Consider the following 144179-nt stretch of genomic DNA (forward strand, 5'->3'; position numbering starts at 1 on the left):
CTGTTAGGAGCTTTCCATTTCTTCTGGGTTGTCAGACAGAAGGCCTCACTTTCTTGGAAGTCGTCGGCCAGAGGGCATCCTCAGCTCCTGGCCATGTGGGTCTTGCCGACATGACCACTGGCTTCCTCACAGCCTGTAAGGAAGAGTCTCCTTGGAAGACAGGGGTTCAACCTTACATAATGTGATCACAGATGTGACATTCTATTGCCTTTGCCGTCCTGTGTGGGTAGAAGCAAGTCACAGGTCCCACCCATGCTCAAGGGGAGGGACATCACAAAGGTGTGACCATTAGGAGACGATGGGGACAAGCACAGTCTGCCACACTTGTTTCCTGATAATAACTTATAGTACACCGATAGCTGCTGTAATAATGGACTATTTTTAAAATACTGTATTCATTTTCAACAACTGAAAAAAACAGTAGAGAGGATTATTTATAAACCACCTAAAAGGTACTGATTTCTTAGTAAAAAGAATTTAAGTTTGGCTCCGCTCTGATTATGTTTCTTCAAGTTGAAACCTGTTTAATGAAGGTAATGTAAAGGATAAGACCAATGTTTTTTGTTTTGGGAGGTTTTTGTTTTGTTTTGTTTTGTTTTGTTTTAACAAAGAGACCCTGAACCTTTATCTCAAATAGGTAGGAGGGCATTGAAGATTAAAGGTCATGCAAAAACATACATCCCATGGGGCCATGTCTGGAAGACGGTGCCTCCTGTCCAACTCATTGGAATTTCCTGGGGGTTGCTCTTCTCAAAATATTAGATGGGTGGGGCACCTGATTGGCTCAGGTCATGATTCCAGGTCCTAGGATCGATCCCTGCATCCAGCTCCCTGCTCAGCTGGGGGTCTGTTTCTCCCTCTGCCTGCTGTTCCCCCTGCTTGTGCTCGATCTCTTAAATAAAATCTTTAAAAAAAAAATCTGACAGTTTCTTCTGGAGGCTGCCCTTTTCCTGGGGCTAAGGTGCTATATTGGAAGAAAACCTCAACCAGAACGTGGAAAACTTAGGTTCCAGTTTAAAAATCCATTACTTTTGGGGCTCCTGGGTGGCTCAGTGGGTTAAAGCCTCTACCTTCAGCTCAGGTCATGATCCCAGGGTCCTGGGATCGAGCCCCGAATCAGGCTTTCTGCTCAGCAGGGAGCCTGCTTCCTCCTCTCCCTCTGCCTGCATCTCGGCTTACTTGTGATCTCTGCCTCTCAAATAAATAAAATCTTTTTAAAAAAATCCATTACTTTTGTAGTAGCATAAGAAAATCTAATTTCTCTGGGTTTCCATTTTTGTATAGTCGAAGGGGAATAAAAAGGATACTTGCATCCGTTGATTCTTTAGAAGCAGATGGATGAGGTAAAAAAAAAAAAAATCCACAGTCATCTGGCTTTCTGGAAGTTCATGGTTTAGCATCTAGCAGCAAGTTTAACGTAGGCTTCTTACCTATCATAGCTGTTCCCTTGGGAGACCTAACTCGGTGTCAGAAGGTTCTTCCCACCTACATCCTGTTGTCTCCACTGCCTGATTCAGATTCTCCTGCATGGCAGCAGACACCTGTCAGGAAGCCAATCCAGTTCACGAGGACCAACACCTTCCTGGTCTCCCTTAACGATCACAGCAGACACCTGGCCAGGCGTCTGGACCGAGGAGGGGTCAAAACCCAGCAAGGCCCACTCGGTTTATCTTCAGGGGTTTGGAAGTGGAACTCTAAGAGCAGCTGTCAGAAAGAGCCTCGCCCTTAGTAACCAGCATTCCTGCCTGCCCCTGGCCTCCCTGGTTCCTTCAGAAGAGGGGATGTCAGCTGGACTGACAGACAGACCTTCTTCTCAGCTTCATTCCATAAGCTGTTCTACTCATTCTCTCATTCGTTCAGGAAGCATCCCTTGTTGGATGACGGGCGCGCACGTTACAATATTTCATTTAATCTTTACAGCAACATCACACCCATGTGGTTTTCTAGAAGTTCTGTGGCCACGAGTCTGAAGGCGGGCATTATGTCACCTGCATGCTGCAGGGGTAGAAATGAAGCCTCCGAAAGGGAAGGTAACTTGCTCACAGGCTCAGGTGTAAAGGGGGAACCCAGGAGTCTACGTTAGGTCTGATGCCAGAGTTCCTGGATCTCTCCCCCACCCCCCACTCTCCCCAGAGCCTGGTGCTACTTGTTCTCTCATCCCACAGGAGCAGGCTCAGTCTGGGGTTGCCCTCAGGGTGATGATGGTAAAGAGGGAGAACTCCATAACCCTTCTCGAACCTTACCGAGGACAGTGCAATATCCACATGTGGACACAAGGTGGCAGAGAGCCACAGGACACAACACCTCCCACCCCTCCGCCCCTGCCCCACCCGGCCCCTGCCCAAGGCTGGGTATGGCTCTGGCTTCTAGATTCCTGCCTTCCTTTACCTTGAGAGAAGGATGTGTACCACTGCTCAATACACACTCAAACTACTACAATAAGTATAGGGAGAACTGTAGAAGGAAAAATAAATATAGAGGAACTAGAGGGTATCATGTTTAGCAAAATAAGTCAATTGGAGAAAGACAACTATCATATGAACTATCATATGATCTCCCTGATATGAGGAAGTGGAGATGCAACATGGGGGGTTAAGGGGGTAGGAGAAGAATAAATGAAACAAGATGGGATCGGGAGGGAGACAAACCATAAGTGACTCTTAATCTCACAAAACAAACTGAGGGTTGCTGGGGGGAGGGGGGTTGGGAGAGGGGGGTGGGGTTATGGACAGTGGGGAGGGTATGTGCTATGGTGAGTGCTGTGAAGTGTGTAAACCTGGCGGTTCACAGACCTGTACCCCTGGGGATAAAAATACATTATATGTTTATTAAAAAAATAAAATTACAAAAAATGTAAAAAACAAACAAAAAACCCAAAGGTAGTGATAGTTATCAATACTGTAATAAGCAAAGATTCACTTAAAATTGTGTTTTGTTTTGTTTTGTTTTTTTTAGTATGGTTGTTTAGATGACACAGTACAATAATTATCATTAATCACCATTAAGTGGTATTTAAATTCTCACTTTTTTTTTTTAAAGACACGGTGAGCGCACGTGTGTGCAAGCAGGTGGGGGTGGGGTGGGAGCAGAGGGAGAGAGAGAATCTTAAGTAGGCTCCATGCGGTGCTTGATCTCATGACCCTGAGATCAGGACAGGGCCAAAATCAAGAGTCTGAGCCTTACCTGACTGAGCCACCCCAGGTGCCCCTTAATTCCCATTCCTAATTTTTGGGAAAAAAAATAATATATTTTATTTATTATATATATGACATATATATAATAAATATTTTATTTATTTTAATATTTTATTTATTAAATAAAATAAAATATATAAAAGACCTCTTTAAACTCTCTTTTCCTTATTTTTGCTAGAGGGAAGAGTACCTTTCTTCTAATTATGGAACAGAAAGAGTATGTAATCGTGTTTTATAGGAAAGAAGTCCACTCAGATGGTGTTTTATTTTAGTTTTACAAAGGCATTTTAGAATATGAGTCCTGACACCTGAAATCCCGTGTTTCTACCACTGCAGGCCAAAAGAGGCCGGTGCTCCCTACTGCCCACAGAGCAAGTGGGGCGAAGGCAAGGGCCAGATCTGGTTTAGTTGGTCCAGGGAGCTCTCTCTGGGGCTCACCTTCTTGATATGAAGTACAGTACGTCCAGTACAAGAGGAGAGAATTTTGTCTTTTTCCAACGTAGTGTACAACATGCTTCCAAAATGAAGACTCCCCCACGTTAGCCGTAATGAGGTCTGAGGCATTGTCCTCTGTGTGTCATCACTGCTGGTCACGAAAGCTTCCCCAGTGAAGAGACACTCTCAGAAGAGCAGGTGCCGAGGGTCTGGTCTATGGGAAGGGAGGGACTGCAGCGGTCAGCCACAGAACGGAAGCAAGGACGCTGTGACAGGGAACTCCTTCCGTGCCCTGGAGCAGAACCAGTAAGGGAGGCCTGTGTTTCTGTCATTAAACTGGATTAATGTCTGTATCAGTCGCCTTCCCTCCAGATGAATGCACATAACAGGAGTGCGTTGTTCTGGTCTCTTCTGAGGATCCACTCGTAGACCCACCATCTTGGGTATGGGTAAGGCCACCCCTTATGACCCTGGTTGGGGCCATGCTCCTCGGAATTTGCTTGGCAAAGAGATCAGTGTTTGAGGCCCAGGAATGAGAAGACCCAAGGAGCAAGAAGGGGACAGACACAGAAGCCGCTGAGGAGGTGGAACCGGGAGCTTGGTGACAACTTAGCTCATGGGATTCGATGAAGTGATGCCCGGAAGAGCTTCATAGAGCATTAGGCCCCAGGAGGGACCGGGCCGGCGTGGGCTGCTGGCATACGGGGGGATGGGGAGCAAGCCGTTATGGGCCTAGAACACGGCGGCGTGGCTCCGGGGCAGGGTGGAATGTTTGCCCCACACTGAGAGGAACACAGGAGTGCGTGAGGACCCCTTCCTCCGCACACCCCATGCGCAGGCTTCAGGTTCATCTGAGAAGCCTTCTCGCTGCTCAGCGGGCTTTTCCTTCTGTCGCCCGTCAGAGCAGCCTGCCAGGGGCCAGCGCCGTGGGGGACGATCCAGTGCGAACAGGGACATCTATGGTTTCAACGATTAGCCACCAGTCTGGCTGCTGTCCACACTCACCGGGTAACCGGGGTGACACTGTCCGTGTGAGCAACGCCGGCGACTGGAACTTGAAATGAAAAGCAGCCCGACCTCAAGGAAAGATGCCCTCCCCGCCCAGCGAAAGAGCCGGGCCCGCCAGAGCTCTGCGGCACGTCTACAAAGCGCCTCGACAAGCCTGACCTCGTGTGGCTCCTGGTCACTCGCTTGGAGTAAGCAGCTACGGAGGCTCTCTGGCTTTCCTTTCAGAAGTTTCTCTCTTCTTGGTCAAGTCACAGGACCTGTATGTAACAGGTGGGGTGCTTGCTTGCCTCTCCTGGGGTTGGTGCCGCCCCGGCAGGGTGCCACGTAGCCTGCTCGGGTTTCCCCCTTCCACGGGCCCTTTCTTGCCCCAGCTCTGGATGGGGTCATGAGGACTCAAGGAGGCGCCTTTGTGAAGACTTGTGGGCAAGACGGGGGTGTTGCTAGCATTATTTACATGGGACCAGAGAACAGTTCTGGAACTATCACGCTCCACCTGCGGCAGGAAGACCGGTTTCCTCTCCTTGCCTGCATCACCGGGATTTCTGTGGTGTCTCATTGCTCATGCCATGGGCCACCGGCGGTGGGTGGGTGAGGCTGAAGAGAGGAAAATAGGCATGACAAGACTCACAAAACAGCAGTGCGCCTGTGCCCTCACTTGCTTGTCTTGCGGTCTGCGCCTTAGAGGAAAGGGTAGAAGCCAGCCTGGTTGGTTTCCAAGGGCACCTTAAGGATTCTTATCAAAGTGACCACTGATGTTCTGTGGCGGGTAAATAAGTTCTGTTCTTGTTGACCGACCAGCCCAAGTCCTTAGACTTACTGGCTGAAACCACCCACAACCTGGAGAACTCAGCCAGCCACACGGCAAGGACACAGAGTCCCCCAGGGCCCAGACCTTCTACTGAGACGTTTTCTTGGCAGGGCCCGTCACGAAGCGTCCTTGCTTGTTTGTCTGGTGACTGCTGGCCTGACTCTTTTATTCGCCCTCCTTAGGGTGGGAGTGGTTTCCTCAGCACTTGCTTTTCCAAGTAGAACAGACGTGGAGAAAGCAGCTATTTTTTTGGTTCTTGTTCTAGAAAGTTCTGTCTTCCCGAATCGACAGGTCATGTGACCTAAACCAAACTGGGGCAGGGTGGTTGGGTGCATGTGAGACTCTTCTGGGGTCTGCAGATTACTGGCCCAGCTCTATTAACGGTGGCCATGGTAGGCTGGGGCGTGAGACTCAGGTGCACATGGAAAACCCAGTAATTGTACTTGTAGTAGCAAGGGCATCCCTGGAATGAGACTTCTGTGTCTTCAACTGAACAGATTCTAGAATATTTTAGGGGACCAATTTTGGGCGTGAAGGATGTACATTTGCCCTGTAGCTCCTAGACCATGTGGCCGGGGGAGGAGACTGTCCCATAAGACCCATGCAGAATTCGAGGCCACAGACATCTGCTGAAAAAAGGCAGGTGTAACTCAACTCGCAATCTTTTCCCTGGAATAAATTTGTCTTGCCGAGTTAATCTCAGAAAAAGGGCAGCTGGGTTGATTTCCTCTCCAGAATTCGAGTCTCTAACACTAGAAATACAATCCCACAGGGTGTACTGCTTTGGTGAAGAATGCTTTTCTCTCTGCAAGAGGGGCAGTGGGTTGGAGTAAGAGCAGGGATTCTGCCACTGGTTCTTGGCCCAGCTCTGTCACTCAATAGCTGTATGATGTTGGACAAGTTCCTTAACCTCTCAGCTTCTGTTTCCTTCTCTGTAGAAAGGGGAAGGTAATGGTGGGCATCTACCTTGCAGGTTCATGGTGAGGAGATAATGCGTTAACACGGATAAAACACTCAGAGCAGTGCCTGGTACTTCTCACTATTTGAAACGAGAGCAGTATGTGAAATAAAGGGCTGCTGGGCTACTAGCCTGGAGTGGTGGCATCCTTGGCCTAGGAGGCAGGAGACACGGACTCGCTAATGAGGCTTCCCATTAAGTAACTGGGTAACTCTGAGCCACTCAGAGTTCTGGTTCCTTCATTTTATCATTTTTTAAACAGATTTATTTATATATAGAGAGAGTGTGTGAGCAGGACAGACAGAAAGAGAGAGGGAATCTCAAGCAGACCCTGCGCTGAGTGCAAAGCCCAATGGGGAGCTTGATCTCACGACCCTGAGGTCATGACCTGAGCTGAAACCAAGCGCTGGATGCCTAACCGACTGAGCCACCCCGGCACCCCAGTTCCTTCATTGTGGGGTGGTGGTAACAACGCAAGTGGCCATCAAAGGATAATGGATGAACAAAACTTGGCAGATACATACAATGCAGTATTATCCTGCCATGGGAAGGAATGAAGGTCTGACACTCGCTACAACACGGATGAATCTGGAGGACGTCATACTAAGTGAAATACACCGGACAGGCAAATCCGCAGAAACAAAGGGGAATGGAGGCTCCCAGAGTCCAGCGGGAGTGGGAAGTGGGTCGTTACTGCTCGATGGTTAGCTCCTGCTTTGGGTGATGGGTTTGGAGATGGGGTGGTGCCGATGGTTATTCAACAGTGCGAATGTACTTGATGCCACTGAGTTACAGACTTCAATATTAAAATGGCAAACTGCACATTATCCACATTTTACCACAATGAAAAAAAAAATCAAACATAAGAAGTCAAAATAAGAGAGGGAGAAACGAACTTTGAAAAAGAAAGGGACTTGCTATAAACTTTGGACTTTTATAGTCCATGAGGCCATAAATAGGTTGCCAGGGGGAAAAATGGGGTGGTGACATTGGCCAGAAAGCCCTTTCCAGAGCCAGCCTGCTCGGAGGTAGACTCCCTTTCTTTTGGGCACTGCCCTGCCCTTTGCTTCCTTCAGGACACAAGTCTGGACAAATCTTCCCAGGAGCTCTCCCGCCTACCCCGGGCTCCACCCGCCATCCTTTCTCAGGTGCCCGCTGCACCACAATGTGCCTTTCTTTACTTGGGTGTGGCTGCTTGTCAACTATACTCTTAGCCCCCGGACGGGGAGGGGCCGATCCTCTCCACCTTGTGCCACCCACCCCACCCCACCCCGGGGTTCCTGACTCAGAATGAGTCACAACAGGTGCTCGAGAGGATTCCTCCCTGCATCCCTCGTGAGGAACTGCAGAGACTGATGGGCCGGGCTGCACCGTATCCTGGACCTGGGTTGTGCAAACTTCCTAGACTTCTGCTCTGCCCACCGTCACCAAGAAATCTTACCTTGTGACCCAGAACATACAGGTGTGCATGCGTGCGCGTGAGTGTGAATGCGGTTTCATTAACCATTAATAACCATTACTACACGTGGTAGTAATGGTTATTCCGGATTTACTGGATTTTTTTTTAAAGATTTTATTTATTTGACAGACAGAGATTACAAGTAGGCAGAGAGGCAGGCAGAGAGAGAGAGAGGAGGAAGCAAGCTCCCTGCTGAGCGGAGTCCGATGCGGGGCTCGATCCCAGGACCCTGAGATCATGACCTGAGCCGAAGGCAGAGGCTTAACCCATTGAGCCACCTAGGCGCCCCGATTTACTGGATTTTTAAAGAGTGCTCGTGGGAACACTCATTTTGCAACCATGACTTTCCGTAGGAGACTGGCTCATGCAGGGGTGTGTCCATCACGGGCCGCTAGGGGGAGCTCATAGGTCAGGCAGCGCAGGGAATAGAGTGACCCAGTTGGTGGCTTAAGAGGAAAGCCCCAAAATTAGCAAGATAGGAAACAACATATGTTGGAGGGGATGTGGAGAAAGGGGAACCCTCTTACACTGTTGGTGGGAATGCAAGTTGGTGCAGCCACTTTGGAGAACAGTGTGGAGATTCATCAAGAAATTAAAAATAGAGCTTCCCTATGACCCTGCCATTGCACTACTGGGTATTTACCCCAAAGATACAGATGGAGTGAAAAGAAGGGCCGTCTGTACCCCAATGTTTACAGCAGCAATGGCCACGGTCACCCAACTGTGGAAAGAACCAAGATGCCCTTCAACGGACGAATGGATAAGGAAGATGTGGTCCATATACACTATGGAGTATTGTGCCTCCATCAGAAAGGATGAATACCCAACTTTTGTATCAGCATGGACGGGACTGGAAGAGATTATGCTGAGTGAAGTAAGTCAAGCAGAGAATCAATTATCATATGGTTTCACTTATTTGTGGAGCATAACAAATAGCATGGAGGACATGGGGAGTTAGGAGAAGGCAGTTGGGGGAAATTGGAAGGGGAGGTGAACCATGAGAGACTATGGACTCTGAAAAACAATCTGAGGGTTTGAAGAGGTGGGGGGTGGGAGGTTGGGGGAACCAGGTGGTGGGTATCGGGGAGGGCACGGACTGCATGGAGCACTGGGTGTGGTACAGAAACAACGAATACTGTTATGCTGAAAAGAAATAAAAAAAATGATAAAAAACAACAACAACAACAACAAGAGGAAAGCCCCGGTCTCAGGGCTGGTGGGACCTCAGGAGGCCCCTGCAAGCTGTCGCATCCCTTAGCGTCAGCAGAGCCCATTGCGACTTCAGTTGATTTCGCTGAATGGGCTTTTCCTGGTTCACCCTTTGCCTGGTGAACACAATGACTTGTGTGCTGGGAGTCGGGATTTCTGGCTCAGGGTTCGGACCCTCTCGCTCCCGGAGCAGGACAGAACTCCTCTTCTCCCTGTTAGCACAACCGCCCTTCAGATGTGTGACCGCTACCCTGAGGCTTGCGGTGAGCAGCCGGAGATGCCTCCTCATGGGGCCGGTTCTAAACCGTACTTGGGGCCGGGCACCCTCCTTCAGACCGCAGCAAATGAGGCTGCTCCAGCTTGCCATCTGGGTTGTGGGGAACGTGGGGTCCTCAGAAGGGGATGGAGGCGGCAGAGCCCGGCGCTGGGGATGCTGGGACCCACCGTGTCTGAAGACAGCTGTAAGAAGGTGTCTGTCCCGCTGAGCCCACCGGCCACGGGGTGTTGCCTCCTGCTCTGTGAGGGCCAGGAGGCCACCCGCATCTGAGAGGCACACAGGCTCCTCGTCTCCTATGAGCTCCGCTCGTTCTATAAAGATGTTTCTCGTGCTTGAGCCAAGTGATGAAGCAGTTGGCTCGCCCTTTACGGTGGAACCAGGAGCACATCCTCTGTGTTTTGAGGAGATCCGGCAGACGGCTTATATCCAGAGCAGCCAGAAGGTTATGCCGTCCTGAAGCAGTGAGGAGTTCCTTCCTTCCTTCCTTCCTTCCTTCCTTTTTTTTTTTAAAGACTTATTTGAGAGAGAGAAAAAGCACACAAGCGGGGGAGGGCCAGAGGGAGAGGGAGGGAGACACTCCCAAGCAGACTCCCTGCTGGGCGCAGAGCCCGCCGTGGTAGCCTATCTCCTGACCCTGAGATCATAACCCGAACCCAAATCATGAGTTGTCGGACGCTTCACTGACTCAGCCACCAGGGCGCCCCCGAGGAGGTCCCCTCACTGCACTAGCAAGTGGGAAAGCGCTCGTCTCCCCCGGCCGCCTGCACGCACAGCCCCTCCGCTGGCACAGCCAACATCGCAGCTCCGCGGGGTACGTTAGGCTGGGACCAGCTCCCCAAGCGCAGGTAACTGCCCCGACACCGTGCCCGACTCACTTGCTAAGACCGCCTCAGAGCAAGTCCACAGACAAGAACTCAGACATGATCACGGAGCCCTGCCTGTTGGCCGCGGGAGGCAGCCAGGGCCTGTGGTGAAAATCCTGCTTCTGGCTGGGACCCTAAGGGGCTCTACCATGACTCACGCCAGTCCCCGCTTGGATCCTGTCAGCAGGGAGCCAAAGGCTGTGGACGGGCTTCCTGGTGCAGGCGCCTGGATAAGGCCAGGCTGGGGCAATGGAGGTTCTTCCTCCATCGTGTCTGGCCCTGACGGACACTCCTCAAACAGCATTTGAAACCAGCTCCCAAGACTCTTAGGACACGTCCTCTCCTCCAGCTGCTTCTGGACGGCCACCCCACAATGTCCAGATTGCCACTTCCTGCCTGCTGCTCAAGTTCTCACAGTCCCAGGCTGCTCCGTGGCCGGCGAGTCCAGACAGGGGCTCCCCCACGGCGACGCTCACGGGAGTGACAAGGGTACGGCTGAAATTTCCAGGAGCGGCCGACCGTGCAAGAGCTCTGCAAACATGAGCTGGCCGCAAGGAGGGACCAGATTTACTGTCTCCACACTTTCCCGCAGGTATTTAAGGAGGCTAATAGGTCTACTGAGCAACACCCCAAATCCTGGCCAGAACCATCAAGGGGAAGGATCTCACTGTGAAATATTTACTGCGTTTTATGGCTCCACATCCTTTAGTCTGTCTGAAGACACACATTCTGACTTGTGGCACTGCTGTTCTTCTGACTGCAGAAGCCTGACCTGTTTTCCGATCTCCTGGAACCTGGGCTGCTCTTGGACTTGCTTGGGCCCAGAGCATGTCGTGGAATGACAGGGTGCTGGCCCTGAACGGAAGCCTGGAGAAGCCTTGCCCACTCGCTTTCCCTGCATCTTTGTCACGGCCTCGAGGACATTCTTGAGCTACTCAGCTGGCAGGTACAAGTCACAGAGCTGAAACAGCTCAGCTACCGGAGAGCAGGCAGCTTCCCTCGGCTGACGGCCCCACGGGAGACTGGTCACGGTCAGCAGCAGAGCCAGCGATCAGCGGGCCCCCCCCGACCCATGAGTAATAAATGCTCACAACTGTATACCGCGGAGGCTTTGTGGGCTCTGTTACACAGCATCACTGTGGTCAAGGTCACGGATGTGCACACTTATGAATCGGATAGTGACGCACCCTTGGAAGAATCGTCAGTGGCAACTTTCACCTTCAAATAAAATGGGTCCCCACACCTGGGTCTTTGCTGGCACTACCTCGAGCTGAAGATCTTTCCCCGGCCTTCAGTTCTATGCATGTGTTCGGTATCCTGGTAGAAACCACAGAGGAGCACAGCAAGAAGTGAAAAGTCATTCTTTTGTCAGGCATCAGATAGGTGGACTGGGGGAGAAGCAAAGCCCGGCAAGGTCATGCCTCCCCGTATTTCCACGGACTCCAGAGAGCAGGGTCCTCTGCCCGGACGGGGTGGCTGTTTGCAGTGGTCACTGTTCTTCATGCGGGCATCTGGACGGAGCGCCTCTTCCTGTACAGCTCGGCGTATGTACAGACCACTGAGAGGTGTCACGGGTGAGTGGTGGCAGCGTTTGGCTTCCCTAATTTCAGCGTGGCTCAGAAGCACAGACACGCATCTGGCAGGACGCGTTCATGAAACCAAGTCTGTTGCTCTAGCAATCATAGGCTGCTTGGCCTCCTGAGCCGGAGTCCCCAAACCCTTAACACACAGAGACACATAAAAGTACTCTGTTCTACTTTTTAAAATATTACGCGGACCAGAAAATACCACAGGCTTCTAAGATCGACAGCATGCTTCCGGCTATACCCTGACAATGACTGAACGGGGCCACGGGAGGAACTTCATGAATGTTCTCTGGTCATTCAAGGCCTGCCATCAATCCATGTCAGCAAGCACACTTCCTGAAAGGGAGTCTTGTCTCTCTGAGATTAATTTATAGGTGGGGGAGGATATAAACAAGTTGCCTCCAGTTTCCCTGTGAAACACAAATTTCCCCTCCCTCTTCTTAACTCGTCTTAACTGAGTCTCTGACCCGAAAGCGACGGACATGCATGACGCAGGTCAGTGGGTGGGGAGACACCTCGAGTTGGTTCCTGGTCCCGTGGGCCCCCGGGGCCTGCCCTCACAGATGCCCCTGTCTCTCAGAACTTGGCATTGAGCCTCCAGAATGACTGCTGGCCTGGCTCTGCCAAGCAAAACCACTGTGAGCCTCTGTGCAATGCAGGAAAGGAACAGAGAGAGGAATTCAGGGACGGCAGCTGGGGGGACAGCCACACAGGACACACTCTCCTTGGTGCCTCGCTGTGGTTTCAGGAGGAGATGGTGATTTTTAAATGAGCATTCACGGTGGGGGAAGGGAGCCAACACAGAGAGAGACTCAGTGAGATCAGTACAAATCAGGCTTTCTTCCTTTCCAAGTGCAACGAGTGTGTCATTTTTCTTGCAAGACTGCTGTGATTCAAGCCCAGGGCTCTGGCTGGGTTCTAAAACCCAATTCTCGAGGTACACAGGATTTATTAACACTTGATATACTACACAAGGTCGAGAAAGAAAGAGTTGCCATGAGGCAACTGCACCTTTGCAAAATTTGATTTTTAAATCAGGGAGCAAGAGGCTTGTAGCACACAAGTGACACATGAAGTCTCAGTCATTGGAAATTATAAACAAAGCCCAGCAAGATTAAGGACTACAGACACTGGGGATGCCTATCCATCAGGTGCCAGTGGTTGAGATACGAGTCTACTTGTAACACTCCTTCCCCGTGAGCAGTGGTTCTCGGCGCGTGGTCTCCAGGCCAGCCACAGCAGCATCACCGGGGAGCTTGGTTTAAAAATGCTGATTCTCGGGCCTGGTCCCAGACCTACTGAATCAGAAACTCGTCTGTGTTGTTACAAGCCCTCCTCGGGATTCTGATTCAGGTTTGAGAACCACACGTTTGTGAGACACAATCGGCCTCCCAGGCACACAGGAAATGGCCGTCCTTCCCAGACAGCTAGTCCTTGCTCTCCAAGGCGTCTATGTAACAGGCTACCCACTCCCCTGTGCATCGAGCACGGTAGCTACTGGCATGTACCAGCCTCAGGAAAGTAAGGAAAAGCGTGCATTTCTTTGCTGTGTCCTTGACCGAGTCCACGGAGCCTGTGCCCCTGCCGTCCACAGTTCACCTACTAAGCCATTTGGGTCCAGCAGCACCCACTTCCTGTAGCCGATTTCTGCTATCAAGAAAGAAAACCTAAGTCACGCCGTGCTGATGAATCACCCGCCAACTCCCTTCCCGTGACAGGATAATGGTAAACTCGTGCTCCTGACAGCCCTGGAATTGTAGGCTGATGAAGACACTGTTCGACGCAGTCACTAGCGGACCTGGGCAGGCGCTAAGTCCGTCTCAACACTTGCTTCCATGAACAAGATGGGAGAAGGGGACACAGCGACAGACTGGCTTTTCACGTTCCCGCAATCTGCCAACGTAGGTCACGTGGCCAAGCCTGACTTCAGACGTAGGCAGGGAGTACCCCGAGAAAGAACTGGAACGTCTGAGAACAGCTCAAACCATTACTATCCAAGGTTATGGGTGGGCCACAGCGCCCATCATGTGCAAAGCTGTGTATTAATGTTAAGTGGTGGGACCCAATGTTTCCAGTTTTAGGCTACCATTTTATTCCCACTCACCTTTTTTTTTTTTAATATATTTTTAAGTAAGCTTTATCCCCAACGTGGGGCTCAAACTCATGACCCTGACATCAAAGGTCTCACGCCCTACCGACTGAGCCAGCCAGACACCCCTGCTCCTGTTCACCTTCAAATCTACAAAACCGACACCCTCCCCACGTAAGATCTTTTTTGCTGAGAATTAAAAAAAAAAAAAAAAAACAACCTTTTTTTAAGACAGTGTGCACATGCATGAGTTGGGTGGGGGTGCGGGTAGGAGCAGAGGGAGAGAGAAAGAGAATCTTAAGCAAGGCTCCACACTCGCACGGAGCCTGATCTGGGGCTCAATCTCAGGACCCTGAGAGCACAGCCGGAGGAGAAATCAAGTCAGATGCTTGATTGACTGAGTCACCCAGGAGCCCTTCAAATTCTTCTAAATTTAAAAATAAACGAAGTTAATATACACACACAAAAAGGGGCACAAATTGTGAGCAGGCAGCCTGCTGAATTATTGCAAAGGGAACATAAGAGCAGAGCTACCTCCAGGCTAAGAAGCAAACCCTCCATAGGGCCCTGCCAGCCCCTTGCAGGCTCCTTCCCGGGAACCACCCCCTCCCTAGTAGTAACACTCTCCTGACTTTCAACGCGGCCCTCCAAGGATGTTTCTACCCTCATTCATGCAACCAGTGCTGGTCGGCCAGGCACCTGAACTTCTCAGTCGGGTAGCTGGTGTCACACCCAAGCACAGAAGCTGAACTTAGGGAACTCCCTGTTGGAAGACTGGCTTTTCCGGGTGGTGGTGGGGGGGGGGTTGGCAAATTTCATATAGGATTGAGGGACCCAATCTCATTAGTGACTATTATCTTTATGCTCTGTTGGCTTAAGCGCAGGGTTTCATCACAGAGGGAGCAGAGCCAGAATCTCTCTGTGGCCCGCCCCGTGAGAAATCAGCGGCCGCCCGGCTGGCCCTCTGCGCAGAGCCGCCTGACAAGTCTGGTGGCAGAGAAGACCCTGTCCACCCGCGCTCGGGGCCCTCCCTCTCTGCCTCACCCCTGCAGGTGGTTCCAGCACTGGGCAAACTGGATCTTGCTGCGCTGGGGGTGGGGGTGGGGAACAAGTATAAAACCTGCTTTGGCTCAAATAGAAGACTGGCATCTGGTCTTCAGATTCTTTCTTACGCAGCTTCCATGACCCAAAAGGAAGGATACGGTTCCCGTCCTTGCGCCTATTAAATCATCAAAAGATGCTCATGGAGAGGCACTGGGCAGCTTGTTTCCTAAAATGCCAGCTCCTCCCCCCAAAATATCCTCAAAATCAGGTATATACCCATAAAACATGGGATTCTGTTTTCTAGTTTCCCTACAAAATCCTCGAGGTAACTCAGGCCGGGTATCTCAGGGACGCCACTGCAAGTGCGAATTCCACCTTTCACGCTCCAAGAGCTGACTGTGACGCCCCAGTGCTTCGCCCCAGGAAACAGCCCATGCCTCAGGCGGGGAGGGAGCGTGAGTGTGAGCCGTCTTGGAACGGGGGGCCATTGGCGCAGCCACATCCTTTTGTGGTGATGGTCCTCAGCAAAATGGACTGAAAATATATTTTTATGATCGGCGGGATTCTAAATTACAGCCATGCGGGGTAACAACAGAGCAAACATATGATTAGTAATTTCCTTATGGCAGAAAGTAGAAGAGTCTCTGGTGAAAAAGAATTTTCTCACAGTAGAAAAGAAACAGAATGCTCTCTTTGTTCCAAAGCCAGGGCCATGGGTCACGGCCTTCTTCCTGCGCAGGAGCGGACCTGATTCTCCAGGAAGAGGGGAAGGAAGAGATGGACCCAGGAAAACACTGCAGAACCGTCTGCCTTCTCAGTGCCTCTCCCTTATGTCCTGGGCAACCCCCCCACCTGCCACCATGGCAGCCGTGGCTCCTGGCTTTCTAGAAACGACAACTCTAGAGCTGCAGAAATGCCACCGAATGTGGACAAAGACCACACAGGGGTTCTGTTGGCTCCTCACACATTAAAGATAAAAGAGGAGGCGTCCTGTTTCTTGTTTTGTTCCAGCTCTCTCTGCCCCACCTAATTTGTTTGGAAAAGAACCACGGTAGTGCCGTGTCATTCCGGGGTAAAACCGTTCTCAGCGTGGACCAGAGGCCACACTGAGAAACCCCGGAGATGCTACTCTTCAGGGTGGGGCCCGCCATCGGCATTTCCCCCCAGCTCCCACTGTCAGTTCTCACGCACACAGCAAAGGAGTTCCCACTAAAGCACCATGAAAATCAAACTCTCCCTGCTTGCAGTCGGCTCCCCACAGCAAAGAACCCATTGGGACGGGATCCCATCTGTGAGAGTTAGCCCGTTATCTGCTGTGTTTTGGGGCCACCCCAGTCAGGGGTAAGACTGTTCCCCTTAGAGTACATGGGCAACTTAGATGCAAGAGCCCAACACTTGGTTTATCGGGGGACTCCTGGTAACCCTCTCCAGCAGCAAGGCACCCCAACCCCAACCTCCCTCGCACAGGGTTTAGTCCATGACATCACAACAGCAGAAGGACGAGTTCTGTCTCACTTTCTTAACATTAAAGTCTCTAAGTTCCCACCGCTCTATTCCTTCTGTCTGGGGGACAATGCTGGCCTTGAGCAAGGCTGTCTGAGGAAAGAGGCTGCCTGTCACTGAAAGGTTCAGGCTTCTCTTCGTGCCAGCCAGAAAACAACATCCAGAGTCTCCAGCCCCATGCCGGCCTCACTCGGGGAGCCGAGTGTCCTGCCACTAATCCCTTGATGGACTCGCGCCTCAATAAACCGGTGAGGAGAGAACCAGGCCGGTCTACATAATGCGCCAAGATGCCAAGATGAAATGCCTTCTAGGTTCCCGGTGTTAGCAACGTAAACAAGGCCTACACCAGCAAACCCAGAAGCTAGATAGGGATCGAATGAGACCCCACTCCATGATAAAATCACTCACTGTTTTTTAAAAGTTAGCCTAAGTAACATGAAATGGAGCACAAAGGCGGAGAAACTCATTTTCTCACGCACGGACAACATGAATGCCTTCCCTTCTCAAACAGGACAAAACTCCCAGGACCCCCACACCACCTGAGATTCGGCCCTCCCTGCTCCAAAGGCATGCCATGCCATCAAGAGACAGAAAACTCACAGACCTACTTTGCTTCAAACACCAGCGCTCTTCTGCCTTAATTTACCATGCTGGTTCAGGTCTGAAGGAGCCTGAAGGACTACATGAATGAAATGTAGCCCCGACCCCAGGGCCACGGGATCTCTCCTGGGACCGACAAAGACGCTCATGAGCCCAGGTGGCTGTGACCTCACTCATGGGTCAGGAAGAGGACGGCCCTTCTGCCCCAGATGTCCCGCCATGGGCCTGGGTGGGGGGTGGGGTGGGGACATCTCTTACCACCCCAAGTTGGCTTCAATTTCGAGTGCCGCTTTTCACAGCTCCTCTGGGTTCTTTTCTAAACGATGCATTCCTCCCAGCCCGTGAAACAGGGCAGGCACTGTGATACACACCTGCTGGAAAAAAATCTGTCCTTTGGTCTCTTTCTTGAGCTCAGCAGTGCATGAACAGACAAGAGAAAGGAAAGAAGAATAGAGAAAGGTGTGAGAAACGCCTCCGTGATCTTTCTCCCATGCACCTGGCTCTTGCCAACAGGCTGGGTTAAAATTCACCACCAGTGACTGTGCCCAAACACCTCATTTGCATTTTGGCTGCCATGCCTTTTTTTTTTTTTAAATAAGACGGACTCAGTTCCTTTACTCTGTAAAAGGGACTGCAAGGCGGGTGCCATCACCGAGCAGCTGCACCCAAAACGAGGGCCAGAGGCCAGTGCTGCGCGCCGCACCTGAGAATAATAGGTCACTTGTTACCTCGACTCTACCTGTCTGATGAGCTACCTAATGAGGTCTTAAATTTCCGACTCCTGACGGGCAACCTGAGTACCGACGGAGCTGCGTGAACAGAGTCGTGCTCTCCTCTCGGCCAAGTGCAAGACCAGCAGGCTGGCGCTCCCGGCCCGCACGGTCCATCAGCCCGGGCTTCCAGGGCCGTAAGTCAACAGGGTCGGGCAGACAGCTGTCAGAGACAGGAGCGGGGACACGCAGAAGAGCTTAATGAAATTTTATTTGGAAAATATGGCAAGAATCTAAGGCACTTCAAACATTTAAATACAGGTAAGACCAAAGTAAATGTGACGCGGTAGAAAGGAGTCCATAAATACGTGGAGAACTACACTAGGCTTCCCGAGAGGCAAATATATCGCCAATTCCTCTAATGAGATCCAACCTCTGCCATTAGACGCGGACTTGTGCAATGATTAATAAAAACGTGGTAACGTTACACGTAGTTCTGCACGTCTCGATGACTATGGAATATAAAAGTTGAAAATACTGTGTCAATTTCATATAGATACCTTTTATATAAAAAGTCATATAATACATCCACCTAAATTAACCCAACTGAAAACACCTCCTTTCATAAATGTTTTACTTTTCAAGAGTTCCGTTTTTGATTTTTAAACAAGAAACCCACCAGACCAGGCCCAAGGTTCTGGTGACGTCAGTCATCTCAACGGCCTTACTTTATAAGAGTAAACACACACACACATCAGCACGACCTTCCTGGAATGGAATTTTCAGAGAGCTTTCTCATGGCTCCACATTAAGTCAATATAAATACTCGTGGAACATTTTAAAAACGCCAAGCCGGTGAGAAGCTGATGCTCCCTGGCAGGGGCAAGGCAGGGAGAGAAGGAACGGACGCTGGCCCGCTCAGGTCAGGTTACCATATCGCGCGGCTGTACATAACGGAGCAGAGACTCGACAGCAACAGAGCCGGGGTAAGCAGCCGGACGCTGTGGGAAGAGGGCCGGGAGGGAGATGGCGTGTGCCGGGTGGCCAGCTCCTGCCGGCTCAGCTTCCACCGCGCCCCTCCAGGCGCCAGCCCTCCCATCTGTGTGCTGGGGACTCAGGCACAATGCGCGTACATTCAGTAGCTGTCAGCCCAACAGGAACAGGTAGCAGCTCGCCGGAGGCATGGAAATGGACGGCTTTTTGCAGAGAATCAATCAAATGAACTTCGGTGCGTGGGACTAGGAGATGTCTTCCTTCCCAGCCTAGGGGTGCCCTAGAGACCAGGAGAAGAGAAAAAATGGAGGGGTTAATAAGTGACCTGAGGCAGATGCGTCCTCTGTGATAATGGACCCTGTCCAACACAGTTGACAACCACGTGTGTGCCAGGGCGCGGGCAGCTGGGCTCAGCAGCGCCACGTCCGGCCGTCCCTGGGAGGCCATGTACTCGGAGGGACAGACTCTCGGACCATGGGCTGCTGCTCACGGTCTGCTTGAGGAAAAATGCCGGGAACACGGGAACGTAGCAGTGTGCATTCATGGGCGAACCAGGCGCCATCTGGATAATTCTGCCCAGAGTTAACCCCTTCATGGGAGGGCGTCAGAGCATCTGTCTCCTGAGAACAAGCAGAGGCCCAGCCTCTGCCAAGCTCCCTGGCAGCCCACCTGGCCATCTGGGGGGGGGGGGGGGCAGAAGTCACGAACCCTTAAGTTCCAGAATCCTCAGAAAACCTGCATCTCCTGTCAACTCCCTGAAGAAGGGGGCCCACGGGCCTGGTGGACTTGAGCCCATTCACAAATGCCAAATGCACAACACTGACCGGAGACTGGGCCTTGGCGAAGTTGACGTGTGCGTACAGAAGAACTGCGATGTCCTTGTGTCCGGCCTCCAGGGCTATGGAGAGTGCAGTGCTGCCATCCTAAAGAGAACATGGGAAAAAACAAGCCAGGATGGATTTCTCAAACTTCCAGACCACTGAAAGGCAGCAAAACAAAAACTCTCCAAGAACTGTTAAGGTTCCCCAAATCTGTTCAGTCCCATAGGAGACTCTTCTGGACCTCCGCACACCAAGCCCAAAGGCTACAATGAGGCACTATGCCCACCAGAGTGGAGTCCCCGTCGGAGGACCGACACCTCATCCCCACTGTGCCTCATGGTGGTCAGACTGGTGGTGTGAGCCCCGTGCACCCACGACAAAGGCGACAACAGGGACTCACCCAACTACCCTTCCCACCAGCTGGGGGCTGTAGCAGAGGGTGGGGTGGAAACCTAGGTGTCTGTGCTGCTTCTCTTTACAGCGAGCAGGAAACACCAGTGTGTGTTTAGACACCCTGCTGCTTGCCAAGGATCTTTTAATGTTGCCCTTCAGGAGGGAGCGGATCCTCCAGCCTTAAGTGCCCCCATCGACCGCTGCAGACACCATCCACACACAGTCACCACGTCCTGCTGCCTTGCAGAAACACATCTTAGGAAAATCCGAGGGGAAACACTAAATATGGGGAAGTCAGTTTCCATTACATGTTTGGCTTCCATGAACTTGCCCAGCTTTGGATGCACGTCAGGGAGGGACAAAGCAAAACCCAGAACCCAGCGCCATTACTTTCTGTCTGGTCTTGGAGTAAGGATGCACTTCTGGTCACTAGCAGCAGGAAACAATTCTCGGGTGGACAGCATCTTAGGGTCCTTCCCTCCCACCCAGAATTCTCTAAGCTACTTGCCCTCCCACTTTCCTCCCCCGTCCTTCCGGAGGTGACCAGCATTTCTGGAAGCCACTGTGGCTCTGGGGCCTCTTATTACTACATGTACAGACTGTTCTTTGCTAAGAAAAAGCAGAAGTAAAAGCAAACAAACAAAAATCAAGACACATGCAACACACGCCGCTCTCGGGGACAGCTAAGTGGGAGCTCTCCCTGTAGCCCTGCGCAAATTAAGGGGACGTGGGATAGCTGCATCCTCTCCACCCCAGGAGCTGTGTGCCACCTGGTACGAGTAAATGCCTGCCCTGGTTAGCTCTGCCTGCTGGCTTTGGCCCACCAGGATCCGACACTTAGTGCAAGAAAGGGTATTTTCCTTCTAACTTTCTAGTGTTCCGAGCTGAAGGAAGCTCTGGGCCAAACCCATGCTCCATGGAGATAAACCTTCCAAAGCAGCACTTCGACCCAGGGCACCACCCAGATATCAGTGCCTGTGCCTTCACCTATGGGCACTCCTCCCCTGTGGCCTGGAGACTGCAGAGGCAGAAGAGCACCTTATGATGGTTCCCAGGCAAGGCGTTGTCTGGAACAGGGACAGCGTGGGAACGGGGAGAGTAGATCGGGGTTATGGTGACAAAAAGCCAGAGCAGGAGCGGGAGACGTGCATGAAGGAGCCGTCCGGTCTGGAGGGCCAAGCTGATGAGATGCACAGGTGAGTCCCTCTGAGGGGCCCCAGTGAAGGGCACGCTTGAGTTCATTCCGGGGCGGGCAAGTGCTTCCCTGTGGTGACAGCTGGCTCTCGTCACCTCGCAGCCCCAGCCTGGAACAACTACCACCCCAGCTTCCCCAGCGCTCTGGGGGGCTGGTCCTCTCCTCTTCACGGACCTGCAAGGTGCCTGCACTCCATCTGCTCTCTGGCGCTTGGGACTTCCCCTGCCGCGTGCTGGCTCTCGGATGGGCTCCTCACTCTCCTGTCTCGAGCGCGGGCGCTGAGGCCTCACCTTCCTGCCTTCGACTCTAGCTACTGGGAGTGGGAGTCTGCGCACAGGAGATGCCGCGGTGCTGGACCGGGAAGGGCACGAAAGCCCCATGAGCAGCGTGGAGAATGTGCCCTCTGCCAAGGGGCCCTGCAGACGCCTGGCGGGCAGGCCCCGAGAAGGCCGTTTCCATCCACTTACGTTGTCCTCCAGGTGGCCATTGCAGCCTGGCTGGGCCAGCAGCAGCTTGACGATCTCCACGTGCCCGTGCTCGCTGGCGCACATGAGCGCCGTGGAGCCCTCGTCGTCCTGGATGTTGACGTCAGCCCCGCAGGCCAGCAGGCCCTTCACCATGTCGACCCGCCCGTGGCTGACCGCCAGCATGAGCGCGGTCTGCCCCGCCTGCAGGGAGGAAGGGCAGCGGTGCATCAGCAGAACACACAGACCCGGGGGGGAGGTGGGGCGGCGTGACAGAGGGCACAGAGCAGACGTGGGCATAAGCTGGCGCCGGGTGGCAGCAGGCACAGAGAAGCAGTTTCTTGTTCTGAGCGCCGAGCTAAGTACAATCGTCCAGTAGCGTGTCAGTGCTGCCCTGTCTCCAGGAGGGCCTGTGTCCCCGCAGCGAGGAGCCGGGAAGTTCAAAGGTGCTGAGAAGTCCAACTACCCCAGGGCCACTGTGTGCCCAGCACGAAGACACTACGGATCAGAGACTGAGGGAACAGCCACCCCCAGGTGTAGGTGGGGACTCCTGGGCCCTGAGGTGGGCTGACCTACACAGTGCACGCACCCTGCTCCAAACAGAGGCAGCATGCAAGGCCAAGGACGGAGATGTGCACCATGTGACAGTGAAGCCACTAGGTCACCAGCGTGTCTGGTCACACGGGGTAGCACGGGCTGGCGTGGGTGGGAGCTGTGTGAGCACGGACCCCGGTGGCAAGGGCGCTCACCTGGCTGGCTTTGGCATTCACGTCACCGCAACCAAAGAGTTCTTCCACGACACGCATGTCCTTCTCGGCTTCCACGGCGGCCAGGGCGGCCAACATGATGGGGGTGTAGCCCGCCTTGTTCTGGTGATCCACGTTACACACGTCTGCAGAGAAACAAACCTGGTCACGGAGAAGCCTTCCTACAGCGACCCTTCTCCCCACGGGCCAAAGGAACAGGGTTGGGAAGAGGCCTGTGAAACGGCCTCCAGGGCTCCACGTCCCAGAGCGGCTTGGAAGGAACTATGAGAGCGTCTTCATACTCAACAGAAAAAAGGTTTTCTTGTGTCACAGAAGTCCAGAAGCAGAAGTGAGAGTAAGCCATAACGGCACCTCCTGTTTACAACTGGTGGCTGGACTGCTGCAGTCCAGAGGGCTGGAGGTTGTCCTAAGTAATGACGGCTTTGAAGAAGCCACATAATGTGGGATGAGGACATTCACCTGTGTTTGGGGGATCACGGTTTTGGAATGAAGGAGACAGGGAGAGCTACGAATATGAAGGATTTGTGAAGGGCTGTGTAGAGAACACGATGGTATCACCCACTTGGAAATCACGGCTCATTCTGAGACCCCGAGTTTGGTCCTCTGACTTGCGTGGCGCCCTTGGAAGCCGAGTTCCAATCGAGTGACTCCTAGCTAGCTGCTCTTGGAACTGCAGTCAGAGGAAATGCAGTAAGAAACTGCCAGGGCCTGAGAGGCACAACAGACCAGACCTTGTCTATTCCTGTAATTGTTAAGGAGGCACTGGGGGCTCAATTATCCTTTTTGAATTCCTTTAGCACCATCTAATAAAATGAAAGGAGTGGCAAGTGCAGGAAAGAAGCTTTCATGTGTGACCAAATATAGTTAAGATGTTCAGGAAGTTTCTATCACGAGGAGTGAGAAGAAAAGGGACCATGAAAACTTGCCTTATGCCAAAAATTAACTACATAGTAGAGACATGGTGGCATTTAAACACAGGGCGTGTTTTTTAACATAGAAAAGGAGAAAGAAAAAGCGGTGATGGAGAGGCGTGTGAGCTGACGCGCTCTCTGAGGCTCCCTATCGTCTGTGACATTTGGTCGTTTGCAGAGGTCGTTCCTGACATGCCACACGGGAGCCCCGGTCTCAGCCTGTGATGGCGGGCAATAGAGGGTCAAGTATATCTAGTAGTGTGATTAACCAAAGCCACGCAACTGTGGCATTGAAATAATTTAATTTACCAAAATACCTTGTCCACACAAATTTGCCAAGGGTAGATTAAACTGTTACTTTCAAGAGTAATCTGAAATCTTGGTTTTGGCTCTTTTGGATATTATCCACTTCTCTGTTTAATTAACAACGTGGGCTGAGATTATCACTGGCTCTGTTTATACTCTGTTTATACTCTGAAAAGTCGAAAGGGAAAGAGGCTTGGAATTCCTTGCTCTAAGATGGAAGCAGTTTGAGCCTAACACAGCCCCATATGCTGAGAATAAGCAAACTCGGAAAGGGGGATAAACCTGCATGATTACTTCTCTGCATTACTCTAATTCCCCCAAAACGGAATAGAAGAAATTAGAGAGTTGGATCAAAGGCAGTATGGGGAAACTGGACACTTTTACTGCCTATGCTAAATCAAATGTTCACATTGTGTTCTCACTAATTGAAGACCGAGGTTCTGTAAATTCTGTATCAGTCACATGCTAGAAGTAAAAATACGTAGTTTGAAAATAAATCAGAGTGACTCGGGGACTGTATGTACCGCTGGGCTATCACCGTTGAACAAAAAGTTGGAAGTTCACCATTTTCCAAGGGCCCCTTCTACGCAGCACAGCCTTGCTTCGTGTGTAAGACGTGCAGTGGCTACATTCTGGGATGGGATATTCCAATCACAAACAAGAATGTTCACTGTCCTCATTACTAGGGCTCAGATACAAGAATCGCACTTTTTCCCTCGGTAACAGGGTCTGTTTCGGTGGGAAAGATCCGGATTCCACTACCACCGGCCACAGTGGCGTTGCGTGGTGCCTGTCTTGAGGGGCACATCTCGGCCTGGCGGCTGGATGGGGTCGGGCCGCAAGGGCAAGAGCAGCAGCAGACACCCAGGCTGCCGCGGGTCCCCGGAGGCGGGGGGGCGCATATGGCTCCTGAGAACACCCGGCCCACCCGCGTGATTCACGGCGCGGATCTGACTCATGCTCAGCGCCGGGGCGGGGCGCACCTCGCCTGAACGCAGCCCAGCCGCAGCCAGAATGGCCGCAGAACCTCCCTTCCGAACGGACGTGGGGCCGGGGTCACCCAGCTGTGTTTCAAGTTCAAGCGTCCCCAGGTGACTGGAGAAGGACGTCCTCGCCGCACGGCGGGGAACGGCAATGGGAGGGGGGCGCGGGGCGGTCCCGGGGCCGAGGAGGGGTCAGCACCCGCGCAGGGCCGGGGGCCGCGGTGGCGCACGCACCGGCGTCCAGGAGCAGCTTGACGATCTCGAAGTTGGAGTGCGACACGCTGTAGTGCAGCGCCGTGTTGCCGTTGCCGTCGGCCATGTTGATGACGTGGCGCAGCACGTCCGGGGAGACGGCCTGGAACGCCGCGATGTAGTCGCCCACCATGGCCGGGCTGGCGGACTTCTGACTGGACACGCGGAACCACTCGTGCTGCAGGGTGTTCAGACAGAACCGCTGCCAGAAACACGCAAGCGGCCGTTAGTTCTTCTATTTCTGGCCCTTCCCGAGACGCTGCTGAAAGCCCGAGAAACGTGGCCTTTTATGGTCAGAGAGGACGCAGCCAGAGCTGCCGTCCAAGAACCACCCGGGAGCATCCTTCCCGGCCTTCTGCCGTCTACAAAAGAGGCCACGCAGCCCTGCTTAGGGCCTCCGCCTGGAAGGGCCAATTCTGGCTCTGCTACTTGTGAGTTCTACGCCCCTGCGGACGAGAATGCCCCGTGCCTCAGTTCACTCATCTGCAAAATGGGGGCAATAAAAACACCTCTTCCCCTCCGGGCTTGTGATGGGGACAAGCGAGGCACTACGCATAACACCACGCAGGCCTGGCGCCATCGATTCTCGATTGGTTAGTATCATGTCCTTTCGCTGGCCCTGCACGTGATTTTCGGAGGGCTCAGGGCAGGAGAGATTGTCACCCACACTGACCGCTGCTGCTTCCTTCGCAGTCAGACCGCCCTTAACTCCTTCAACACGCCCAGGGCCCTGCGCTGACAAGACCACGAGGGTGTGGCCCACCCAACTCCCACGCCAGGCCCCAAGACAAACGTTCAGCCACGGAAAGGGATTAAAACGCAGGTTCAAAACAAGTTACATCTCCCATTTAGAAGCGCCTGCATCCCACCGTGACCCCACGGACGCCTTCCCTGAGGCTGTGGCCGCATAAAGGCAGGGCTGGCTTCACGAACAATCCAGTCAATCCTGGACTTGTGAAGTTCGCATGCGCACTGCTGGGGATGAAATCCCAAACCCGTGAAGTTCGCATGCGCATTGCTGGGATGGAACCCCGGACCCGTGAAGTTCGCATGCGCACTGCTGGGGATGGGCGGAGCTAGACCGCGTCTTCCAGGAGCCCTTCCTACACGGGATAACCGTTCACCCGTGCTTTGCTTACTCTTTCAAGGGTTAGAAATATACTAAAGCAAAAATGGAAAGCCTACGTCAGCAACACCAGATGATTCGGTTTCAGCCCGTTCAATCATATTTTGTGGCACCTGATGAAAAGGGTCCTGGGTGGGGAAAAAAAAAATCATCTACTGTTTTGTTTTCTTCTGCTCACTCTTCTGCATATTAGGATTTTCGTTTCTCCAGAGTCTGTCCTCGTGTGGAAAGAGGGAGCTTGTGTCATCTGGGGGCTGAATTCTATTACTGCCGTGTTTATGGTGTCCTGTTCCAGTTCTGGGCCCTGGCACTGTGACTGTTCATGTCTCTACCGGTTTTCAGGACACAAACCCTTACAGACGTTTTTACCAAATGAGTTCCATTTAACCAAAAAAGGAACTGACCACGGAGTATGTCCGTGACAATATGCTTGGTACTCTGGGGCCAGAGAAATGGACGTTCTCCCGGAAAACCACAGGATCCGGCATCTTGAGAGGGGTCAAAGAAAAAGTACATTATAGCTATGGAATCTAGGGTCCAGAAGCACCAGTTTTAAGTTCAGGTTCAGCCTCAAGGGAAATACTAACACCATAGTGGTATTTCATGGCTTTGCTCTCTGTGACTGAAGCTTAGACACACGTTTAGTTTATACTGATGGAGTTCTGCCCGTCCCCGCCCAGGGATTTTATTTAGTATTTTCTTCTGTAAACATCACCCCGTGTGCCTTTCTCGGCACACTCATTCAATGTCAAGACACAGCTGGCTCTGAGAAATTCAGTTTCCATAGCAATAAAAACAAATCTGAGATGCAACCAGAACCTTAAAAAAAAAGGGTGTTGTACGATCAGGTGACGGGATTCAGAGAGGATAAATAAAACTTGGGCCAGTATTGAAGAGGTATCATCTGGCCCCAGTACTAACTAGAAGCTAGTTAACGGACTCTGGACAAGACACCTAATCATTAGGGCCTCAGTTAAAACAGAGTAGATGAGGACAGAGTGGCCTCACAGGCACGCATGACCACACGCCTCTCATGCCCGTGACAGCTGTCCTAGTCCTTCCTCAGACTGAGTGTTGTCCACGAGGAAAACGGTGACTTTCTGGCATGAGAGACTCCCTGAAGTCCCTTCTAGTTCTAACATTTTGGTTTCATCACTCTATAATCCTGTGAGACTTTCAAATCAGCTTTCTCACTCGCTGCTGACTTCAGTTGTGCAGCAAAAAAACTTCACGCTGATGAGATGCCGAGATTCAAATGTCAATTCTGTCTAATGTAATGGGAGAGCCTCCATTTTCTCAACACACTGAAGGGAACCGTCAACCACAGGGTGGGTGTGACCTAGGAGAGAAGCTGCACCTCAAAACTTCAGCGACCCCTAAGGGAGAGAGACATACTTCGCCATGGTGTCAGATTCACCATTGCCCCAGAAGTGCTCCTCTGTCTAGGGCTGTGTCCTTCCTGCTCCCAAGGCAGCCATCAGCTTCTTGGCTGTGTGCTTCCAAGTCTCTCAAAGTGGGCAGAGATGACAAGTGCAGTGACTCCAGAATTTAAAAATAGTGGCTGGCCGCATTCCACACGAGAACATAATATGCACTTCCATAATTGAAAGGAATGCTGATCTCAGCCCAGTCAGGTTGCTTTTTAAAAACCATAGGCCAACTTAAAAAAAAAAAAAAAATTCTGGTGACTCTTCTCCCTGGATCACAAGGTTCTGTGAGCGGAAGCAGAATGTGTCGAAACCTGACGACCAGCTGCAGCTGGCCCTCCCTCCGGTGTGCAAGTGTATGCCTCATGGAGCCTATGTTGCCCAGAAAAGTACAGGGTGGGGCTGTCTGCTGCGGGGCCTGAGGGAAACGTTCAGTATGAGCAGGGTGGCACGGTGCTCACTTTGCTTACATGAGCTAGAAATAGTTCAGTGGCAAAGCATGTGGGTACAACAGCTCAGGGGCAGGCTAGAGACACCTTGACTTTGGTGTCCACTTGAGCACTTTGTATGGACTAGGGACAACATCTGGAGGGCAGACTCACCATATCCTTGCTGGTCAAAGCTTTGGGGTCATTTATATTATTTTTCAACAAGTTGCAGGCAGACAACATCTTTTCGCTTAATTCATACCTAGGACAAGATAAAAAAGAAAGGGAGCTCACGATTGGCCACCCCAGGAAAGGCATTTTTATTGCAGACTTTATACCCCTTTAAAAGACAAGAGGCCTCGAGCGGACCTCTGCAGGTTCGTGGTGGTGCAAGGTGCCTGCCTGGAGGTCGAGCAGGCCTCCCTAGGTGTCCGAGGACATACAGAGCCACGGTCTCCGGCCAGAGCTCGGGCCTTTCCATATGGTGACTTTCAGGCCTACCTGTTCGGCCTTTATGACATTCTGGAATAACATCTGGAACTTTTTTAGTCCTTTTATTCTAAGTTCTTAAAAATATTTTTACTCTTAAAAAAAAATGTTTTTACTCTTAAGGGGTTGAAGAGGTCAGAATTACCACATATCCATTAAGCAGACTAGTAAACCACATGTCTGAACTCAGGAAGTGTTTAGCCCCCATGAAAATCTACACTGAAAAATCAGATGGCATAGGTAAATAAATGAGAGCTCAACAAAACTGTTAAAAAATAAAACACATAGATGACAAGATCTCAGCCATGTGAAAATACTTGGAAACATAAACTAGAAACACTTACCTTATGTTAATGCAGTTAAACTCTGATTTGCAAAATTAAATAGAAGTTTTTTGAAATGTTCTGTTTATATTCCACACAGTGAAAAACCGTCTTGAATTTTTCATATGTCCTATTCTCTGTTTTATAAGCACTGATTCCACATTTGCTAGCCGTCTTTAAAATGTTCTACACCATTATGTACGTGTTTCAGCCAACGAGAGTGTTTACTAGATACTTCAGTTGCTGCTAAGGAGACTCCCAAACCCATTCTTGTGGGGTTCCCTATCACTCAGTGAGCAACAAAACAACAGACGTGGGACTGATTACATCATCTTTGCAGTGAATGAGAGCTTTGGCGGCGGTTAAAGAGCTGCTCCTTTCGCACATGGCAATCCCTTAACAGTACTGACCTGTATTAAGATGAATGGCTAATGATAAAATCCGAAATCTTAAAAGACATGTGCTGACCACACTAAATCCTAATGTGCCTTCAACTATAAGGTGGGTTATGCGAACACTGGATGCCTTGGGGGCGTGGAATATTCTGTGGCTGGTGGCTCCACAGAGAAAACTAGCTAGCAAATACATTTAAAGGAAACAAAGGTGGCAGCCTGATGAGGCCCATCTTTTTGCTCCTCTGAGAGATCTAGGAGCTATCTCCCTCCCCACCTGTACTGATTAGCATCAGGACAGGACGGTTGTACCCCTGAGGACAAAGTTCAGCTATCCTTTGAGGATGGGAAAGACCCAACCAATAGTAACAATGGCAAAATCTCCTAATCAGCCAGTTCTCTTGCCAAAGGCACATTAAACGTGGAAGGGTTAGGGAGGGGAGGGGAGTGTACCACACCTCTCTCTGATTTCCACCTTCTCAGGTTCACATTCTGGAACCTGCATCTCATCTTCCACCCTGGCGGACTTGAAACCTTCAACATTAACGGCATGGTGCCCTTCCGCCATTCCCCGAGTGTCTTCATCCTCCTCTTCCTCCTCCTCGTCCTCAGGAGGGTACTCACTGACATCACACTCGTCATCTGACTCGGAGGAAGAGCTTTCATCCGAGCTGGAATCATCACTTGAAGTTGTTTCATACCTAGGTGGCAATTGGGAGTTCAGGAGAGGCAAGGCGTACCCCGAAAGACCCCGTGACAGAAACTCTCAGGCAGGGAAAGCAGCTGACTCCAGACATCTGACCAGTGGTTTTAGACTCTGCATTTAGAAGTTCAAAGGAAGGTCTTTTTAAAAATCTGGTGGTTTTGAATGGGTTCTGACTGAAAAGGGATAACTTGAGTTGCCAGTTGGTATCATTCTACCACTATGTAGCACCTCTGGCCTAGGATACACCAACGGAAACTTACTCATGAAGCCAGGTGTGCAGTGTTTTTTTCTGGTCCACCCCCCCCAATTTTTTTTTCCTTTTCCCTAAAGTTCTTCCTATTTTGATCCATCAACTGTCTCCGTGTCATGGTGAACGGATTAGGTAAGTAATCGATCGTTCCTCTGGAATAAGCCCTCCAGAACCTCCTGGGCCACACTACCCAACTAGACTTCAAAGATTCAGAAACTAGGCCCCATTCAGTTAAATCTTGTCATAAATATTAACTCAACTAACCACATTATTGCTTTCTTGTTGCGGCTGAGGCCACATACAGATGAACAGATTAGCTGCTCTGTACCAACTATAGGATGACTAACAGGCTTCACTATTTATCTGGCCCCATTGAGAAGGAATAAACAGCTAACAGACATTCTGTTTAGAAAGTAAAGAACTGAAGGCACAGCTGGACTACTGGTCTACTGGAAGGCCCTACAGTTCTGTACGTAAGCATGGGGAGATAAGCAAAACAAGCCGTTCTGAAGGAGTAGATGACCATCACTGGCCCGTGGAGTGATGCTCTCGCCTCTTTCTGTTTGCTCCTGAGTCTGATACAGGTGAGAACAAGCTGTCCGACACCGCGGGACCCCTGCCGCCTGCTGCTTTCATTGAAGACTATTGTTTTCAGATCAGAGGTGGCAAGACGTGAATCGCTCAGCGTCATCAGATGTCTTTTCAAGAGTGACACATCCTTAAAGATAGCGAGAAGAGGAGAGGAGAGAAGCCCAAATGCACCTTTCTGAGGGGATGTTCCATCACCAGTATGTGGCTGCAGCCCAGACCGGGCACCTTTAAATGGGACTTGAGGAGACAGGAGGCAAAGGAGACAGACAGACCATGTTACAGACTGGCTGGTGTCACCATCTTCCCTTACCCTCCGTTAATGCCAACAAACTGAAGATTCTTCTTGGCTCCATTTGAATCTTTGTGGCTGTCCTTCTTCTTCATGATAGACTTCAGTGTGCTTTCACTGTTCGTACATACTGTGAGAAAGGGAATCAGGGTGAACAAAATTAACACAACTCATACCCGTTCAAGTTAAAGGACCAAGAAATCTTTCTTCAGGTTCATTTTTTTTTTTTCCTCATTCATGTCAGTTTAGATCTTGGCCCAGGCACATGACAAGCTTGCATAAAATCCACTGGAAAGATGTATGCATGGAAAGGAACGCTGTGAAGTTCTTTACATGGGGATTAAAAAAAACACCATTAGTACTACCGGACATAACAGAACGACTGACAACTAGCATCTGTATCAGGCTTCACTGTTTATAGAGTGATATCCCCTCTTATTTGGGCCTCAAAAACCACTTAGGCCCTAAAATGGGGATTATTATTATTGTTTTCCCTCAGCTGGGAAAAAGGTCCACCTATCAGACTGCAAAGGAGTGAAATGCTATTTCAAGTATTTCATAATTCACAAAATCAGATGAGTTTTCTTCGGGGGATGGCACACTCCTTTATGCTGAAATCTTTTAAAGATGTTCTAGGCCTACCTTCCTACCATTTCTTAGGTCAATGGTGTTTCCAGGTCAGCCTATGAGGTACCGTGACATTAGACTGCAGCGCGGGCAGCGCTGGTCCTAGAATCCTGAGGCTGAGAAGGGTTGAGTGAGGAAGGTTACCATAGAGGCTGGCAGCTATCTGGTCGTCCGTCAGGTTCACCGGGCACAGCGTGCTTTCCTGAGGGGGGAAGGCGTCCTGGCCGCTGAGGGGTCTCCCTTCCATGGTGCCCACTGCTTGCTCGTGCTGGGAGGTCTGGGTGTGAAACGGAGCTCCTGCCTGAAGGCCTCCGCACTTACAGGTGTACTCCAGACTACTGCCTGTCAGGAAGGAGACAGGTGTAGAACGTATGATGTTAAGACCAAATGAAATGAGCTAAACTTCTTTTTAATTTTTGCAACTTTTCATTTTCTTAACTGCTTTTCTCCCTGTGTTTTTTTGCATTCATGGCGATATTATGGAAGCCACCCAAACTCAAACCCCAAGCCACCCAAACTAAAACCTTCTTCTTCTTCTTTTCTTTTTTTAATAAAAGATTTTACTCATTTCTTTGACAGAGATCACAAGCAGGCAGAGAGGCAGGCAGAGAGAGAGAGGAGGAAGCAGGCTCCCTGCTGAGCAGAGAGCCTGATGTGGGGCTCAATCCCAGGACCTGGGATCATGACCCAAACTGAAGGCAAAGGCTTTAACCCACTGACCCACCCAGGTGCCTCTAACCTTCTTGACGGTTAACTTTCCTTTTATCCCCGCATCCGGGTCTGCCCACGCCTGTCCTTCTACCTCCGTCTCTTCCCTCTGGCACAGCTGTTACTGCCCCGGTTGGGTGGGCATCCTGACTGTCCTCTTCCTTTATGATGGCCTGTCACACACACGGCTGATGAGCAAAACTCCCGCCCCTCAAACCCCATCGGCACTCTGGCTAAAACAAATCTGAGCAAAGCTAAAAAACTCTCCCCTCTGCTCAGGAAATGCAGCCCACGACGCTTAGGCGCGTACTCTCTAGACCACCGACACCTCACCCATCTCCTTACCTCTCCACCTTTATTTCCCACCACGCCTGGGGTTCCGTTTGAGGGGAGGACTGCCTCCTAGTCACTGGGATGCTGAGAGTGGGTGTCTCGCATCTTCCAGACAACACATCTTGGCAAACGCTCCTCTACGTGGAACCCTCCTTTCTCCCCACCTTCACAGGGTCAAGCCCTCCGTCACCATCTCTTCTGAGCCTTCCCTGATCTAACTAAACAAGACTTTCCTTTCTCTGACTTTCACAGTCCAGCTCTCAGACCCTCTTACAGGATCTGTAAGACAAAGGACCTGGGAGCGCCCAAGACTCTCTTCCCGTCTGTAAGAATTTTGAGGGCACCAAACTGTTCAAATCAACTTTCTTTCCTCACATCTACTAGATTGCTTTTGTGTACTTCAGGTACTTAATATTGGTATGTATCAGGTACTGGCTAAAGCAGAAGAATCAGATCAATTCATTGCACATAATTACTGTATCTATGTATATCACAGTGTCTTTTTTTTTTTTAAGATTTTATTTATTTATTTGACAGAGATCACAAGTAGGCAGAGAAGCAGGCAGAGAGAGATAGGAGGAAACAGACTCTGCTGAGCAGAGAGCCTGATGCGGGGCTCGATCCCAGGCGCCCCGATATATCACAGTATCTTTAATGTGGTTGGCATGGGAAGATGTTTACGATGTACGGTTAAACGAGAAAAGCAATAATAAGATTCTATGTATGTGATCTTATTAAAAATATATATGAAAGTTATCAGGAAGCTATGGAGATTTTAACTTTTCTCTGTATTTGCTGTTTTTTAGAGTGAATATTAACTGTTTCAAAATCACTTTAAAAAAATAAGGAAATTCTTTGACTAGCAATTTGTTCCTAGGAATTTTAACCTGAGGATGTACAAAAAGATACAGAAGGATGTTCATTGTTTCCATGTGTAAAATAGCGGAAAGAGGCAGATATCACAGTATGCCAGTAAGAAACCAGTGAAATTAGGTCTGGTACATTTATACAAAGGAATTCTATGCAGCCATTAAGAATGCTGATGTGGGTAGACATTTTTAGCACAGAAAGATAGGCATAATGTATTACTGGGTTTCAAAAATAGATTATTGAATCATTTGGGGAAAATAAACCTATTTTGGCAAATATATTTATATGTATACACATTAGAAAAAGTCTGGAAGGATACACAACAAACCTATTTAACACTGCTTTTCTAAGGCTAATGATGTTGACTTCCTAAATTATGTATTATAAACAGGAGTTACTAATTCAAATAAATTTCAATCTAACCACAGTAATGTCATATGGAAAGAATTTGATCACAACTTCCTCTTTTCTAAACCTCTGAAATCGCTTACATCCCCAGAAGAAAAGAAATCTAAATACTGATTGTATTTTGAGGCAATCAGGGAAAAAAAACCTAATCATGATAAATTCTGTAACTGTTCTCTTCAAACTCTACTGTTTATATGCACCGTCTGGGGTGCATTTGCTAAAATGCAGATTCCCAAGCACCTGCCGCCATAAAATCATTCTGTAGCTCTGCGATGGGGGCCCAGTGGTAGGCATCTCGGACATCTCCACTGACCTGGGGTCCACAAGACACTCTGATGCACGTTGCCCACTTTAGAAAGTACTGGTTTAAAACAATGACCCTCTAATAAAAAAAAAAAAAAAAAAGTGGACGGAGGCAAAATGTTCACAGTGAGGCATTAGGGATCACCTAAATTTTAATTCTCATATATGCAACCTAAGAAGTCTGAATGCCAGGGAGGCTCGGTGACTTCACAGGTGGCCCAGAACCCACATTTCCTAACTGTGTGAGCAGTATTTTGTCTGTGAAAACAGTAGCACCAGTGCTCTCCTCTAGCTCTGCAGGCAAGGGGCCTCCCAGGTGACTCTAAGGGTCTCCCTCCCTCCTTCAGCACACACACGCAACACTGTACGCAGGCTTCCTGATAATATTCAGTGTCCTTGTGACCTGATGTGCTCCCCCAACAGCAAAAACAAGGCCTCTGAGAGTCCGTCTGACTTATCGTTAGCAAAGTGAACAAACCAGGGCATTGGCCTCCATCCCGCCTTCTCCATCCCAACTCATCAGTACAGATGAGGTAGCGGGGTGACCTCCCCAAAGTCTCAGCAGCTGTGAGTCCCAATGCCAGCACGTACTTCCTGGAGAAACACTCTCACTGGGCATGTTCCTATTTAAGAACCAGCGGGGACTTAAAACCATTTTTTATTATTTTTGAAACCAGAGACCTATACAAAAGACACCATGTAATGAATCCTCCATGCCCGTCATGGGCTTCAAGAGCCATCAGAGCTCTGTGGCCCCAGCTAGACACATCCACCCACTCACAGAGGAGTGCTGGGAAGCAAGAACTAGACGGTCTAGCACTTCCGTCTGTAACGATTTTAGCTTATATTCCCCAAAGAGCTCTTAAAAAATAATTAAAGCGCTAAAAAAAAAAAACACCTAAATAAATTTTTTTTAATGATGATTGCATATTTGGTCAGCAGTGACATTTCTCTGATGATATCAGAAAAACTTTCGTAAGATATCTGAAAGGGAATCCTTGCACAGATTTCCACTGGTTGCTCAGGGTTTTAAATTTTGGGATCCACATTTTTTTTTCTTTTTTACTTTTTTAAAAAGATTTTATTTATTGGGGCGCCTGGGTGGCTCAGTGGGTTGGGCCTCTGACTTCAGCTCAGGTCATGATCTCAGGGTCCTGCGATCGAGTCCCGCATCGGGCTCTCTGCTCAGCGGGGAGCCTGCTTCCTCCTCTTTCTCTGCCTCTCTGCCTACTTGTGATCTCTCTCTCTGTCAAATAAACAAATAAAATCTTAAAAAAAAAAAAAAGTAAAAGATTTTATTTATTTATTTGAGAGACAGCAATCGAGCTTGAGAGAGCACAAGCAGGGGGAGGGGCAGGCAGAGGGAGAAGCAGACTCCCCGCTGAGCGGGCAGCCCCATGTGAGACTCCATCCCGGGACTCTGGGATCATGACCTGAGCCGAAGGCAGACAATTAAGCAACGGAGCCACCCAGGTGCCCCTCTTTTTCTTTTTGAACACAGGTTTCAAAATACATTTATAAGTTGAGGTATAATTTATCCACAGGAAAATGCACAATTGTGGAGTTCAGTGACTTTTGGTAAATGCGTCCATGTCTGTGTGACCACCGCCCTCATTAAGATACAGAACGTTTCTAACAAGTCAGTGCACAATGCCTCTGCCCGCCTTTGCAGACAACCTGCCCCTCACCCCCACTCCAGGCCATGGTTCCTCCTCACCAGAGCTCCACTGTGTCAACTAGGGCTTCCTAGAACTTCTCCCAGGCAGAGCCAACCCGTCTGGCAGGCACGTGAGGCTTCTTCATGATGAACGGACAGCTTCCTGCCGCCTGTGGGACTTCTACTGCTCAACCCTTCCCACCTTCTCCATGGTCACAGGGCTCACGTGACATCATCACTCCCACCTGCGTCCTTATTTCAGCAAACTTCACCACAGGCACTTGAACCAGACTCTCAAGGCTGCTGGCCCTGGTTCTACTTCCTCTACAGTCTTTCTCCTACGGTGCTGTCCACACAGGTCTCTTTCCTCCCTCCATGTCCTGCAGCACTTGTGTCCAGACCAAAGAATGCCCGCCCTCTGTTTTCTTGGCTTCACGGGCGACCCCTCCATAAGAATGTGAGCGCCCAGAGTCCCTCCATGCTCTGTTCTTGGTTGGGTCCTCTACAGTGCCCACAGCAGTGCTGGGAAACGGACAGCCTACCCTAAGCGCCTTCGTGATTCGATGGAAAGTCGCCAGAGTTCTGTTGTGACTGACTGGCAAGGCAAAGAACAACATTAAATGTTAAACTAGTCCTCATTCGCTGGGACCAGAGGGAATGTGTCCCCTCTATTGCCAGAAAATGTTTTTCGGATGGTGCGGAAACTCTGGCTGCTCTGGAATGGCCCATAAACAATGGTCTGCACTCGATCAGGGCCCGTGGTCGTCAGAGAGCATGCGCAGAATGAGACGTGCACCAGCCCAGGGCCGCTGTGTTCAAGTCAAACACAGGAAAGGTGCAGCGGAGAAAACCAAAATAAAGAGGACAACCAGATCTAAAGGTCTTGACCCTGGTTGCACTCTAGAACCAACAAACCTGGGAGTGGGGCTTTTAAAAATACAGATACAATGAACTCTCCGTAGGGGGCCCAAGTGTTAGTACTTTTAAAAAGCTCCTGAAGATTTTCTTATGTGCAGCCAGGATTGAGAACCACTGAATTATTTCACAGATACAAAACGTGACAGCTGAGGGGCGCCTGGCATGCTCAGTGGTAGAGCATGTAACCCTTATCTCGGGGTGGTGAGTTTGAGCCCCATGTTGGGCCTAGAGCTTCCTTAATAAAAACCTGACTGTTGAAAACAGGAGTTTAGGGCGCCTGGGTGGCTCAGTTGGTTAAGCGACTGCCTTCGGCTCAGGTCATGATCCTGGAGTCCCAGGATCGAGTCCCGCCCGCATCAGGCTCCCTGCTCCGCGGGGAGTCTGCTTCTCCCTCTGACCTTCTCCCCCGACCTTCTCCCCTCTCACGCTCTCCCTCACTGTCTCTCAAATAAATAAATAAAATCTTAAAAAAAAAAGAAAAGAAAACAGAGGAGTTTAGACATCCCTCTGGTTTCAGTCCATCAACTTGGACCATGTGAATTTTTAGGAATTACTGGAGTTTAGTTAATAGGCCTGGACCGTTAAGGGTAGAAGTCCACAACTACCACCAGTAAATGCTACCCCAACGATGTTCGTAAAGCTACAGGAGTGACCACAAAACACGTGCCGAATTCCGGCACTCTGGCCTAGCAGCTCAAAGCCCCCTCCAGGTGGCCGTGGTTCCCACAGGCACTGCTGGGGAGCTCAAGAGCAGGGGACAGGGCAGCTGCCCTTCACGGTCTTTACTTATAATGACCTCATTTCACAAGTTAACCGTATCAGTGAAAACTGAAAGACAATGAGTCACAGAAATATCAGGGCTCTGGAAGATAAGAGCACCTCGAAGCATTAATTCGAAAGTACATGCAGCATTTAATATATGGGTAATTATGCTATCCAAGGCAAACTATAAGGAAAAATACATCAGTTTGTTAAAGTGAAAACTCTATGTTCCTGACTTTAAAATATTTAGAATGTAACATTCAGAAATGTTAAAAGCAAACTATTTTATAAGAAAAAGACTTCAATGAAAAACAGAGCTGGAGGAGCTTGGTTTTTTGTTTGTTTGTTTGTTTAAACAAGATTATCCTCTTCAATTTCCTCCGGTATATTGCACTGTGTATCTCTATTGTTAGAAAATTGATTTTAAAAAGTAAAACAGGTTTTAGAACTGGCTCTGTTCACAAATCCCAACTCTTCTGCCGTGCCAACCCATACTTTTATTTATAATGTCAAGTGCTTTCTTAAAACACACCCATGAACACTGTGGCCAGCTCTTAAACACGTTATCTTGTCAAAATTTCAGCTGAACATTCTGATTTTTAAAGAACATGGAGCTTGCTTGTCAAGAAGCAGGCCTGAAATTTCTGAGTCATTACGGAGGCCATGCAGTCATTTAGGTATTTTCCCCAAGTAATGCTACGAAGTCAAAGGGATCTGAATACATGCAGTTCTTGCATAAAGAAAAGGGCTTGGGCATCAATGCATCCTTTTCAGCGTACATATTGGTTTGGGGAACAGACATTAGAGATTATTCCTGAAGGATCACCTGCTTTTTGGTACACATTACTTCTATGAGAAGGTGTGCATCTTTGATGGAGGAGAAAGTGCAATCCCATTCTGGTTCAAGGTTCAACATTCAGAACTCTGCCTCAAGGCCAATGTATATGGCCACCAGGACAGTCAAACTGATCTGGAGAGCTTCAAGGGTCAGGGCTGCAGGTTAATAATTTCTAGGGCCATTTTAATATTTTCCCAGGAACGTTCCAGACAGCTATCATGGGTGTATCTGAAAGTGGGTCCTTAGAAATTAAAATGCTAGAGTGCATGAAGAATCAGCTTCTCCTTCACTACAACCCACCCACGCTTAATTACAAACCATCCCAGGGCCTGACCCAGAAAAGCCACATTGACAGGCTGCATTAACTAAAGTTAGGTTAAGCATGGGTGTGCTTCAAGAGACAGCTAAAGACCTTATCTCTTCCCCGATCTCAGAGCACCTGACTGCAGCTGAACTCTGGGAACACTTTCTCTTTGCACACTATCTGGTGGCTCACACATACTGCTATAGTCAATCACTTATATTGCTGGTATATATGTCTTGGATTGGTCCAACCGGATTGCAAGTTCTTCAAGGCACAGACCCCCTTACCTATCTGATGCAGTACCCCACTTTGCAGAGTTCACAGTCAACGCATAGCTATCAACTAACCTGAACAGAGAAGGGGACAGAGCAGACTGTAAATATCTTTACTGAGGGGCGCCTGGGTGGCTCAGCAGATTAACCGTCTGACCCTTGGTTTCAGCTCAGGTCATGATCTCAGGGTCCTGAGACAGAGCCCCGCATCGGGCTTGGTGCTTAGCGCAAAGTCTGCTCCCCCCTCTCTCTCTGCTCCTCCCCTCGCTCCTACTCTCTCACTCTCTCTCATAAACAAATCTTTAAGAAAAATATCTTTACTAAGATATGGATGACTAGCTGCTTGGAGGAAGAATAAACAGCTTTGGCCACTGCCCAATATCAACAAATTCACTTCATCCTTAATGATCAAACATGCAAGAACTCACTCAGTTCTCAAAAACTACCAATCTGTATGCTTTAGCCAGAAATGAACCACATAGTTTAGGATTCAGAATATATGTAAAAGTAAACCTGCATTTTTTTCTGGAGCTGCATGGCCATGTCACCAACACCCACTAAAAACAATAAAGCATCAGTTTAAAAGAGAAGATTTTCACATGTGTGTCCGTGGACGGGTTCACGAAGGTGGTGGACAGATTTCAAGCCCTTGTAAAAGATTTTCCTTTGGGTGGGGGTACTCTTCTCCAAGGTTTGTAACAGATGCTCCAGATCTGCAATTTCAATTTTTCTGAGTGCCAGCTATCTCTTTGGAGAATCTGATGAAAAGTGTTCGATTTCTTCACTGTTCACAAAGCAAAACTGTTCACAAAGCAACGGTTCCCAGATCAAGAGGCCTTGCTCTAAGGTGGTTTATTGCGATAATACTTCTGTGAAACAGGGCCTGCGTGTACCTACTTGGTGGCAGTGGTGATGGTGGGTGGCAGCAGAAAACCCATGAATTTGAGAAAAACACGCTCTCAGCTGAATCTTGGAAAAGAGCTACTTTTAGAGAATAATTCTGCTTTAAGGGCTCCAAGCAAGAAATATGGAATCCAACCTTCTCATGACACAAGAGGACATGGCAGCCCCGCCATTTCCTCTCTCAACCGATGCTGCAAGTTCCTGAACCACTTCCGGGTCAGCAGGCCCTCCTCTCCATCAGCCCATTATATACTGCTGGGTTTCAGAAGCATTTTGTCCAGATTATAAGATGCTCTTATAGCATTTATTTAAGAAATTGTGATTAAAAAAACCTCCAAGTCCTTGGACAAGTAAATGGTATATTATTTGAGCTAAGAGAAAACTCACTAGGAATGGTATTTCTATAACGACTTCATTTCCCTGCTTGTGCTTTGGCTCTGTCTACAAAATTAGATCTCTGTCTACAAAATTGCTTTCACAGTTATGGGAATGACTTCAAGTTCACACTTTTTTTTTTTTTTAATAAACCCAAGATAATCAAGGGTGCAAATATGGAAGCTGATTTAAAAAGCAGTTCTTCTGAGTATAAGAGATTAATTTTCTACAAACTGTGGCAGACAGTGAAATTATACTGTTTTAGATAGTTTTGTTTGTGTTTGCTCAAAGACAGTTAAATAGTTTGGGAGTATTTGTAAGTGTAAGTCATTCATTTACGATTTTCTCTCTCCAGAGGGAAAAAGGAAAAAAAAGAAAAAGAAATAAATATTAACTTACTCCTCAAACCAAAACAATCCGACTGATTTACAGATAGAATTAACATTTTTTTCCTAAGGTTTGTGTGAGAACAGAAACTTATTTCCTCTTAATTCTGTAATTCCATAAAAGAAAATATTAAGTACAGGAAACTTATCACCACAAGGAATCAAAAAGTGCTTTATGGATATCTGCACCCTGATGTTTGTTGCAGCAGTACCAACGATAGCCAAATTACAGAAGCAGCCCAAGTGTCCCTTGACCAATGAATGAATAAAGAAGACGTGTATGTATATCCTCTGGGATATTACTCAGCCACAAAAAGAATGAAATCTTGCCATTTGTAACAACATGGCTGGAGCTAGAGTGTATGATGCTAAGTGAAATAAGTCAGTCACAGAAACACAAATACTGTATGACCTTACTCACATGTGGAATTTAAGAAACAAAACAAATGAACAAAGAAAACAAGAGACAGACAAAAACCAGACTCTTAAATATAGAAAACCAATGGTTACCAGAGAGGAGGTGGTGGTGTGTGTGTGGGTGAAATATGTGACAGAAATTAAAAATACACTGAGCCTGAGTAATGTACAGAACCTAAAACTAAAATAACACTGTATGTTAACCATACTGGAATTAAAATTTTAAAAAAGAAACACTGAGGGAAAAAAAAGTACAGACTATCTTTGGTCATCAACAAATTCAGCTGTGTCAAAATGATGACAAGGTCTCTTGAATCCCAGAACAATGTTTGTGACCTTTTATATGAAAAATACATAGATAGAACATGCAAGATTCAACTTTTGTTAAAAAAAAATTACATCTCTAAAATACAGAGAAACACACACACTTGTACCCACTAAACACACAAGGGGTTGTTCCAAGAGAGCACGAGGGGGTCTCTGACTCTTTAAGCTCTTGGAACCATTGATTGGTTATAAGCACATATCCCAGTTATGATTTTAAGAAATTGAAGGGGGGTGTTAGGCATTATGGTGCTACAAAAAAGAATGCTCTTATGCCCGTGAAAAAGGGACATCTTGGGGAGCCCAGGGGCTCAGTCAGTTAAGCTTCTGATTTTTTTTTAAAGTACAGTTCACACCTAGCGTGGGGCCTGGCGTGTACAGAGCCTGAGCTCACGACCTTGAGGTCAAGACCTGAGCTGAGATCAAGAGTCAGATGCTTAACTGACTGAGCCACCCAGGCATCCCAAGTGTGGAGCCCATGTGAAAAAAAAATTTAAAAAGGGATGCCCTTAAACATCCAATCTAGAAAAACTGAGAAGTCTCTGGATTGCGCACAAATGCATAATTCAATTTAGGCTTTGTTTTTAGCTTTTATACAGACTCTGAATGACTCAGAATTGAACATTTATTCTACTTCTTTTGTGTTTTCCCATTTGTACTGATTTCTTTATCCTGATAAAAGTCTTAGTTGGGGAGGCATAATAAATGAGGGGAAAAGGGGACAGCCAGAATAATGAAGATAAACATTTGGATGAAAAACAAGAGACCATTTGCGCAATTTTTGCTTGGCCATTTGTTCTGTACCTACATTTCCCTTTCTGGAAGTAGTAAAAACAGTGACAACAATGGCAGCCGGCATTCACTGAGCATCTACACCGTGGTTGCAGACTACTACAAATGCTCTACTCACAGCGACCCATTAAATGTTCACTTCGACCCCAGGAAGGAAACAAAGACATCTTGTCCTAGGGACACTGAAAGAACCTGAACCCAGGTCTGGCTTCAGAGCCCAAACCTAGCTTAAAAAAAAAAAAAAAAATTCAGTACCAGATTCCTGTAAGTGATCACTTATATGCTCTTTGGTGACGTCAAACTCCAATTCCACATAATTTCATTTGGGGGAGAAAATGTCTACGCTGTACATGCCTTTTGGCACAGAAACGTATTCTAGACTGGGTGTGAACAATATTCTGCATCGTTTGGACCCCGCAGTAAGCCCCAGGGCATCCTGACATACTTTCCCTCTTCATAGTGTTGAAAATCTGCACCATATCAAGCTTCTTCAGTTTTCGGTCCATAGAGCAAACACTAACGAAAGCAAACACCAAGTAACAAAAGTTTAATGCTTTGCCCTCATCTAACTCCTTCTGCGTTAGGACATTAGAATACAAATGTGATGCGATGACAGAAAAACTTTAAAATTGTGCTCTGAGAGGGAGCGGCCACCGTGACCACAGAAGTGCTATTAAAAATATTTATACTTCTGGGGTGCCTGGTTGGTTCAGTCAATTAAGCATCCGCCTTCTCAGGTCATGGTCTCAGAGTCCCGGGACTGAGCCCCGCATTGGGCTCCCTGCTCAGCGGGAAGCCTGCTTTTCCCTCTGCCCCTCACCCTACTCATGCTCTCAACTCTCTCCCTCTCTCAAATAAATAAATAAAATCTTTAAAAAAAATATTTCTACTTCTGTTCGAATGCTGCAGGTCTCCTCCATCTTACCTGATTAATTAAGTGTTCATTTGCAGGGTCAGATTTAAACAGGGATGTCTGCAATGTCATTGGGACTGGAAAGGGGCCAAAAAGCACTATCATACAGCCAGACAAAACCTTCCCCCTGTTCCTGACGCTCAGGGTGTCAGGCAGACGACCGCAAGGGTACAGCTAAATATTTTTGGCAGGAATGTGAAACGGAAACCCCAGTTTGGGGAGGAGGGAGGAAGCTGGCAGGAGAATGTTCTTAGAATGGATGTCCCACTGTACCAACTGTGTCTGGGGATATTTAAGAGTTTTATTTTGACTTCACATCTGACCTCAGAATTTTTAAAAAGAAGTGGAAACAGACCTATGATTACTTAAGCCTTTGCTTCAGTCCACATGTAATTTTTATCCTTTTTACTCTAAAATGACCCCTCTGTACACTTAACTAGACTGAACTCTAAAAGGCAGAAACCCCATCCATTCACAGTCATCGTCATGGTTGGTTTTTTCTTCTACAATAAACTATCTGTCCCACAGCACGCGGACTAAAAACTAATATGAATTCGGGTTTGGAAGTGGACATGTGGGAAGACAGAAAAAGAATCAATTTCAGTCTGTTTTAACCACTCCCCTTTTGACTGTAAAGGAAAACAAGGAATGTAAAAATGTGTCAATGGTTTACTCACGATTCAGTCCATACCGGACATTTTCACAACCAATTAAATTCAGTGTGCACTCATCAAATCACTGGAAGCGTTTACCTGAATTCATTTTACCTGCAGCACCTGGTCAGAGCGGAGCGCGTGTTTTGGTAGCTTCCCAAACCTCAACTACACTTTAGCTTGCCAACCTAAGAAGCCCCACAGGACACACTACTAGCGACACCACCAAGGACAACAAAGGGCTCTCCTGACATCTCACGGGATGGGTGCCCTTCGAATCCCCACTTTAAAAGTGAAGCGTAAAGAAGGGTGATGTTTCCTCTCCAGGTCATACTGGTTCGAGAGCAGGAGAGCGGGGAACAGAGCCCTGTCCGAGGAGGACACGAGGACCGCTAGAGACACGTGAAAGGGAAGGCATGTTAACGAGGCTTGCAGGGAAATATTATAGGTCATAAAATCTTCCAGGGTAATTTCTCAGTTAGTTTCAGTTTAAGGAAAAGTGGTGGTGAGCGGGAATTGCAGTGAGGAAAGGATGAGAAAGACAACACCTTAAGCACCTGTCACAATCGACCCTTCTCTGGAGAAGGTCCCTTCTCTGGCTCCAGAGGCCCTTATCAAAGAGGCCTTTCCGGACCGCCCCCCGCATCTCCAGTCGCCACCACCCCCGACCATCAACACTCACTTTCCTTGTAACTGGAGTTCTTTTCCACAGGGCACGAGTCACCCCCTGACATACAGTGTCCTCAACCGGAATGTAAGCACCGCGAGGACAGAAGCCTATACCCGTGCTTGGAAGACAGCAGCAACAGAATCGTTATTTGCTCAATTAATAAATGAATTCATGCAATCTCTCTGCCTCCATCAAGGTTTTAATTAAGAACACTTCATGCCCATTATTTTTACTGAGCACGTACTGGTCACTATGGTCACAAACACCGTGGGACCTGTGGCCGCTGTCCTGCGTAAAATGAGTAAATGCGTAACTAGAAGACATCGTAGCAAACCAGCAGCCCCGGAAGGCAGCCCCTAGGCCAGCCAGCCTGAGCCTGCTTTTCCGCTCCTAGCCACAGTCCTCCGCCCGAGCCCCGTGAAACCCTCAGACAACGGCAATCAGCAGAGCTCCTGGCGGGTTGTGATTCTTGGTGTTCATTCTACCACGACCATTCTGAGCCTTCCTCCGGGTTCCAAAAAATGATTCGAGCGGGTCACAAAATCCACAACCCCTTGAAGTACATCATCCCCACCCTTCCTCATCCCCAGGTTCCCCGGAACGCCACCTACCTGTGACTTGACCCAGACTCATTTTTGGCAGCTCCGAGTTCCTCAGCTCCTCCGTGCTGGCCGACTTCATGACGGAGTTGATGGAGGACAGCGTGCTGATGAGCTGCGAGTTCAGAGAGCCGATCTGTGAGTGCGGCTCCCCGAAAGCTTCCGCCAGTTCACTGTAGTTCTCAGCCAGCAACTTCTGCTGCTCCGCCAGCAACTTCTGGACGCGCTCGATGTAGTGATCCAAGCCGCTCATCGTTCCAGAAGGAGCCTGGGGCTGGGGGTCCTCTGCGGACTCTCCAACAGGCTCATCCCCAACACCTACACTCCTCCTGCTGGCTGCCAGCCCCAGCGTCAACTGGGGAGGACCACAAGCTATGGTCCTCATCTTGAGACCAACCAGGTAATTGTCCTGAATATTTATCTGCCCCACGCCTGACTCTTTGGTCTTCACAGCCGACGGCTTGTCGAACCCGGAGCTGCCGGAGAGCACCGTCCCCACTCCAACGGACCGCATCTTGGCGGAGGAGTTGACATCCTTAACACGGCCTTCTCCGATGGCCACGGTCCGCGTCTCCACGGTCTGAGTGCTGGTCTGCTTGTCCAAAGTGCTGAGGGAGGTGTTGGTGCAGGAGTCCACAAGGGTGGCCATCTCGGTGTTGGTGGACTGGTCCACCTGCTCCCAGACCGTACCGGTGTGCCGGCTTGTGGTCGCAGGCACCGCCATGACAGCGGCCTCCACCTGGGGCACAGCCTCCGTGCTCAAGCCCCGGGATGTGCACTCCTTCGGGGGACGGACGGTCACGTCAACGGAGCAATCTCCGCAGCCGATCGATCGCACCTCCTTGAGATGCAGGTTGGTCTTGAGGAGCGAGAGGTCGTTCACAGACTCCTCCGTGTTGCTGCCTGTTTCGCAGACGCTGATCTCCACACCCACGCTCTGGTCACTGGTCTCCACCGACCTCCCTGCACCTTGGTCCCGCGTCTCCACCCGTTCCTTGACGACCCACCGATGCATGGGCAGCTCCGGCCCCGCGGCTCTGGTCTCACAAGTGGGCTGGCAGGAGACCGCCACGCTGCACGTCTGCACGGAGGTCCCGACGCCCGCATCGGCCACGTCCACGTGCCGGCCAACCGTCTGGTCCCTCGTGGGCACCACGGCCTCCACCATCTTGCTGCACACACGCGGCTGGGCCGTCACCGCCTTGTCCACCTTCTTCCTCGAGCCGGCGGCCTGCAGCTCCTGCTTGAGTTTCGTCATCTCGCGGTCATGGGTGGTTTCTCTGAGCTGGACTTCCAGGCGGTAGATCTTCTCCTTCAGGGCCTCTATGGTCTGCTGCTGCAGCTCAATTTCTTTGTCGGCCTCCGTGGTCACCCCCAGCATGGCCTCTGTCACGCCGACCCCGCAGCTCCTCGTCTCCGCGACGGTCCCCACGGCGGCGTCCCGACAGGCCCCGGGGCCCCTGCGGTACACGACCACGTGGTCCATGCGCTCGTCAGCTCCCACGGCCACGGAGCGGCTCTCGCCGCCCTCCCGGGGCCCCGGGGACGCCTCGCCGCCGCTGTCCCGGATCTTCTGCTCCAGGGCGCGCATGTCCGCCGCGAGCTGCCGGAACTCCCGGATGCTGTGCGCGCTCTGCTCCACGCCCGCCATCTCCTCCTCGTCGTCTATGTACAGCTCCCCGCCGCCCCGCCGGGCCCGGGACAGCTCCTCCAGCTGCGACGCGTTCCCAGCACTGTAGGACCGCGGCCTCACGCCACCGCTGTCATTCTGCGCTGGAGCTCTCTGGTTTTTCAGCTGCGAGGCCAACTGCCGCTTCTCCTCTTGTAGGACCGAGATCTTGACCTGGAGCACAGGGATGGTTCGCACCTGCTCCTCGAGCTCCTTCAGGCGTTTCAGGGCGATGGCCATCTGCTCGCGGATGTGCTGCAGGTGCACGGGGCTCACGTTGGTCACGGGAGTGGAGATCCCTGAGCTCAGGGGGCTGTGGCGGACGGAGCTCCCCATGGATGATGTGGTGGCAGCAGCTGGGACATAGCCACCGTAGTCCCCGTTGCCTTGGTATCCGTTCTGAAGTGGGTGCACGGCGGGATTGTGGTTTCCAGAACCCATGAAGGAGGACAGTGAGCCCGTGGAGCCCAGGCCTCCAAAACTGGCCAGCCTGGGCCTGCGGAACTCACCAGGCGCCACCTGCATGGTGACTCTCTCCTGTTCCAGTCTTCTCCGGGTCTCCATCAGGGTCTTGGTGACATGAAGGTTGTGCTTTGGGAGCTGTGGTGAGGGTGGAGGCAGCTGCCAACTCTCCGGGACGGTCAGAAAAGTGGGCGAGGTCTCCAGAGGGGCAGAGGGCCTTGGGGTTGGTGTCGATGTCACTTGGCTTCTGGCGAGGAGGAAGTGGGGGCACTGCTTGTTGTCATCACTGTTGGAGGAGGAGAGGGATTCAGTGGAAGTCCACACACCCTGCTGGCCGGGCGCGGCGCTGCTGTCCGGGCATGGCACAGATGGCTTCCGCCTCTTCTGGATGTTCAGTTTCTTGATGGTGTTTCCTTTCTGTATGTCATCCACGTACTTGAGGAAATCTAAGTCTAGCTGATAACCGTAGGGGGTCTCCACAAAATAAGGATCTTTCTGTTCCTTGTCATGATTTCCATTCAGAACACCCTCTGCTTTCCCTAGGAGAGCGAGAAGAGAATATTATAATGCCATATAATATACTTGTTTATAAAAGCTACTATTGGGGGGTGCTTGGGTGCCTCAGTCATTAAGCGTCTGCCTTTGGCTCAGGTCATGATCCCGGGGTCTTGGGATTGAGTCCCGTATCAGGCTCCCTGCTCCGTGAGAAGCCTGCTTCTCCCTCTCCCACTCCCCCTCCTTGTGTTCCCTCTCTCGCTGTGTCTCTCTGTCAAATAAATAAATAAATAAAAGCTTTAATAAAACCAAACCACTAGTATTTGTGTATGGAGCAGTGTAGCAGACCACTATGACTTAGGAGTTGACAGACGTCTTTCTGTTCTAATCCTGGATCTACAACTTAACAGCTGGGTGAATAAGTTAATAAACCCCTTGGGACTTCAGTTCCTCCCTGAGTAAAAATGGAAATACAAGTATTTACCTCATAAGGTTGTTAGAAGAATGTAATGAGACAGTGGTTTTTAAAGAGCCAAGCATATATTAAGTCCTCACTAAACACTTTATTTTTGAAAAGAATGTATTGGAAAGACTTGAACGCATTTTGAGGGGGATCATCTCTTTTGTTGCCTACAATCTGCTGAAGTCTAGAGAGCAGTCCTTAAGATTCTTATTTTTATAAAGTGAACACTGAGGCACCAAAAGTGCTAAGTTGGAAGAATGGACGAAATCAGCACAGATCCAGGAAAACTGGGACAGGAGTCCTCACAGCAATCACTCTTAGGCAGGCTTTGCAGCCTTTCTGAAGGGTGGCCAAGGGCAGCCCTGGTGCCCGACCACCTCCAGAAGATCATAGTTTGCCTTGAGCCAGCCCTCGCTGAGAGAGCCAGGACCCAGGGGCCGATGGCTGACGCAGGAACACAGTCAGAGAACAGACTTCAACTCTGTTTTGTGTCTTCCCTTTTAAAACCACCACTGCCACCAAAACCTTGCCCCAGTTCCTCCTCTTTGACTTCTTTTGGACATACCATTCCATACTCCAGGAATACCTCATTTTGCATTTTAACATATCCAAACAGATGCAAAAGAGAATGAAAATAAAAGCAAACCTATACTCCACACACTGTATCCCTGGGGCATTCAGTAAGTGCTACTTCTGGCTAAACCAAACATTTAGAAAAGGAAACCAAGAACTTTTTCAAGGCACAGACCTTGCTAGTGACCTGAGCTGTGCATTTCAAGTTGAAAAGCAAGGCCATTTTTGTTTGTTTAAATTATAGGATTAAGTAATGTGTTTTCCTCAAAATCATCATAACAAGCTCTGCATTCTTTGAGCTATGGAAAGTACCCAAAAGCAATGGGTGAAAATGCAAGCCATTTGTACCCCTGCTCCTACCCTGGGTAAAAAAACCCACCCGACTGTCCTCAAGACCTTCCAGCACTGTGGGTTTCCTGCCTGCCCTTCCCAGTCCAAACCCTGCTGAGCATTTCCACCTGATAGTGTGAATTCTCTGAGTGAACCTTTCGCCTCCCACTTGCCCTCTTTCCTCTGAAAAGTTGGAAAGAAAAGTACAAAAAGACTGCCAGGCAACAGAGTTGTGTATTCTTTGTGCCCTGATTTAAAACAATATTAAACTGTTCTCGCTGTCCGCACCCCAGGCCCTCGATTTCATTTCTAAAACATTGGAAAGAGAATTCTACTGGAACCAGGTGCTCAGCCTTAATCACTTTCTCACCTAAGTAAGGGGGAGCTGATGCTGAGCCGGCACCTGGAAACTTGGGCTCATGCTACCAGAACGAGTCTCTCCTTCCCTCTTTCTTGCCTTTTTAAACTCCGCACGGACAACGCGCTCACTCCAAATATGCAGCCCGACCTGTTTCCAGGGCTGTCTGAATTCCACAAGCAAAGAGAAGCTGCGGGCTCGGGTGTCAAGCGAAAGCAGGCGGATCTGACGGACAGGAGCCAGGAGCCGGCAGCCGGCGATTCTAAAATTGGGCTGTGGCTCCTCCAGGCCACAGGGTGCTCAGCCCAGGGACCAGCCCCTTCCCCGCCCCACGCTGCGCTCCGCTGGCAGGCGGCCACCCACCCCCTCGCCAGCGCCTGCTGCGCTCCACCCCCCGCCGGGCACCTCCGGGGGAGGGGGGCGCCCGCTGCGCTGTGCTCCCCACCGGCCGGGTCGCAGCCGGCCGCACACCCACCGGCGCCCGAATACCCCCCTCCGCGGGGGCGCCCGCTGCGCTCCGCTCCCCACCGGCCTGATGGCCGCCGGCAGCTCAGCCCTCCTCCCGGGCGCCCACCGATCCCGTCGGTAGCTCATCCCCATCCCGGGCGCCCGCAGGGCTCCGCTCCCCGCGGCCCAGACCTCCCGCCGGCAGCCCGGCGCCTGCCCCACCGGCCGGCCCGCTCCCAGCTCGGTGCCCGCCGCAGCGCCCCCCGCCCCGCCGCCCGCTCACCCGCCGGCTCGCACTGGGCCCGGCCCTGCCTCGGACGCCCTCCGTCGGTCTTCACCCCATAAGGAAAGGAGGTTCAACGTTCGTGCACACTTCGCCGGGCCACGCGCGAACACCATAGGCCCAGGTCTCACCAATGAAGTCTCCCTGCGGCTCCGGGGACACCACCCCCGGCCCACTCAGCGGCTCGGCGTTCCCCGCTCTCTTAATGGAAACAGGAAGCCGGGATCTGGCGAAAACCTGTGCTCTTCGGGCCGGTGGCGGCCAGGCGCACACATGCAGCCGGCGGCTTGAACACCTCCACACAGAGGCTCTGTGTCCGCGGTACCCGTCACTTCCAAAGCAGAGTGTGTGTGCTCCCGCCCTCGGTCACCTGAGGAAGTTCAGGCACAATAGGGCCACTGTCCCCAGCAGGTTCTCCAAGGGCCCCGCAGTCCCCGCTGGTCCGGGGGCGCTGCGGGAACGCTTCCAGGCCCTTGGCTCCTCACCAGCCACAAGCAGTTACGCGGTAAGTCTTAATCCCAACCAAGCCTTTGCCCTTGCTACGAAGTTCTTTGAAACACCACACCTTTTCCCGGCTACTAAAGTATTCCATACTTATGTTAATTAAGAAAAAAAAAATCACCTCCAGGCCACTTAACGAATGAAAAAAGTCACTCAGCTCTCACCCCTTAGGAGAAATATCAATATTTTGGTATAACCCCAAGATTTTCCTGTGTATTTCTTAACATAGTTATTTTACCCATTTTCAGTAGAAAAGGTTAATTTTTGTTTTATCTATTTCTCTTCAAAATGCTTTTTTTTTTTTTTTAATGCACAACCTGAGGTCAGGATTTAGAACACAACAAAGCACATCACATTTTTCAGTGAAACTTAACTGGCCGCCGGCCCATCTTTAGTTTAATTTGTGAAGTTCACAAAAGGCATAGGTCATGCTGAATTATCCCCCAAACGAACTCTGGACTTCTACATCTGGGACTCAGGAAAGGTTAGAATTTAACCATGTTGGGCTTGACGATTTCCTAATACTACTTAAATCAGACTATCCTAAGGAGACAGGATCCGAATTCTATCCCCAGCACCTAAAAAAAGCAACCTGGGTTTCTCAAGGTGTCATTTCTGCAATCAACTGTCCACTGTATGTTCTACAATTAAGTGAAGACACCCAGTGTCATTTTTACCTCCTGCTTTCTGGGGTACCTTCATGTACAGTAACACAAATAAGGCATTTTATGAGGCTCTGATGGATTTCCCAACTTCTCCACTTGTGTAGGTCTTCTCTCTGTGCTTGATTAAGGATGTTAAGAGCAACAAAATTAATTTTTAATATTTCCTTCACAGCTCTCCCTTTCCAATCATACACATCACTTAATAAGATGTGGGGGGAACTATGTAGATGTTTAAGCATGTTTCCTGAAGGAATAACTGAATATACAGTAGTATATAATGAATTTTTAAGAACATCTTAATATTCTGTAGGCAGAAGTTGCTTGTTCTGTATTGTCTGTAAAAGACAACTTTTACATGAAGCTGTTTCAGTGGTTATCTTCAGGTTGTGGAATCATGGATGGTTTTTATGTTGTTTCTTATATTTTATACATTTTTACAACACATGGTTATCTTTTAAAAAATATTTATAAGATTATAAGAAGTTACCGGAAAGTAAGGGAAAATGTATTGAAATAAACTCCAAGAAAGTTTGTTCAGGAGGGAGATGTATGGGGCAGCCATGGAAAAGACACCCCGATGTTCCTCTGTATGTATGATCCCATCTTGGAAACTAACAGGACTCCTGGTTTAGTTGGGCACATAAAAAGACTATATTTCCCTGGCCTCTTTTACTGTTAGTATGCCATAGGCAGAAACATCATAAAGCAACCCCCCAGAACCTCCCGTCCGAAGACACAGGAATAGTTCTCTGGCCTCCTTTCTTCTTTGTCACGTCCTCCATCCTGCTGCCTGGAATGCAGATGTGACGACTAGAACACTAGCTCCCTCACTGGACTGTGAGTTCACACATAGGGATGGAAGGACAATGTGCTAGAAAAATCCTGGATCTCTAAGAGCTCTGCAGATCAGAGCTACTATACTACACCTGGGAAGCCACCTCTATAGATCTATGTGAAAGCAAGAGAAACAAACTATTCTGTGTGTTGTGTCTCTGTTACTTGGATCTACACTGAATTCTAATGGATACGGCAATCTCTCCTCCGCGTCTCCCCTCCCCCACAAAAAATTAAGACCAGATCTTGAAAAGAAGAATAACATTAAATGATTAACTGGGGAGATGTTACAATAAAATTTTTTTATTACAGAAATTTTTATTAATTCAAGAATAATCAGGAAAGAATAAAAACAACACTTCTTAAAAAAAACTCTAAGTGGGTTATAAAGAGACTCTTAACTGCCTGAAACCTTTTTTTTTTTTTGGACTAACAGGGTTATGCCTGTTTATATATAGCCAAGAACCACTGGCTTTGTCTGCAAATGGAATCCTGAAAGTAACAGCTTCCAACAAAATATTCTGGAATCACAGGGCTGTCCCCTGGGGTTTACAAGAATTTTCTGAATGTCTGGAAATCCAGTGGTGGAGACTGCTCCTGGCACAGCCTCTGCCTTCATTATATAGCATTTATTAAAAGCTTAATTGGGTGCAGAAAATGGTCCTATTCAGTGGAAAGAGTAGGAGGAAGGATTATAAGAAATAAAAGGAGGTATAGTCTGCTGGGAAATAGACGCCAAACACCCTAAACATAACATTAATTGAGATCAGTTACAAAGGCATATTATCGACGAGAACAATATGATTATATGTGAATAATTAATCAAAAGAGAATGGTGTTAACCGAGAGCTGAGTTTTTAAGGGAAGGCAAGTGATGACAGAATAAAAGGGCCAAGGCCCAGGGCAGAGACTGCTGGTACGGTCCGAGGACAGACGAGCTCAGAAGAGCTGGCGGGTGGCTGAGTACGAAAGAGGCCACCAGACTCAGGTCCCAGACCAGGGGGATCTGGTCCACTTACAGTCACCCTGTGGGGCACACCCAGCCCCACGCTAGAGGCTAAAAAGGCCTTCACTCAGACTGTCTTGACACTGTGTGTGGACTGGACCAAGGTAGGCCAAGAGAGTAAATTCAAGGGGACCAATGAGAATGTTATCATCCTCAAGTGTGACACGAGGACCAACCAAATAAAAAATTTATTTGTACATTCGACTCATAATTAATATTGATAAAGAAAAACAGTCTTTAGTAATAATATCCATCCATCCATCCGTCCACCCGTCCATCCATCTATCCATCCATCCATATGTCTGTCCATCCATCCATTCGTCCGTCCATCCGTCCATCCATTTATCTGCTGTTACTATTTACTAGGCTCTGTCCTAAGAGCAGGGACACAGTGTGAACAAGAGATAAGGTCCCCACTTTCATAAGACTCACAGTCTAGTGGGCAGCAGGGCGCATGGGGATAAAACCCAAGTAAAATACGAGGCAAAATGAAACAAAGAGGTGGAAATCACCAGAATTTATCCTGTTGCATCAACATAAGGAGACGGGCCACTAACAGGAGGTGCGTGGCTTCTTGGGCTGACACCATCTCTGAGCTGACCTACTTCCTACACACCAACGGTATCAGAGACCCTCTTCCCGCTTCTCTCTCATGACCCACTTTCTACGGTCTGCAGTTTGGGGTAACCAAACACCAAATGAAAACAACACTAAGTAGAGACAATGTCCCAAGTGCAGAGCAAATTCTCTTGTGTTCAGAGAGAAGGTGAAATCAACAAACTGATGGTAATTCTACTCTTCATTTATATATTTACCACCTATAAAACTTAAGAGCTCTGTGAAAGGGGCCCAATTTATGGCCTCAAGAAAAATTTAAAATTTCCTTGCAGTTTATCTGCATTAGCAAAGTGAAATGGAGATAGGGATGTCTCGAAAATAACTTTTTTTTTTTAAATTTTTTATTTATTTGACAGAGAGAGAGAGAGAGAGGTCACAAGGAGGCAGAGCAGGCAGAGAGAGAGAGAGGGGGAAACAGGCTCCCTGCCAAAGAGAGAGCCCGATGTGGGGCTCGATCCCATGACCCTGAGATCATGACCTGAGCGCAAGGCAGAGGCTTAACCCACTGAGCCACCCAGGCGCCCCTAACTTTTTTTTGAGAGAGAGCGCGCGTGTGCAAGCGGGGGAGGAACAGAAGGAGAGAGAATCTCGAGCAGGCTCCGCCCTCAGCTCAGAGCCCCATGGGGGGACTCATCCTCAAGCCCGAGACCAGGACCTAAGCTGAAATCAAGAGCTGAATGCTCAACCGACTGAGCCACCCAGGTGCCCAACTTCTTTCTTTCTTTTAAGAAAGTACTATGCCCAGCATGGGGCTTGAACTCAAGACCCTGAGATCAAGAGTCGCGGGCCCTACTGAATGAGCCAGCCAGGTGCCCCCAAATAATTTCAGGTTAATCTTCACTTCTCAAGGAAATAAAACTTACTCTCCAAACAACACTCGGTTTGAGCAGACAAAAAAAAAATACACTCCCTGGGAGGTGGGAGATGAGGCTAGATGGTAGTAAATTAGTCACAAGGTTAGCCTAGTGGTGGTGGTTCTCCACAGGGGGTGATTTTTGCCCCACGAGGGACATACGGCAATATCTGGACACCTTTTTGGTCGTCACCACGGGAAGGGGGTGCTAGTGGCATCTCGTGGAGGGAGGCCAGGGTTGCTGCTGAACACCCCACAGTGGGCAGACAGCCCTGCCCTCCTCAATGGCGGATTATCTGTCCAGAACGTCTGCTGTGCTCAGGCAGAGACGGCCTGTGCCAAGGACAGGGAGCAGAGTCAAAACTTGCCGTAGAGCGATCGAGAACTTGGATCACAGAAATCACAGTTTCCATGCCCCCACTTCTCAGGGGGATCATAACATCCTGCTCCAGGGACAGGGTAAAAAAAAAAAAATGCCACTTTTGAGGAAGAAAACGCTAAACACTTTTCTACACAGGCTGCCCCACTGAGGCAGTCTTTAGTCTGAGCAAAACCCACTAGAGGGTTCTGGACTACTACGTCCTGGTGGACTTTTCAACGGACAAAACTTTGATATTAACTACTTTATCTACGCATGAGCATCCAATGACTTCTGGTCTCGCTGCTGTGCTCTACAGGCCCGATTACTGGCTGAGTGACGGCACCATGAGAAATAATTACACCCGTGGGCCACAACTTCCATGCTTTTAATGTCTTTTTCTTCACCAGGTGCTCCCCTGAACTGTTGAAACTGAACAACTCTGCTGGTTCCCATAACCGCACCGTCTCCACTCCCATGGTGCATGAAGGCTTTGCCCCAAGAGCTGAGTCAGTCCCCGAGAAGCACATAATTATCACGGATTCCCATATTTAAAAGCAGCAGAGTTGCAAGCCTCCCGTTGTTAGAAGCAGTGGAAAAGACTCCACACGAGCTCGGGCGGAGAGGCAGGAAAGCAAACCAGAGGATGAGAGAGAGAGAGAAGTTCCCACGAAGTTAATTACTCAAAGTATGAGAGCAACTGAGTTAGCAAATCAACTTTTCTAGGCTCGAATGAGTGGGACAAAGAAAACAGTGAAGTGGGATAGATCCTTCCAGACAGGTTTAACAGGAAAGTTCTGCGGATGGAACTGTTAGCACTATGACCTTCAGACCCAAGGACCTTCCCAGTACGCAATCCACGAGCAACCCTGTTTGGTGCAGAACACACAAAATGGAGGAGGACAAGGTAAGCGTTCCTCATTCCGCTTTAAAATGACGTAGGACAGATGAGATTTCCTCCTGCTCTTCCATTACCGAACAGTTCCTTTCCCACCCGCTCGTGGCCCCTCCCAGTTAGCACACCCGCCCGTCCATTCGCGCACACAGTGAGCACCTACTAGGTGTCAGAGCCTTTGCCCATAGCCACTAACCTGCACGCCATCCCCACACCTTACACCGTCTCCCACCACTACCCCTTTCCATACTGGCTCCAGAATATGACACCCCACAAAAAGCATGCTGATCTAGGGAAGGTGCAATGACCCGACTGAAAGAAGGATTTTATTCTTTTATCCAGGAAATATTTATTAAGTACCTACTGTGTGCCAAACCCGGCTAGGGGCTGCTCAGCAAATCAGACAGAGAGCCTGTAGGTGAACGTGCAAAGTACAGGAGGGGACAGACAAGGGGGTGCAGAAAGGAAGAGCCTGCGGCGAGAAGTGAGGTGAACGTCAAGCCCAGGGAGCAAGCTGGACAGAGGGGGCGCGGGTGGGGGGGTATGGATCGCGCTGGGACGGGGCTGGATTGGAGGAGGGTGCTGGGAACCGGGCAGGGTGTATGCTTGCAGGGGAGAACGCGATGGGAGAAGCTCTTAGGTAAAGAAAATGCATACACCCAACCTGCCCTGTTTACACACTGAACAGAGGACTGTGCCCCGAGTGTGGCAGACAGGCGACCACACCCCAGCCAGGCAGGGCCTTGGGAGTCCTGTTCTTGGCTCCTAAGTGCACTGAGAAGCTATCAAAGGATTCTAAATAAGGGAGTGAAGTGATCAGATCTGCACTTAAAAAAAAAGATTTTATTTATTTATTTGACAGAAAGATAAAAAGAGAGCACAAGAAGGCAGAGGGGCAGGTAGAGGGAGAGGGAGAAGCAGGCTCCCCGCTAAGCATGGAGCCTGACACAGGGCTCCATCCCAGAACCCTGGGATCATGACCTGAGCTGAAGATAGCTGATCAACCGACTGAGCCACCCAGGCGCCCCAGATCTGCATTTTTAATAGGATTGCTCTAGCTAGATGCTGGAGTATGTATGGACTGAGAGTCCCTTCAGCACCCTTCAATAGCTTTCCATGGATTGCTCCAAGTCCCCATAAATGTTTCTCCTGGTGTCACAAATCCTTTGCACGGAGTTGAGTTTTAAAACAACTCGATGCTAAGTGCCAGCCATAAAACCACCAGAACTTAGAATCTGCATTTGGGATGACCTATGGCCTACTGGGAAGGCTTGACAAGCTCAGCTCCTCTGGGCTGGGCTGGGGACCAGGATCAGCTCTCGGGACTTGTCCTTGGGGGCTCTCTCCATGACTTCATTGTGCTGTCAAAAAAGAAAATATTTTTCTTTAAACCAGTGGATGACTCACTGCAGAGAAAAATGATAGGATTTCCTTTTCTGAAGGTCATTAAAACATGATAAATCTAATCCGGGAGGGACACATGTGGCATGGGTGAGGGTCTGACTTAGCGCTCTGGGATGCAGAGGACAAATGGGCCCTGTACTTGAAACTCTAGGAGGGGAACCGCAGAGACTGAATACGTCTGTGAAGCAGGAACATTGTCCCTGACAGCCAACAAGTGTGTCTGCACAGGAGGGAAGGCCAGCAGGCATGTTACTACCCCCGACGGCTCCCACCCCAGCCCATACTCTCCCCACACCTTTCCAGGTGCTGATTTAGCTGATGTGAAGGCTAAAGGTAGAGGGTCGGGTCTGGGAGAACCCAAGCAGTACACGCTAAAATCCAAGTCTTCCACTCACTAAGCTGGTTTCTGACAAGCTCCGTTTCAGGTCAGTCTGTCCCCAGAGTCACCTGTCAGAGTCAGCCTGCCTGACAAGGATCTCGCTGCAGGTGGCCCCGAGGGCCTGAGGTGCAGACAACATAGAGAACTCAGAGAACACGTGCTTGCCCATGAGTTATTCTCAAATGTCAGCACACCTCAGATCAGCTGTTTAAAGACGGGGTCAGGGTGCCTGGGTAGCTCAGTCGGTTAAGAACCCAACTCCGGGTTTCGGTTCAGGTCATGACCTCAGGGTCGAGAGATCGAGCCCTGTCTTGGGCTCAGCGCTCAGTGGGGAGTCTGCTTGAGGATTGTCTCTCTCCCTCTGCCCTACCCCTAGCTCACTCTCATGCATTCTCTCTCTAAAATGAATAAAAATTTTAAAAAGATTTTATTTATTTGAGAGTGAGAATGAGGCAGAGAGAGAGAGACAGAGAGCCGGAGTGGGGAGAAAGAAGCAGACTCCGGGCTGAGCAGGGAGACTGCTTTGGGGCTCGATCCTAGGACCTTGAGATCAGGACCCGTCTGAGCTGCCCAGACGTCCCAATAAATAAATCTTTAAAAAAAAGTGGGGCGCCTGGGTGGCTCAGTGGGTTAAGCCTCTGCCTTCGGCTCAGGTCATGATCTCAGGGTCCCGGGATCGAGCTCCGCAGTGGGCTCTCTGCTCAGCAGGGAGCCTGCTTCCCTCTCTCTCTGCCTGCCTCTCTGCCTACTTGTGATCTCTGTCTGTCCAATAAATAAAATCTTAAAAAAAAAAAAAAATCCATCAAGGTCGTGCAAGAAAGGAAAGGCCGAGAACTGTTCTGGGCTGCTGAAGCCCGAGAGACATGGCCCAGGCAGGCCCCTTCCCCTGCGCACACACGGAAGGAGACGGAGCAGACGGGGTTAAGCGTTAACCACTGGGGAGTCAGAATCAGGGTGGAGGAAGTAGGAGAAAGGGAACGGAATGGGCTGTGTTTTGACAGAAGGCGCTCACTGTGCGTCAGGGAGGCACGCCACACGGCAGGGCCCTCTCCTCCAGCGCTCTGTGCCTGCTGTCAGGTGCAGACACGCTCGACCCCAAATCTGTTGGCCACCAACCTGCCGTCAGGACCTTCCCCTGACCCACCGAGGCAGTGCTTGCTCGTGTTCACGGTCTCGTTTGGAGAGATGCGACTGAAACCCAGGCCAAACTGGTCGTGCATGCACAGCAGAGAGCTAGTGGGGGACAGAAGGCTGTTTTCCAAACTTTCTTCAAAAAATAACCCACCATTCTAAAGGTAAATAGGAAATGTGACAGTTGTAAGGATAATTCTGCGGAAAGCAGAGGAGGAGCACAAGCTGGGACAGTGGTACAGAAAGGGCTTTTCTAATAAAGCAGTACTTGTTTTGGGGGAGGGAGGGAGGGAACTGGAGTAACCGTATAAATCACAGCCTGTATTTTGTTTTATAGTGTTTATACAAGAACAAGAAGCCAGCTTTAAGGCACACTGAACAGCTCCCCATTAGAAAAACAGAGCTGAAAACAAATGACCAAAAATGGATTCAGCCACACAAAAAAGGAAATTCTGGAACTTCAATAAACCATAAACTCAGAAACACAAACGTTAGCCTATAAGTACCACCTCTCACTCCCACGACAATGACATCTTTATGTTAAAGCTGAAATGGTCAGTGAACCAAAAATCAAGTACGAGGTATCCTTTCCAGCTTGTAATAAAAGCACACATTTTTCACAACACACAGAGCTTGAGTTCATATGTCACCACCCCTTCCCTCCTCCCTGCAAACTTCACGCTCTCTTCTTTTTTTCTTCTTTTGGGCTTTCTTACTCACCTCCCCAGAAACAAAGTAACTATGACTTTCAGCAAGCAGGAAGCCAAGTCTCCAGCAAACTTCCCTCGTCACTAAAGGGACTAACACACATGAGCAGGGCAGGGAGCCCGGGAGCTGCTGCAGAGAATTCATTTATACCCATTTGGAATTTCCTGACCAGCTAGCACCCTCCTGGCTGCAGGGTTTAATTCCAACACTCCAGGCACCAGAGAGACAGCAAAATCTACCAACCAGCAAAACTGCCAGCAAGGATCTTAACAGAAAAATAAAAAAGTGAAGGCAGATCGCTCCCATGCCTCTTCTGATTTTTGGAGCATGCTCTCCTCATTTTCTTTAGACACCGGAAATGCTGACCTCGAAATCCAGTTGCAAACCTACTCATTCAAGGAAGGACAGAGAAAAGCAACAAATGCTTTCTGTTTTTCTCTCCTAACTTCTTCCCTTCCCCAAAGCAACAAATGCTTTCTGTTTTTCTCTCCTAACTTCTTCCCTTCCCCAAAGCCTCCGGAGCGGAGAAAAGCTCCGTGTTATAATCCGAGCTGTAACTCAGCAGCCGTCTGCTGAAAGGAATGACTCAGTCATACAGCTGAGTCCAGGAGGGGCTGGAGGTGAGGGGTTCCTCTGCTTGCTTTACTCTTCCTTAATGCCACATGTGATCTGAAGGCCAAAAACACTCCTGGGTGTACAGCACAGACCCAAGCTTTTGTTTTCTTTTCTTTCATATTCTCTCATGCATTTTTACCCAAATTCCAACATGCGACTCTCAAAGAAACATAAGTTCCCCAACAAGGGCATTCTGTTTTAGGATGATAACATCTTTCAGCAACCTCTGATTTCTGTTTTAAAAATGTAAGAACGAGGGGCGCCTGGGTGGCTCAGTGGGTTAAAGCCTCTGCCTTTGGCTCAGGTCATGATTCCAGGGTCCTGGGATCGAGCCCCACATCCGGCTCTCTGCTCAGCAGGGAGCCTGCTTCCCTTCCTCTCTCTCTGCCTGCTTGTTATCTCTGTCTGTCAAATAAATAAATAAATAATCTTAAAAAAAACCAAAAACAAAAAATGTAAGAATATGTTCCTCTAGTGGTTTAAATATATTACCTAAAACAGAAAGAAAGGAAAAAAGTTAAGAAACGGTACTTTAAAACATATTCTTCCCTTGGCCTAAGAGCCTAAGAACACTGGCTAAAAGTGACTCTAGAAGAACGAGATTTACTGAGCTCGGTCTACAGGGGAAACAAGCAGAACCCGTTCTAAACAATAAAACAGAGATTAACAAAGATTAGGGATGACTCGAAATCACCTGCTTTGCAAAATCCAAAACAGGGTAGAGCTGTAAGGAGAAAGGCAAAATTTTATAAGAATCCACTAAATTTGCCTTGTTTGACTGGTTCGTCTTGGTGGCTGTGCACACACACGTCACTCCTTTTACCTTCTGGTTCCAGGCTCCTGGCCCAGATCTGGGGGCTGGGTGATTACCTTTGGGACACAAAACTTTCTGTGTGAAGCTACAAGGACTAAACATTTTAAGACGATGTGGGGCCCATTTGGGCTTGTTTTACACCAAATAAGTAAACTGATTCAGAGAAAATTAATAAACTAAGAACAAAGCTTCAAAGTGCTAGATACTCTGAAATACAGGGTCCAAATCATTTCAAGTTATTTTACCCACCAGTACCTACCTTAGGTAAGAGATTTGGTTAGGTGTCTTTTTTTCCCTTTTGGGGGACAAGGGGCTTAAAAAAAAAGATTTATTAAGATACTTGCATGCCATAAAATGCACCCATTTTAAAAGTGACTAGTTTGGGGCACCTGGGTGGCTCAGTGGTTGGGCCTCTGCCTTTGCCTCAGGTTGATCTTAGGGTCCTGGGATCGAGTCCCGCATCAGGCTCTTTGTTCGGCGGGGAGCCTGCTTCCCTTCCTCTCTCTCTGTCTGTCTCTCTGCCTGCTTGTGATCTCTCTGTCAAATAAATAAATAAAACCTTTAAAAAAAAGAATGACTAGTTTGATGAGTTTTAGTAACTGTATACAATTGTGTCATCCATCCCCACAAAGCAGTTTTAGGAAATGCCCATCACCCTAAAAATTCCCTAAGACTTGTTTTATCATTTGCTTTTTTAACAGAGCAAGTTTTTTCTCTGTACTTGTGAGAAAATTCTGGTACTGCTCAGTCACGTGATTTTATTCCAAACTAGGTATCATTATCCAAAGGCTTGTTCTTAAGAACTCAGTGGAGGGGGCGGCTGAGTGGCTCAGTTGTTAAGCATCTGCCTTTGGCTCAGGTCAGGATCCCAGGATTCTAGGATCCAGCCCCAAGTTGGGCTTCCTACTCTGCAGGAACCCTGTTTCTCCCTCTTCCCCTCCTTGGGTTCCCTCTCCCGCTGTGCCTCTCTCTCTCTGTCAAATAAATAAATAAAATCCTAAAAAAAAAAAAAAAAAGAACTCAATGGAGGAAAGCATCTAAATGTAGGGTTTCTTAATCCTGCAAAAGAGAATACTGCTGAATTTCTATTTCACTAACATCGTGTTCAGGTAAGAGCACAGCTTAGCCTATCAAAAAAAAGAAAAAGAAAAAGAAAAAGAAAACAAAACAAAGAAAGAAAAAAAAAAACAAAAGAAAAAAAAAAAAAAACAAAAGAATATAGCTTATTCCCAAAACAGCTGAAGGTAATAATTTTGTACGTGTGCTTCCATTAGGGTGAGGTCTAGCAGAAAAAGTCACAGTATACTAAAAAATACCCAGGCTTTGATGAAGGAGGACAAAGGTCGGGAAGGAAGAATAATTAAAGACAGGTGCTCTTTCTGCCTGGAGAGTGCCAGCCACACAGGCTCCCACTGTCCGGAGACAGACACACCTGCCTGCCTTTACTTTCTCTTAATTTACGTGCAAAAGAAGCATCCAAGCGAGACATGGGAGGACAGGGATGTACTCAAGGCTTTGCCTCTGACAGGTGCAAAGGAGCGGGGAAGGGTGACTCGCAGTGAGAAGGGGAACAGGCCGTGGACAGAAGCCTTCTGGTCACCAGGCTGGTCAAGGGCACCAACAGTCTTCACCCCCCGGGTGGCGGCTGCAGGGCTCCAGGCTGCCATCAAGCCTTTCTGAGCCCACAGTTCTGATGCTAACTGAACCGGAATACTGCACCAAGACCTTTTCCCTGGGGCGCCTGGGTGGCTCAGTGGTTAAGCCTCTGCCTTCAGTTCAGGTTATGATCTCAGGGTCCTGGGATCGAGCCCCACATCAGGCTCTCTGCTCAGCAGGGAGCCTGTTTCCTCTTCTCTGCCTGCCACTCTGCCTACTTGTGATCTCTCTCTCTGGCAAAATAAAAAATAAAATCTTTAAAAAGAAGAAGAAGAAGGAAAAGACACAGGTCGGAAGCAGGATGCTCCATCATCAATCTCGTGGAAGGGCTGGATCATGTCTGTGGTACGTCAGCCTCCCCCCAGCAACCCCTAAGGAGTGCACAGCCCTTACTGTGCCCTTCACCCCTCCCGGGCTCTCGGACAGTGATGGGTGTGACACAGAAGCCAGCGTCTGAGGGAACCCCAGGGAGGGGGAGCAGCGTGGGCGGGGCTCCCTCCCACATCCCCACTGTCTCCTTCTCCACCCAGCTCCAGCACAGCCCCCAGGGCTGACGGGCCATGGAGGGGATTACAGGACAGGACCAGCAAGGGCTTTTCGCTCTTCCTCGTCCTGGTAGGTGTGTACAGCATTGGGTTTGGAAGAGGACTCCTTCTTCACACGCCTGGATTAGAAGGATCTGCCCTAAGACTTAATGTAAGGGGAGATTTTCCAAGGAGAGGCCACAGCCAACATGGGGAGGGTGTGCCCAGCAAAGGTGTGAGACCGGCCAGGAGAGTGAAATGAGGACCAGGACACTACGGGTGACGAGCCTGTTGAAAAACGCCAGGAAGAAACCCTCAGTCTGCGTTATACCTGACTCAACGGAACGCCTTTCCTCGAACACATTTAAGTCTTAACAACTGAGTCACAGTGAATTTTACATGTCAGGCTTTCTTTACAGTCTGGGGTGCCCGTGATTATTACTTTCATCAGATCTGGACAAAGAGATGGTCTCATAATGTGTTTTCACCTGAGTCTTGAAATCAGCATTAAAAAGCCCATGACAAAATTGAGGCATGAAATAAGGGGATTAAAACTTTAAATTAGATAGCCACAAAGACTATGAACGCTGCAAACAATAAGCATCTATTTAATACATATTTACAATTTATAGGTTATAATAATTATAAGTTATTAACAATCATTTATCCAATAATTACTTACTTAATTAAATAACCGTCTATTTCCTCCTATCTAAGAGGGGGCAGACATCTGTAGAGACCTTCCCAAGAGAACTGTGGGAAAGAAGGCAGGCCGGCCGGCCATCCTCCCAACCTCACAGGCCACCAGGTTGGTTTCTCCTCCACAGTTCCAACCAGCCCGCCCAACCAGACCAGGTAACAAGCCTGGGGCAAAAGGAACTGATGAGAGATCCACCTCCTCTCTCTGGCTAGGTCTGCCTCCTCTCTCTGGCTGGGTCACTAACAGGAACATGGTGGTGGGAGCTGGAAAGAAATTTCCCAAATGCCCTTTGACAAGAATCCTCCCTGGACAACCATGTTAAAACTGGTCCCCTCTCCCTGGAATGCAAGGCACTGAACAGACAGGATCACTTTAAGCCTACGTCAGAGCACGTGATGGACAGAAAGCAGATATGACCACCTGCACTGAGTGGTGAGGTGAGAGGAGGAAGGCTGTCAGCGAGTGTGTGCCCTGCACTGAAAGCCACCTGGTTCGTCCGGGAAAAATATCCAGGTGCACAGTCTGGGGGGCACCGGCCAAGGGAAAGACACTGTCAGCCTGGTCAGAGGCAGGGCTCAGTTGAATCACAGAGATTCTCTAGCAGGCACTGTGTCCACGTTTCCGCTCTAAATTTGCTGCCCAGCACTGTGCGGGGCACAAAGCAGGCAGGTTGCAAACATGTGCTCATGGAACGTGCAGCCTGCAGACCCCAGGCGGAGTACTAGCAAGCCACAGTGGGTACACCGAGGTGCAGATGATGGGACTCTCACCCCCTGAGACCTCAGTGCTTACAGACCGGCGAGGCCACTCCCCTGACTCTACATAAAAATACACAGCTCTCTAGGAACTAAGAAGAGGTAGGGGTGACATTCCCCTCAGAGTCTCCAAGAACACTGGTTGGAACAGGTCAGGGAGAAAGCAGCTCTTGAAGGATGAGAAGGCCTTGGGAGGTATGGGAAAGCCATCCAGATCAAGAGAACAGGGCTTTGAGCAAGGCCCTAGGAAGGGAACAGGGCAGCTGGGCTGGGGAATGGGGGTGGGGACAGTGCAGAGGCCCCCTGGGGTTCTGCCCCAGAACCCTCTGCCCAGAGCTGGTCTCTTGCCGCCTGGAGCCCTGGAGGGCTGGGAAGGCCCACCAAGATTTCTGCAGGCCTCAGGGCTGAAGACACAGAAACAAATCATGATTTCTGTCCAAATGAGGCCAAAAGCAAAAGCCCAGATTTAGGAGCAAACAGAGACGAAAGTCAGTGAAAGCCAAACATGTTTGGAGAGACAGAAAAAATAACAAAAGTATGGAAAGTTCAGCCCTCCTTCATCTTGCCAGCCGTCTTGAACAAAACAAAGTCACAAAGAAGTTGACAGTAAGTCAAAGGAAGACCCACCTTCACAGGACCTCGGGGCTGGTCCGGGTCACAAAGAAGGGAAACAGGTGCCCTCTGCCAGGACGTTTCTGTGCAGTCATTTACAAGTGAGCTCCCGAATGAATGGTCTCATGCACTGAAGTGGTTTCTCTGTCTCGCATCCTTCCTCCTGGTCATTCCAAAAAGACCCCCTGATTTAAATGCACCACTATTTGCAAAGTCTGTCTTTTCACCATCAAACTGGCCAGAGGACAGAAAACCAAATAATAAGAACCCCAGAGGTAAAGCGCCCAGCTTTTGGCCCCCCTTTTACCTTTCTGGAAGATTTTCTGTCTGTTGATTCTTCATTTAAAAGCAGTATCCTGGGTGGTGTAAGTTCCAGATGCTAGTTTCTAGAACCTCAATAAGGTGCAAGCAGCCCCCGCCCAGAGAATCCAAGTTCCCGGGCGCCTGGGTGACGCCTGAGAGTGTCCAGGGCCATGCCCAGGAGCTGGTGGGATTCCTCACCGCCCAGAAGCTTACAATGTGACCGTTTCCCTCTCACACTGCCAGGCAGCTGAGCCCGAGGCAGATGTGGAAGCTGTGTAAAGCGTGGCCCTAATGGAAAAACTCGGTGGCACAGGGCTTCAGTGTTTTGCAATTTTTTTTCCTGTAAGCTACATTGTTGGAATGGTTTGATATGCCAACCTTTCCCTCCGCCCCTACCGGCCTACGTACGGACTGCCAGGTCTCCGCCCCGGGCGGCTGTAACAGCCGGTGTGTCATTGGGCTGACTCACCCCTTGCTCAGGGGTGGAGTCCTGGCTGGGGCACAGGGCGCAGAAAGCCGGCAGGTTCTACTACCTGCTCAGGCAGCTCTCAGGAAGACAGATGAGTTTTTGTCCTCCCAGCTGAAGCTGGAGGGGAACACGCTAAAACAAACAAACAAACAAAACAAAAAACCAAAAACCCACACACACAAAAACAACAAAAAACCAAAACCACATTTCCCTGGTGTGTCCCTGATTTGATTAATGCAGCCCCGTCTATCCGTTGGGAATGCTGAGGGAAAGGAAATAACTCAGCCACACGTGGTGAGTGTACACACTTAGGTGGGGAGGACACTGGCAGCCGAGGAAGAAGGAACATTTGTGGGTTTTCGTTAAAAGAAAGGAAGAGGAGACGCACGGACTACAAGGTGAAGACACCATGGGTCTGGGCTTAGGAATCTTTAGAAATCTCACATCTCTCATTTGTAGTTGGGAGTCTGGGGAGATACCTACTCCTTTTCTTCCAGGAGGCTCCGAAAGGGGCCTGTTGTGCTGCTTGTACACAGACATTTAAAAAGCCTTTGCCTGGCGGACAACTGTTGCAAGAGAAAAGGGCACTGAGAATAGTGGGCAGGAATGGGAAAATCTGACAGTGAGGGCTGAATCAATGTTTTCACAAAGTTATTTGCAAAGCTGATGGGATTTATTGACTAATCCAAATGTTGTGAGATGAGATTCGGGAAAGCATGTGGTTGTCTTCTTGGTTCTGCAGAACAGAGATCATGCCCAGAGTACGAAAGATCCCACAGACAGAAAACTTTCTCCCTTAAGTAAGATCGCGAGAAAGGACCTAAGATCAATTCAGCACCTGTGACTGAGCACACTGCTTCCATAAACCAGCATTCCAAGCACCACCTCCTTTAAATAAAGGCTCACTGGGCGAAACCTCTGGCCCAGGTGGGAGGAAAGTCACGGGCCACTCAAATCTGGTCACACACGAGACCAAGAGAGAGTCCACAGACTGAACTTTGGGGACGAGAACGCATCCCATTAATTCAACAACAATCGGTCCATCGGCCCGGTGTTCCTTCAGGTTCACAGTTCTGCTTTTCTATCTGTTGGTTAGAAAGGCCTCCTGAATACTAGAGGATAGTATTTAATCATGGTCCAAGTGCTGCTAAGATTGGAAATCTGGCCACAATTTTAAAAAAATTCTCAAAATAGTCACATACGTATTTTTAAGTTGTGAGATCACTTGTCCATACAGAACTACCAGCTGAGATCACGATGAGATACAAATGGGCTGCATACTTAAAACACTTCTCATCCTCAGGATTCACGAAGAATTGCGGCCCAAAGCAGAACCAGGCTTAGCTTCTAAAACATGAGCATACTTTTCCTAAAGCATATGGAAATGAGTGAATCAGTGCCAGCTCATTCCAAAAATATCCAGCAGAGAAGCCAAGAGAGGAAGAACAGAATCATCATTTTTTTTTTTTTTTTAAACTTAGAATCTCTACAAGTGTTTGAATGAATCCTAGTAAACCTGATTTCCTGGCTGAGGCTTCTACGAGGTTTTTATTAGAGAAGTCTTTTCCATGCAATTTTTAGTTGGATATGTTGCCAGAAAAGAGCAAGAATTTATGACCTCTGTGAATTGGAGAATGACGCTGATATTTTCTGTACCAGATCAAATCAAACAGCCTCTTAGAGAGAAGGACCCCAAAGCAGAAACTGTGAGCTGTCGTCATTCACGTCCCAAGCCCGCACAAACTTTTCTCAGAAACTGCACAAAAGGAGATGAACGGGAATTATCTGGGGCACAGGAAGAAGGCAAACCCTTGGAAAGGAAGCGAACGAGCTATACTTCAGATGGGCTCAGCTGGCCCACCCAAGTCCTTTGAGAAAGAGGGGAAGTGCATAATCAGAAAAAAACGCCAATACTCATGACGGGAAGTCTGCCTTAGGTAAGCAGGGCCCGGGACATTCACATCTTGTAGGAAGGGCCTCACTTGGCAGCTTCAACAGCTCAAAGCGTTAACATCGAAGCATATCTCCCTGCTGGGTTTTTATTTTGTGTTTTTTCTTTCCTGTTGGCACCCACACAGCATCTCTCCAAATGCAGGGCGTATCTTTGCCCAACGCCTGGGACGGGCAAGAGCCTGGTTTCTTCCCTTCCTACACCCTAGTAGGCTGGGACTCGCTGCCAGATAAGGCATCTTTCCCCGGCTGAACTGTAGAGTTGAATCTCCCGTCTGAAATCTGAATGATGCTTAACCCACTGGGACTCGCTCACGGTCTGGAGCAGCAGAGCTTCCCCAGGGGTCTCCTGGCTAAAGTGGAAGCCTCGAGAGTGTGGAAACGAAGCAAGCCCCACAGAGGGAGGGACTCTGCAGAACGTCCCTGGGGGCTGGTGGAGTTCTGGGGTTCTGATCTAACCAGACAGGCAAGTCCCTGAAATCCGGGATCTCCTATGCGTAGGTGATCTCTGCACTGCGAAACTCAAATGAAACTGATGCTTAAAAAAATAACTATCTTCTGAAACACCATCACTATGAGAAAATATATTATTTCATGTGTAAACCTCAGTGGGAAATGAGCCTTTCATCAATGAAAAACAGTTTCCTTTAAGGCTGAAAGGCACATTCTAGTCGAAATCCAATTACGAAGAACACCAAGTAACAGGATGAAACTGATGTACTCAATACTGAGACGTTTGTTAATCGGCTCTATGAGGTAATTCACAGTAAGAAGAACCTCGCCTCGATCACGAAGGACATTCTACTCACAACTGCTCTCCTTTTCGGTTTCATGGAGTTTCCTGAAATACACACTTTCCCCTTGATCTACTTCATTAGGAATTCCCAGATAGCACTCCTGATTTTTAATGTCGACAGAGTGTGCTGAATAAGGGGAAATGGTCCTCTGCGTTCAACGTCCGGCTTAGCCATTACGTAACCGGGTGGGCTGGGCAGCTTGGGTTCTTCTCATCTGAGAGTAGGGACAGGTGGAATCATAAAGACCCCCACCAGCCCTTTACCTCTGTTTTGATGTCAGGCAGCAAGGTCGCACCCTTAGCTCTCCTCATACACCACCAAACACACCGCTTACAGGGGAGGGCAGAGCACAGACAGGAACACACATTTCATCCTTTGGCAGAGGCTTCCAGGACACCCTGGAGGGTCACGGCCGGTACCCACGCACTCAAGCAGCCCTAGCGTCTCATCCGCTCACCTTCTGCCTCTGGAGGAAGGCTGGTGGAGACCACAGCTCTAAGACTCCCCAGCAGAGACGCACACCACCACTGCCAGGCAAATGGTCTCAGAAACCCCGGAGGTGGTTCCAACCAGACCAGTCGGGGCAAACTGGTCCGGTGCTTGACAAACAGCATGCAATTCCTGCTGTCGGGTTCACAGCAGCGGGCTCAGGGTTCTGTTTGAGAAACGCCGCTGCCCGGGAAAAATATTTACACAACTGAGTGGGCTGTGCTGGGCGGCAGAGTTCTACCTGCTGGGCCGGGAGTCTGTGGGCTCCGGCTGACCCGGTCTTATCAGTGGCCTTTGTACCTCATTTAAGATCAGCATGGAGACAAAACCTGGAGCCAAGAGACTGACCAGAGTCACAACGAGCCTTAGTAAAATTAATCAGAGGAATTTAAAATGACAACCAAGTTTTTTTGTTTGTTTGTTTTTTTTAGATTTTTTACTTATTTGTCAGAGAGAGGGAGGGAGAGAGAGCGAGCAAGCACAGGTAGACAGAGAGGCAGGCAGAGGCAGAGGGAGAAGCAGGCTCCCTGCCAAGCAAGGAGCCCGATGTGGGACCCGATCCCAGGACGCTGGGAGCATGACCTGAGCCGAAGGCAGCCGCTTAACCAACTGAGCCATCCAGGTGTCCCGACAACCAAGTTTTTAATGCAGCTTGATAAGTACCCTAATTAACTTAAGATATAATTATCTGGAAAAAAATACGTGTGTGTGTGCGCACGCGCAGACGCACGCACGTGCTTTGAAAGAGAAATGGTAAAAGGGGGGAAAACCACAATCAACTACCAAAGGCAAATATTAGCAAAAATAAGGCTAGTGATGGGAGGCACAAAAGGAACTCCCTAACACTGATCTATTTCTTTCATTTAACTGTGACACAGGACAGTAATACAATTCTTGCCTCAAAGTCACGCGTATGACATTGCCTGGCACGGTGGCGCGTGAACAGGCCCTTTTCAGAACAGGACCCGAGGAGGGACCTCGCAGAAAAAGGGGGGCAGTGATTTCCCCTGACATCTGACCAGTGTATCATATCTTGGAGTGTTTCTAGGGCTCCTGCTTTATTTGTCTCTCACAACAGTCCTGTAAAGAAGGCTGGGCAGGTACATTATCTTTATCGGACAAATAAGCCACTTGTTATTTAGCTTCTAAAGAGAGTTGAAGCTCTAATTAAAGTTTCACAACATGAATTAGTGTTTACAGAGGTAAACAGGGCATCCAAGTTCCAACGTGATTCAGAGACCTGAGAAAAAGCAGACCGTCCCCACTCCCGAAGCGCAAGGATACAGCCGTTTTCCTTGCCGACGACCCACACCCCCGCCACCGGCATGACCTTCCTGAGTGTGCACAAGAACAGGGAACAGTCACGAGCAGTTTCTCACGCGTGTAGCTCAGCACGTTAACGACAACAATCAGGTGCTCTTTGTAAGACCACCGTCAAGTGTTTGCAACGAGTGAGGGCAAAACTGGACCGGCCCACGGACGTAGGATGGAGATGTTGCGGACAAGAGGTGACAGATACAGACGCCTGGGTGGCTCAGGGGGTTAAGCCTCTGCCTCCGGCTCAGGTCATGATCTCAGGGTCCTGGGATCGAGCCCTGAATCGGGCTCTCAGCTCAGCGGGGAGCCTGCTTCCCCCTCTCTCTGCTCTGCCTGCCTCTCTGCCTACTTGTGATCTCTGTCAAATAAATAAATAAAACCTTTAAAAAAAAAAAAAGGAGGTGACAGACACAAAGACATGATTGATTCTGACCGGGTGGATGGTGAGCTGGGAGGGAAGCCCAGGTGAGGTGCCATGTGTAGCCAATTAGAAGTGAGGACACCCAGTGAAATTTAAATTTCGAAAACACAGTGAATACTTTTTTTTTTTTTTTAAGCATAAATCAGTCCTCTATTTTATCTGGAAGCTCTGCCCACAGGAACCCTCAGCCTCTACCAGAATGGAAGGTCTTTGGAGGTAGGGGTTTGGGCCTCTGTTTTCCCTGCTGAATCGGAGTGCCCAGAACAGTGCCTGGGACACTGGAGGCCCCGGATCCCTGCCACATACCCGTAAAGTGTATTTCTTCGGCGAGATGCTATGCACGCAGGTGCCTGTTGCATCATCTTTATGTTGGTCTGAAACCTAGGGCAACACATTTTACAAATTACAGCATTAACTAACTGTTTTTTTTTCTTTCTTTTTTTTTTTTTTTTTTGAGATTTTATTTATTTGATAGAGGTGGGGGGAGAGCATAAGCAGGCAGAGGGGCAGAGGGAGAGGGAGAAGCAGGGAGCCCGATGTGGGACCCGATCCCAGGACCCCGGGATCACAACCTGAGTGGAAGGCAGAAGCCCAATGACTGAGCCATGCCGGCGCCCTGAACTGCTCTTACTTGAAAATCAGTACCTTTTATTCCAGCTAACTGAAGGACTCAGTGGGGAAGTCAGAGGATAAAAGGACTCTGAATGGTCCCTTACTCAGTTTCAACTCTCAACGGGAGCATGAATGTGGGATGTCAGTCATCAGACGTGTTGGCAGCCAAGGGCCTGGCCAACTGTACTTTTCTCAGCTGACTTCTTTAATTCCTGCTTTGTTCCTAAGACCATGAGCAATGTTTCTGGTGCCAGTACCCCTGACTCCACCTTCAAAATGGAATTTTCCTCATGTTCTATGGGAGCCCAAAGCACTGATTTTTTTTTTTAGGGAAAGGGCTGGGGGAGACTCCTTTTGGGCACAACACACATAGAAGTAGGGTTAAAAAAAACATATTTAATATTATACTTTATTTTTGGAAAATGAAAAAATATATACAATTTACTCCACATCTAAAATTTTACTGAACTACCCAAATTATTTATTTTTCTCACAGGAAGGATCAGTATCCAGCCCTCATTCGCTGCATAAATCCCTTTTTATCCCATCTTAATCTGCAACCTATAAATGTTCTTATGTTAATTAGATTTTAAACAGCATATTTATAACGAGCATATACTTCTGCATTGAGTATGGCTTTTTTTTTGTAAACAGTAGCAGGTATTTCTTTTGTAATACAGAGCAGGAAAAGAAAAATCATAATTTTTATAAGCACATCTGGACTGTGTGAAGTATACACAACTGAAAGATAACATGGAAAATAAGCAGAGCATGTATTTCCAGGTTGTGGTATTAGCAGGAATTCCTGCTTTATTTTTCAGAAAATATTAAACTTTTATATTTTAAAATTTTCTAAAATGAGCATCATATATATGTATATGTGTGTGTGTGTGCGCGCGCGCACGCGTGTGTGTTGTAACTAAACTAATTGTGTCGGGCTGAGCCTCTAATCAGATTGCTTATAGAGGTCCTGGCGACTAGAGTAAACACTACTGTCCCTTGCCTGGTCCTGACACCTGTCTGCAGTAACCATTCATCCCCGGACACCCCAGAAGTCACTAATGAGAGCTTCCCTTTGCTTCCAAACTCAGTGCCCAGACCTGTTAGGCAGGGGGAAAGGTGATAGCTGGGTCATCAGACTTTAGGAACAAAGGGACAAGGGACACTCTAGGACAAGTCAAGCTGAAAAGGAATGGAGGGGAAATGAGGCAGGTACCTAAACCCATGGAGATAAGAATATGCCAGAGCTGCCAAAGGGTCAAGCTCTGGAAGGACCCCTCCCCCCTCTGAACATGTGAATGCAGGTGAGGACAGGAGTGGGATGGGAGAGCAGAGCATCACACGGAACTGAAACTCATCCACAACACTCGGGAAATTTCACAAGGCTTCAGTTTCCTCCCTTATCAACTATTTTACCAGAGAAACAAGGAATAAGCCTGACTTCTCTGACTTAGGTGAGTGCCTAAGTCTCTCTGCACTCACAGAGGGATGGATGCGGGGGCGGTGGTGATAACAGGATTCCGGGAGGATTAAGCATGATGATGTAGGCAAAACTCCTGGGCCACCATGGTACACGGTAAGTGCTCATGCCATGTTAGCTTTAGTCATTCATATCGTCTTAGTGGTAGCAGTAAGGGCAAGCAAAAGAAAGAAAAGAGAGAGACTAGTTGTCCCAGAATCAACCACCGAGTTTGGAAGGGTTTGGTCTGAGGCAAGTTACAGCTTTCTTGCCAGAGGGTATGCTTGCCCCTGGGACAGAAAGTCACATGTGGGCCGGGCAAGCCCACTCCAGAGGGCTCGTCCTGCTGCTGCCCTTACCAGGGCTCTCCAGCTTACAGGGCGCTTCTAAGTCCATTTCTGGTCCTCACATGGGTCCTAACCATGCAGGAAGAGGTATTTATTGACGGTTTACACATGGACAAATAGTCCTGCCCTATATTTCGTGGTTAGGGCTGGAGATGGGACTCAACTCAGGGTTCCTGATTCCAACTCCACATTCCTTCCATTAGCCAGAGCTCAGGGCAACACAGCGGGACTGGGTTCAAACAGCACACAAACGCTCCCCACACAGCCCCTGCTCTCGCACCTTCTGCTCCCTAGCAGATCATTCGAGAGTGGAATGAACACCTGGCACACCGTTTGGGGCAGGTGCTTGTCTCCTGTCTTACACCGTCTCTTGGGAGGCTTCTCTGCATTTGTTCTATAAATTTCTCCCAAATCTTACATAAGCAATATTGGACCAGGCACGCTATCTACATAAGTCTCTATGTAGATGCAGAACTGAGAACGCACGTCTTCACGAGATGGCTTGTGGTGTGTTCCTCCCTGGGAAGGAACAGCATGACCTTCTCTGGCCCCTTTCTCTTTGCGTAGCAATGTGAAAACGGGACCGCTGGGCACTGGATCCCAGGAACCAGCTTGAAGCACCAGACTCACTTCTTCTCTCGTTGCTCAATCCCTCCTCAAGAAGTTTGAGGAGAGTACACGTTACCCTTGGATCAGCATTCAGGATTTTACATTTATCTTTCAGCACTTCAATACAACTGACGTGGGGAATAATTTACCTAACTGACTTCTGTACAGAAAGACTCTAAAGATAATAGAAGACAATCTAAGAGATTAAAAAAAAAAAAGCAAAAAAAACCCAACCTCATTGGATAGAAAATTCTTTGAAAGCCTAGTTATCTAGGCAACTTGCTACTATCTACCCATTATTAAAAAAGAAGTCAGAAATCAGCTTGAGTCAAGGCATACACCTCCACACACACACACTCCAGAGCACTGTTACCTGAGGCACAGCCGTTAACCTTTGTGGTGTGAGCCATGCTGGCTGGGATCCAGGGACAGGTCCGGAAAGGAGTGAGGAGTCATGCAAATCTTATGCACCAAGTTCCCCAATGCGTTCACCCTGAAACAAGAAACAGAGTCCCATCAAAATGGGTCATTTAAAAATATGTATGACACTAAATCTTAGATGCATGTTTGCCAAGATGGCTGCTAATGGTGCAGATCTGACAGCGGAGAGGCAGCCCCTGGGTGGTGGGGACGGCTGCCCGGCCCCGCTGTCCAGGGCTGAGAGGGTCACACCCGTGCAGAGGCACCCGGGGACGGGCAGCGAGAGTGGGTCTCCAGACAGAGTACTCTTCCAGGAGATAAAACTGGTTTTCTAGAAACATGACTTTTTTTAGAAAGGTGGCCTTCAATTGCCAATGGGCTCGCAATGGGTATGGCTCCACAGCCCGCCACAAACCATGTTTGGTTCTTAGCCTCTTTTCCAAAGGTGGGCTCAACACTTTCATTCACTCAGTTGCCCTCACAGTAGCTGCTTTTGCTGTTATACGAGTGTTCACATTTTTAAAGGATTCATTCGTGGGAACCCTTCTGAGGTATCTCCAAGTCTTTCACCTACTTGGTCTTGTAAGACATAAATGTGATCTGGTCAGCTCCTCTCCTAAAAAGTCTCCCACAGCTCCCACTGTCCTGTCAGATAACCTCCACATGACATACCTTGACACACAGTTTGGAAACATCAAGCTTCACGCTGGGCACCCTATTTGCTACTTGATGTGAATCCTCTATTTCAAAGTTAACGGAGAGGCACCTGCTCTGTTGGTTAAGCATCCGACTCTCGACTTCTCAGCTCAGGTCATGATCTCAGGGACGTGGAATGGAGCCCCATGTGGGGCTCCATGCTGGGTGTGGAGCCTGCTTAAAACACTCTCTCCCTCTGCCCCTCCCCTGCTCCCTCTCTAAAAATATTAAACATAAAAAATTTTTAAAAAATGAAAGTTAACTGAGATTACTACCATAAGACATATTACAATCACAACATTGAAAACAAAAAAGAAACAAAAACAGGAAAGGAACACTACTCCAACCTTGCTTTTTCGAAATGCCTTTTGAAAAATGCTGGCAAAGAAAGCAAACAATGGTACAGATGGAAGTATTCCATTTCCACTATGCCCGGATCATAACTCTAGACCCAGGAAATCTGAAGAAATTGATCTAATGAATTCCAAGTTGAGAATTCAAGCATGAGTTCAGGAACCCACAAGGACCTCCCAACAACAGGAGAAGGCCAACATAACAACACCCCCGTATATACTGGGCTTTCATGTAGCCACTGGAATCATTTAAGAGCTTTTTCTTTTTTTTTCCTTAGGCATATACAAAAAAATTTATTTTAAGAAATTGTCTCATGTAATTACAGAGGCTCAGAAGTCCTCTATCTACCACCTGGAGGTCCAGGAATGCTAGTGGTGTAGTTCTAGTTAAGACGTGAAGGTCTGAGACCCAGAGGACCCTATGTCATAGTTCCAGTTTGAGTCCAAAAGGTCAAGAAGCAGCAGCGGGAGAAGGAGGTCTCAACTCAGAGACAGCAAATTCACCCTTCCTCACCTTTTTGTTCTGTCCGGCTCTCAATGAATTGGGTAATGTCTACCTGCCTTGGTGATGGCAATCTTCTTTACTTAGCACATCAGTTCAAATGCTCATCTTTTCTGGAAACATCCTCACAGATACACCCAGAAATAATGTTTCACCAGCTACGTGGGTATCCCTTAGCTCAGTCAAGTTAACACATAAAACTTTCCATCCTGGAACTAAAGAGGAACTTTAAAGACAATCCAATCCAATCAGTGATCAGATTAGGAAATAAAATTCTAGAAAGTTTATATTTTAAACAAAATATATCACATGTTTGTGTGTCTGCCACACACATTTGTGGTACCCATACACACAAGTAGTAGATGATTTCTTACGGAAAAAAAAAGAAAGGAAAAAGGAATGCCTTTCTCATTTTTAATAGCAGAAAGAGAAAGCACACACACCTTTAAGAGCTTTTAATAATGTAGTAAAATACTCAAAGGACATTGATAAATATTGCCTTCTTTCATAAACCTAATTTTGTTAAAAATACGGATGTATATATTTACACATCTATTTAAAACCATCAGAAGTATACCAAAATGTTCCTTACGGTTGCCCCTGTGTGATGCCATTGGGGATGAGTGTAGCTCCTTTATTACTTTGGTAATAATAACTGTTTTCTTTAAAAAAAAAAAGAAAAAAAAAGAGACTTCCTGTGTCTGGTTTTATTTGCTTTAAAATGCACTGGAGGAAGAAAACAGAATTTTCCAAACCTACGCAGAAGGAACGGATCAGGCCATAGTCACGGAGATTGTAAGAAGAGAAAGAGAAGTAAAGGAGGGCAGAGGGAATGGCTGATCTCTGTGATCAAACATGTGAGCGTGTCCCCTCGCTGCCTGATTGGGCCTGCGCTATAGTTCAGAGCTGAGTACACGGTTCCCTTGCTTGGCTTCTCCAGCTCTGGTGACCACCACTCAGCTCACCCACAGAGACGTGCTTCTCAGCCTCCCATGTGAGGCCTCCGGGCTCCCTGCTGGTCCCCATTTTTGGTCCGGCAGCACACCGGGAGGACGGGACGGCTCTCATCTGTCTGCCTGTGTGGCAACCACCTGACCTGCTGCTGCAAACAGGCCCCGCTTCAGGTCCACGGCATTGAGTTTGGAAAGCAGTAACCTGTGTGTGGGCAGAGCTGGCTCTCTCAGATGGCAGGCTTTAGGGATCGAGTGAGTGTTACCTTTGAGAATAGAAATGATAACACATGTCTGGCAAATGCAGCTTTGTTCAAAAAAATTATATATATATATAATTTATATATAATAATAAATGTATAATATAATTTTATATAATTTATATTTTATATATAGAGAGAGAGTGGGAGGGCAGAAGGAGGAAGAGAGGGAGCAGGAAGATAAGGGCACAGAGGAGGAAAGCCCAGCTTCTGGAATTCTTCAACTAATTATACTTCTAAAAGTCAACAAAAATAAAACCTAAGCAAAACCCCAATCCCTGGTCCCTTTCTAGACCATGTGCTTGTGCTCTTGCTTCGTAACGGCCTGTAAATACCACCACTTAAACTCTTGAGGGCAAACAGAAGGCAAGAAGAAACAGGCTGCGCGTATTATGGGCGCGTGAGGTATGTGTCAAGGTATTTGACGGAGATATGCCCAGAATCTTCCGAGAAGATTCTGAAGCCCAAAAGCTTCCTCAACTTTGGTCCAAGGTCGTCTCCTGTCCGTGAACCTCCTTTCCCCTGGCAGACAATGTCTACATCAGATCCAAACTGGTCCCTCCCACCCTCCCTCAAACTGAACAGTAAAATCAAAATGGGGAGAAGTCCCCATATTAGGAACTACAAGCCCACCACCGGTAGAAGTAGCACGACGTGGCTGTCACTGGGCATGGAGCCTGGAGGCATCTGTACAGTATTGTGTACTGATTTCCCCCAGTTGTTGTGCGTGCCTGACGGGGGGCCATCGGACTGTGAGGCCTTCGTCTTCACCACGATATGCAGACTCTCCCGTCAGCACATTGCATAAGCCAGAAAAGGTTTGGCCGCGACCCATTCTCTGCTACAGATCAATAAATGGTTTCTCTTCGTCCCCGGAGAAGACAGCAAACAGTAAATCTCAAGTGGTACAGCGTGCCTTAGTTCTGCTCATTAAGAAAAAGCAATTCTTTGGGGCGCCTGGGTGGCTCAGTGGGTTAAGCCTCTGCCTTCGGCTCAGGTCATGATCCCAGGGTCCTGGGATCGAGCCCTGCATCGGGTTCTCTGCTCCGCGGGGAGCCTGCTTCCCCCTCTCTCTCTGCCTGCCTCTCTGCCTACTTGTGATTTCTGTCAAATGGATAAATAAAAATCTTTAAAAAAAAAAAGATGCAAAAACTGTGCGGCTCAGAATTTGCAAAACTGTGTCACGTTCAAGGCGCTTGTTACAAGTGCCGAATGGTTGTCGCCTTCTTCAAACCACACGATGACCCTGTGAAGTACTAAAAACTTTCTCTCTCCCCATTTTACAAAAAGGAAACTGAGGCACGGGGAGGTGAGAACCTGCCTGGCTCAGAGGGCCAGGAAGAGCCAAGTCCAGAGGGAAGCCATCCAGGCCCTGGGGCTGTGGGCTGTGCTACTCTAACAAGTAAGAATTTATGCCCCAAAGCAAGGGGACCCTTTCAAGGAGGCTGCCCGCGGGATGTGTCTGCTGACGGCCAGGACGCCGGGCTCACGTTCCTTCTAGACAGCAAGGGAGGTTTCGGGACATGAGGGGATACTGCTTCTGGAGCAAGTGTATTTCCCGCCGTTTTCCTTGAGATGACACGTTGAAGGGCGTGCGGAGGGACTCGGGTGACACACAGGAACTACCTCCGTGCGCCCGTCACACTCTCCTGGGGACTCCACAGGACCCCGGTGGGCGCGGCTCATGGCCTCAGGTCTTAGCCTTTGCTGTGGGTGTCGTCGTCCGACTCTTTGCAAAAAATGAAGCACTTGCTCAGTCCAGCGACATTCGTCGCCGCGGAGCCCGAGAGCCCGAGGAGTTTCCCAGACGGACAGAAGGAGGAGGCCGTCACGGTGGAAGATAGAGCCACGGGGCTCCAGCCGCAGCTGGGAAACGTGAAACCACCGTTTGGACGTGCAGGTCCTGACACGCTTCTGCGACGTGTCGTCGGGGTTTTTTCTTTTGCTTCACAAAATTAGCGACACAAATAGGTGTTCCTAAAATCTCAAAAAGACCGAATCTGATAAAAAATAATCACTCTCTCCCAGGGCTAACGTGTCACCATTACCACCTGAGCTGATTTCTCTTCGATGTATTAGGGCCTTATGTCTATTTTTTTTTTTAATCACCTTTACATGTTTTAAAAACCTGTGACTCCGAGCATCTCTGCCGGCCACCACCTTGTTTCTTCCTGGAGACACAAGACAAACGAAAGCACTGTTCTGTCCCCAGAAGTCACACGCTGCCGCTGGACGCGCAGACGCCGTCGAAGGAGAAAACACTGGAACATCAGCGCACGCACAGTTGACTCTACTCCACAGCAAGGGGCCCTTACTTTGCCCCCAAAGGCTGCGAGTGGCCGAAAAATGTATTTATAAGAGGCCACCTGGCCTGAGCCTGAGAGGACAAGCAGGTGTTTTCTGTGAGAAAGAGGGAGGGGATTCCGCACAGAAGGAGCAGCATCTGCAGCGTCAAGAGACATGGCAGTGCCCGGCGCGGCACCCGGCCGGCTGGGGGGGCGGAGTGTGTCTGTGACTCTTGATTCTGGGGTTGTGAGTTTGAGCCTCGTGTTGGGTTTAGAGATTGCTTTAAGAAAAAAAATTGTAAAAAAAAAAAAAAAAGGGGGGGGGGGGGCACCTGGGTGGTTTAGTCAGGTAAGTGTCTGACTCGAGATTTTGGCTCAGCTCAGGATCTTGGGGTCGTGGGATCCAGCCTTGCATCAGGGTCTGAGCTCAGCAGGAAGTCTGCTTTAGGGTTCTCACTCTCCCTCTGCCCCTCCCCCCAAAATAAATACATAAATCATAAAAAAAAAAAAAAAGAAAAAGAAAGTGCATGGGAGGTAGAGCTGTGGCTAGAGAACTAGGTGCTTACACGGGGGCTTGTTGAAGTGAACAGCCCCAGTCAAGAAAGACAACCAAGGCCTGAAGGTTTAAGAGAAAGCCGAAGAGGACAGAGTCTACAAAAGCCGAATTGGAAACACACACTTGCAGACACATGGACACACGGACACAAATACCTTTCCCCTAACGAAACATGCAAAGCTCATTTATTTCTTTAAATAAGTCAGTCTGTCAAACACTCCTCCATCATCACCTATGATTGCCCAGAGAGCTCTGTCCAGAGTTTAATTAAAAGTAACTTCATTGAAAAAGTATGTTTGAGTGCAAACTTTGGCCTCCGTTCATCATCAGATCATCTTCCAGTGATTTCTAATACTGGCTCCCACCACAGAAACTGTGGCAGAAATGGTTAACGAACTCTTGGTATTTTCCAACCAAATTACCTAATCATGACCCAAACCCACTTACCCTTCTCAAATATAGCAGATAATTTTCCTGGTATGGCAGGGACCTAATCAGGGACCTAATCAATCAGGACCTAAGTCAGAATCCTACATGGACACTAGTTCATTTACAATGTAGAAAAAGGATTGGGTTTTGCCCACTAGACAAAAATTTTTTGCAATGTTTGTTCAGACAGTTACATTTAGAACTTACTCCTTGGGGTAACAATTAAGAGACTAGAACAAGTTTTTATATCACGGGAACTAGTCAAAATGAAGTCAAAATGAAGACACTAAAGGGAAAACATGAGAGAAGCAACAATACATAAATTCATTTACTCATTTAACAAGTAAGTGTGTGCAATGTGCCAGGCACTGTTTCTGGCATGGAGGTTATAGCAACAAAGTAAATGTCCACCACCTCCAAAACCCCAAATAATCTAACTAAAGGTCTAGTTGAATGACATTTTAGGTATCACAATATGTGGAACAGATTAGCTCTACCAAAAGCCAATTCCTTACTCCTCTTTTCTGCTTTCTGAAAAGAATTCCCACGTTCAGATCTGCCTCCCTGTGTCCCGAAGTGGGATGGGCGAGTCTAGCCCCCACGACCCTCGCTGCCCATCCACGTCCACAACACATCATGTAAGTGCGTCGGGGTCTTTCCCAGAGTGTGTGCAAGGGCAATGCTACTAACCAACAGGTTAAAACCACCACCTCAGAGTCTGCAAATACTTTTGGAGCCTGGCACTGGCTCTGTTCCAGCTGGACTGCTAGAACTTACTCAGCTTCCTTAAAGAAAAGGCTGTTGGTAGATTGTCTTTCCAGGAAATATGCAGTGAGGAGAGTTTATCAGATCATAACAACCTGGGCGGAAAACTAGCCATTTTCCTCTGCAACAAAGAGGGCAATGAAAGGGCAGATAAAGGAAAATTAGAATTATCGGATTTTTTTTTTAAATTTTACCACCTTTAACTTTTTTTGTTGACTTCAGTAGGCACATGAAATGGGAGATCCTGATTTGCTTTGGTTCATCTCAAAAGGGTTAAGGCAGAAGAGACTACGGCAGAAACCTAACCCTTTCATTTAGGAGCCTGCCCTCCTCAGTGAGGTCTTGCTCTCAGCAAGCCTCCCAAGCCTCCCCCCGCCCAACACCTGCTAACTGTTTATGAGTTAAAATGTCAGAGCTTTTGCCTCTTCAAATATTAAAGAACCCAAATGTAACAGCCATAGCTGTCAGTGAATTAGTTTACTGTAGTTTGAAAGGCTTTTGTTCATTCCCTACTTTAATTATTTAAAATATGACATTCTCATTTATTTGCTGCTGTAGCAGACATTTTCCCTCTAATTCTCCTGGGATTGGGTTCTTATAGGATATTCTCTGTGATCACTCTTAAAATGATCCATGCTATTCAATGACAAGTTCAAGGTGCCTGGGATGGGTCACTAAGTAAAAGCGGATCATAACACAACCTCCGGTTTTTAATCTTCAAGCAGAGGTTCTCAAAGCATGGTTCCCTGATCGCAGCATTAGCACTGATCTTCTGGGAACTTCCTAGAAATGCAAATTCACAGGTAAACCCAGACCTACTGAATCAGGAACTCTAGCAATCTGCTTCTTAACCAGCCCTGGGGGGGGACTCTGACACAGGATAAAGGCTCTCAAAACCACTGCCTTAAGAGATGGGTTAAATGAGGATTATAGAACTCAGTCCTGAGACTCCCAGAGCCAGGAATATCCACTGATTTTAAGAAAATGGTACCCAGGGGTGCCTGGGTGGCTCAGTTGGTTAAGCGACTGCCTTCAGCTCAGGTCATGATCCCAGAGTCCTGGGATCGAGCCCCACATCAGGCTCCTTGCTCAGTGGGGAGCCTGCTTCTCCCTCTCCCTCTGCTGCTCTGCCTGCTTGTGTCTCTTGCTCTGTCAAGTAAATAAATAAAATCTCAAAGAAAGAAAGAAAGAAAGAAAGAAAATGGTACCCAATGATTTAGATAACGTCCCCCAAGGGGCTTGACTTCTTGCCATTCATTTACTCCAAACATACTGCCTGGGCACTCGGCATGCATGAGGCACACTGCTGGAACTTGAATGGTAAACAAGGGACTCGGTTTCTGCCTTCCTGGGGCTTAAAGGCAGGAATTTCACACAGACTGACACACACTCAACAGCAAATTATTAACACGTGATGCTAAATGCCACATGGAGGGAAAAAATAGGTGTTGAGTGAGAATGAGGAAGGCCAAACTCCTGAGGGCTAATGATGGGGATATGGAGGTGGATGGGAAGGCGAGGTCCTTGCAACACCTCTAGGGAAATGACATTGAAGGGGAGACCCAAGGGACAGGTAGGGGTTAGCTGGGGGAGTGTGGGGAATAAGGATGAAGCCCAGAAACAGCCCGACACATCAACATTCCCACAAAGTTTCCACAGCTGGCATATGAAACGACCCAACAACAGAAGGAAAACATTTTCAAAAGATTCAGCAATAGCAATTGCCCATAGATAGGCAATACAACAAACTCTGACCTTAACCTTTGATCTTATACAAAAATCAGTTCTAAAGGACTCATAGTCTTGACTGTAAAACAACGACAAAAAAAAATTTGTAACTTTTAGAAGATAATGTCAAAGATCTTCAAGACCTAGGGCTTGGAGAAGAGCTTAAAGAAGACAGAAAAAGATCCATAAAGGTAAAAACTGGTGCAGTGGTCTTCATTAAAATTAAAATCCTTTTTTCCTGTAAAAGCATGGTCCAAAGGCACTGAGGTGGGAAAAAGCTCTACGCGTTTGAGCAACCAAGGCTTATATATAAAAGAGAACAAAAGAGTAGAGAGGTGAGCAGAGGCTAAATTAGGACATTTGTTGGGCCTTGCTGGATATGGGAAGGGGAAAGGGGTTTATTCAGAGTCCAAAGTCACTAAGCATTTTATTTTTAAGATTTTATTTATTTATTTGACAGAGAGATCACAAGTAGGCAGAGAGGCAGGAAGAGAGAGGGGGCAGCAGGCTCCCCGCTGAGCAGAGAGCCCGATGCAGGGCTAATCCCAGGACCCTAAGACCATGACCTGAGCCGAAGGCAGAAGCTTTAACCCACTGAGCCACCCAGGCATCCTGTCACTCAGCATTTTAATACCAATGAGTAACACAAATTAAATGATCTTACTTTTACGTATTCTGCTTAAGGGGTGTCTGGCGGCTCAGTCGGTTGGGTGTCTGACTCTTGGTTTTTGGCTGTGGGGAGGTCTCGGGGTCCTTGGGTAGAGCCCTGTGTGGACCTCTGACTTGGCACAGGGGTGTGGAATCTGCTTGAGATTCTTTCCTTCTCTACCCCCCTCTGCCTCTCCCCACACTCATTCTCTCCCTAAAACGAATAAATAAAATCTTTTTTTTTTTTTTTTTTAAGTTTTTGGCTTAGCCGTCTTGCCATTTTAAGGTGAGGTAGGTTGGGTCTTCTTTACTACTATTATGGGGAAAAGACACTGGATGTTTCAGGAATGTTTTGGTTTTTTTTTTTTTCCAGACTTCATAGATAATTTTCCCCTAATGATATAACAAGCTCTTTGACTATACTTTGACTTTTAAAATGTTTACTTCCCACTCTATAACAGAAATGTGCAGCCAGGCCAAACAGACATTTCCCATAAGTTCTTGTGTTTTCCTCAGAACCTACAAGTTCCTACTTATTTTAGAGAAAATTAAAAGACGTTAAGGGGCTAGCCCAGGAGGTACCCAGAATGTTAGACTGTTATCAGTAGAGCAAATGCACTTCAGTTAAAAACGGTTTTGGAAGGTGTGCCTGGGTGGTGTAGACTGTTATGTGTCTGACTCGTGATTTTGGCTCAGGTCATGGTCTCAGGGTCATGGGACTGAGCTCCTTGTTGGGCTCTGAGCTCGGGAGGGAATCTCCTTGAGATCCTCTCTCTCCCTCTCCCTCTGCTCCTCCCCACCCCCTGCACAATCTTTAAAGACTCTAAAAATGGTTACTGGAAAAACTGGAGCCAAAAACTGACCACAGAATTCTGGATCCTGAACTCTACTGTGCCCCAGACACCCTCAAATTCAAGTTGCTCTTAATAAGTCATACAAACTGTCCCAGCAAATCTTGATGTCACTTTTGTTCGTTGAAATAAATCTCACTTAAACTTTTCCTTTTTTGGTATAGGAGACTACAAACATTCTCTGCTTTTCCGTCTCAGACTTTCCTGCTGGGACAAGCACGGCGCTTCCATGACTCTGCACAATTTCTGCTGGTGTTCGTCTACCCGTGTTTGGTGCGTAAACAGCAGGGTGTTGGGTGGGGTGCTGGCATCTGCCACGGAGACGACTGAAAACACTTGTTTCCCACCAGCCCGTCATTCCACGGAGGGATGCTTCGGATAACAGCAGTAGAGTGACAGCCTGACCAAGGACGGCCATGCCCCAGAGGGAAAGCCTTGTCCCCTGGTCAGCATGGGAAGGGAAGACCCCTTGGGGTCATTCCCACCAATTTCAAATGGTCAGAGGCCACAGATGCGTCCTCCGAGGGCCAATTCAAATGCCATCAATCACTCAACACTTCTGCCGTGCTCAGCTGGGAAATTCAACGGGCCTGGGGAAGGCGACTCTGCAGCTGGGACTCTAATCCCTTCCTCCTCACCCCAAGGTCCTGCCTCCTCCTGGCCGCCCCCCGCCCCCCACGCTGCCCCGTTCCTTCTTCTAAAATCCTCTGATGGCCATGTCTCAACTCCAGCACACTTGGAAAAGTGCCAGAGGGTGGAACCTGCCAGAGAAGAGGCTTCACCCATAACCCAGAGGAAAAGGGTTTGGCTTGAGCCTGAGACACAGGCTGAAGCCACATCCCCAGAAATCCACTCCTAAAGCGTGCAATGTGACAGCAGGGCAGAGCCAAATGCCATCCTTTCCAGAAGCGGGAGGGCCTGGGGTTTCACCGCACATTTAGCCCCCCCGGGTGTTAACACCTAGTGGGCAGGGGCTTAGGCAGGGAGGAAGCAAGAAGGCAAGATCCCAAAGGTCCCCTCTCAGAAAGACCAGGAACACGGAGATCTAGATGTGGGGCGGGGGCGGGAAGGACGGTCTGTGAGTGTGTGTGCGTCGTACTAAAGCAAAATGGATTCACAAACATTTGTGTGAAACTACAGGAAGGGGGTAGGGAGAAACCACAACAAAATGTCTAGCCATCAAGGGAAGGTAAACATTCATTAAAGACAAAGTATCCACGATTTTTAATTTAACATGTCTAGCATCTCTAAGACATTGTTTTAATTTGTTCTATACTGTTTTTATATATATTTATATATAAGGGTGCCTGGGTGGCTCCGTCAGTTAGGTGTCTGCCTTCGGCTCGGGTCATGATCCCAGGGTCCTGGGACTGAGCCCTCCATCGGGCTCTCTGCTCAGCGGGGAGCCTGTTTCTCCCTCTCCCTCTGCCTGCAGCTCCCCCTGCTTGGTGCACTCTGTCTCTCCCTCCCACCCTCTCTCTCTCCATGTCATTCATATATATATATATATATATATATATATATGTTATAGAATAAAATAGAGCATGGGCGGGGGTGGCAGTGGGAGAGACAGACCCTTAAGCAGGCTCCACACCCAGCCCAGAGCCTGACTCAGGGCTCGATCTCACGACCCTGAGATCACCACCCGAGCCAACATCAACAGTCAGATGCTTCACCGGCTGAGACACCCAGGCTCCCCCAAAACACACTTTTTAAATGTGAAAGTGATGCGTTGATAGGCAGTTACAAGCATCTGTTGAAGCTTCTACATCCCTTGCTATTCTGAGGGCAGACCATCTCCCAAACCAAGAGCAGTGGCATCTGCCTGGCTTGTTAAAAAAGCAGAACCGTGGGCCCCACGACAGACCTGCTGCACAGAACCGTGGGCCCCACAGGACGCGCAGGGGCTCGCACACACGGTGCAATGTGACACGCTCTGGGTGAGCCCTATTTTCCCGATCAGGCTTGACGTTTCCTAACGCGCTTTCCTTCTGCCCTGAGGGAGCCAAAGCAGTGGTTCATGACCTTGGCGGGTAAGGGGAGTTTTGGTCCGGCCCCACCATACACCAGTGAGACTACTCTGTGGGGAGGGGGACCCTGTCATGAAAAAACCTTCCCCAGGAGTTGCCACTGAGCTACGCTGGGAGTCATTGGTCTATCCCAGTGGTTTTCAAAATGGGATCCCTGGACCAGCAGGATCACCAGCAGCATCACCAGCGAACTTGCTAAAAATGCACATTTCTCTTCTTCCTTCCTCCCCCACTTCCTGTCTCTCTCTCTCTCTCTCACACACACACACACGCACACACACACACGCACTCCAACAGTGACCATGCTCACAGAAAGGGAATGCACTAAAAGCTCAGGAAATTCTCAGAGGCGGGTGTCCTGGTTTCTCTCTTGCACCACGTATTTGGTACCTGAAATGAGCATCTTTTATAAGGATGGCCCAGAATTCGTTTGAAAATTGAAGATGAAGCCAGAAAGATACATCTGTAGCAGCAGACGGAGTCTTTGGGTCAAAGCATACAGGGGTGAGGAGACCGTGGCTAGGAGCGGTCAGTCAAGTCTGTGGTTCCACGCTGCCCTGCAGGGCGTACCCGACAGCCACAGTGTTTCCCCTCATCTGAGGGAAAGGTGTCCTGAGACTCTGCCTAGAGATTCTGATTCCCTGATCCCAGCACGGTGTGTGCGATGTGCTGCTACAGGAGAAGTCTGGAGACCGCTGTGCTTTATAGGACTCTCAGTCCTCACACGTCCCTGTCTCTCAAAGTGCAGCCCGGGATCAGTACTGTCACCAGGGGATTTATCAGAAATGCATGTTCTGGGGCACCTGGGTGGCTCAGTGGGTTAAAGCCTCTGCCTTCGGCTCAGGTCATGATCCCAGAGTCCTGGCATCGAGCCCCGCATCGGGCTCTCTGCTCCGCGGGGAGCCTGCTTCCCCCTTCTCTCTCTGCCTGCCTCTCTGCCTACTTGTGATCTCTGTCAAATAAATAAATAAAATCTTTAAAAAAAAAAAAGAAATGCATGTTCTTGGGCCCCAGCCTGGGCCGCTGAATCGGAAACTTCAAGTGGGCCCAGGGGTTGGTGTGTTAGCAAGTCCCGCAGCCAATTCCAAAACCATGGCACGGGACCATTTCCAAAACTCTTCTATCTTTTAAGTGGAAATTACCAGCTATTACCCAAACACCTAGTTTTTGGTGAGAAGCACAGAGAAATGCTGGCCTCATCGTGGGCGGGGGGCCGTGGCTTGTATCTTTCTTCTGGAAGGGATGGTCTTCTGCCCAAGGACAGGACAAAGGAACATGCTGAAGACGGTCTGCTGTAATCGGGAATTACCCACCCAGGGAGGAGCAGAGTGGAGTTGAGCACGATACCAAAACAAAGAAAAAACCCATTGCACCAGTGTGGTGGGACTTTTGAAAAATACCATGAAATTTTACTTGTGTTGGAAAGACCATCGAACAGCAACAGGAAACACAGGAAACACTCAAGTGTCCACTGTGATGAGGTGTCTAGATGCTGTCCTTTCTGTTCCCAAACGATGGTTTAGTCAAGAAACATATTCTCCACAAAGGTATGAAAACCGGCTCATCGGTCCCTTTTGTCCAAAGGCAAGAGGACTGCTTGAAAACTCGAGCAATGCAAGGTCAAAAACATGTACTACCCAATGACAGATTTCAGAGGGTTTTTGAAACTCCCCAATCAAATGCTAAGTTCTATGGTTTTTAGCAAACACACTGTTCAAAGGAGAGATTTTACCACTTTGGTCAGTATCCAGAAGGCGGCAGGACCCAAGGAAAGTCAAGAACCTCTGAATTTCGGGGCACCTGGATGGTTCAGTCGGATGAATTCCTGCCTTCGGCTCAGGTCACGATCCCGGGGTTCTGGGATCGAGTCCCACGCCAGGCTCCTAGTTCAGTGGGAAGCCTGCTTCTCCCTCTGCTGCTGCCGCTGCTTTTCCCTCTGCTGCTCCCCCTGCTTGCGCCCTCTCTGACAAACAAATAAAATCTTTAAAAAGGAAAAAAAAAAGAAAGAAACTCTAAATTTCAGCCTCTTTTACCAGACACAAATCTGGACCTAAGGCCTAACAATGAAATGTTTTAAGATATGAAGGAAAATCCATTCCCTTACCTGGAAACTTCTTTTCCTCTGGCCTTAATTTAAGAGCTGCTCATTCACGACAACAGAGATCGGGAGGACCAAAGTGGCAGCCCAAGACCAGGAGCCTGGAAACCATGTTTTCATTTCCACGCGGCCTCGAACGACCTCCAGGACTCTGGCAAAGTTACTGAAATGCTCTGGGTCCCAGTTCTCTATGGTGGGGCGAGGCCAGCCCTGTAGTAACAACTCCAGAGCAGACAGACATCCTGCAATTCTGTAACCGGGCTTGGTCAATCCTAGGCTCCCCTGGGCCGATATTGCCAAAGCAAGTCAGACCCCATGGGGCGGTGTGCATGGGTCAGCAGGACACAGGTCTTGCCTCCCAGAACGCCCCCACCCCCCGACGTCTGGAAGCTCCCCCTGGCCCAGTGACGCCCCCAGAGAATGACCACCAGGCAACAGTGAGGAGGTGCTGTAAGAGGGGGGTTCTGGATTCTTCTCCAACTCAACACTCAGAGGGGCTGCTTTTGTCCTGCCCCTTCCAAACGAAGGTATCTTCTCTCTTTTGGGGCAATAGTGGCACATTTTCAGCAATGAAGAAAATCATAAGAGAGAAAGCGAAAAAGCAGTTACAATGCTTACGAATGGTCATCGACATTCTGGGGGGTGGCGTCCTAATTCTTCCCTATGTGTACATACGTGTCTACATATTCATTCCCAAACACGCTACTTTATTTTTCTTTAGTCTCTTCTATTTATTGCTGAGCAGCATTTTTTATTAGCAGGTTACAATCTTTTTATCCCTTCACCTACTGACGTTTCTGGGACGGGACAATTATGAATAAAGTTTCTAGGAACATCTCCCACACATCTTTTTGGGGACATGAGTTTATACACTTGGGAGTAGAACAGCTAGATCACGGAGAATGTACGGTTAACTTTCCAAGAAATACCCCAACTTCTTTCCAAAGGGGTTGCAACATTTTATATTCTCACTGGCAACGTTCACAAGTTCAAGTCCTTGCTCATCAACAGTCAGCTGTTGTAGGCCATCACTGCTGGCGGTTTGACGTGCCTCGATCTCCCCAATGACTGGCATTACTGAGTATCTTCTGGGCTTAGTGGCCGTCACAGACCTTCTTCTGTAGCAACTCTGTGCACATCTTTTGTTCATTTCTCCTTGTTTGTCTTTTTGCTATTGAATTACAGTAATTCCTTATATATTTTGGGTAAGAGTCCTTTTTTGGATTTGTGAGTGTTAAAATATCACAAATACTTCCACAGCAGGTTGTTGCTTGCATTTTTGTTTTCCCGATGTTGCTTTTTTGAAGAACAGAAGTTTTAAATTTTGGGGAGCCCAGCACATCAGTTTTCTTCTTCTGTGGTAAGCGCGTTGGTGTCTTGTGCTAAGAAATGTTGCTTGCCCCTGAGATGCAGAGACATTATTTTCTGTTTTCTTCCAGAAGCTTTAAGAGGTTTTTGTTTTTTCTATGCTTCAAATCAAATTAATTTTTGTAGATAATATAAGGCAGGGGTCCAGCTTAATTTCTCTCCATCCGAATAACCAATCATCTCAGCACTTTTAACATTTCAACGTTTATAGGAGCCATTTTTATTTTTTTTAAGAGTTTATTTATTTATCTGAGAGAGAGCATGAGCAGGGGGAGAGGCAGAGGGACAATGAGAGACAGAAGCTGTTTTCCTGCTGAGCAGGGAGCCGGACATGGGGCTTGATCCCAGGGTCTCGGGATCATGACCTGAGCAGAAGACAGATGCGTAACCAACTGAGCCACCGAGGTACCCCTTTAAGAGCCATCTTTTGAAGATAATACCTGCATCCCCCCTTTTTAACAGCTGCAGAATGTTCCGTTTCATGCTTGGGCCATATTGTATTTGACCTTCTTTCTTTCGTTATTGAATATTTCAATTATTTCCAATTTGTTCATATTACAAATACTCTGGGAACACACTTTCACATTCAGCTTCGTGCACCTGTCCAATAACATGCCATGGATGAATTCCAAGATGTGGATTTATGACATGAAAAGACAGGGCCTGTGCATTCCAATGGGTAACTCCAGGTCACCCTGAAGAAAGGTGAACTCTCAGCAAAACTGCATGGGAGGGCCAATGCAACCGTAATCCATGTCTATCTTTACTGCTTTTAACACAGTAAACATGCCACCAAAACAATGCACCCGGAACCTCTCTGCATACAATACGCTCTTATGAAGTTTGAATTTAATAGGGCAATTTCCGTTGTTCAACACGGGGTTCTCTGCTTACTCTTCTGTCTTGGCTCAGAGCACCTTCTATTTGGTAAACTCAGTCCCTGTGCATAGTATTAATGTTGTCTCTGGAGGTAAATTTATAGAAAATATTTCTCTCACCCAGAAGTCTAAGAGTGAGAAACCCTGGAACGACTTATAGTGGCTCATTTACCTACTACGTCGTATGGGGCTTGGTGTGTAAGCAGTTGGTCAGAGCAGAGATGGGAATACATTCTAGACTCCTGTCCTAGGACTGAAGAGGTCATTGTATCAAAAGAACAGTCAAGGACATACACATGCAGCCCAGAGAAGCAGATGGTTAGGGAAAGTGCCGGTGAACCACAGAAGAAAGTTCAAGCTACTGCTGCCACTGTGAGGTCCGATTCCTTAGATCAGGATCATGGAAGAAGAAATTAATAGAGCCATCTACGAATTACAAAAAATTTTCTGAAGCTATGAAACCAAGATTTTTTTTTAAAAAGAGCCAAGGGAAAAATATGAAATGTATATATATTAACACACACACACACACACACACACACACATTTTGGAAGTGCTCTTACAGAAACAAAACCACATATTCAAGTAAAGACATATGAATATATTACACACAACGTCGTATGATCATAAAACTCTCTGTTGCCGTAGTCTAACGATGCTCTCTAAAAACGCTTTCAGTTCAAATCCTGGTTTTGTAGGTGAGAATATTTCCTGAAATAATGGAGGTTAAGAGGCAGAACAGAGTCCCAGAAACTAGTTAGCGGTAGCCCCGTGTCCTTCCAGGTGATGAGAGGAAGGCACTTAACAGCTTTCTTCCTATGATAGAAGCAAGAGGAAATGGAACATTCCTCTCTGAATTTCCCCTAATTTCTTATTTAGTTCTTATACTTCTGCCCCCTCTCCTTTCCTTCTAGGGCTTAACTGCTGTCCAAGGAGCCAGTGCCTGGAACTCCATGTCCACGGAATGTGTACTTCTTTATTCTTCTCACCAGCAGGAACATGGGGCCTCTGGAATAGAGAACGCTGGAAGATTGTGGAAGACAATGGGAACCATGGGTAAGCCCTAACTGGGTAATTCTTGTCATCTGTGGCTCAGCAGAGGAGCTCCTCCCAGTACAGAGTCCCCTCTGTGTCACCCTCACTTGCCTGTGGGACAACAGTGACACCCAGAGTCAAAGCCCGCTGAAGCACCCTGTCCTGCCAAGCAGCTCATCGCAGTTTGCAAAGGCACCAGCACCCCTCGGAGCAGGTCCGAAATGCAGTGGGCTGCCCCCATCACAGCCCCAGGACATCAGAATCAGCATTTCAAAAATTGCCCAAAACGTGCAAGAAAGCACGGTTTCACAGAGATCTCTGTACCAGGTTCGCGTCTGCAAAGTCTGCGCGCCTGGGAGAGCACTGAATTGACCCGTTCCATCGATTTCTCTTTATTTCCTGACCTCCTGGTTTCACTTTGCAAGACTTAATTCGTATCCATTCCTTTAGGGCTCAGGGGCACAGAGGCAAACCCTGAGTTCCAATACCAGCTGTCGACAGAGAAGGGCAGTTACACGTTTGCTTTCCACCAACCATAACTTGGCCCCAACTTTTGGCCAACTGTTCTGCTATGAAAATATTGGGATTGCAGACGCTAAAATAGCACAGTACCCTCTTGACATTTTCACCAAGTCCGCATTAATGCAGGCGGGAAGGGACCATTTTGTCGTTCTACCGGGGACTGTGAGGGGACACAAAGTGGCACCCTCTTCCTTGCATCTGTGCTTTAAGCTCCTGTCTTGTTCAGTCCCACCTTCTCCCTGGAGAGAGGCGGAGGGAGTGGTGGAGATGCTGCCTTGCAGGCGCCCGGCCCTGTGAGCTGCCCCCTCATCCCGCTGGCCCCCTGGAGTTGCCCCATAAGAGCTGCAGGCTCTAGGCATGCTTCACACCCCCCATGGCTGGCTGCTGGGGGCGAACGATGGTCAAAAATGCGATGGATATGGGGGCGCCTGGCTGGCTCTGTCGGAGGAACGAGCAACTTTTCATCTCGGGGTCTTGAGTTCAAGCCCCACGTTGGGCGTAGAATTTCCTTAAACAAACAGGTAAACAAACAAACAAACAAACAAAAAAAAAAAACCCAAGATGGATACCATCGTAATGTGAATATTCACGCTGAATGAAAACCCTGATAGGCCTTTAAGAAGGAATGTGAGCCTTCACGCTCCAGCAAGCCAAGTGAGAACAGAAACTGTTCGGGTGTCAAAGCTACTGCTCCAAGCCAGGGCGCACAATACACGTTCTAGTCTGCACAGCTCAGGAGGGAACCGGCTGCCGTGGGTGCTGTCACCACACACGACCGACTTTCATCGGTAAGCTGCATTCCAGGACATTATGGGACCAAATCCATGCTCTAAGTCAGGTCAGGGGCTGAGGGCAATTATTAAAGATTTCTTAAAATTCCACTCATTTGCTGGCTCCAAGTTCTTTTTTTTTTTTCAGTGCCTTGAATCAAGGTGACCATATAGCTCATGATCCAAATTGGGACACTTCAGAGAATGCTAGAATGTTAAGTAGAAGGGATGTTGGAACAACAGGCATAAACAAGGATGGTCCCAGTTCCCAGGCAAACTGGGACATATCACCTCTGAGCCTTTAAAGAACTAACAGAAAAAAGGGAGAGGGAGGGGAATGCCAAGACAGAGAAACACTGAGAGACGGCTATAAAAACACAGAACCCAGTAGTAAAACAGGCATCTTCTATATATCTTACTTCCACGAGGTTCTCTAGGTTCTTACTAAAGGACAGGGTAAAAATGCACGGCGGGGGCTGAGAAATGCCGCAAGAACAAGCAGCATCCGACAAAGCTGCGCTGGTCTCGCTGTCCTCACCACTGAGCATAATGCCAGTAACAGGATTTTCTAGAGCGGGAGGCTCTGAATAATACAACCTCCGACGTTCTCCTGGGAACTGCATTCGATGCTGACGTGCATTGTTTCTCTTTAACTCAGCATCTCAGAGCTGGATTGTTGAAATGGTTTCAGGACAAAAAGCCCCCCACGTTCTATTCTAAACCAAACCCAGCAGTAGACTCGTCCTCGCTGTGCAATTTTATGATGTTCTCACATGTGTTATCTTAGCTAGGCTGCAAAACAGCTTCATGAGAGATGTGGCCCCTGTAACAGACCAGGAGGCTGCGTTCAGAGAAGTGAGCTCCCGGCCCTACAATGGTGCTGACCGGCCAGACAGCGTGCTGCTCCCTGCCTACCCGCCACCTCCCTGAGCTGCAGGCTTTGTGAGCACAACGATCATCCTCGTTTCCTAAGTATCTAGTGCTCGGAGCCTAGGATAGCCAATGTTCAAAATTATTTTAATTAACATTGGTACATTTCGATTCTTGTGTCTGTGTTCTCATTTTACGACCCAGAGAAGGCGAATATGAAATATTATATATGCAGAATATTGGTAAAGAAATACTGAGATGATTATAGTAAAGAATGAGAAAAGAGGGGCACCTGGGTGGCTCAGTCAGTTAAGTGTCCGACTCCTGATTTCAGCTCAGGCTATGATCCAGGGCTGTGAGATGGTGCTGGTGTAGAGCCTCTACACCCTCTACACTGGGTGTAGAGCCTCCTTAAGATTCTCTCCCTGTGCCCCACCCCCCACAAAAAAAATGAAGAAAAATAAAGAGAGAAGAAACAAGTTTACTTCTATGTAGTTAGTGCCACATATAGGAGAAGGAGCCTCCAGAAACAGGATGTGAAAGCATAAGGTTGAAGGTCACCTGGGGAACTCAGTCATTTATGCATCTGCCTTTGGCTCAGGTCATGATCCCAGGAGTCCTGGGATCCAGCCCCATGTCAAGCTCCATGCTCAGCGGGAAGCCTGCTTTTCCCTCTCCCTCTCTAGCCCTGCCTGTGTTCCCTCTCTCATTCTCTCTGTGTCTCTGCTCTCTCTGTCAAATAAATAAAAAATCTTAAAAAGAAAGAAAGAAAAAGAAAGAAAGAAAGATGGTTGAAATGTACTAGGCCAAACAGATCCTTTACTTTTGACCTCATTTCCTCGAACATGAATGACAGCTCTGTGAAAAACACTTTCCCGAGGCTACCCACTGAAGGTCTTGGATCAGGGCTGGTATTTCATATCTCTGCTATAATAAGTGTGGGCCAGAAAGAAAAACTAAGGTCATTCAGCATCTTCTCTAGTATTTGTTCTGAGTCAACAAGGAAAAAATAGCGCGGAACACCTGGTGAGATATGGTGAGGACTTTCGCTCCCCGTAGCTTCCTTTTGTCATTCTCCTTGCTTGATACTAGGGAGGCATAGAGCTGTTGTCAGACCTTTCTCTTCTAGACCACTCCCTGAAAGGAAACTGAAATGATTAAAACAAACCAACCCCCAAATGAGAAACAGAGTGGGGATTAAATACACATTTAATGGGGGAAAGAGTGTGAACACTAAAAACTACACTTGTTTTCTGCAGTTTTCACTGCTTTGACACCTGACCGGTACCAGAGATTAATAGTTATAGTGGATTAAGCTTCATGCAAAGGCACAGGAAAGAACACCGAGGTATAAAAGCCACAGTCCTCTGCAATTCAAGCTTCCGTAATGCTCACAGTTCATCAAGAGAATAAGAGTACAACACAACATCTGTGTTTATGATGCTAAGAAATAGCAAAACATCCTTATGTGATAATGACATAACTACCCGGAACTTAGGTGTCTGCTTGGAACGCTAATGAGAATAGAAAATAATCAAATACATACATAAATGATCACAAATAAATCCAGGAACTTTGCTGAAGCCGAAACCTTAAACCCGTGGCCAATTTACTCTTCTTTCACGTACAATTCTATTAAATTTGGCTATTTGGCCCTCCCTCCTCCACAGCTCCCAGCAGATTATAAGTCTGGGGGATTGCTTCAGAAAGTCAGGCAACTCAAAGGCAAATTCCTACAGCTGGGGAAGAGAGGTTAAAATGATGCTTGGAGTGCCTGGGTGGCCTAGTCGGTTGAGCATTCAACTCTTGATTTCCACTCAGGTCATGATCTCAAGGTCATGATCTCTGTGCTAGGCAAGGAGCTTGCTTAAGATTCTCTCTCTCCCTTTCCCTCTGCACCTCCCTCCTTCCCACTCCCATTTCTCTCTAAAATAAAATAATGCTTGAAAAGGCAGAAACAGCCCTATAAACTGTACAGTTCCTAGGGATGCTGTTATTACTATAGCACAACATAATAATTACGATTGACAATGACGGACCTAACTTAATAAGAGAAGCGTAGATTATGTACAGTAGATTGCTTAAGAAAGTCTGTAAATATATAACCAATTTCAGAAAGTTTTCAAACCAAAATGGTCCAAGCAAGAGGGGGACACAGAAGACATCATCCCAGGGACAAACCCCGAGCCATTTGGAAAGCTCAGCTATCCAGAACAGCATATTCTCTGCTGTAGAAATATAACCTGTGATTTACTACAGTTTATTTTAAATATAAGAAAATATTTCCTGTGGTGCCTGGTGGCGTTCATATTTTCCAAAGGTTAATGTGTGACGGTTGAAACAGGTATCCTCAGCAAACACAGAAAAACATAAAAGTAAAACAAAGCATCAAGCAAGGACATTATTAGTTGACTGCCAAGCCCTGAACCGTTAGCCCCGGGGGGTCTCCCACCAAGCTTCAGTCCTCCTGTCGTCTCAGGGTAGCCTGGCTGGGACCCAGGACCTGCTAAGTGTCCCACACACAGCTGCTGAAATACCTCCGTAATTTTGTGGCCAAGTCAGATCATGAAGGCCAAAAACGTAATTTGTGCTCAAATCATGAAATGCTTTCTTTAAAAAAAGAAATACTTCTGGGGCACCTGGGTGGCTCAGTGGGTTAAGCCTCTGCCTTTGGCTCAGGTCATGATCTCAGGGTCCGGGATCGAGCCCCGCATTGGGCTCTCTGCTCAGCAGGGAGCCTGCTTCCCCCGCCCCCGCCTGCCTCTCTGCCTGCTTGTGATCTCTCTCTCTCTCTCTGTCAAATAAATAAATAAAAAAAAAAAAAGAAAAGAAATACTTCCTTAACTGTTTACCTTATTTTTGTCCCCCAAACCGAGGTACATATATTAACTTTGAAACACGAGAGACTCCATTTCTTAAAAACGGGGACCTCTCTTATTTCGCTGATTATTAACTTCAGGCCACATTCTTAAACTCCTAAAAATGTCACAGTAGAATTCAATTCCCTGTCTCCCCAGGTTAATGGTAACTGATGCTTGTTCTCAAAACAGTGGCCCCTGCACAAAAATCACAGGTACTTATCACCTGGATTGGAACGACAGGGACCGCGAAGATTTAAAAATCTCTGCTTCCTTTAACTGCCTTTCTGGAAGACAATATAGCCTGGTTTCCAGACCCACCAGACCAGGATTCTCACTACTTCGTTACCAAGGTTCAAAAAGACTGGTTTTACCACCAACAGTAGAGAAACACCGATACCATCGTAGTAAGAAGGCTGTATGCTCTGTGGAGTGAAACATCACGGACTGTACTTAAAGATATGTTTTCCCACATGCAAAACCAATCAAAGCTAAATCTGGTCCATTTATCTTAAGATCCCTTGCTCTTACACAAAATACTCATGGGAGAAGCTCCCTAGGATGGAGATCAAAATTTTAACTGCACAGTAAATTAAACCACACACACACAAAAGAATATATTGCAAAGAATATCTTTTTCTGCAAAGAAAGCACTGAAAGAGTTAACTAATATAGAAAGTTGTTTTTAAGCAGCAATAGAGCACATCTTAAAACAAATACAGTAAAAGTTTGTCATCAAAAAATTATCTTAAAGTAGTGGCTTTGAAAACTTATGAAAGTTATGGACCTTATCACCAGAAACTGTAGATATGGGTAAACACACACACACACACACACACACACACACAAACATATCTTCATGCAATTTCAAAGGAAGATGGAGAGGCAAGACTGCCTCCCCCCCCACCCCCAACAGATCCATGGTTCAATACTTTGGTTTCTAAGTGTAAGATCTTCCCAAATCCTGATCTAACCAGGAGCTTAACAATGACTTTCCCTTCATTATTTTTACGTTTCCAAATAGGCCCTCTCTCTCTCTTTTTGTTATTTATAAAATAGTTCATAATATATTAAATAGGGGGGGCTATAAAGTAGGAGAAGAAAGATAAATTTACTCAGGCATAAACTGCATCAAAAAAAAAAATCTTCTAGAACACTAGGAGTACTTACCAGAGCCATCACGTCGACACTGGCTTATGGAGAGGAAAGGCTGCCAATTGGAGGCATAAAAATAAAACTCTCAAAATACCAAAAGGAAGCACTAACTTTCTTCCATCTATAGAAGCTTTTCAGATGAAAGAGAAGAAAGGTGGCAGGTACCTATTGACTTTGAAAGACATAGAAACAAATTGGCCTTTAGAAGATTCAATTAAATTTCCAATAAGAATTACCTGCCACAAAAATTCTTGTGTAACTTGAACTTTTCTCCCTGTCAAAGATGACGGATTCTACCGGCTGTCCGCTCACGGCAGTACAGACCCCTGCCCAGTTCTGGTGGCTGGGCAGGTCCATGAACCCGGAATTCGGGGTAGGAAACTGATAAAAGCAACCTCAGAGGCTTCGGGATTTAGCAAAAGCAAACGCTTGTTCAAAACCTGATCTGCCCCTCAACACCACTCTCCTCTTCCCAGTTTTCAGTTTGCCCAAATGTAAATTCATTCAGAAAAGTTGCTGGAAAAATAATATCTGGCTTTTTTTTGTTTTGTTTTGTTTTTTAGAGAGAGAGAGAGAGAGAGTGTGTGTGTGAGTGTGTGTGTGTGTGAGAGAGAGAGAGAGAGAGAGAGAGCATGCCTAGGCTGGGGGGTGGCGGGCAGAGGGAGAGGGAGAGAGAGAATCTTAAGCAGGCTCCACACCCAGTGCGGCTTGACCTCATGACCCTGAGGTCATGACCTGGGCCAAAATTAAGAGTTGGCCATGGAACCGACTGAGCCACCCAGGTGCCCCAATATACGCATATTTTTAAAATCTCCTTGATAATTGTGATGGGCAGGGAAGACTAGGAACCACACTGTTTGAGAACAGTAGGAAAACAGATTAACTAAAACCTGTATGCACCATTGCAGAAGTTTGTGATTCCTTACAAAAAGGACAAAAATGAAAGTGAGTGGATGAAGAAAAAGTATTAATACATTGTGAATGTCAGCTGTACTTTTTCTTGTTCTACTAATATGGAATTCTTATTTTCCTAATAATAGAAAGGGATGAATATTCTATTTTAAGGACTGGCTCTCGTCTCAAGGGAGCTTATTAGGAATAGGATGTTAGGAACATTTCCTTCCATGGGCCATATTAGTCTTAGTAACATTTTAGGGAAAGGGTTTTCTGCACAAATGAAGTCAGGGTTTGTAGTTCTCTGAAAAGTATACTAGGGACCAGAGAGAAGCACAGACGTGCCCCCAAAGACCTCAGAATCTGGCTGGGAGATGTGACCTTCACATAGGTGCCAAATGAGAACAGAGGGAGGGCAAACGTTCCATGGAACAGAGTGAACCTGGGTGAGGGCTTAGGGGTGCCAAGAATCTGGAGGGGTCGAGAGGAGGTTTGGTAGAAGTAGGCAGGGGCAACTCTGTAGAGTCACCAAGGGAAAGCCAAAATGGCAGGGCATGGGTATGGGGAGGAGGACACACAGCAGTTAGGAGGAAAGCCTTGGAGTCCTGATGGCCAACTTCCCACCTCTGTTCTGAGCAGGGTCATTACCATAGTCATCTCGTTCTTCTTGGCAGTGATGGGTTTAGGAAAGGACATGGGACTCCATTCTAGTCAGTGAGAGGTAAAGAGACTTTCTCCAGGGCACTTCTGGGGAGAGATTCCTGCCCTCCTGAAACAGACACACAATGCCCTACCCGACTGGGCAGCGGCACGCCCCTGCCGCCATTCTGCCAGCACACGGAGGCTGCACCAGTGGATGGTGGACAGCGCCGGGGAGGGACCCCCTGAGCCCCCGATGCTGTCCCTGAACCCCTGGATCAGTCAACTTCTATTTATCTGGAGTCTTGCAGGAGTGGCACCATCCGTAGTAACATGAAAGGCACGAGATAGCACTGGATTACTTATTAACAGTTCATACAATGTTTCATTCCCTAATTGTCTTATGGGGCCCTAGAAGTGTGTACAAATTCAAGAGTGAGCAGAACGTGGTACAGAACCTATTAAAAAAAAACAAAAACAAATTACAGGCTGTTTTACTTTGCATGAAATCTCCATCTATCCACGTCACAATACACGAAATAAGCAATTACCTTCTCTACGTTCCCAATAATGACCTTCTCTAACCATTTTTTTAAAATTTTTATTTATTTATTTGACAGAGAGAGATCACAAGTAGGCAGAGAGGCAGGCAGAGAGAGAGAGGGAAGCAGGCTCCCTGCTGAGCAGAGAGCTGGATGTGGGGCTCGATCCCAGGACCCCGGGATCATGACCTGAGCCGAAGGCAGAGGCTTAACCCACTGAGCCACCCAGGTGGCCCCTCTAACCAGTTTTTAAAATATTTCCCACTCAACTTTTCTCTTAAGATGAACAACATAATCAACCAAACTACAATTCCTTTAACCTCTTCTCTTAGAACCCCCAAGGTTCAAAAAAGCACAATTATCTTGACAAATAGTGACCTGCGGTGGCTGGGTGTGTCATCCCAGAGATCAAAATCTGCGAGTATGGAATTTCAGGAATATTTTTGGTCCTGAAAATCTGCAAGAGCTGGCTGCCAGAATCTGACGTTAAAGGAAACCACGTCATCTGACTTAAACATAAGTTCACTGCTACCTTCTATGGCTTGACCAGCTGGCTCCCAGTCGTCATTAAATGGGGCGCCAAATGTCACCTCCTTTTTGTTCAAATCTTTCAGAGACTGTCAGGGGCCAGAGACACTGTTCGTCCTAGGGAGACGGGTATTAATGGTCTAGCCTTTGTCTTCACGGACAGAGGAGCAGCAGAAGGGAAGTTATGACATACTCGAATTTAACCGCATGTTAAGAGTTATCCAAGAGGCATCCGCTGAGAGCTCCAGAGCACAGAGGAGGTAGATAAACCAACTGAGCTGTGGGAAGGGGTTATCAGAGGGCATCGCCCTTGAAAGCAGTGTTGATGCTGGGAGAGCTGGCCCTGAAGGGAAGGAAGTGTAGTCTTCAAAGAAGACAGGCAGCAGACAGAAAGGCAAGAGCCCCCAGGAGGGGGGTGGTGTGAGGGAGCTGCGGGGGAATTAAAATATGCAAGAGCTGGATGACTAAGGGCTTTGTATACAGTGCCAAGGAGTTTAGATTTTGTTCTGAAAGTATTCAGAGTCACTGAACGTCACATGAGCCCAGGAGCCACTGAATGTCACAAGAGCCCAGAAGCTGCTGGGCTGTGTTCGTTTTTAGGAATTACCACTCGGGCGGAACTAAAAAAGAAGGCCTGCATCTCGGGGGAACAAGGCACTCCTTGGGAATCCCTCCATCATGGAAGCGTACAGAAGTGATGGGGCAGAAGGGAGGTCTGGGCTGGAGACTAGTGGTGCAGGATGCCTGGGCCCAAGGGTACATAGCTGACAAACGTCCAAGAGAAAGGAGAAGACGTGACTCTTGAAGTGGAATTCTGTGGAGTGGAAGCCTGGTTAGGGCTGCTCAGGGGAGACCCCTGGATCCTGGGACGCTCAGGAGGCCAGAGAGGCTTTCATAACTTCCACAGATCACTCTGTTTGCGCGGCATAACTGCACTGTGTATTTAATCTGCTTGCAACTCAACTTGTGATTTCATGCCCTCTGTCTCAAGGGCAAAGGGCTAAGAAAATACTTGTGAGTGGGTGGGATTCAAAACTTGATGTCACGGAACCAAAGCAACACAAGGTCTTCACCGCTCCTAGAACTGCTCCCACCAAGCCATCTGCTCCCACCAACCAGTCACAGCTTGACCTGGCCTTTTCGTTAGAAAACCCTCAAGCGCAGGGTTTCAAACAAGTTTCCTGCAGCCTCTCCCACTTCCCACTTCTCACCTTCCCCCTCTGGCTGCATTTGATGATTACCTTTTATTCTTATCATTATTCCCTTCGTTCTTAACAGGAGCACTCAGATCCCCAGCAGATGAGCTCATGATACACACCAAGCGCCTAGCACAGTGCCTGACATACAGAGGGCACTCACTAAGCGAGCCATCTGCTATCTACAATACTTTCCCTTCCCTGGATACAGACAGGGCTTGCGCCCATTCCCCTCTCCGCTTCGTCACCCACCTGTCTCTCTAGATGCCAATGAGGTGTTTCAGTGCCCACAAGTTTGCACCCGAGGCTACAGCTGGGCACCTGTCACTGAGAATGGGGCAGCTGTCCGGCTCCCTCCCCAGCAGGAGGGAGAATCAGACATTTGTTATTCATATTTGCTCTAGATAAGGAGGCCTTTTCTCTCCGGACACATGTTTGGGTATTTACAATTTGTTTGTCTGTGATGCATCCAAAAGGAGGCAGGAGAGCAGTTAAGTTACTGAATCAGAAAATGTCATCTTTTCCTAGCAACGCATGTGAGCAGATGGCAAATGACTATTTTTACAGCTTGTTGCTTGATTACATGTAGAAATATTTATTAACATTGTATTTCTGTCTCCTGTGCGCAAACAGCAAGAAACCAAGTTAGGCAGCCGCCAGTTAGGCTGGGGGTCAGGGACAGTGAACTGTGATACAGGCTGGCTTTGTCTTAGCAAATCAGCAAGCCTCAGGCTAGGCAATGGGGAGCAGGGAGAACCCACTTATTCTGCTGAAGGCAAACTGTGCTATGCCACACGCCACCAACAGCCATCCAGAGGGACTCTCACCACCTAACACCACGTTTCATCAAATGTGACATGTCACCATCATGAGGTGGGCATTGCTTTACGTACCCCCAAGAAAGCAAAAGCACCCAAGATGGGGAGTTGAGCAGGAGAGGCCCCCCTTAAACTAGGGCACCAAAGAGCCACAGAGAAGTAAGCCCACCATGCAGAATGGGACGTCAGGGAGAGCTTGGTACTAGGTGTGGAGGGGGAAATCTCTGCCCTAGGGTTTGAAGCAGAGCCGGTGCACCCTGGATGTGCATTCTGAATTCACATCTCCAGTGTGGTCCAAACACCCTCCCGCAGGGGCTGCAAACCTTGGTCTCCGTTTGTAGCGCCCCCCGTGACCGGCAGACGCCAGCTCTGGGGAAGAAGTGGACCTCCATGGTGGGTACAGGACGTATCCTGTTTCAGAGACTTTAATGTGTCAGAGCACCTGGGAACAAAAATACAGCAGGGGAAGAGAGCACATGACGAACGCGGGGCAGACAGAACCCCTCAGCTGGCAGCAGGTCCCGACCAGCAGCCTGGGGTCTGGGGTTCAGCCTCAGCCCGCTGATTTTTCTGGCTTCAGAAGCCAGGAGAGAAGCTCGGCTCAGCTTAGATTCATGTCAGTAAAATGCAGAAAACACATCGCCGAGGATTACCGAGGAAATGAAACGAATGATTGTATTTTAGTAGTGTTTTGTAGAGCACAAAAGCACTGTGCCCATAAAAGTTTATACTTACTACTCTACAGATAAATATCCTGAAGGTCTCCTTTAGTCATATCCTGTGTTTTCTTAGAAACAAAAAAAACAAACAAAAGAACCCCCACTTTTTTTGAATGATTTTCATTTGGCAGAGAACTGTGCATACATCAGGGACTTAATAAATCCTTATTAAGGAATAAATAAATACTGTTCACATGTGGCCCTAACCCTATTTAGCTCTAAATTCCTGAGGGCTGGGGCACCTGGGTGGCTCAGTGGGTTAAAGCCTCTGCCTTTGGCTCAGGTCATGATCCCCGGGTCCTGGGATCGAGCCCCCCATCGGGCTCTCTGCTCGGTGGGGATCCTGCTTCCTCCTCTCTCTCTCTGCCTGCCTCTCTGCCTACTTGTGATCTCTGTCTGTCAAATAAATAAATAAAATCTTTTTAAAAATAAATAAATAAATAAAAATAAATTCCTGAGGGCTGGTTACCACTGCTGCCGAACAAAGAAAAGAGGGGGAAAATAAGGCCCACCAGCCTAGGACGTGAGGTCTTTATAAAGTGCAAGCAAGGACACAGATCCCAGACGCCCACCCTTGGTCCCCCTGAAACTCACACCTACAACACAACCAAAATAACTGAAGGAAGGTTCCAGGAGCCAGCTTGACATCGGGGTCAGTCAGGAGAGAAGACAGGGAGCTTCAAAATGGCGGGGTCGCTCAACGCTGAGCACAAGGACACTCTGCATCATCAAACAGCCCCTTTGGGAGATAGAGGCTGACGTCTAGATGTCCTGGAATGTCCTGGCATCTGCCTGTCAGGCTTACTAACAGGGACCGATAAGGAAAGGAGGTCTTTGCCAAAGCACAGCTCGAACCAGGAGGGGAAAGAAGGTACCAGGCTGACAGGGAGAAATCACGGGCCGAAGACGTGGGTCTCCATTTCCAGCCTGAGTGGTCCGGACTATTCCAAGGGTCTGTGCTTGAGGGAAACAGGAGCACTCTGGAGAAAGGGCGAAATTCTGAGTCTTCCTTTACACAGTGTCACCCTCAAGATAACACTCAGAAGACCATTTTTTTTTTTAAATATATTAAGAATTTACTTCCAAGAAATCTCCATGCCCAATGTGGGGCTTGAACTCGTGACCCCCCGGACCAAGCGTCGCAGGCTCCGCCAACCGAGCCAGCCAGGCGCCTCGGGAGACAGATCCTTTGAAAGCATGATCCATGTTTGGCAGGGGGTGCCTGACACTTTCTGTTCGTTTTATTCTGAACACTTGTTTGGGTAACTATTGCAGGACATTGCTAAGGTGGCTATTTTAGTTAACAAACCAGGGAAACGCAGAGAGCTGTTCAAAACACCACCTTAGAAAAAGTGATTAGACAACCTCCAGTTTGGCCTTTTCTAGACGTTCCGTGAAGAATCAGGTATACATCAAGACAGAACTTAAGACAATGGACAACCATCAGAAGACGCAACCTACAGGTTTCCTTGGATGAAAAGAGCGCGCGCGCGCACACACACACACACATATGGCACACACACGGCACACACACACACGCGGAGGTCTGAGCTGAGGCTCATAAAAAACAATTTTTCTGGGAAACCTGGAAACAAGGTTTATTTCACCTCGGTCAGGCTGTCAGCCAGCATTTTTGTTGGACTCGAGTTCTTACAGATTTCAATAGTTCCAATTCTCCACTGCTGGCTTACAGCTAAATACTTAACTGTTCTTATCAAGGTACCCTACTTGATAAGGGCTTAGGAAAACATACTAGAAAAAAATGTTTAAACAAACTTTTTCTTGATGGTAGCTGTCTTTTCCTCCAGGAGGAAATCTGGCTCTTATCTGCAGGAATTTGTTGCCAAAGACGAGACACCTCTGTGGGCTCCCAGGGTCTGCCCGGGAAATAAATAGTCCTTAGGTGCTGTAGACCCTCAGGGGGACCTTTCGGATTCCCCAGCATCTTACGGATTCCAGCTTTGTAGACACTCATCTTAGGCTCCATTGTCATTTTATAATTTAGAAGTTAGAAGTTAAGGAAAAAAAAGTTTAGTTTGCTCAAGGGCTTAACGTTAGTCTGCGTCAAGATTTAAGCTTCAAACTAAAGACTGTCTGAGTGGACACAGGTACTTAGAGACAGGGCTCTCACTGGTGATTTGGTAAGAAAGATTTCTGTGGGGGCGCCTGGCTGGCTCAGTGGGTTAAACCTCTGCCTTCGGCTCAGGTCATAGTCTCAGGGTCCTGGGATCGAACCCTGCATCGGGCTCTCTGCTCAGTGGGTAGTCTGCTTCCCCCCACCCTCCCACCACCTGCCTCTCTGCCTACTTGTAATCTCTGTCGCTCTGTCAAATAAATAAATAAAATCTTAAAAAAAAAAGAAAGATTTCTGCGGTTGTTAAGTTATTTTTAAAGGAGATCCTGGTTTGTTATTTTTTAATGCAACTTTTTCAGGTGCTTCTACTCAGCTCTCTAGATGCATGCCAGACCCATTTGAAATTAAGTAATTATTTCTGCATTTACTGTTTGCTCCCACTGGATTTTTAAGCTTCTTCTAGAGCAGGACCTATGCCTTATTTCTACACATGGACATCATGGCCATCGTTCACTCCACCGCGCACAGGGTCCCATCACAGAAAGCCCAAGAAGGGCACAGAACAATGAGATGCTAAGATGACTAGCTTCTTTCTGCTCGAAGGGAAGTCTACACAGAGACTGAAAACACAAGTCATCCATTTCAAATACATCTCACTAGGCTTCAGGTATTACTTGGTTGGCCCAAATGAGACTACGGCTCCCTTATTCCCTTCTTCTCTCTTTTTCTTTTCTTTTTTTTTTTTTTTTAAGATTTTATTTATTTGTCAGAGAGAGCAAGCGAGTGAGCACAAGCAGGGGGAGCTGCAGGCAGAGAAGCAGGCTCCTCACTGGGCAAGGAGGAGCCAGATGCGGGACTTGATCATGACCTGTGCTGAAGCAGATGCTTAACAGGCTGAGCCCAGGCACCTCTCCCTTTTTTATTTTCATCTCTTGTTAAGTTCCATGACCTAGCTGGGCAACAAAAGCTCTAAGAGCAGCACCCTGTATCTAGAAGCACAAAGAAAGGCTGAAAACAATTTTAATGAAAAACAAAGTTCCTATTAAAAAAAAAAAATGAGTACATGCCCATCTTAAAACTCATGATTCTGCATGTCCCTGAGCACCATGCGAGATGTGCATTCTGTCATAATCTGTAGCTTCTGCACAGCCACCAAGCATGGAGGGCAGTGGGCCACGAACCCCAAGACCCCACTTACGTGTTCTGAGCTCTGCCAGTAACTATCTACGAGGTATCAGCCTCCAAACTTATAGAAACCACTTACCTCTTGTATCTCTCTTCTATTTACAAAGATACACTCCTTTTGTCTTTAACTTCAGAGGACTACTGAAAAAACGAACACTTCAACCCACATGAGGCTTCTAAATATGAAACTTTACACAGATTTGTACACTAGTATAGCATGTGTGGGTGTTCAAACAGGCTTTTACAGCCAAGATGTTACTACCCAGAAGTAACCGTTCAGAAATCCAGTCTAAGTCCAGAATTATTTTTATCTTCCCCTCTCTGTTATTCTGTATCGGTGAAATCCTGTTTAAATGTACACATAGTATTCTTACCGAACCAAGAGTTCTAGTTTTCAAATGCAGATTCACAGGAAAAGAAAAAATGGAGAAAATGGGTTTTAGACAAACAAAGACTCTCAGGATACTGAAAAGGGTGCTGACAGGATCCGGGGGTACAAGGAGTTAAAGCAGGCATGCTAAACTGGGGGAGGGACAGAGCCTTAGCACTACGTGTGGTCCTGGGGCAGTAGGGAGCTCCGAGACACGCACAGCCTCTGAGGTGGGGCAGCCCAGCGTCTGCTTCTCGGTGCTGTCCCCAGCTGGCTTGGGACCGTGCGTGTGTACTAATACTTATTTGGTGGCACAGCAGCCACCAAAAGCATACTTTGCAAGGTGATAACAAAACATGGAATCATATACACAGCACCAAGTACGAGGGGAATGTTCTATGAACGGCAGTGGCTTGCACATAACCGGAAGCCCAGACCCCCTAGAGCATGGTCAATGCCACGTAACTGGATGTCTACCCTTCTGCCTCCTCCACTGGGCTGTGTGTAAGCTCCCGGAGGGCAAGCACCCAGATACCTAAGCCCACCTGCCAACTCAGGAGACACTGATCCCCTAGGTTTGGGGTGAAGCCTGGGCAAGTCTATTTAAAACAAACGAACAAAGAACCCAACTACTCAGGGATTCTGAAGATGTACATCTGAAGATGTACAGCCAAGGTTTAGCCACAGTAACCCACGATGGTAATCTCTGCTCAGAACTGAAGAGGCGAGATGGCGCCCAAGCAGTGGGGTTCCGGTTCCACTCTAGGGAGAAGGAACAATCAATAATTTGGCTTAATTTTAATGGCTATGGAATCGTGCAAAGCCCAGTTACAAGCTGAGTGGGAGCCACAGAAGCTTACACATGACTGGGAAAGACAAATACACCTAGAAAAGCTCTTCCAAAAAACCTTCTCATCCGCTCTTACAGGCTCTCCCTCCAAACAGGAAAGGAGCTCCAGTAGGAGCTGAAGGACCTTCAAAAATGGTTACAAAGCACAAGAACCCAGTAAATGAGTTTTCAGCTGTAAGCTGCCTGTCCTGTCAGGGAGAGCCTGTCCCTTCTTGGGTACTAGGTTTCGGAAGGCAGTGCTCTGGGTTTGTTCTCTCTGTCTCTCTCTCTTCCCAAGAGGTGTAAGCAATAGCAGAGGTCCCCAGGGCAAACCAAAGCCAACCGGCAGAAAGCCGGCACGTGGGCTTCCTTGTCACCCGTGTCTGGACTGTCTCCCTCCACCGGCGAGGGCACAGCCTGCACGTGAAGGTCAAGGCACTGTAGGAGCAAGCCAGCGGGCAGGCAGGGCTGGAAAGCGCGGGGCGGGTGCTCGCAGGGCAGACTCTCCCTCAGAAAGAAGAGGGCAACCCGTGTTCTCCCTGAGATTAAAAGAGAAGAAATACGGCTGTCCTCTGGCTGCAGGAAGACCTGGGAAGGTCAGTCATGGGAAGGGAAGGCCTGAGTTATTGTGGGGCTTTGGCTTCTCATCTCTAGCTGCCTGGAACGGCTTCTCCTAGAACATTTGACAACAGAGATTTCCCAGAACAAAATGACAGAGGCTTGAGGCCTTTGGGTCTTTTGTTCTTTGCGATGGTTCCCAGGGTCTGAAATCCCTGGGCGGACTCAGATTCTTCCCTGTGGTGGTGACGTAAGAGCTTCCACACTTGCTAAGTCAGTATCATCAAGAACTCACGCCGGACTCCAGAGCACCTTGGGGCTTTGCTGACACTCATTTTACTGTATAGTCAGTAATGATTCATAAAGCTCAAGTTTAATGATATAATTTGGGTAGAGCAGATATAAATACCTCAGAATGATTCATTTATCTTTGATTGCAAGTACTAACCGTTGGGCCTAACACAGGATCTGACAGCTGTCCGCTGTTGGGCGACTCTATCAGATGAGGCCCTAAGTAAAATTCTTACCCAGCCGCTAGGTGGCTTCCCGTTAAGGAGACAGAGTGCATTAAAGACCTTAGATTTCTGGTATTAGGCATTCTGGAAAGATGTGTGCAAGTTAGCCCTTAAGCGAGGATCTACACAGACCAGAAGCGAGACAACAGATTAGAGAATTTGGCCCAAGAGGTTTCCCTCTGGTAAATCAAGTGATGACTCGTTACCAATACAGAATTAAGTCAGCTCAGTGAGCCAGCCTGTGCCCTGTATTTAGGTCAACAGCAAAACTATTCATAGGGCTGTAGTCGCTGAGAAAAGACACAGCACTTTTTATTCTTTCAAGCCTTACACTGCTATTTGATGTGACCGCAATATTTAATTTTTAAAAAATGTTGTTTTTTCTTTTTTTTTTTTTTTCTTTTTTTTTTTTCTTTCCTTGCAAAGGATTACTTGTTGCTCTCCTGGGCCCCTGAAATCAGGTTTCAGGTGCTGGGTGGTTAAAGAGTTAATGCCCCATTCTAAGACAGGATTGGCATGTGCTTAATGACCCTGAGTAATACAGAGTGAGAGCATTTCAGAAGACACTAGGGCCTGCACAAAGTCCTTTGGCCTGCCCAGACCTGAACCAGACAGCAAAGCACACATCAGAAGACGCTAAACCAGCTGGATACACACAGTGAAACAATCCTGCAGAGAAGAGTCTCTTATGGTATTTTAAGATTATAGCAAATTGCTAATATTTCAGTAAATATTAGCATTTAACATGGGAATCTATTGTATTAAAAACCCTTGAACTGTTCAGTAAGGCTGACTTGAGGCCATCCGCGATCTGTACTCTGTACGCGCCCCGTAAGTCAAAGGCAGAACTACTTGTGGGTCAGGAAGTATCTTTATCCACTCTGTCCCTAGTTCAACGCTGGAAAGCTACTACGATTGTATACAGTGGCTTGTCCGATCCTAAGAGAAGGGCACATTTAGCTATTCTGAAGGAACGGCAGCTCTTCTGTTGAAAATACCCATTTTCAAAGCATAAAGCAACTGGGCTGACCCAAATTTGAGGATATACAAAGAGCCAATTACACAGAGCAGCTGTCCCGAGGAAGATGTTACAATGTCACAGCTGGGATTTCAGCCTACCCCATTCTGTCCCGCTCGCCTTCCACCCAACAGGTTAGATTAAGGATTTTGCCTCTACAGACTGTATGGTTTGAAAAAGAACATTTTAGGGGCACCCGCGTGGCTCAGTCGGTTAAGCGTCTGCCTTCAGCTCGGGTCATGATCCCAGGGTCCTGGGATCTGCCCAGTGTAGGCGTCGGGCTCCCTGCTCAGCGGGGAGTCTGCTTCTCCCTCTCCCTCGGCCCCTCCCCACTACTCATTCTCTCTCTAATAAATAAAATCTTTAAAAACAACATTTTTAAAAACCATTCTCAAGGCATAGATAAGACACCCGCCACAGCCACCAAGCCCCCCAATTCAGAAGTACTAGAAATGTCTCCTACTCCTTTGAGATAAGTATTGACTCTACAGAACCAACCAGAGTCAGCTCTACAAGAGGACTTTGAAGTGACCTGGGTCAATGTTTCTTTATAAACAGAAACTTGCACTTCGTATGACCATTTTTTTCTCGCAAGGGTGCTGTGGATTTTTACAAACAGACAGTGAACCTAAGTTCAAGAAATGTGAAGTCCATGGGTTTCTGAGCCACAGTAAGTGAAGGTTAGTCGTTAACTGCCTACTTCTCCGTTTCCACAAACTCACTCTCTGTTTTAAGGTGGCCCATGAAGTCTGTTCAAGCTACGAGAAGCAGCAGATTGTATTTGGGAGAATTGGGTGAAGCCAATTTTGCCTCAGGAGAGACAGGAGCTTAGTTAGGGAGCCGGGAGAGAAAAGCCACCTCCCCACCCAGAGCGCACAAGCTTTCCCACCGAATCAAAGCAGCCCTTCCTGGATTACAAATAGGGGGATTGTGGGTGAAGCCTTTTTTTTTTTTTAACTGAGTAAGCTCTGTCACTCATCATTGTTTAAAAATCATTTCGTGGATCTCTACTGTGGGTGTGTGAGGCGGTGAATCAGGTGCTGAGGAGTGAATATATATATTTTAAAAGATGGCAGTCTTTGCTTAAAAAAATTACGTCCTGGAATAGAGAACACTCTGCCTTTCTCAAGGAATGGCACACTTTTGTAACACGGGGGGTCTGGAGCTGTCTACTTTATTCTTGGGAGTATTGATCTGTACTCAAAGGAGCTTCAGCTTGAATTCCACGGGGAGTATCAGCAGAAAGAAGCTTGAGGATGAGGTCAGACGTGCAGGGTGGAAAAAAGCAGGAGGCAGGTGGGCCCGACACATTTCTTTGATAACTGCCCACAATCAGCTTGGCATCCGGCGGGTGGTTCCGTAAATACTGTTGACTGACAGCAGCCAGGATTCACTCCTCCCCCCACTCTGCCCACACCCTCTTCCCGTCACATATTCCACTCTATAAATATGTGTTGTCATTCTGACGGAAGTGGTAAGTCCTAAGTGGGACCTGCTCCCAAGAGAAACCTGAGCAGGAAAAGTGGAAAAAAGAAGGAGTGATTCAAAGTGTGTATAGGGATGTGTCAGGAACTGGCCCGTTGGGCTGAGTTTTTGCCAAAGATGATAGGTACACGGCATCAGCCTACCCGCCATAAGTCGACGGTGGGGAGAATTCAGCCAAGGAAGCAATTTTTTCTACCAGCCCATTTTGCTTTTACCTCCCCCCGACTACAGCCGGATGAAAGAGGAGGTGGCTGGCTCCTTTTCACCATTGACTAGGTGTAAAGGTGACACTGGTCTCTTCCTGTGGCCAAGAGCAGAAGTAACTTCTCAGACTACACAGAGACACCCACAGAAGCCAGGACTGACATTCTGGAGACAAATAATATGGAAATAGAAGCCAGGACCTTAGACATCTGTCACGCCCTCATTTCCTCTTCCTGATACGTCCCCTCCACTGACTATTTACCTCATGAAGATGACAGACAGGTCTGGTTTTTGAAAAATAAGTGTTGAACAGCAAAGCCAACAAGGGACAGTTGTAGGATACAAACTGTGAAGCCACCGATAAAAGAACTGGACACAGTAAAATAACTTTAATTTTAAAGATAGCTCAAATAAATAGATCATAAACTCTATTAGATATAATAGTACGTTCTTTATAGGAACGAAAAAAATCAACCTAACTGGCCCACCATTCACTTTTGGAACTATATTTGAAAAAGGAAACAAACACTCTCAGAATATGAAGATCTTGCGTTCTTAGAAAAGTGGTGGTTACATTACTCTTCACCAAAATTTCCTGCCCCTTCCTAAGCAGGAATTACATACCGCCACCCAGCTGAATTCAAGTATGGTCACGTGACTAGCTCCGGGCGATGACCAATGACCATGTATTACTTCCAGGAGAAAACAAGAAGAGCTAGCATGAACCGTCACCTTGTTCTCTTTTTCTCCTGCTCTGAAGAGGAACGATGATGTAGATAGAGGCTGTTCCAGTACCGGACTGAGGTCAGCACTGAGCAGAGCTACAGCTGACCCATGGTGAACACGGAGCATGAGTGAGAAATCAGTGTGGTTCTGAAAGCCAGCGAGCTTTGGGGTCATGCAGAATAATTACCGCCTTGATGGATTTTGAGCGGACTCACACAGGGCTCTTCATAAAGCTTGGCTGGATGTTTGGATGACAGGAAGTATTCAGAGAATAAGTGGTGAGATGTGGTAGGTACTAGATGAATGTAAGTCTCTACAGCATGTGGAGACAAGAAGCTGTTCGGTTAAATGACCGCTTGGACAAGCAAAATAAAGGTTTTTGTGAATTGAACTGCAAACCCAGGTTACGCACTTTGATAGCAATCTGACAGCATTCCAAGCGTCTAGTCTAACGATCGGCACGAGATCTGCCATCTTTAGTCCAGTGGCTCCAGACGTGAGTAGACAGACCAACAACCAGCTGCTGAGCAGTCACGGGACTGACTGTCACAATGGCTTCACTTCAGTTCCCCATGGACACAGCTCATGACACAGTAGTTCTAGGCCTGGATCAAAGTGAAAAGCCTAGTAAACCAAGTCCCCAAGATGACCTCAACTTTAAAATTCCACCTGGATGAGTGAACGCTTTGGCATCAAGCAGTGTTTACATGGAGCTTCAGTCAGGGGTGTGGTGCCAGGCTGATGCCAGGGGTGGGAGCATGGGGACAAGTAACACTGATGGGACGGTTGCCAAAGTCCCTGCTGCTCCATAACATGTCACCCTTGGTGCCGGGAGAGGTCTGTCCATGAGGTGCAGGGGATCCGCTCAGGTGCAGAACTCACATTACCAGCTGGCATAGCTGTAGCGACATGGCATCCCTCGGACCAGAAACAGGTTTATAGTCTTCCTTACTCATGGATTGTTGTTAGGTCAGGGGCCACCTGGGATCCCCTCTACCCTGTCTTTTGCCTTTAGATATCAAAGATATAAAATTTGCTTCTGATGTCTTGGCCATAACTTATGGTGATCTAACCTACATCCAGAAGCTGGTCCTCACTGCACCAGTGCAAAGGCCCACCAGGGAAAATAAGAGCAAACACATCCACTCATCAGGCCTTTACCAAGGACTGGCCCTTGGGCTAGGTAACACGAGGGCATCTGGGAATTCTAAGGTCTGGGTCTCAAGCTCAAGGGGTGTTTTTAGTCTAGTTGATGAGAAAAGAACAAGAAAGGAAAAGACAAGACAAGACAAGACAAGACAAGACACTCTTTCAACTAGCCCAATTTATAAATGAGTACCATGTGGATAGCAAGCCATCACTCCAGGGCAGAAGACAGTAAGTGAACACAGGCAAGGATTCCTCTCACCCAAATAAACTTCAAGGGAGGGAAAAAGTCAAGCAAAAAAGTGAGAACCTATGATGTCAGAAGGACTAAAACAGCAAAGAATACGACTCACCTCTGAGTTATCTGTATGTTAGTTTCTATTGAAGAGGCAAAAAAGGACACCTCATCGTTCTCAAGAAAATGATACTCAAATTCAATAAATGGTTGTAACTTTCAAGAAGGGGAGGGGGAGGCAGGGTGGAGAAAAGGAACGATCTGGACGGGACATGTAGGTGAAGAAGAGAGGCAAGGAGTGCAAGAAAAGTGCATCCGGGGGTTATATGGAAAGCACACCAAAAAGTTTTACATGGACAATTTTATGCTATATAAAAATTGTGTGGGGGCGCCTCGGTGGCACAGTCGGTGAAGCACCCAACTCCCGATTTGGACTCAGGTCATGGTCTTGGCGTCCTGGGATCAAGCCCCATGTCAGGCTCTGCGCTCAGCATGGAGCCTGCTTAGGATTCTCTCTCTCTCCCTCTGTGCCTCTGGCTAGTGCTGCCTCTTTCTCTCTCTCTCTCTGTAAAATAAATACAATCTTTAGAAAAAGTTGTGTTTTTGTACAATTGACATGACAACCCATAAATAAATGAAAATGAGAAATTTAAGGTGATGAGGTTATGGTTGTGTGTGTGTGTGTGTGTGTGTGTGTTTTTTTAATATAAAGTTACGGGGTGCCTGGGTGGCTCAGTGGGTTAAAGCCTCTGCCTCCGGCTCAGGTCATGATCCCAGGGTCATGTGATCGAGCCCCGAATCGGGCTCTCTGCTCAGTGGGGAGCCTGCTTCCTCCCCCACCAACATGCCTCTCTGCCTACTTGTGATCTCTGTCTGTCCAATAAATAAATAAAATCTTTAAATAAATAAATATAAGGTTACCAACACACATTTCTTTACAAGATTCTGCCCAGTAAATTCCACAAGCCCCACAATGTACAGCAAAGCCTCCAGCAGCTCTCAACCCTGGGCAGACCCACCTCCCCTGCTTCAAGGCCTTAAGGAAATGCAGGGAACCGTGCATTACTGGGTGGTCCCAGAGCCCGAGGGGCACTCCTGGCATGTCGTGGACAGGGCCCAGGGATGCGGAACAAAACCTGCAACGCAGGGGACAGAAGTCCCACACAATGAAGGATTCTCTCACTCTGAACACCAGCAGAGCCGCTGTCAATAAAATGCCCCTGTGAACAGGACAAAGACCAGTCCTCCTAACCTTCTCACAGGCTGCCCGAGGCAGACCATAGAGATCCTAAACTTCAACCAAATGTTAATTTTATACCATTATGATTTTAAAAGAACAGAACAAAACAAACAACAACAACAACAAAAAAAAAAACAGGCTGAGAATGTCATCTCTTCTCAAAGAAGGAAATGGGCAAAAGATTTTCACCTAATTGGAAACAAAAATCACACTTACTGAGAGAGATTATGTTGCTTTGGTGCTAGAGACGATAAATGCGCAAACACGGGGGGTCCACAAATTACCCCCACAAGCTACACACGCGATGGCACCTGTGCCATTATCCCACGGCTGGTCCGGAGCGACCGTGAAGTGACAAGGGCCCTGTGATGGGCGGGAGTTCAAGCCAGGAGGATGGGGAGCGCGCACAGTGGGCGATCTGCTTCTTGCAAAAAGTGCTCCTGGGTGGGGGGGAGCCCCCCCCACATGCCAGCAGCTACTACAGACAGCAGCTGCTCCCAGCCACAAAGAAAAGTGGGGGGTGGGGAGACACAAATGCCATCCCAGATGTTCAGCCAAAACGGTTTGCCTACTTTTCTGCATTTTCAGGACTTCAGAGATGCATGAACCTCTCTTTAACATCCCAAAAGGCTGTTGATGCTGCCACCTAGTGAATCCCGTCCTTCTGCCACCCGAAAGCGCCAACCATGTCGGAGCTTGGGGACCCAGTCTTTCTAATCAGGAGGTGTTAAGTATCCTGCTTTTGACGCCACTTAGAGTGTCCCTCAGGGTACTGAGCAGGGGGGAAGTGGCAGTCCGAGAGTCTGCAGGCTGTGTTACCTGCCTCTGTAATTAGTCAAACTTCACAACGGAGCGAGAACGGAGGCAAACAGGCAGGTTCCATTTCCCGTGAAATCTGCCAATGATGCTCTTAAGGGGGCTTAAGCCTTGCCTAAGGTCAGCACATTGTCCTTGACAGCCCGGCCACTGTCCCCTGCGTGAGGAGTACGCGTGCTCTTCCCAAGTCGCTTACTGAATCTTACAGCGGCTGTGCCTGCGCGGCTGGTCGTGCTTCTCCCTTTGCCTTGGCTGGCGGGGAGCGTGGGGACAAGCTGGGGGCCTGTCTCCCATGAATTTACAGGACACCGTACACGCGGTCCCTCTCTTCCTTCCTGACTTCCTCTTCTTGCTCTTTCCTGCTGTCCCAACGTCCTCACCCACTGATGTCTAATTTTACTCTGCACGCCTCTCCAAGCCATCGTACACTGTGCTCTGAGACGGGACTGGGTACAGCACGGAAGCCAGTACCGTCCCCGGTCGGCGTACGCCGCGGCCGCTGGGACCCCGGGCAGCTTCCAAGCCCAGGGAAGGCAGATGTCACAGGGCACGGTGACTCCTGGGGCTCACTTACCTCTCGTTACCTCATTACCAGGATGGCTGACGGGCTGAACCGAGGCTCAGACGAGCACCGTCATCGGAGCCATGACTCACTTAGAACTGCGCGCTCGTCACGTTCCAGGACGGCCTTGGAAGGTGTCTTTGCCTTGGGATTTCTGGTTCAATTCCTGCAGCTTCTAGAATTCCCATCCCACCAATGCACTGTCGCACTGCGTTGTTTTGTCCCCTTCCTAAGCGGTCCATGTATTCCAAATTACAATGTTTTTTATACGAAAGGTTGTTTGTTTGTTTGTTTTTTTAAATACAATGGCTTGTTTAAGGGCTGCATAGAAACTGTTATAGCAACCAGCGTGGAGATAACACCAAAATCCCAAAGGCATTCCCTTCTCTTGCAAGAAACACCTAGCACGGCGGGCTACCTTATCGCCTCCTACGGTCAGACTGATCTGGAAGTCCTGCTTCCGGCCACTGAACTGCCTTCCACTAGTGCGGCTTCGAGACCAAGACCCCATGAGAATCCGCCACTGGGACATCTCTGACTTGGTGTCGAGATTCCCTTTCTTATTTTTAATAACTGACTGTTAAAAAAAAAAATACAGATTGTAAAAATCACATTCCCCATCCTCCACCCAAGAGTCACCACACTTGGCTCTATATTTTCTCCAGATCAGCCTAAAGCGCAAAACGGCCCGTTGCCACCGCGGGCAGAGCACAGTGTAGGGGTGTGGTGGGTGGGTGTGGGAGGTGCCCAAGCAATGCACCGGCTCATTATGCAAATAAAAGCAGGTCTTCTCTCCCAGCATCCTAGTTTGCAATGCATAGGGGCACACAAGTTTAGATGGTAAAGACGATAAAGATACGGAAAATTTACTGAGAAGATAAACTGGGAAAAAATTAAAAACAAAACAAAACAACCCTCAGAAATGGAATCCGAAGGTCAGAGAATCAGGATCTGAGGTTCTGAATTCAAGCCTTATTGTCTATGTGATGAGATATGCTCTCCTTCATTAAAAGGTGAAGGGAAGCTAAGGTTTTTGGCGGCTTCTCTGTTTGGAATTCATCCACTGTGTGGACAGAGGGCGGAGGACACAGGTATCATGGTTCTTATTCCGGTTTCAGGCATCACCGGAGGCCCCTACCTTGTCCTTCCTGTGTCCTAGACGGAACCTGGGAGATATGCTCAGACACCCAATTTTACAAGTTGGAAACTAAGGCAGAGAGTCTGCGAGGAAGCCAGCCCAGGGAGCAGGACTCAGGTCGATGACAGCTTTCTGACTCACTAAACAAGCCTCTAGTTTGCCTACTGTTTTTACCGGTCCAAAGCTGCGGGCTGGGCACAAGACTAGCAAACTGAACTCTGGGGACTGACGGCTAACATCTCTGAAGGCCAAATACCACCACGCACGTCGGGCCAACCTTCCCTTCAGACGTGGGGCTGAAGACAGGCCCGGTGGGCAGGTGACAACGTAACCAAATGATAGCAGAGTAAGTGAGCACATACAGGACACAGAGGACACCTCCTTCCAAAGGTGACTCATTCAAAACAATTCAATGAAACAACCAAATGGGAGAACACCACTGTATTTTTCTTCCATAAGCTCATGGAGGAAATGACTTCCTTCCCAAAAAGTGGTCTTATAAATTGGTTTCTTTCCCTTTGTTCAGTCACATTTCCTAAAAAAGTGGAAAAGATGTCAAACGTGGTTTCTACCAAGGGGTTCAGCAGATGAAGTCAAATGTCAAAGACGCTCACGTCAGGGACAGTGTGCAGCCAGGACCGTGTTCTTTGCTAAGCACCCTTGTACTTCACCCCCCCCCATCCCTGCCCTGCTCCACCACCCCTCCAGGCATCACACCCGGCTGGGGATCTACAATTCCTCTCTTATCTGCAAGGATTCTTCAATGACCCTTAGGTCCTGAAAAGCTGGAGCCTGCCACTTCCAGCCATCTCTTGACCACAGTCAAGGGGACAGGAACATCATGACCACAGGAAATTGCACTGTGTCAAACCAGCTGCTACAGAAAACCAACAAAGTGCACCTCTTCACCTTGTCCAAAGAGAGAACTGCTTGGATTCCATTTCTTCAGTCAGACAAATAAGCCGGTACTTTATAGAACCACCTTTTCTCATCCCACATAACCTTGGCCTAAGGGCTCACCACGGCTTGCTTTTGCAAAGTGGGATAGAAGTCCTGGGAAGAATCTTAATTTTATATACTTCTATACCATTCTAATTTATGAGGATGATCGTGTAGTACTTTTTATAATCTAGAAAGACTCTTTGGTAATTATAAACTCCCTCACCAAATCAAACCATGCTCCTACTTTTGACCTAGTGATTTCTGTGATTTTTATCCCAGAGTAAGTAAGATTTTACCGCCATGGGGTCTAAATTATCGGAGAGTTAGACATGATCTACGTGTTTAACATTTAGAGATTATAGCACATGACCATGATTCAACATTACTTATCATCATCATCGTAGAGGCTTTGTCAAACCCTGGAAAACCGATGCTCCTGAAGTAAAAACTGTATTCCAAATACACCACGTAAATAAAATGAAAACTGGGGGCGCCTAGCTGGCTCAGTCAGAAGAGCATGTGACTCTTGATCTCAAGGTCATGAGTTCAAGCCCCATGTGGGGTATAGAGATTGCTTAAATAAATAAAACTTCAAAAATTAAAATGAAATGAAAAACAAAATACAATAAGAAAGAGAAAAACTTGCTTATATTAGAGTGACAAAATTTATAAGCAATCTGAAAATATTTTGTTGATTTTCTTTAACAAAGAAAGACAACCTACTTGCTAACCAGGGGTAGGAGGAAAATCACTTTGGCTCTGGTTCCAAAAGAAGATATTGACCTTCTTCTTCTTTATTTAGAGTTAACTCAACTGGAATTTATAAGCTTTCCTAAATTTTAGTGGAGTCCATTAGAGGAAATGCAAGTACCACCAGTGGGTTAAAAGGCAAAATACGGTAGCACAATCAATGTCTACAAATCTATTTAAAATAGACTTGAGACCCCAATCTAAAGTTAACAGAACTCCCGCAAGGATTTACAAACAAATCCATATAATGTATAAACCATAATCTTATTGAAGTACTTTCTAAATTAAAATAGTACAGTGGTATTATGGCAGTATCACCGCAATTATCAGCTTAATAACATGGTAAATTTCTTCTGGTCAAAGCCAAATGCTACATGGGCAGACAGTCCTTCAGCCAACTTTCTGAAAGGGTAGTGGTCACTTTTTCTTCCGGTTGGGCTTTTAAGAACGTAAACATTTTCCATAATCTCACAAAGGCTCAGGTCCCAAAAGGCAGCTGGGCTAGGAAGGACGGCAGGAGGCCAGCAGTGACCCAGAAAGCTAACGAGAGGCGTGAGTAGGTGCTCATGTGTTATCTCTCATGGTTCCATCCAAGAAAATGCCGTGTCAGAGCGATGTGTATGAATGCATCCATTATCCCACTAAAGGCTTGACACTGGCGCAGTTCACTCCCTTGGAGACTATCTAGGCCATCGACTGGGGTGGAGGCTCTTAGGCAACTTTATAAGTTGGCCTCATCTAGGTAGCTTCTCAGGTGTGGTTCAACAGCTCCGCCCTAAAGACTGATAACCCTAAAAATCTGTCCTGTCTGTTTATCCCCTTGGCTGGAAGAAAGACGCAATCAGCCTGGAGGATGACTGGGCTGGTCCTGAAGTAGAGACTGTTGACGGAGGCCCCCTTGTCTCCAACTGTCTGGACACTCGTCCCATGCACACGCCCTGACGGTGGCCATCTTCATCTATGCTCTAAAACAATGACATTTTTCTATACATAACGTTGGTCGATAGAGATTTTTTTTTTTAAGACAACAGGTCTTTAAGAGAATACACACATATGAATAAAGGAAAATTATTCTGTTGTGACGTGCTAACCATCAAAGAAAGTCATCCCTGTTATAATTCTTAAAGTTTACATTCTCTCCTTCAAAGCTTCCGTGGTAGTGGAAAGTCACACGCACTCATCACCCTTCACACACACACACACACACACACACACATTCACACTCAGCTTTTTACAAGGAAAAACAAAGGTTATATATACACAGCCCAGTAAGGGTTGCAGGAACATGAAAGACAGTTCCTCGGATACTTCTTATCTCAACATTATTGCCCATTTCAGTGCTTTTTCTTTGCTTAAAAATCCCTGCTACCCCTATAGTGACTTTCAGTCCCAGCACAGTACGTTAGGAGAACAAGGACAGCAAGACCTCACAGAGGATCTTAGAGCATGGATGGGAAGCAGATTGTTCTGGAACTCTGCTTCTGGGCTGCGTGAAGACAACAAGGCTGGCCTCTGGGACTGGGGTGAGGCAGGTATGTGCAGCTGGTCCACGAGCAGGGTGGAAACAGGCATCTGCGCAAGAACTAACAGGCCCACTCAAGAGGTGCCCAATCGAACCTGTGTGAGCAGACGTCCCCACCTGTCCCCACCTGTCTTCCAGCAGATTACGAAATGCCAGATTCCACCTTGGGGCCATTCTGAATGACCCACAGCATGCAGAGGGACTCTGGGAGGCAAAAGAGGGTGTCATTTACTAAGCACCCCTCGAAGAGCCAGCTTTAAAGAATGACCCAGGAAAACATATAATTGGAGTTTAGGTTGTAGCCCCCAAGGGTTCCTTGGGCTTTATAAAACACTCAAAAATAAAAATCTGGGTGAATAGCCACATTTCACCAATTTCTTCTTAGTTTTTAAAAACCACTCAGGAGGGGCGCCTGGGTGGCTCAGTGGGTTAAGCCGCTGCCTTCGGCTCAGGTCATGATCTCAGGGTCCTGGGATCGAGTCCCACATCGGGCTCTCTGCTCAGCAGGGAGCCTGCTTCCCTCTCTCTCTCTCTCTGCCTGCCTCTCCATCTACTTGTGATCTCTCTCTGTCAAATAAATAAATAAAATCTTTAAAAAAAAAAAAAAACACTCAGGAGCCGGTCACATCTCGTCCAAATCCACTAGAATGTAAACACCAGGAGAGCAAGACTTTATTTCTCTTCTCCTATGTTTCCATAACTGTGGGAACACTGCGTGACACACGTGTACGTGCATGCTGAGTGGACAAACACATTCCAAGACCCCACTAATACTGGTTCTCCTTTTCTGCTTCAGTGATCATATGAAAGCTCTAGTGTATTTTTGCCTCTTGTATTTTTAATTTTTAAAAATTTATACAACATATATATATTTAAAGTAAATATTCTACATATAAAATTCAACCTATATAAAATTCAATCTTTTTTTTTTTTTTTAAAGATTTATTTATTTATGTGAGAGAGCGAGAGAATGCATGGGGAAGGGCCGAGGGAGAGAATCCGGAAGCAGAACCTCCTCCCATCCTCCCGAGTGTGGAGCCCAACTCAGGGGGATCCCAGGACCCTGCGATCATGAACTGAGCCAAAATCAAAAGTCGGCAGCCCAACGGACTGAACCACCCAGCCACCTTCTTGTCTTTTAAAGGGGAAAACATACTCATACTACTTGGATCAAACTGGCTGAGTGGTAAAAGCCAGAACTGGAAGCCAGTATGTGGTGAAGCTTGCTGAACTGCCAGCCCCACTCATGCGGAGGGAGTCAGGACACAGGGCCATGTCACACACACAGACCTGGGGCTCCCCCAAATGCCATCGGGGCTATGGAGACAAGCTAATCTCGTTAGCACTTCTCTCCCCCATGCCAGCCACGGCCTGACCCATAACACAATCCTCACAGGTAGGCATCCGCCTACAAAACCGTTCTGGGCACAGTGGGCCTCCTGAGTAAGCTGCTCATTTCCTCATACTGCAAAGCACTAAGGGAGAGTTGGCCACCTGGGCCCGTCTCCACTCCTTCCTTTCCCTTGTCACCAGGCTCACCGTCCCTAGACTGCACCGTCCCACTCACTTCCTGGCTAAATTGGATCCAGCCTTCTTTTTCCCGGCACTGAGAGTTTCCCTAGGGCATCGTGTTCATAGTCATGTATTACCTGGTCTCTCCCCACCTCCCCAGCTGCGGAGGACAGTATATACATATAAACATACACAATTTCCTTCCCCTCATGTTTACGTTCTCTGATTTTCATGCCTCGGCCCAGGTTGACCGTGCTGCCTGCCACACCAGGGCTCCATCGGCTTTCTGCCCCAGTCTTTAAGGCCCTGTGTAGACACTTCCTCTTTCAGAAGTCTTCCGCGGTACCCCCGACCGGTGCGAGATGACTTCTCCCTGGGCTCCCTCTATGTGCAACTTCAAGGAGCTTAACATACTGTTGAGACTTTGTTTTTACCGTTGTGATTATTTATTGGGATTCTTTCTCCAATTAATCTGTTAGTTTCCTCGGGGGATGGAGTCTTCTTTCTTTTGTCTCAGCTCTGGCCCATCTGGCATATCTATCCCCAAAATGCTTGGTCTACGCAAGCATAACCAAAAGAGCTGTAGGTGCTTGTAACATACATGTATGGCTCCCTGTATTTTACGGAAAGTGGCACACCTCCCAGCGTCTCTCTCTGTCACCTAGAAATCCAAAATTAAGACTCCCTCACAGGACTGGTCTGCAGAATCACCTTAAGGAAGATCAAAAAGTGACTGGCAAACAGGAGGTGAGCCTCTAGTAACATACTTTCCTATAAAGCATCTCTTCAGCAACATTTTAATCATACACTTCTCATATATACTCTTTCCGAAACCCATTAGGACACGTTCTTGTAGTGGGATATTTTCTAGCAAAGTACATTTTGGGCTCATTGGCAGATGGATCCAACACACTCTAGTCACAATACTCTGAATTTGCTCACCCTGCTCCTTGGGGGTTCATTTTTCCCATATTTGCCATTCTTAACTACTCTTTTCTTTAAGAAGATTTTATTTACTTATTTGACAGAGAGAGAGTAAAGCAGGGGGAGCAGCAGGCAAAGGGAGAGGGAGAAGCAGGCTACCCGCTGAGCAGGGAGCCTGATGCAGGGCTCGATCCCAGGACCCTGAGATCATGACCTGAGCCGAAGGCAGACGCTTAACCGACTGAGCCACCCAGGTGCCCCATTCTTAATATTCTTAAGACCCAGAATCAAATGCCTCTCTTCCATGCAGCCTTCCTTGTTCTCCCTAGACAGAAAGCACCCCTTATGCCTCTCACCTCCTACAGCACTCTGTGTCTCAACGGCCTTTGTTTCACGTGCCACAGCATCTGACGTCATGCCTGGCATATATTCAACAGATGTGCAACAATCCTAGCAAGAATGGCCCCTTCTATATGTCCCTTCATATCTGTCATAGAGAAAACGAGAGACAGACCAGCTACCCAACATCAGCAACCAACTTAGCAAGAACCGTGGTACATCAGCACAAGGGGATATTGTGTTCCTAATAAAACGACCACTCTATGTAAATGACTTCTGCCCATCTGTGGAAATGTTCATATAATTACAGGAAAGAAATACACAAGCAGAAGATGAATCATGGCTCCAGTTTAAAAAATTTCTGGATGCGTCTTCACAAGGCAATTTGGAGTTAAGTAAACTTGACATTAATAAGCATTTTTAGCTTATGCTCATGGTATCGCAGGACATCCATGTATAAATTCTCCAGCATTAAATATGTAACCAGAAGACCTTTACATCTCAGAAATCATCAAATGGCAATTCCAGTGACCGAGGGCTGGGAATCTTCTTAATCACTTTAATGTAACATTGTTGATTTAGTCCAAATTCTGGAAAACAGACTTAGGGAAGCTTTACTAGCTACTGAAACACACCCTCTCTGAAACCAACAGGACAAAACATCCAGAAAGCTTTAACCTCACAGCGGACCTCTGTAATCCTCAGCTTATTGAGAGGAATGGATTCAGTAAACGGGAATGTTCAGTCAAGTCAAGGAGTGCAAACAAATCACAGAAGAGAGGATGAGAACCAAGAGCAGCGGAGGGAAAGTGATCTCTGTCACTCCACCATTACCTGGGGACTCCTCACACAGTCCCTGCGAGGGGGAGCGGAGGGCGGCAGTCTCCTTCCAGAACAGGTGAATGTCTCACGGCACAGGGCCGGGGCATCCAAGTGTTCTAAAACAAGGAATTTCCAGTGGCGCCTGGGTGGCTCAGTTAGTTAAGCATCTGACTCTTGATCTCACACACTTCACACTTCAAAAAAAAAATTAAAACAAGAAAATTCCAGCGACAAGAGGTTTTCCATGTCAGAACCCATCTCACTTCACGGAAGCTGACACCAGTGTGATCTACTTATGACAGTGCCCCCCAAATTTTTAAGAGTCTGCAAATAGCACGTATTCAATTACTACAACATTTTTCCTGCGATGTCACTTTCTAGATACTTCCTAAGCTGTGATTTAAGAGACAAGTTGATAACAGGATACTTCCCATCTCCAACAAAAAATGGTCCAGAACGTATCGCTTCTTCCCAATACGGCTTTCTTCTGTTCGCAGCACAATGCCAAGGGCATTCTCTGAAAGATCAGCTGTAAGGAAGAGGTCCCGTTGCCCATCTCGGAGGCAGGCACAGTAAATCTAGAACATTCTGACAATTCATCTGCTGTCTCACTGCCTAAGTGTTCCTCACATGAAAGCCCCATGATTACTTTACACTCAAACCGAAAGCCAAATAGTGTCTTCCACCGTTCAAGTTACATGTGATTGCTCTGTTTATAATGCCCACCACGCCTCTTCTCAGCCTAAGAAGGAACTTTCAGACTACGGAAGCTGGATAGCTCCTTGAAGTCCCAAATCATCCATCACCCAGCAAAACCCTTGTACATCTTAAGCCCAACCCCTCTGACCCCACTTTTCTAGAACTTGTAAAGCAGGTTTTTAACTCCCTGCTGGAGGCCAATCTACCCTCCTCCTTTCTCAAGACTTCCTTCTTCCATGGATGATCTCATCACCAGCTCAGCATAATCAGAAGTTTACATCTTAGAGCTTCAGGAAGGATAAATGCAAGGGAGGTTGAAGTTGGGGCTTTTTAATTATTCCAGATAAGTTCCCCACTGCATCATTTGCCGGGCTTCCTGAACCCAGGACGCAGGGTGCAGGGTGACTCACGGGCATTCACACTAAAGGTCAAGGCAGTTACAACGGACTCATCATCTTCATAGTCTACATAATGTCATGTTCAGTGCTTTATCTTTTCTGCCACTAAATATAATACTCCACCAGCCCAAAGCCAGAAGCTTCCACTCACAGGAAAGCAAGAAACTCGAAGAGAGAAGTCATCTTCAGCTTCAAGAAAAGACAGGACTGCACCATCTGGAAGCAAATTACCTTTCCTCAAATCTAGAAATTTTTTTGTCTCGAAACCAAAGATGTGACAATAGCTGAACCCCGAAAGACCTAACATTAAAAATCATTTTAAAAATGGGGCACCTGGGTGGCTCGGTCGGTCGAGCATCTGACTCTTGACCTCAGTCGGGGTTAAGCCCTGTGTTGGGCTCCACGTTGGCCATGGAGCCTCATTAAAAAACAACAGAAATTTTTAAAAATACTTGGAAATATTTCAGAAATTTAAAAAATACTTTGAGGGAAAGGCAATCCTAAAGACCTCCTCCTCTTTAGTGACAAGAGGACAACCACAGCGGGCTATGTGGGGTGAGCATGGGCCTTAGACAAAATCCAAGCAGTTCTCTGGCCGGCTCACTGTATGATCTCGGGGGAATCTTTTAACATTTTTTATTATTATTATTTTTTTAAGTAGACTCTATGCCCAGAGTGGAGCCCAACAAGAGGCTTGAACACACAACCCTAAGATCAAGACTTGAGCTGAGATCAAGAGTTGGACCGACTGAGTCTTACCAATATGGCCCTTAACCAACTGAGTGACCCAGACACCCTAAGTCATTTAACATTTTAGGCACTGGAGGTTCTATTTCTGAAATATTAGGAGGTTTCTATGAAGATCAAATGAGATGCTATTTGCAAACTGTCCCACACACTGCCTGGCACAAAATGCTGATTCAATAAGTGGTTATGATTAGTGTCACGGTTAATATTTCCCATGCTCCCAGGAAAGAGATGGAATAAATAACCAGAGCAATTAGAACAATACTTGTTTGGTGCTTTGAATATTAGCTCTGTTACCTCAGACACTAAGGCATCCACGAATTGAAATCCCAAAGTCAAGATTCTACAGGATGAAAAAGCTTTTTGCTAAACTCAAGGGCCAAAGACATGCCACCTATGTCTTTCTCAACCTCCTCAACCATGACTTAATGGAAAAGAAAAAAACCACGCATGGTAAGGTGAAATTTTTTTAAAATGTTCATTTAACGTATTTGAAAGAGAGACCATGCGTGTGTGTGTGCGCACACATGAGCGGGGGATGGGCAGAGAGAGTGGGAGAGAAGCAGACTCCCAGCTGACCACAGAGCCCGACACAGGGCTCCATCCCAAGACCCTGAGATCATGATACAGCGGAATTTTTTTCCTTTTTTTTTTTTTTAAGATTTTATTTGACCAAAAAAAAAGATTTTATTTGACAGAGAGAGAGAGATCACAAGTAGGCAGAGAGGGAGGCGGGGGTGGAGGGGGGAAGAAGGCTCCCTGCTGAGCAGAGAGACCAATGCGGGGCTCGATCCCAGGACCCTGAGATCATGACCTGAGCTGAAGGCACAGGCTTAACCCACTGAGCAACCCAGGCACCCCGATAAGGTGGAATTTTTAAATGAGAAAAAGTTAAGCCCATTTATTCTTTTAATGAATAATAGGACACACTGTAATTATTAATAGAGTAAGTAAAATCTTCCTCTGTCCTAGAATGAGGGAAAGGTAAAGACAATGATTCATGCAGGAACTACTAATAGTAAAGAAATACCAAATGTTACGTGATGTCTCTCTACACCACTATGGTTACACTCTCATACTCCTAACCTTTAAACTGGATGCAAGATACATGAGCTATTCTTAGCAAATTCTTCTGGGTGAATGATCATATAATGATTAGTTATCAAAGCAACTTCAAGGTCTTCAAGGCCTCTTATTGCTGCAAAGATAATTTACACATTTAGAGGTCAGAGTCAGTCAGGCATATTTTCAAAACATCCCAACACCAGGCTTTAACGGACAAGCTGGGCTTTGTACCAAATCGTGCCTAACCCCAAGTAGACCAGGGGTGGGAAGAATATGGAAATCTCTTACAAGATACCAAAGTCCAAAGGAACATGTCCTTGAAAAAGATGCGCCTTCTTACATCTTGATACAAACCCACTCTTCCAATTATATTTTGAAAAGGAACAAGAAAAACTTTCTTCCTATACAAGAAACAGGTGGTAAGACCCAAGAATGAGCTCTGAAATAACAGCAAAATGCTCAAGAAGCTCCTCATTGCTGTGGGTGAATTCACTCCGTAATGACCAGAATCCCCCCAGTCACACATGGAGCGTGCCTGGGCGTCGTGCTCCGTCCTCACAGAGGCTGCGAGCCAAGCGAGCGGAGATGTGGTAACAGAAACAGGAAAAGTTACAGAGGAAAAAAGAGATCCCACCGGAATCTCATCCAGGCGAGCTCTGTGCTGTCAGAAGGAAGAGCAGCAAAGGAATCACACTGGCTCTCCAAGGAAAAGCGCCCTCGTAAGTAATGAAAATATTTTATCAATGACTGTAAGACTTCATAAATAGAATTATAAGGACAGAACTAATTTATCAAAAGTTTTGTGCCACATAGTATCTATGCAAAACTAAAGTAACTCTAGGATGATCAATCAGTCCTAGACATTGAGTAAAACCCTCTAATGGGAATACGTCAGATAGTATTTCACTTCTATAAGTAACAGACCAAAAGTTAGTCTTATTACCTTAAAATATGACATGGGCCTAAAGTGAGAGTGAAAAATCCATGAGAGATGATGAAAGGAATGTTAGGGATGTCTAAATGCTAACAGCAGCCTTTGAATATAAGAATAGTTTTCCACAAAAAGGTTAACCCCACTCCGTTTATAGTCCAAATACCTATTGGTCTCCAGGTCCCTATGTGCAAATGGTTTTCACAAGCCACCATTAAATGGTCTGATCAAAATGATTTTATACCAAAATGATTATCTGTCCAGCAGAGTCAGAGCAAGCTTCAGGCTTGCTACAGCCGTGCTCACGGGGAGGACCTCACTTAAAACCCGACGGAAGAGAGATGCAAGGACGGGCCACCCAACACAGACCCTGGTTTCCCAATAGCACCCTCCTCCAGAGGGATCCGGGCTCCTTGAAGAACTGACTGATTCCAGGGGTACAGCAAGAAAAAGGCAAGATGAGCCTGGAACCTGTGGAGGTACCACAACGGAAGGAAGTGCTTGAGAAAGGACAGGAACCTGGCAGAGGACATTGGGGCCAATCTAAAGGAACACCTGATGGCCAAAGCTAGAGCGATTTGAGCAACAAAATTCATATTATAGCAACAGATTAGAACCGTTAGAATAAAATAACTATCCACGAGTCCACGCTGATGCATGTATGAGAGAACAGCTCTTCCTTACGAAGAATGAATAAATAAATGTATAAGAGATGAAGGCGATACCAAATGACTATTAGGGCAACAGTACAGTAACAATTACTGCAGACAAGACCTACATGGCTGCCAAAATCAGTGCGGGAAAGCTCGAGGATAACAGAGTCTTTGCACGGACTCGAAGGATCTGGCACCAAGATATTTATTAATTACGAAGAAACTAATTTGTTCATTACAACAGCAGCTTTATAGGGGAGAAACCCAGGAGATACTACTGGAATCACGGACTCAACATGAGCTTCACCACCAATAAGAAAAATTGACATCAAGTAACCACTCATAGCCTCATGAGTAAATAGGAGAAAACCTCCCAATTCAGGAAATCTCATTCAACAAAAGAACTGACTGGTACTGCTCAAAAGTATCAAGATAATGAAAAACTAGGAAAAAGCCGTGGGAGTCCAAGGAGGCAGAACAACTCAGTGTAATGTGGATCCTGCCCTAGATCCTAGAACAGAAAAAGGACATTCCTAGAAAACTGAATGGGAGGGTAGCAGGCCTAGAGTGTAGCTAGAAGGACTCTGACCATTTACATCTCCTGGTTCTGATCATGATACCCGGGTTATGTAAGAAATTCACACTGTAGGAAGCTGGCTGAAAAGGGACATGTGAACTCTGTACGATCTTTGCAACTTCCCTCCAAGTCTAAAACTATTTGAAAATAAAAAAGGGATGGAAATGGAAAGCAACAAAGTTGACTCTTACTCCTCATTTCCATCTGACTTTCTTTTCTTCAGAGATGTTCACAAAAGTACCTTCTCTGCTCTACTTGGTGAACCACGGAAAAGCATAGGATGATGTGAGATGTGAGATTCACCCACAGAGAACATGAGGGGGACGCTCCCCCCAAATGGGTATGTTCTGCCTTCCAGGGTTTAGCTAAGTTTTTCAGCCAGACTTGAACAAAACAAAGTCTTCACCTTCACATGTTAGCAAATTCCCAAACTGGTCTTTCTTGGACGGTGCCAAAGAAGAGAACACTGGGTGTTCACAGACTGTCAACAAGTCAAAGATCTTTTGGAATGACTGAGAGCAACGGTGCAGGGGTGGGGTGGATAATGAGAGACAGGTTAGGAGTGGGCGGGGTGTACGCAGGCCAGAGAGAGAAAAGCCCAAGGGGCAGGTATGTACTCGTAGTTGCCTCCTCCCCTAACAACCGTGAGTTGGGCTAACAACACCTTTAAGAACACTATGTGTATATGGCCCATACACATACTTCAAAGGATTTTATTATTTACATTTTATTGAGATTATATGTTACCACATTGTACAAAGAATAAGAAGGGTTAGACATACCCCCATTTTCACATTTCTTTCTTTCTTTTTTTTTTTTTAAGATTTTATTTATTTATTTATTTGACACTGATAGAGAGAGTACAAGTAGGCAGAGCAGCAGAGGGAGAGGGAGAAGCAGGCTCTCCACTGAGTAGGGAGCCCGACGCGGGGCTTGATCCCAGGAGCCTGGGATCATGACCTGAGCCGAAGGTAGCCGCTTAACTGACTGAGCCACCCAGGTGCCCCACTTTTCACATTTCTTTTGAAGCATTTAGGTACTTACTGTGAGTTCTTAGATAAGAGTAGGTAGCATCTATGCCTGTAATAAACCCTTAAAACAAAACAAAAACATTGTCCACCAAAATATATTATATGCCTATTTTTTGCCTCAGCAATTCTACTTATGGGACATTACCTCAAGACATACTCACACAAGTATGGATCAGTACTCACACAAGACAGTTAACTGTCGCTTGTTTATTAAAACAAAAACAAAACAAAACTAAACTGAACTAAAAGCACACCAAATGCTCATTAAAAGAACGCTCTCAGAGTACATTGTACAATAGGATACTCTGAGGCATTTAAAAGGAATAATGTAAGTCTAGATGTACTGACCTAGAAAGATACTCATAATCTAGACTTCAGTTAAAACATAGACAAAATATATTAAGAGCCTACCCAAAGGAAGAGGTTTACTTTTATGTAAATGTCTAGAAAATACACAGAAGGATGTACATCAAACTTAAGGGAATATATGGACGGAGGGATGTGGGTGGCTCGGCCGGTTAATTGTCTGCCTTCGGCTCAGGATTTGATCCCCGTGGGATGGAGTCCCTCATCGGGCTCCCTGCTCAGCGGGGAGCCTGCTTTTCCCTCTGCCTGCCACTCCCCCTGCTTGTGCTCTCTATCTCTAACAAATAAATAAATAAAATCTTAAAAAAAAACAAAATGAAACAAAACAAAAAAACCCTGAAATATATGGAGGGATCATGGGGTTCTTATGTCCTTTTTAAAAAATAGGCTGCACACCCAGAGTGGAGCCCAAAGTGAGGCTTGAACTCACAACCCTGAGAAGGTCTAAGCTGAGATCAGGAGTAGGACGCTTAACTGATTGAGTTACCTGGGCCCCTCATCTTAAGTCATTAAAAAAAAAAACAAAAAACCAGTAGAGATGACTTTTTTAACTTTATTTTTTTTAAATGAAAATAACACACAGGCAGTTGTGTTTCTGTACTCCAGGAACAATCGGAAAAGGAAATCAAGGAGACATATTCATCTACAACTGCCTCCAAAGAACAAAATATTCAAGAGTAAATTTAATGGAGGTAAAATACTTGTACGCTGAAACTATGAAACGATGCTGAAATAAGCTAAGACAGACGTAAATATGCAGCAGGACCTCACGCTTTTGTGAACTGGAAAACTTAATATTGTGAAGATAGCAACACTGCCCTCTACACAGTCAGTACAAGCCCTAGCAACAGCTCTTTTTTTCCCTTCCAGAAATAGAAAAACTGATCCTTAAATTCATAGGGAAATGCAAGGGGCTCTGAATAGCCAGAGCATATTGAAAAAGAAGAACAAAGTTGGAAAATTCACGTTTTCCAATTTCAAAACTTACTATAAAGCTACAATTATCAAAACGGGGTAAACTGACCCAAGGATAGACATACAGACTAATGGGGAAAAAAACTAAAGGTCCAAAACTAAATCCTCAAAAAAAACCCAAAAACAAAAAACCCAAAAAAACCCCACAAAACTGTATCCTCACATATATGACCAATTGATTATTTTAAAGGGTGCAAAGACCATTCAATGGGGGAAAGAGAGACCCTTCAACAAATGGGACAACTAGTTACCCACATACAAGAGAATTAAGTTGGACCCTGACCTCATACCTTATAAAAAATTACATCAAAATGGATTAATACGCTAAACATAAGAGAGAAAAACACAAAATTCTTAGAAGGAAACATAGGAACAAATCTTCCTGTCTTTGGATTAGGCAGCAATATTTAGATAGGACATCAAAAGCATGAGCAACAAAAGAAAAAAACAAATCACTTGGACTTCATAAAAGTAGAAAACTTCTGTATGTCAAAAAAAATTACCAAGATAGTGAAAAGACAAGAATGGGAGAAAATATTTGCAAATCATATACCTGACAAGGGTCTAGTATCCAGAAGATATAAAGAACTCTTACAACTCAACAACAAAAAGGCAAACCAATTTATTTTTTAAAAGAAGACCCAATTTAAAAATGGCCTAAGAGGGTGCCCGGGTGGTTCAGTCAGTTAAACGTCCGACTCTTGATATTAGCTCAGGTCATGATCTCGGGGTCCTGGCATTGAGGCCCACATCGGGCCCCCTGTCCAGTGGGGAGTCTGCTTCTCCCCCTGCCTCTGCTCCTCCCTGGCTTTTGTTCGCTCTCTCTCAAATAAATAAATAAAATCTCTAAAAAATAAAAAAATAAATAAATAAAAATAGACAAATTTTAGAATTGATATTTCTCCAGAGAAGATATACAAATGGCCAGTAAGCACATGAAAAGATGATCGATATCATTTGTCACTAGAGATGTGCAAATCAAAACCACAATCGAGTACTACTTCATAGTCACAAGGATGCTACAACAAAGAAAAAAAAAAGGAAAAACACGTGTTTGCAAGGATGTGGAGAAACTGGAACTCTGCATGGGAATATAAATGTAAATGGTACAATGTCTGGGGAAAACAGTTTGACAGTGCCTCAAAAAAGTTAAATAGAATTAGCATATGACCCAGCAATTGCACCTCTAGATACATACTTAAAAGAACTGAAAACAGGGACCCAAATACTTATGTTCATAGCAGTGTTATTCAAAATAATCAGTAGGTGGTAAAAACCCCAGATGTCCGTCTACAGATAAATAAATTTAAAAACTATAGCATACCCATACAACAGAATACTATTCAGTCGTATACCACAGCACGGGTGAGCCCTGAAAACATGCTAAGAAAAAGAAGGCGAACAAAAAATACTGCGTATTACACAACTGCATGTATAGGACAGATCCCGAATCAGTAAATTCAGAGACAGCAAGCAGATGAATGGTTGCCAGAGGCTGAGGGAGGAGGGAATAAGGAGTTACTGCTTAACGGGTACAGGGTTTCCTTTCGGGGTAATAAAAATGTTTGAAACTAGACAGAGGGGGCAGCTATGCAACACTGTGATGTGCTGAATGCCACTGAATTGTTCATTTTTAAATTATTCACTTCTACGCATATGAATTTCATGTCACTGAAAACAAATACTACTAAAAAAAAATAATACACGAGAAGAGCAAAACAGTAATTCCCCATGTACTTCCAGTACTTCCTCTGGAATAGTAAGATGGTGGTACCAGTGCGGAAGGGTGCCTTCCGCATCCAGATACCTCCCTGGGGAGCAGTCTGGATGGATAAAGGACTGTCACCAGGGAAAATCACACATGCTCAAAACCAGCAACTGTTCATAAGCACTGGCTCTGGGGGCTGCCTGAGAAACAGCCCAGAATGAGGGCCGAGAGGTCACACAGCCCTCTCTCTCCAAACTTCATCTACAGCGATGGACACCTGAAGGCGTCCCACACCCTCCTCTATAGGGGCGGAAAGAGAACAAGGGGCACTCCACCACCCACACAAGGACCGGGGGCAGGGACTTGGGAACGATCTATTGATCTGGGATGAAAGTGGTTTGTTACCATTTTACCAATCTCTAGAAATTAACATCTCCCCATTCCCTGAGCACGGATCCTCTGGTGGGGGGTCATCTATCATCCATCATCCTCAGCAGCAACAGGATGGCTGTGTACTTGACTCTCAGGGTCTTTTTTTTTTTTTTTTTTTTTTTTTTGTGGTGGTGGAGTTTAGCGGGGAGGGAACAGGGGTGCTCCTGCCAAAGCACGAGGTCTCCCCTGCAGGGTGCTTGCCTGGCAAGAGAAATTCACACCAGAAAAAGCACTGTCCTTTTAGCCACTCATTTTCTGGGTCCTATAAATTAACTCTTCGTTAAATTACTCCTTCTCTCCACAGGTACCAACAACTGCATTTTAATTTAAGCTGTCTGCTTTGGCCATCTCCACGGGGTTATGGGGAAATGAGAACTTCAGCTCAAACGGCAGCTTTTCAAAACTCCTTAAAATCGAAACGCTTCTCGGGTAAGAAAGAATGACAACTTCAAGTTTTGTATCTTCACTTGTTAATTCTCTGGATGAGAACAAGCAGGTCATCGATACAAAGTGGCAAAATCAAAAGCGTTTCTCTTATGTTCGAGGAAGCTGGGATAAGAGGAACAGGGACCTCGACTCTCCCTATTTTCATGTTCAATTGTCCACATTCTTCCTCATTTTAAGTGTCAATATTACATATTCCTAATGCTGTTTAAAAAACTCTAGACGCTAACAGTTGAAACCCCATTCGATATTTTTAAATACTGAAAAATACCTACACTTGTTGATCTCAGTTTAAGGAATAAAGAAAAAAAAAAAGGCTCGTGAATTCTCCACTTCATTGTACTGGATCTCAAGACATTTTATAAAATATAAACCAGCTCAAGCTCATTAGCAATTTGAGATTTTACAGTGTTTCTGCTTCCCTTCAATCCTTGGCAGGGCTGGTTTCCATCACTTCCTCACGAGATCTTAAAATGAGAACCCTCTGTTAAGGGTTAGATTTAGAGACTTACAAAGTCAAAAAGAAATCATAACTCCTGCACTTTTAATCATCCATCCTCCTGGTCGATGATTTACCCCGTACTTCCCACCAGGAAATGAAGAAAGTTTTGAGAAACGAGTTATTCCCGATGTAAATCTCCAGTCAGCCTCTGTCAATCATGTTAGCCTTTCCCCCGGGGTAGCCTTTCTCCACCTCCTGCCTGAAAACTACACTACTATTTAATTGCTTTGTGACTTCACATTTTATTAAGAGGCAGAAAAAACATAAAGAGCTAAAATAAGGAGATAAGCCCATGGCCATAAATTGTCCCCTTAAGCAATGAAACTTGCCTCTCTGGCACAGTAAGGTGGGCATTGTGAAAATCCCCTGGCAAGTGCCATTCTGCAGAAGTCCTGGGTCCCCATCGCTTACAGAAACCCCTCCAGGTCTCTGTAGTGCGGCGCCATAGATCAGAACCCAGGGCGGTCAGCCGCCCTCTTCCCACTGCAGTGTGAAGGGCACAGCCTGCAACTCACTGTGCTCTCTGACCCAGCCCACCCCTCAGTGTCTTCTATTCTCATGACCCCCCCCCCGCCAAAAAAAGAGGCAGAAGAGAATGAGTGGAGAAAAATTCTATCCCCAGACAGCACCCCAATGTATGAGCCTCTCTCCCCAGAAATCAGCCCACGTGGTCTCTAACCCAGGGAAAACATCTTTGCTGAAGGCGTACCCCCATCAACAGAGAAGAGTATCCCCTTTCCCACCCCGCTGGCTTCCCTTCTGAGCCCTTATTTCTTCCTTTGCTGTAGGACGGAAACCCTTATCAGATGATACCACATTCCTGAGTGTGCCCAAGCCCCTGCCCTCTGGAAGATTACATCCAGTGACTCAGGCAAGCCAAGCAGGACGTGGGGTTTCAAGCCCTGGGAAAAGATCAATTAGTAACTTCTCTAGCATGCTGCCAGCTAGGAAACAAAGGCGTCGAGTGTTGTGAAAGCCTACTGATGTGTATAAGAAAGTGGGTTTATGACATTGTTCCGGAAAAGCATGCAAGTATTTGCAGGGGGTGGGGAGGGGAGAGAGAGAGAGAGTGAGAATGCGCGTACACGCCTGTGTGTAGTGTGTGTGTGTGTGTGTGTGTGTGTGTCTGTGTGCATACATACATGCATATGTAAAAACCTAAGCATAAAAAAGCCTGGCAGGACAGACAATAAACTTAGAAGTGGTTATATGAAGGGCTGATCCAGAAGGTGAAATCCAAGTCAGGTGTTTTTTTCTGTGGACGTGTTTTCTGACAATGGGTAGGTCTCGATTTTATCATTAATTTTAACGATGAAAGGTAAAATCTGGAAAAGAATGGTGACCAGTCTTTCCAAACCAAAAATCAGAACACATGATCTACACCAAGGCACACTCATCTCTCCTCTAAATGCAAGAGGCAGTTAAGGGAAAGTAATTTAGTCAGTGGAATGTGGAAGTTTCAAGATTTCATTAAGTTTTTCAGAAATAGGACACAGAATATCTAAAACAGGATTGCCTAAAATATCCAGCTGGTTTAACAGCATTCGATATTGAAAAAATGCAGCAAGTACTTAAGTTGGTAACATCATGTCTTCCTTCAAGCCATGGGAAGTGACCCCAGGAGCATTCCCTCCTGGTCCTGGGCCAGCGTGCTCATGAGGAATTTGGCTGAAGTCAATGAACAGTTCCTGAGTTTACTTTTTGCAAAAGGACTACCCAAGGAATGATGAACAAAGAAATAAGAAACAACAACACAGTCCCGAAGGAATTTGGGTTGGAGCGCTCTTAAAAAAAAAAAAAAAAAGACAACAATTGCAAGTGGCTACTTCAAGTCTTCATGTGCGGAAAAATTAATTTGCATTTGTATTTCAAGCTGTACTTCAAATTCAGTTTTACACAGATGAAATATTTAAAATCATGAAATAAAACCATAAAACAACAATAACACAACATAGGTGAATGCCTACGCAGTCTGTGGTTGGACATGCGGATACTCATTCATTCTTTCTACAGATGTTGCAGAACGCCAGAAACCTAGCTGTGGACAACAGAGACTCAGCCCGTTCCCAGGGAGCCACAGGCTAGCGAAGAAAACAGGACAAAGTAAATCAACGCAAAGTAATTGCATACTGGTAATCTCAAAGGGGATAAAAAGGGATTATGAGATGCAGAATGCGGGAGGGAATGACCAAGCCTGGACACGAGAGCACTCTCTGAGAGCCGGAAAATGACAAGAACAGGGAACCACTGACATGCACTTCTGTGCAAGGGGTCGATGTCTAAGATCTTTGCATAAATCCACCCATTTACACCTCCCAGCAGGTCTGAGATAAGTAAGGACTATTATGATGATGATGGCGATGTTCCCGGGGAGAAAGAGGGGAAGGGGTCCAAGGGCACGGAGCTGGGGAATGGGAAAGACAGGGGGACCCAAGCAGCCTGCTCTGGGGTTCTCTCTCGGGAACTGCATCTCTGAACAAGACAGAGTCAGGCACAAACGTGTGAGCACAAGCATGAGTGCATGTGGGTCTGTGCACACGCGTGTGTGTGTTCACAAACAAAGGAACAGCTCCTGCAGAATCCTGGGGGGCAGGAAAGATGTTGGCACGATCCCTGGAATGGAAAGGAGGCCAGGGGTGCTGGAACACAGTGTTAGATGGAGAGTAACAGAGGTGAGGCTGGAGATCAGGCAGAGCTGGGTCATGTTGGGCCTTGCAGGCCACAGGGAGGAGACTGCCAGGACAGCCCAGGAAGGGTACATGGGGACGGGACGACACTTGAAAAGAAGTCATTGTACTGTGCAAGGGCAGACTGTAGGGGTAATACTTCCAGGCCTGCCTGCTTCCTAGTTAGTCTGTATGGGGACCACAGGGAAAGGATTTCACTACCAAAAATTAAATATTTGCTTCCTTTTAAAAACACCATACAGAAGTCAAAGGACATGAAAACTTGCAATATTTTTATAATAGAAGATATTTTATAATAAAAACCCTCTTGCACATCAGTAACCAAAAAAAGCAAATGTCTCTCTGGAGATACGGGCAAAGGACAGGAACTGAGAATGCACAGAAGGAGAAAAATGAATGGTTCATAAATATATGACAAACGTTCACTTGTCCACAAAACTGGATAAAGGTTTTTTTTTTTAATTCTATTTTAATATTAAGAGGAGTCTGGAGAAAGTATCTCTTGCATACTGTCAGTGGAATCTGTAAACTGGTTCAGATTTTTTAGGTAATAGAGATCAAAAACCTTTCCTGAATTTATATTAAAGATCATTAAGAGTAGCCTCAAAAATAGTTAGGAGCACATGCACTGACACATGTTATGGTGTCAGATGGTGATGAGCACTGAGTAGTGAATAAACTTGTCAAATCAGTCCGTTGTATACCTCTCTTTCTCTCTCTCTAAAATAAATATATAAATCTTTAAAAAAAAAAAAGAAAACCAAGTTACATTTTTATATTCGAAAATCTTATTTTATATTTAAAAATCATATACATACAGTAAAGCTTCTGGAAGAACATTAACAGTGGGTATTTAATGGTGGTAGGATTATGCATGTTAAATACGTCTTTTTGGGGGCACCTGGGTGGTTCAGGGAGTTAAGCTTCTGCCTTCAGCTCAGGTCATGATCCCAGGGTCCTGGGATTGAGCCCCACATCAGGCTCTCTGCTCAGCAGAGAGCCTGCTGCCTCTCTGCCTACTTGTGATTTCTCTCTCTCTCTGTCAAATAAATAAATAATCTTTAAAAAAATACATCTTGTCTACTTATCTTTTATTTTTCTACAGCCAATATACACTGCTTATGACAGTAAGCGAACTAAGCAAATAAACTATCTAGATCACCACATAAAAAGGCCAAATTGCCTAGTAGAGGGGGTCACAGACAGGAGACGGTGTAGACTGAAGATGAATCAGGAAATGGTGTGGTAGAAACGGACTTCTAGAAGCATCTACGTAGTCTGAAACTTCGTTTCACAGATTAAGAAGTCACCGACCCTCTTCCCACTTCACGTACTCTGTGCCTGATGATTAGCACAGCCCCTGCGAGGCTCATTAAGCCACCCTGTACCGAGTGACAAGAGTGTGTAAATACGGTCACTGCAGTTCTCAGTTTCTGAGTGACATCATCTGGGCCCTGCCTCTGGGGCCAAAAAGGTCTCTAAGGCAGTGCCTTGGATCCCTGGTCCACTTCACACCAGGGCTACTCTGATTAGTTCCTCTTTCTCAAATCAAAAACTGCAAACCCACCGCTCTTAACCTCAACAAATACTTTTCTTCTTTCCCCATTCTGGAGCTACATTCAGGTCCTAAGTCTCGAGCGCCCTCAAATATTCCTTTCCAAGTCAAAGGATCTGAGTCTACACCCGCCATCTCTTCCCTCCCTCCTCCTCCACCTCCCCCCAGCCCCAGGTGGCATCCCACTTTGCTCCATCCTCTTCTAGCACGTTCTAGAGCTGGGTATCGACCCCTGTCCCTTCCTCAGCTTTCCAGTATGTCACAAAGCACCAAGAATGAGGGTTTCGCACCAGAAAGCCTGGGTACACACCCAGCTCTGCTACCGACCACGTCCATGAGCTAAAGTGAGCAGGTCACTTAATTCCGCCTCTAAAAAGCAAGGTTAACAACAGCTGGTCCAGCTCCTCGCGGCTCTGTCGTGAGGATCCCGCGAAGTAAGGCGTGGGAAAGTGCTCCGTGAGCTCAGAAAGCACTTTTGCATTCTACTGATTTCACACGCCTGTTATTACTGTCTCCTCATTACCTGGGACCGGTCGGCTCCCGCTGGGGCAGGAATGGCTTACATGTAACCTTTAGCTTCCCCACAGTGTCAACACCAACAACACAGCTGTGTGAGCACTTCAGCTCTTATCGTGAATGACAAATTTGGTAATAATCGTATGTCATTGCAAACAAGTATAACCTTTTTTCTTAAAAATTATAGAAGCATGGACTTTTTTTTTTTTTTTTTTTTTTTGAGTATTTTCAGAGAGAGAGAGAACATGAGCAGGAGAGGCAGAGGGACAGAGACTCTCTTACAGACCGCGGGCTCATCACAAAGCCTGAGGCCTCACAACCTGAGCTGAAATCAAGATTTGGATGCTTAACCGACTGGGCCACTCAGGGGCCCCTGAGCTTGGACTTCTGGAAGACAGTACTAGCCAACAGTTACCTGAGCACATACCAAGAGTCAGCTATCACCTAGCAGCCCTGTGGGAGAGGTTCAGTATTATTTCCATTTTACTGATGGGAAGACTGAGGGAGAGTAGCTCAGCTGTGATTTGAACCCAGGCATCTAGCGCTAGCGCCCATGCTCTTCTCACCCACTGTCCTGAGACTTCTTTGTGACAAGGACTGAAGCAGAGAGAGAGAAACCAGGCAGGAGGCCGGCTCTAGAGTATGAGAGGTGGGCCACCCGGAGTCTTTTAACAAACAAACGAACTTACTCAAATTGCCAACAGCCAGTGTTGCTGAGGGATTAGGGTCATCGGGCACTTCCTTATGCCACTAGTTAGAATATAAACTGGTACGGCCTGTTGAGAAGACCATTAGCGGAGTGAATCAGAAACCGGAATGGAACATTCCCACATTCCCGCTGACTCAGCCGAGCCCCTCGGAGCGGGATGTCCTCGGGAAATAAGCATGCATGTGCACGACAGTTGCACAAAATGAGACAGGGCAGGGAAGCCAGAGGGTGTCGCCGTGTAAGTGAACAGCACACACACAAAAAATGATGCTATAGATAAAGAGGAATAAGCATTTGCGTTTTCTCCCGCAGGTTTTATTTATTTCTTTGAGAGAGACAGAGATAGCGCCAGAGATGGCAAGAGAGAGCACCAGTGGGGAGAAGAGGGAGAGGCAGACTCCCCACTGAGCAGGGAGCGGGGCTCGATCCCAGAGCCCCCAAGATCATGACCTGAGCCGAAGACAGACGCTTAACCGACTGAGCCACCCAGCGGCCCGAGGAATAAGCATCTTCTTAAGGAAAAGAGATATGCAAAAAATAAATAAATTTTTAAAAAGCCAACCTTATCTAACCGGTTCAAGTTCTGAGTGGGTTCACCAGCTGTGTGAGCATGGGCAAGCCATTTAATTTCCCTGCACCTCAGTTTTCTTACGTTTAAATGGGGATAACAAAAGAGACACTTCACCAGCTTGTGAGAATTCATAAATTAATACATGTCAGGTGCTGGGGAGAGAGTCCAGCATAAGGCAAGCCTGTGGTAAATGTTACTCACTTTGCAAATATCTAGCCAGTTGGCACACATAACACTCACGCAGAACACACAGACACCCGTCATCACAAATATCTGTAATATAAATATTACAAGTAACGCATCTAAATTTGAACACGGATTTTCTCTGGAAGTGGAAGGACAGGCTTTCTTTTTTTTTCCTCCTTTTAAATTCTCTGTAGGTCTGAAATTCTCTTTACTTGACTAAAGCCAGCAATATATTACCACTGAAGTATCTCCATTTTTTCCCAGTGGCCTTAGTAATACTCTTTTCCGTCTATTGACCTTCCCTAACATAATCTACTCCATGCATATTGTGTTTAGGGAAATAGGGTACTTCTACTGATTTAATCCGAGGAGTAATACGTTTTCCCCTTTATTCTTGAGAGCCAAGCAGCTAGCTCATATTTTATCCTATAAAAGTCTCTCCTGCCCTCTTATACATTTACAGAGGAAGGGCACTCCACAAGGCTTATGAGAGCATTAAAGTTGGGGTGGGGGGGAGGACTGGATCGAGGGCTCCAAAAAGCAAAGGTAAAGGGGACAAACATGACAACCTCAGGACAGACATATGGAAAAAGTCCACCTCACCTCAGGTCAGGCGAGAAGATGACTGTAATCAGTGTCCCGGCCCCATGGACGAGCTCCCTCGTGTGGTCCGAAGACGGAGGCAATTCAGCTGTCCAGCAGGCCGTCCAGCCGTGTGACGATCATTCTGAAAGGAAAGGAAGCCTGGTGAGGGAAATGTCAGGGAGCCATATCCTTGCCAGGCCCGGGACCTGCAGGAGAGGGGAGTCAGCTAGTGGGGTCAGCTGCGAAGTGGAGACATCAGACTTAAGTCATTTTCTGGGGTGGGGTGGGGACGGAGGGTGGAGGGTGCGGCCCAGCATGACAGACGGCCCAGGAGAGGATGCAAACGGGGATGTCCTTTGCTCTCAGGACCAGCTTAGCTGCTCGCTCTCGGGGTACGTCCCCGTCCCTTCGAAGACGAGGGCTGGTGCCTCCCAGACTTCCCCATTAGCCCCCACGGCTGTTCCTGTACTAGTCAATCTGTACAGAAGGCAGCTCGCTAACACCGTCCATTTTTACATCTCGGTGTCCCTGTCATTTTGGAGTCAGACCACTCCGTAAGAGACACGAGGCCTTTCTCAGGAAATTCGTTCTATCCAGGACTTTCTCTGTGCGCGGCAGTTCCCTGGGATTCCAACCTTGGGATGGTTTTCCAGCCATCCCTCCTTGTGGGACCACTTCAGAGCCCCTGTCCCTTGCAATGTCCCACAGCTCTCCCTCGCCCGGACCCACCACTACCCTCCAGATGCCGCGGCACTCCAGCTGCCCCCCAGCAGCAGCCTCAGGCCTGGCCTCGCCCCACAGCTCACCGCCCATCCAGGCTCCCTCACAGAGCAGCTGCTCCCGTCCTCCACCTACCTTTGCCCCCTCAGCAGGCCCCCTCCCCTGGGTCTCAGTTCTCTGGACCTCAAAGTAAAGAATGTACTAAAATGGTCTCCATCCTCATTGTGCTTGGAAGTCAGATGCCCCTGCGCTTAAATCCTGGCCCAGACGCTCCCCGCCTTCCCGCAGAGCGCAGTCTGCCACGTGTAAGATGGGAACAGGCTGTCTACCCCCTAAGGTCACTCTAAAGGTAAGAACTATAACAGACCATGTGCCTGACGTACACCAGAGGCTCGAGAAATAGGAGCGCTCCCCACCCCACCTTAGAGGATATGTGCAGATCTAGACTTTGCTTGTCTTCAAATTTCCAAATCTAGCGTTCTCTTACATCCGGATCCGTGGCGGTAATGATATTCTCTTCTGGCAAACATAAACTGCTCTGAGAACCTTCAGCGCCTTCCATAATCTAGCTCTACTCTACCTCATCTTCCTCCAACGTCCAACAAACTCCGTCTGTCCTCGCCAGGCTAAGTCTTCCTAGGTTCCAAAGAACACACCCTTAGACCCTATCTGTGGACCCATCACTCCCCATGGGGGCCGCGGCTTTCCTTATTCCCCGTCAAGGCCCAGCTGAGCCCCTGGCCCTCCCAAGGCCCACATTCCAGGCGATTTAACCCTCACACGGAGTCTTAACCCTCACACGGAGTCCTAACAGCACTGGCCGTTGTTTCGTGTTTATTAAGCTCGGTGGTCCAGCTGGAACGGGGCTATTTTGATTATTTTAAGTTTTTCACTTTAGTATAGACCACGTTTCAGTGTTTATGAGCCAGGTATTTTTGGGATCAGCTTTGCAAGTGCTTTTTGAAATTTATATGCTTTTGTGCCTTAATGTAATAAGATTTTTTTTTTTTTAAGATTTTATTTATTAGACAGAGACACAGGGAGAGAGGGAAGGCAAGCAGGGGGAGGTAGGAGAGGGAGAAGCAGGCTTCCTGCTGAGCAGGGAGCCCGATGCGGGGCTCGACCTCAGGATCCTGGGATCGTGACCTGAGCCAAAGGCAGATGCTTAACAAACTGAGTCACCCATGCCCCAAGATTTTTTTCTTTTTAAGATTTTATTTATTTATTTGACAGAGATCACAAGTAGGCAGAGAGGCAGGCAGAGAGAGAGGAGGAAGCAGGCTCCCCGCGGAGCAGAGAGCCCGATGTGGGGCTCGATCCCTGGACCCTGGGATCATAACCTGAGCCGAAGGCAGAGGCTTTAACCCACTGAGCCACCCAGGCGCCCCAACCCCAAGATTTTTTTTTTTTTTTTAATTAATGCCACCATTTTCATTTGCCCGGAGTCTCACCCAGGAGCTTATTCTGACAGCAATGAGGAAACCATACACAGAAAACCCAGGGGCCTCCTCACAGAGCCAGGAGAAGAGTTCTAAGCACACCTGGCACCTACAGATTTTGTGTCAGGGCACACGCTGAGAAGCCAGCTTGTGATCAAACCCTCTGCACCAACGGGGGGGGGGACTCACAGTAGAGAAAGGGGACTGGCTGCCACTGTTTACCTCAAGAAAGACGGTGGCTGTGATTTCAGGGCTACATGAAGGTTCTAAGGGGGATGACAGAAGAAAGAGTGAGAGAGAAAGAACCACCTTGGAAGGAGACACAGAGGCAGGGACACAGGCAGAAGAACCGTGCGGAAGAGAGCACAACCCCAGAGAAACAGGAGCGATGTCGAAGGCTGTGGATGGGGGACTCACAAGAGGTCCCTGAACTTCACTAGTAAGGTGGCCACTGGTGACCCCTGGGGACGATTTGCAATCGTGCTGGTACAGGACACAAGCTGAAAGGGACTGAGCAGAAAGCAGGAGGCCAATGGAGACAAGCAGAGATAAGCCACAGAGTTTGTCCCTGTCATTTTGTACCCGGAAGCTTACCTGACTTAAACCAGTAAAAGTACCTCCTGTCGCTTATTCCCTCGCTCCTGGC

The 144179-nt window shown here is 47.5% G+C and overlaps 1 protein-coding gene across 3 annotated transcripts; it reads right to left on the reverse strand.

The window, feature by feature from the left end:
- Positions 1-18821: 18821 nt before the first annotated feature.
- Positions 18822-74255, reverse strand: KANK1 (KN motif and ankyrin repeat domains 1). Of its 3 annotated transcripts, none has more exons than XM_032866556.1 (11): positions 74136-74255; positions 44894-47551; positions 31621-31818; positions 30871-30979; positions 29472-29714; positions 27984-28071; positions 24811-25030; positions 22359-22501; positions 21613-21813; positions 19561-19659; positions 18822-19016 (listed from the first exon to the last, which is right to left on the reverse strand). In XM_032866556.1, the coding sequence occupies exons 1-11, from the start codon at positions 74170-74172 to the stop codon at positions 18954-18956; spliced, it is 4059 nt and encodes a 1352-aa protein (XP_032722447.1). In that variant the 5' UTR covers positions 74173-74255; the 3' UTR covers positions 18822-18953. The 3 variants fall into 3 exon arrangements, with proteins under 3 accessions (XP_032722447.1, XP_032722450.1, XP_032722448.1); XM_032866559.1 differs by lacking the exon at positions 74136-74255 and adding an exon at positions 68966-69038; XM_032866557.1 differs by lacking the exon at positions 29472-29714.
- Positions 74256-144179: the final 69924 nt, after the last annotated feature.

This window comes from Lontra canadensis, unplaced genomic scaffold, assembly GCF_010015895.1.
Source record: "Lontra canadensis isolate GAN:19392208 unplaced genomic scaffold, GSC_riverotter_1.0 scaffold31, whole genome shotgun sequence".
In the NCBI taxonomy this organism is placed as follows: Eukaryota; Metazoa; Chordata; class Mammalia; order Carnivora; family Mustelidae; genus Lontra; species Lontra canadensis.

What these genes read in the sequence shown, in the direction of transcription:
- KANK1 (XM_032866556.1), bottom strand. Translation starts at nt 74,172, where the DNA reads ATGGCTCACACCACAAAGGTTAACGGCTGTGCCTCAG. An exon ending in GATAGCTGCCAGCCTCTATG is followed by an intron (nt 30,980 to 31,620) that starts GTAACCTTCCTC and finishes CCTTTCTCACAG; the next exon opens with TATGTACGAACAGTGAAAGC. An exon ending in ATGGCCACCTGGAGGACAAC is followed by an intron (nt 19,660 to 21,612) that starts GTAAGTGGATGG and finishes TGTTCTCTTTAG; the next exon opens with GATGGCAGCACTGCACTCTC.